This window comes from Thamnophis elegans, chromosome Z (assembly GCF_009769535.1).
Source record: "Thamnophis elegans isolate rThaEle1 chromosome Z, rThaEle1.pri, whole genome shotgun sequence".
Taxonomy (NCBI): domain Eukaryota; kingdom Metazoa; phylum Chordata; class Lepidosauria; order Squamata; family Colubridae; genus Thamnophis; species Thamnophis elegans.
Genome location: NC_045558.1, coordinates 13,265,307 through 13,387,202, shown reverse-complemented (window position 1 = coordinate 13,387,202; position 121,896 = coordinate 13,265,307). Strand labels below are relative to the sequence as shown.

Sequence of the window (121,896 nt, the reverse complement as noted above, 5' to 3'; positions counted from 1 at the left end):
TCCCAAAAGAGGACCGGCGAGGAGAGAGAGAGAGAGAGGTAGAGTCCGGAGCGCACGCAAGACCACGCGGCGGGAGTCCTGCGGAACCAGAGTGGGCGGACGGGTGGGCGAGGCGACGCATCTGTTCGTCCGGCCGCAAGCGCTCCGTGCGGGGGGCGAGTGGGCTTGAGCCCCGTGGTAAAAGCGCGCGGCTGCAGACGGGCAGCGCCGGCTCGACGACCGCATGTCCCTCTGGCTGCGGGAGGCTGCCCGCGCCAAGGAAGGTCGCCGCTAGTGCCGAGAAGCTGGGACGGGATGCAGCTCTCGCTGCTGCTGCTCTTCTCGACCTGCTGGTGGACGTTGGGGCCGGTGAGTAGGGAATCCCTGGCCGGCGAGCCTCGCCTGGTCCTGACTCGGAAGAGTCTGAGCTCCGGAGCATGTGCAGAGAGCTCCTTTCCTGCGGCTTCTGCGAGAAAAGGGCGCGTTGGCTTCTATTCCGCGACCCTTTCAGCAGTGCCTCAGGGATGGAGAGGGTCGCCTCGGATCTTGCCTTCTGCTCTTCTTTCGGAAGGAAACCTATAGGGGCAGAAGGAGGAAAACGCGTTCACTTTGGCTCCTATTTGTCCTCCGGTTATGGGGCTGATTCTGCGGCCTGGGTTGCCTCCCCTTAATGTGGGTATGAATTTATGCCCCCTTCGCATCCACTTAGTATGTGATACATGCACACACACATCGAATATTTCTTGCTATTAATAATTAATGCTAATAGTTCTCCACTTTTTAGAATTGCTGTTTATTCTTATATCCCTTCCATTTTTTTTTTTAAAAAAAGGATGTGCTGGATTACAATTCCCATTATTCCCTTCTATTTCAGGTTGGGGATGATGCCTGACCAGGCCTAACTGCAGAGTCCCTGTTGAGGGTTTGGTTATACTAGTGGGCTACTCTTAAATTTGAGCACAGGATTAAAAGCCAGCTAAGTTTGAATCTCTTATCAGGCTGGTGAATTGGGCTAAAATGAACTTAGTAAAGAATTGCTTTAAGGTACAACTGGGCTCCTGCAGTTCCAGTATCTATTGTAACTCCCTTAAGAAAAGCTGATTCGATTTTAATTGATGCCAGTGAAATTGCTATAAACAACAGGATGCCCCATTTCTTTTTTAAATCCCACACATGCACCAGCTTTCAGGATCGTTTAAAGTCCACGGATTTCTCCACAAATGTTTTGTAGTCAAAAATGTAACTGTGAAAGAAAGGCAAGAGGGTGGAGTTTTTCACAGGCTGTTCTTTGTTTATAGTTGGAGTGGAAATTCTGTACTACTTTTAAGGCAGAAATTCTATCCATTTTAATGGTCAACTTTATTATTATTATTATTTTGTGTATGTGTGTAGCACTGTAAATTTTGGTGCATTTATGGCATGAAGTTTGTGGGGACTAATGAACTTTAAAACAGGGCTGCAGCCATGTGATTTTTGCCAAGCATTTAAAAAACGCAAAATGTCAAGGAAAAGAAGACAAGCTACGGATAAAAAATGTGTGTTTTCTGGATAGATCAATTGGATTTTCTTTTTCCATTGTTTGTTACCTGTTTTAATTAACCAAAGCAGGCTTAAGTAGAGTTTGTACCTGCAGCAGAATGAATGACTAGGATTCATTGACCTAATCTTGTATATGGAATGGATGTTAAAAAATGCAAAGGTCATCCTTGCCATTAACCGGAATGAAGACATTTCCAAATAGTTAATAACTTTTATAATAATTTATTAGAAGGGGGAGGAAGCTTATAAGTTTTTGGGGCTCAGCTTCAGCCGCTCTATCAAGATTTTGAGAATTATGAAGCAGCAATCAAATGTCTTTGGACAGTCCTGTTTTATGTCCTGCCCCCCCCCCCACTTTTTTTTAATCCTCCTTGAAAGCAGAAAAACAAATGTAATGAAAATGTTGTCTTGGTATAGTTCTCTAATTGCAAGGAGATAGTATTTCCTGCCATTTGGTTTTTATCATGATAACTTCATTCTATGATATTAATTGTCCTAAACTCAGAGTCATTATGAGGTGACTTAAGAAAAATTACATTAGATCAATATCGTTAAATTTTATACAAACATGTTGGCTGTTGTGTATTTCCTTATTTGTGTAGTGAATGATAAATACATTCCAGAGCTTTTAGTTTTGCTTACTAACCTCCTATAAAGCTGAAGTCTCTTTTGAGTCAAACTTAATTTGATGACTTTATAGAAAGGTACTTCTAGTTTTATGAATTGCAGTATGCAATGGCTTACTATTGTCTTCTTGAACTTCCAAGATGATTTTTTAAAAAAACTTCCCACTCTAACTCCAGCCTTAACATTATTTGATAGTCTCCCATCCAACCACCAACCTGACCCAACCTGGTTTAACTTTTTGATATAACCAGGCTTGGTTAAATAATCTAATAGGTGTGCACTGTAATGCTATTGCACCTAAAACAAAGAAACAAAAAAAAAGCTCACAGCATTTCTGAAACAGAATTAATTTTAAAAAAAGAGAATGATGCAAATATAGTTCAATTGCTTACTATAATTGCTTCATTAGATTTTGTGGTGAAGCTAATATTTTTAAAAATGTTTTTCAATTATCACATATGGTACTTAGACATGTTTTCATATTCAAGCAAGGAACTACTTGATAGTTATTTTATAAACTGATAACAATTGTTGTTAATCTCGGTAAATTGATAATTTGGTGTTTGAAATAGTATATTGAGATGTGTCTGAGCTCTGTGAACAAGTTGGTGAGATGCTGATTATTTAAAGGAATAGTTGTGTTATGTGGATATGTAAGAGGTATACTTTTTTCATGGTTATGTGTGTGAAGTACAACTTCAAAAAAGTTTAACTGAAGTTTAGAGCTTAGTCATCTTAATAAAACACTAATAAATCCAGAACATCTCTGGATTTTATTCAGTAATAAATATATATATATAGAATCCAAACAAATTGGGCAATACACAGTTGCTTCTCTCTTATTGAAGAAGAGGAAGAAGCAGAAAAAATGTATCCTTGTTGGAAAGCCAACATTGTTCTTAAATGATTTTCTAAGATACCTGAAGTTTCAGCAGAGAAATGAGGAAAAATATTGTTTAAAAACTCAGCAAAGTTTCACTTTTGCAAAAAGAAGCCTCTATATTTTGCAGTTGGTTATGCTATAGTAAATCCAAAACTAAGTTGAATCATTTCTTAAGTGAACCTCAGTGTTTTCATTGCTATAACATTCTTCTGTAGACATCTAATTATTTTTTAAAAGGTTCTGCTATTTTTTAACCTTCGCAATGTTTTTAAAATTCAGCTTTAAAGTTTCTCTGATTGATTGTTGTCATTGCATTTTACAGAATTCCATATTTTAATTTTTCTAAAGAAAAAGGACTCTTCTTTCCTAGTTAGGGTTTTTATGCTGGAAGGACATCTGTGCAGAAATTAACAAGACTTTAGTTTTGTAGGTGCAAAATCCTTAATCAGTCAATTAGATATCCTGAAGAAGTATCATATGCTAAACTTCACTTCTTTGGCATTAATTTTTTGTAGCTTATTGGGTTGTTACAATACTATTTTGTTAGTTTATGACTTGTTGGACTAGCAAACAGAATAATTTGATAATTTAGGTTAAACTATGTATAAGTGAAGTTTTTGAATTTGGAATTATGTGGTTCAAATTTTGAACATAAAGGTTTAAAAAACCAAAGTCTTTGGCAAGGAGCTATAGTTCAGAAGTAATAAAGTTCTTGGATTGGGCCAACAAATTATGGCTGTAAACACAAAAACAATAATGAGTAAAGTCTGGTTCTTTGTTATCATCTGGTGCTCATCTAGGTTTTTACAGTAGCCCTGATTTAGAATAAGATAATTTTTACATTAAAATTTCAAACTTTCTTATCCATTCCTCTCTTTAATGTAGTATTTACAATGTAGTAATACTCCCTATGGTTATACAGATGGACTCCCTATTTATGAGAGAATCAAGCCTTGACTTCCACACAGTTTCTTCTAAAACAAAGAATAGTGTAGAAATTATGAGAGTCTGAGGTATTGAGTTGCAGAAGGTTATGAAGATCAATCTAATTCATAGTCAGTAGATTAGCCAGTCATGCCATGTCTCATTTGAAATACAGCACATATCTAAAGCATTGAAAGGTAAGGCTTCAATGCTAGAATAGGGAAGAACATCAGTGGCATAGGGCGGGGTGGTGGGGGCAGAAAAAAAATTGCAAGAGATTCCCTGTTATGCTTTTTCAGTTATTTTAAGTAGAAGTTAAAGTTGCTTTAGCTGCTTGCTTGCAACTGCTGTAGTCTGCAGTAATAATTGCAAAGCAACATTTAATCCTTTGAAACTTGAGGCAAAGATAGGAAGTGAGAAAATATTTGTGACTCTCAGGCATGATTAGAAACTAAAGTTCTAGATATTTTGTGGTGTACCCACAACATTCTACTACATAGGCTTAAATTGCAGCAGACAAAAAACATTGTCCCGATATCTGGTATAACTCAGCTTTTGTCTCTCTACTGTTTCTTATTTATTGTTTATGCCTTTAAGTCAGGGTTGACTCCTATGTACTGCCTAGACAAGTCCCTGCAGTCTTCTTAGCAATGTTTTTGAAAGTGGCTTGCCATTGCTTTCTTCCCAGAGCTGAGAGAGAATGGCTGGCCCAGGGCCACCCAGATGACTTTGTGCCAGAACTGGAGCTCCCACTTTCTAATTTCTGTCTTGGTGCTTTAACCTGGACACCAGATTGACTTTCACCCAAAGATGTACCTCTGCTTACTGTTTAAAGAAACAGTTCTCAGAAGGAATGCGTTAGGATTTGGCATTCCAGATGAGGTTATAATGGTTATAATATGGGGGTCTGCAGAAAGGGATTTTAAAGAAGTCAGACTGATGGCTGAGCCCACACAACCAGTCCTTTGCCCATTTTTATGTGCCCTAAACACACAACACACACACACACACACACACACACACACAGTGCTTTACATAAAGCTGTGAGACATTTTGGTTGACACTTCTAAACTGTGGGGTCCTGATTGTCACCTGATGTTTTATTTTCCAGTTTAGGAAATTGGCAACAAATCGACATTCCTTAATCCAGTTATGCAAAAATTTAGATGCTGAAATTTGCATTTGGTAAAAGACAGTATGATATTCTTAACAAAACTATTGAATAAATCACAATGCATGGATTTGTACAACCATGCCATTATATGGCTTGTTTAATCTTGGCTATATAATGGTGGTTTAGAATGATAGGCAAAGCCAACCATTTCAGTTAAGAGACTGGCTTTTAACTGAAAATCAGATATAAGTCATGTTTTCTTGGACATTGTTCCCCTGGAGCTTCCTTTTAGAATCAGGTATTGTTTTTATCTCAGAATTAATGAATTCCCAATTGAAATTTAAGAAATCAAATTGATTTTGCTACCGCTATAGATAATCCTCATTTAGTAATTGTCCAAAGTTACAATCTCACTGAGGTAGCGTACGATAAGTCCTCACATTTAGAAGCATGGCAGTATCCCCAGTCACATGATCAGATTTTGGACATTTGACAATCAGCATGTATTATTTACAACAGGGTTATGGCAGCATCCTGGGATGATGGAATCACCATTTGAAACTTTCCCCAGCTTCACATACAAAGTCAATGGGAGAAGCCTGCTTTACTTAATGACTACATGATTCAATTGAGAACTGCAGTGATTCTCTTAACAGCCATGGCAAAAAAAAAGTTCGTATAATCCAGCTTTAACAGCCACCTTCCTTAGCAACTGGAATTGATCCCAATTGTGGCTGCAAGTCAAGAACTATCTGTAATTGGTTTCTCTAGTCCTTTAGTCTTTATTTTGAAGCTATTTCAGTTTGACATATAATGTAAAACTTTTTAATAATAATGGTTAATTGCAAGCTAATGTTCCCAAACTAGCATTTATCAGAGTTGAGTTATACCTGACTAAAGTTTTCCAATATGCAGGGTTTCACAAAGCTTATGCTGGCATAATTTAATTATGACAGGTCTTGAGATAAGCAATTCCAATGGATATTTCATAATTAAATAAGCCACAATTTAGTAGATTTGTAAAACAGACTGTGCCGTAAACAATAGTTTCAAACAACAAAGGCTTGTTTTGTGTAACAAATACTAAGCCAACATAGAATAAGCCATGTTTATAAATCAGTGCCATGGATGAATCACTTTTATGCTCTTTCTAAGCTGCAGAAGAGTTTGGCAGAAAAAAAGTTGGTTAATCAAATTTAACATAACCTGTTAATTTGGGGGTACTGCTTTCTTACATCAGAAAGAAACCAGAGCATAAATGTCTTCAGTTAGTTAGTTCCTTTTTTCTCGTTAAAAGAATTCTATGATCTCAGGTGAACTTAGGTAATCATATTATAGATATCTTACTAATTATGCTCTATTGTAGAAGAATCAGCAGGTGCATTTGTTGCTAAGCCAATCTTGGAACTGAGTGTGAGACAGAGCTAGACACTAAAAAAAAAGTTAGCTAAACCATTAATTTTGATTGTCATGTACAGCTACCATATTTGCTCCAAAGTTCTGAAAAACCACAAGATGATAACAAGGAGATTCAGAATTCAACCAGATTTTTGCAGCCTAGTGTCAATAACCTTAGCGTGAACTCAACCTGTACTGGGGATCTAATAATACAGAACTAACTTTCATAATCTTTATAAGAAGCATAGACATATAACTAGAGCAATAGTAGAACTAGAAAGCATTGCGTAGATATGGGGCAACTAGAATAGCAGAATTGGAAAGGGTCTTGGAGGTCTTCTAGTCCAATCCCTGCTTAGGCAGTAAACCCTTCACCACTTGAGACAAATGGTTATCCAATCTGTTAAAAACTTCCAGTGTTAGAACATTTACAACTTCTGGAAGCAAGTTGTTCCACCGATTAATTGTTCTAATTGAATTGTTCTAACTGACAGTAAACAAAAGCTTCCAATTTTGCCTCTTCTCCCCCCCCCCAGCTGATTCTGCTAGCATTGATATCCTTTCTGCAAAGTCAAATGTTTTTTGTTTTTATTCAACAGGTAAAAAGTATTCACCCAGAATGCAGAATGCAACAGGAACTCTATCAAGAAGAAAAAAAGTGTATGGAACTTTTAAAGAATGCCAATACAGTGAGTTTAACAGGTGAGATCATGGATTATAATGGCATAGCAGTCACTCATTGATAGTCTATTGGTACTTCTATACCTGAGGACATGAGGATATGGCATAAAATGGCACATGGTTCTGAATTATAGTACGATTTGAGTTTTGGTTAGTGTCGTGCAGAACAACCCATGATACAAAAAAAGTAGTTTCCTCTTTTGGAGGTTCTTGGAAACTCTTCCGGTGTTGATTGCTGAAAACTGATAACTTGTTTTTCCTGCTGTTTTGAAATATATGAAATTTGAAAGACCTTAAGTTAGCCTTTACAATTTAAAAAAAAAGTAAAAGAATATCCACAAATTCATTCTACAGTTAAGCGCACCCACATATATAATATGGTTCCATCCACATTATAGATTGCACTCACCAAAAAATAGTCCACCCCTCACCCCTGAATGAGTTAGTTCTATCTCAACTGGAACACTCAGCATGGTGTAGACTCTTCCTTTCTTGTGTACAAACCAACAAATGGGAACCCAAGAGTTTCATAAACTTTCTTTCCTGCCATCTTCTGGTCATTTCAACATTTGCAGCCCTATATCCTGATGCTAAGAAGCATCTCACATCAATGATATAAATAGTCTACCCACTCCTCTTAAAATTCTAGAGTTTTGAGATATAAATCAGACCAAGATAAATCACTTCCGAATTTTTCCACCTTTAATATAATCTGTAAACTGTACAATTTAGTTGAAAAACAAATTGAAATCTTCTGGGGAAAAATAAAACTAAAAAACTTAAAGTAGCATGGTTGCGTAAGCGTGCATAAACCAGGGGTGTCAAACACAAGGCCTTCAGGCCGTATATGGTTGGATCCAGCCTGCGGGGCCGTCCCAGAAAATATAGGGGGGCAGCCTGCGTTGCTTCGGCCTGGGCTACCCAGTGCGAAGAGGAAACATCAGGCCAGCGTGGCTTTGGCCCAGTCTACCCAATGTGAACAGGAAACATGCCAACAGTTTGGGGAGTGGTGTGAGGCTGGCCACGCCCACCCGGGCCCCCAAGATCAACCACAACCATGATGTGGCTCTCAATGAAATTGAGTTTGACACCCCTACCTTAAACTAATACTTATTGAAGCACCATTTGATTTTATGATAGAATTCAGTCTTCTGCAATAGGAGACTATCAGCATAATACGTCTTGCCTGGGGTATCTTTGCCGACTCTTTCTTGCAAAACCATTCCAAATCTGTCAGATTGCAAGGGCATCTCCTATGCATAGTTCTCTTCAAGTCACCCAACAGAAGTTAAATTGATTTCAGGTCTGGAGTATGGCTGGGCCATTCCAAAATTTTGATCTTCTTCTGCTCCATTGTTTTGCTGATTTGGAGTATGCTCTGGGTCATCATCAAGTTGAAGGGTGACAATCTTCTTCATCTTCAACATTTTAGCAGACCCCTTTGTGCCAAAATTGACTAATATTTGGAATTATTCATAATTCTCTCCACCTTGACTAAAGCCCCAGTACCAGTTGAAGAAAAACAGCCCCAAAGCATAATGTTGTCACCACCATGCTTCATTGTGGGTAAGGACTAATTCTTAATTCTAACGTAATTCGTGGTATGTACAATAGGAGACTATGTACAAGTAATGTTGTTTTTGAACCAAACATATTTTTTGGAGTTATGTCCAAAAACTTCAAGCTTGGTCTCATCTAATCATAAGAAATTTTCCCACATGGTTTTGTCAGACTTGATGTAGGTTTTTGTAAATGTAACCAGACTTAAATATATAAACAGTGTGTGTTAGATATTCCCCCCCCCACTGACAGACTGCAAGAGGTTTCCACCAAGGTCCTCTGTTCTGATGGGAACAAAGATTGAATCTCATTGGTCAAGAGCAATAACAATAGCAATAGCAGTTAGACTTATATACCGCTTCATAGGGCTTTCAGCCCTCTCTAAGCGGTTTACAGAGTCAGCATATCACCCCCAACAATCTGGGTCCTCATTTTACCCACCTCGGAAGGATGGACGGCTGAGTCAACCCTGAGCCGGTGAGATTTGAACAGCTGAACTGCAGCTAACAGTCAGTTGAAGTAGCCTGAGTGCTGCACTTTAACCACTGCGTCACCTTGGCTCTTTAAAAGGGGATGCTGCCCGGCCATTCTCCCGTCGGATGTTTACTTGACTTGCAATAAAGAGCTGTTGTTTACTGAAGCCTTTTGTGCCTCCTTTACTCGATCTAACTCTGGCGATGAGGATGGAATTGGGAGGCAACTAGGCAAACAAAGAGAACGAAGCCTTGCAAGTACATCCAGCCTGGAGCATCCCATGAGGCATCGAGCTAGCCATCGCTGAACACCCAGAGAGAACCAGAATGGCCATGCACGCCCCACCAACTCTGTACAAGCTATAGAACACTAAGAATCGTACATGCTATGATTCAAGTGTTTCTTGGAAGTGGACGATCTGACAGACATTCCAGAAGCCCTTGAAAAAGAACTTGTTCCTAGGATACTGCGGTCGGGAAGTATTCGAGATGGCAAAAAACCTCTCAGAACTGACCCCTCTACAAGAAGTATCCTGGTCTGCACTACAACTAGCTCTGAAGACCCAATACGTGCCAAAGCCATCCAGATACGTTCGCCGGTACCAGTTCAACATCCGGAACCAAAAGGAGGGCAAATCGATCAACGAATACGTGGCAGCGCTCTGAAAAGCTGCAGCCCACTGTGAGTTCTGTGAACTGGACAACCTGATTCTAGATCGCATAATTTTGGGGGTGTGAGATCCCAATCTACAGAGAAGACTTCTGGCCAGATCCAACCTCTCTCTGCAGATCGCACTAGATGAAGCTAGAGCATCTGAATCAGTAGCCCAATCAGTGGAGACCATCCAGCGCCACAGCGCACCTCCAGATGCATGGGAAAGTACCCACATCCACCATGAGACCACAGAGCCTGAGACTTCTGAGAGCGAGGTGGAAGACAGCTACTGCATGCGCAGTAGCCGAACAAAACTGGCACGGAAATTCAACTCACAAATTCTGCCCTGCACCAGCTGTGAAGGAGACCCTGTCCGATCATCCTGTCGGTTCCACGAAGCCATTTGCCAGCGACGCAAGCGAAAAGGGCATATTGCCAAGATGTGCTGCAGCGATTATCCTGCAACCACAGGACAACCCAACGGGGCCAAAACGGCAAACAGCGACCCAAATCAGGGGCTTGGCAGAAGTATCCACAGGGTTCAGAGGGAGACGATAGAATCGCCAACCTCACTTCTGCCATATGAAGCTGCCCTGGGCGCACAAAGAAGCTGAATGTCACTGTTCCGGTTAGACATATTCATACCATTTACCCCAAAAAGCTGAAAGTCACTGTCCTCATCTAGGACTCTCCATGCGAAATGGAGATTGACACCGGGTTGTCACTGACCATAATTCCATGGTCAGTCCTGAAGCAAACGATTCCCAAGATACAAAAGAGATACCTCAGAAGCCCCAACGTCTGCCTACGCGACTACCAGGGGAACCAGGTCCCCATCATGGGCCAAGGCACCTTCCAGGTAAGCCACAAGAAATTCTGCAAAAAACTCCCCATGACGGTGGTCAGAGACAACTTTCAGAGCCTGCTGGGGCTTGATTGGTTCCAAGCTCTGGGAATGGAAGTGACCGGAGTCAACTCCGTGGAGGAGGACAATGCTGAAGCCACCTCTGAAGTCACCGCTGAAGCCATTTTTAAGGAATTCAAGGAGGTCTTCGGCATCAGTCTGAGTGAGTACAAAGGAACCCCTGTTTCCTTTAGCTTAGACCCCACAATAGCCCCAATTAGGCTTAAGCCCAGGAGAGTACCTTTCGCTCTCTGGCCCAAAATTGACAAAGAAATCGATAAGCTTGTGAGCCAGGGCATTTTAGAACCAGTCAATCATGCACGCTGGGAGACGCCAATTGCGACACCTGTCAAACCTGACGAATCTGTAGGCATCTGCACAGACTATAAATGCACAATTAATAAAGCGCTACAACAAAGCGCTTACCCTGTACCTGTTGTACAATACCTATTGCATTCCGTCGGCCCGGGAAAAATCTTTGCAAAATTATATATGGCACAGGCATACCAACAATTGCCAGTAGATGGCGCTACCATGGAGGCCCAAACTATTGTGAAGCACAGGTGCATTCAAATGCAACCGCCTGCAATTCGGTGTTAGTATCGCCCCTGGACTGTTCCAAAGTGTAATTCCAGGAGTTGTCCCCTATTTTGATGACATTTTATATCGGCCGCAAATGAAGCGCAACTTTTAAAATGCGTATGAACAGTTTTGGCTAGAATCAGAGACAAGGCCCTCCGACTTAAAAAAGAAAAATGTAAAATAAATGTACCAAAAGTCGAATTCCTAGGGTACATGATCGATGGGTCTGGAATTCACCTGACCTCACAAAAAATTAAAGCCATTAAGGAAGCCCCCACACCTCGCAATCAGACCGAACTACAGGCGTTCCTCGAGCTTCTTTAACTTCTCAAACAGAAAGCGACAGTTGCTGAACCACTACATCACCTCCTAGCCAAGAACATGAAGTGGTCCTGGGGAAAAACTGAGGCCACTGCATTTGCCACCGTAAAAAGACTCTTATGAGCAGAGAACAGAACTACAGCCAACTGGACCGCGAGGCTTTGGCTGCAGTAACCGGAGTAAAAAGATTCCATGAATACCTCTATGGCCGGGATTTCGAACTGATCACAGACCACAAGCCGTTGCTAGGTTTGCTGGCTGGGGACTGCCCCACCCAGGCATCACTATCTCTCCTAATGACCAGATGGACAATATTTCTGGCAGCCTATTCCTACCGCCTCATCCACTGACCGGGCACCATGTTAGGACATGCAGATGCTTTGATCCATTGCCCATTGCCCGAAGTTCTCACTAACTCCACCCCCGAGACATTGGTCCTTCTCATTGACTGCCTGGAAACCGGACCTGTCTCATCCAGTGACGTTGCACGCCACTTGGCGTAGGACCCTATAATAAAACAAATTTTGAACTGGTGTGGAGGGGGTGGCCCAAAGGGCCTGTTGGGACTGAATTCAAAATGTATTTTTCCAAGCGGGATGAATTGTCGGTTATTAATGGTTGTTTGTTGTGTGGGGACAGGGTAGTCATTCCCAAACAATTGCGCATAGCAGTCCTTGAAGCACTGCAAGTAGGGCATCCAGGGATTGCTAAAATGAAGACTCTAGCAAGGAGTTATGTTTGGTGGCCTAACATGGACAGGGACATACAAGAATGGGTAGCTACATGTTTGCCCTGTCAGGAGTCCAGACCGGCTCCCCCGGAAGTGCCTGCCAAAGAATGGGATCGCCCGCAAGCACCATGGTCCAGAATACACATTGACTTCGCTGGACCAGTCCATGGCCAAACCTCCTTCATCGTCGTGGATGCATATTCTAAATGGTTAGAAGTAGTCCTGGTGAATTCCACTACAGCGGAATTGATCATCAAGGTACTACGGAAACTATTTTCCATGCATGGCTTCCCCAATGTATTAGTCTCCGACAACGGGCCCCAATTCATGGCCATGACATTCGAAACATTCTTAGCAGCTCAGGGAATCAGACATGCCTAGTTGCGCCATTCCATCGAGCCTCCAATGACTAGGCAGAACGAATGGTAAGATCCGCAAAGGAAGCCCTCAATAGGATGGGCCCTGGCGATTGGCAGACACGAATTGATCACTACTTACTCATTGCACACATCACACCCAGCACTACTACTGGAATAAGCTGAACTCCTCATGGGCCTCCGCCTTAGGTCTCACCTAGACCGGCTACACCCAAATTATTCCACCTCAACACCCCCTGACTCCACAAACAAAGTCAGGTCTTTCTCCATAGGGGATTCAGTATATGCACACAATTACACTGGGGGAACATTATGGATTCCCGCAACTAGAATTGGAATTACCAGTCCTCAATTATACACAGTAAAACTCGAGGATGGTAGAAATCAGAGAAGGCATATTAGCCGCTTGTCTAACTCAGAGCTTAGACAACCCAACATAACTCCTGCACAAACCGAAAGAAGCTACACACAAAATAGCAGTGCTGAGGAAAGCCCGAGAATATTGGAAGACTTATCTGAATTTGATGCAGGCCCACGGTGAGCTCCGAGCGAATCAATGCTAGAAGCTCCAGCCGCTGCCTGTGAGAAGTTCCAGGTGGTTCTATCCGGCGGGTCTTCAGAATCAACAGGTCCATCCGACTTGGGCGAAGGAAACCCCAAGACTGATTTGCGCAGGTCAGGCAGAGCTACGCAAAAGCCCGCCTACCTGCGTGACTACATCACTAGTTAGATTGTTCCATCTTAGAGGGGAGGGGTGTTAGATATCCTCCCCTGCTGTCAGACTGCAGGAGGTTTCCACCAAGGTCCTCTGTTCCGGCTGGAACAGAGATTGAATCTCATTGGTCAAGAGGTCTGACAGATCCCTTTAAAAGGGGATACTGCCCGACCATTCTCCAGTCAGATGTTTTCTTGACTTGCAATAAAGAGCAGTTGTTCACTGAAGCCTTTTGCGCCTCCATTACTCAATCTAGCAGTCTTTGTTAAACAAAATTTCCATCTTGCCATCCTATCCCGCAGCCCAGAAATGTAAAAAATATGGACGATTGTTGTCACATGCAGTACACAATCAATATTTGCCAAAGTTTTCTGCAGCTTGTTTAATGTTGCTGTAGGTCTCTCGGGAATCTTTTGGACAACTTTCCTATGTTTTTCTTAATTAGTTTTGGAAGGACATCCATTTCTTGGCAATGTCATTGTTGTGCCATATTTTCCCCACTTGTTGATGGCTGTCTTCACTGTGTTCCATGGCATATCTAATGCCAGGACATTTTTTTGTATCTTTCTCCTGACTCACACCTGTAAGCTCTTTAAAGACTATGGTTTTTGCTGTAAAAGACAACTGAGTAAATGTCATAAAAACATCAGTTTGAATGTGATTGGTTATTTCTGAACACAGCCACATCCATACTTATAAGAAGGTGTGCACATTTAAGGAACTATGTCAGTGATGGTTAAGCTTTTTGTCGTTAGGTGTTGTTCGGTGCCAAAAATGCAAAAGTGCACATGCAATAGTGCTGGCACCCATAATGCAAAGTGCGCGCACCCACATACGCACACGTGCACAACCAACCTCCCCCACAACCCCCCCATATACCTCTAAGCTGAGCTTGGTATTTCCTCTGGGGGGCCAGGGGACGTCATTTTAGTCCTCTCCAGGCTCTGGAGGCTTTCCTGAAGCCTGGTGAGGGCGAAAACAGCTCCCCCAGTCTTCCAAAGGCCAGAAAGTGATCATTTCCGAACATCCGGTTGGGCCAGTTTTTTGCCTTCCCTAGGCTCCGGAGTCTTTCCTGAAACCTGGGAAAGGCGAAAACGGCCTATCCCATCCCTCCAGAAGGCAGAAAATCAGCTGGCCGGCACATACATGCACACTGGAGCTGACGGCTCATGTGCTGGCAGATATGGCTCCACATGCTATAGGTTCACCATCACAGAACTATATTATTGTAAGTTTCCTCCCCCCCAAAAAAAATATTTTGGTTGTTTTTCAGTTGAATTGTCCAGTAGATAGATTATATTAAAGGAGGGGGAAAAAATTTAAACTTTGTATTTCCACTGTAGAAGTATATATACCACTGGTGGGATTCAAAAAAATTTACTACTACTTTTGTGGGCGTGGCTTGGTGGGCGTGGCAGGGGAAGGTTACTGCAAAATCTCCTTTTCCTCCCGATCAGCTGGGACTCGGGAGGCAGAGAATAGATGGGGGTGGGGCCAGTCAGAGGGGGTATTTACCGCTTCTCCAAAGTACTCAAAATTTCCGCTACCGGTTCTCCAGAACTGGTCAGAACCTGCTGAATAATACCACCACTGCTGTATACTCAACATCAGCAGAAAGTGTCCTTGGGCAGTTTCTGGGGTTCGAACATTTTGGCAGGCCTCAGGAAAATGGTGATTGCAGTTTGTATGTCAGCTACCATTTTGTTTTTCTCACAATGCCATAAACATTGTAGAAGAAACAAAACCATGGATGCTGGAAAACGGTTCATGTGGATCATCCTTGAAAAAGTAGATGGTGTTGCACAGAAGTAATCTGTGGCACATATTATAATAAGATTAGAAACATGATGTGATGGCCTATAAACCTGGAGTCCCCAATCTGTGGGCCGTGAAGGGATTATAACCTGGCAGTGGAAATGGCTGGTGGATGTGTGCGCACATCCTCAGTTGCGCAAAAAGCAGGTGAGTGTGCATGTGCGTTCTCCATTTGCATGAGTTGCAGATGTGGAGAAGTGTTTCACACATGTGCTTGCCTGCTGCAAAACCATTTCCACTCCTCCCCCCTTGCTGGTCCCCAAACTAGGCTGAAAAACAGCTTCTATCCCAGGGCCGTAACTATTGAATTCTACGGTATAGTGCAATATTAATGCAACACCAGGGGTTTTCAATTCAATTGTATAGAATGTGAATGGTGTGTGTTTTTGCTTTATTTTTTATGTATAATGTACACTGAAGATGGCATTTAATGTAGTTGTACGAGGTGCAATGACAATAAAGTTAACTAACTAACAACTAACTAACGTCAGAAACATTGGGGAACTCTGCTATAAACAATAGTTGATTTTTTTAAAAATGGTAATAAGCAGTTAAGGACAAAAATGTTACTTCTATTATTTTGTGCTCCCCCCTTTAAAAAGCTGTAATATTTTAACAGATCCTGAGTTATAGTTGTGTTCATATGTATACAAAGTTGACAGCATTTCCTAATGACCAATATAGCTTCAGATTGCAACTCTACTTTCTTCATATTCAAACCACCTTTAAAAATGATCCATAGCTACTGTACTTTAGGAGGGGAAACTGTGGTAGAGGGAAGTAGCTGTTCTACTTCGGAAATAAATTTTGTTGCCCCTTTAAGTGCAAATGGGATAGAAGATTATCAAAAAGCAAATACAAGAAGTACGATATTTTCCACAAGTAGGTGCCTTAGCCAAGACCATCTGCTCATAGTGTAAATAAATGATGTTTTTATTCTTCTAGCAGGGAGACAATAAATACACCGGTGAGCTTATAAATGAAAAAGCGTATCTTTGCCAGGAATTCAAGGAAAACATATCAATAGCCTAATGCTACTTTATAGGCAAAGATAACTCTGTTACTGTTATGCAAAGCTAAAATTCAAAGACAGTTGGGTTGAATTTGCCTTTCAGATTGAATTTCCAAATCAAATTAGCTGACTATGTCAGGTTGAATCAGATGACATTCCTGATAAAAAACACAATTTTATCATATTTAATCTTTAAACTGAATTGAGTCACTTTGACAGTTTGAATTGCAATTCCAAGCTCAACAAATAAGTCCAGAGATCTAAATTAAATTTTCTAACCTTGGCTCTTGGTCATGGCTAATCTGCATTCTCCTAATTTCTGCTTCAAAAGGATTACCTAGGATTTTATACTAGGACAGGTGAACTAGTAACCAAATCTGGAAGTTATTTGCAATGACAAAGCTTAAAAACATTTCTGTCGTAAATTCTAAAGGAATGATGGTAAGATTCTCCCTACCTTTTATCTTCAAAGGTATCATTTGCATTAATGAGTAGGCTATTCTGATTGAATATCTTTGACCTTCCCATGTTGAGTAGAATCATCATTGCTGTTCCCAGACTAATTAGCCAGTTACAATTATACATTTCTTTTATTTTTTTCCCAGAGTAAACAATGCTATAAATATCTTGGTAGAGATCTAGCTGGAATGAATTAAAGACACTTTTATTTATATATCAATATCGCATATATTTTAATCATGGCAGCTTTAAAAAAATCTCTAATTGGCTGGGTACATAGATAATGCTAAACCATAAAACATGATTTACTAATTGTATTGGCTGGTTTACCCATGAAGTAAGCCAAAATGTGTTTTCATTGTTTGGAGCTAAGTAAAGATTGTTTTTGATAGGGTGAGTTTTAGGTCTATAAGGCTGATTTCATTACTGTTCTTACAAACCTATTTTGTCTCCAATCTTGGTGACTCCGGGTTCCTACAATTTTCTTAGCAAGGTTTTTCAGTTTCCCATTATCTCTTTCCTAAGGCTAAAATAAAGTTACTGGCCCAAGATCAGCTAGCTGGCTTTGTGCCTAAGGCGGAAGTCGAACTCAGGGTTTCCCACTTTGTAGGCCAGTGATGCTGAACTTGGTGCCGAAAAGGGAACACGCATGCACATTCATCAGGGCCACAAACCCAGAAGAGGCACTTCCCAAGGGGCATGCACATGCTGGAAAATAAACTTCTGGTTTCCTGCGTGCACATGTGTGCCAGCGAGCATGCTCATACCAGAAAACAGAAAGTCAGCTCTTCCAGTTTCTGGCACTGCCACATGCACGAAGGTCAGCTGATCATCACATGTGAATGTGCGCCAGAAACCCGGAAGAGGAATGGGTGATGCCATGCATGCCGGGTGATATGGCTCCATAGCCTCTTCGCGCACATGTGCCATAGGTTCGCCATCATGTTTCTAGGCTAATGCCTTAACCAGTACATGAAACTGGATCTCCTACTGCATCTCCTTTATTATTTTTGCATCTTATGCTTGGGATATTTGCTTCCTAGTCTCCTTTTTTTTAATTACATTACTTTCATTAGGAGTCTAATAATAGGTTTCTTAAACTTTTGTTCTTTCAAGTGATAAGCCTCTGTTGGCCAAAGAAATTACATGAAAATGAAGATACTTAATATGAAGCAAAAAAAAAAAACCCACAAAACCTATGGCCTGTTTATTAAATTGCAATCCAATCTGAACTCAAGGAAATAACAAGAAGAAAGGAAAGTTGCAACTGAAGACCAAATGTGCTTTTAGCTGGCTGAGAAGCTCTTAGGTTTTGTTTTTTTAAAAAATAAAAAAATAAAAACTGCATTGTGAGCTTTCCAGAGAATGATACAAAGGCTAGGAAAACAATATTGTAATCTACTGTACCTCTGTGATCTATATATAGAGCATACAAATATTGCTTTAGTTCACCCATGTATGAATCACATTTCTGTAGGGACCATTGACTTAAATACAGGTGCAAACACATTACTTTTTTTTGAATTGATGATGTTCAGAAAGGAACCAATTAAAAAAGACGCCCTTTATCGATTTGTCTTTCTAAGGTCAGAATCTGATCAACCTATTTGTAGTTAAAACTCCCCCCGCCCGGGACAACGGTTATTTTTGTTTTAGTGGAAATGGCAAGCTGGAATAGTGTACAGTAGTTTCCATCTTTTGGGGAGCAGCTTTTGCCTGCCACTCTAGACTATTTCACAATATGAGAGAATAGAATTGGGATAAAATGATTCAAATATTTATGTACTCGTAATTTAGTTTTCTTTCTTCGGGAATCAGCTACTTAATCTACAGAGCTACTTGGTTAGCTCCTCTTAATTATCTGAACAAGTTTGTATTGCTCCTTTTTGGATTTGTAAGCATTTGGGTGGCTTATTAATAACTCATGGCAGTAAATGTGTCCAACACATCTTGCTTCACCTATTTTCTCCACAAGAAGAACCTTACATGGGGAGTTGGCTGAAAGAGTGTGATTGACTTAAGGTTATTTGGCTGGCTTTCATAGTTAAGGCAGGATGTGAGATGGATCTGCTTCTTTCTGGCCTGGTGCCTTAACTACTGCACCCATATCTATCTATCTATCTATCTATCTATCTATCTATCTATCTATCTCTCTCTCTCTCTCTCTCTCTCTCTCTCTCTCTCTTTCTCTCTCTATCTCTCTCTCTCTCTGTCTCTCTGCCTCTCTTTCTCTCTCTTTACATCTCTCCCTCCCTCCCTCTCTCTCCCTCTCTTTCTCTATCTCCCTCTCCCTCCCTCTCTGTCCCCTTCCCTTCCTCTCCCTTCCTCTTCTCTTAATCCCTCTCTCATCCTCTAGCTCCCTTTCTGTCCCATTCCCTTCCTCTCCCTTCTTCTTCTTTTCATGTTTCCCTCCCTCTCTGTCCCTTTCCCTTCCTCTCCCTTCCTCTTCTCTTCATCCCTCCCTCACCCCCTCCCTCCTTCTTTGTCCCTTTCCCTTCCTCTCCCTTCCTCTTCTCTTCATCTCTCCTTTTCTGTCCCTTTCCCTTCCTCTCCCTTCCTCTTCTCTTCATCCCTCCCTCACCCTCTCCCTCCCTTTCTGTCCCTTCCTCTCCTTTCCTCTCTCTTCATCCCTCCCTCACCCTCTTCCTCCCTTTCTGTCCCTTCCTCTCCTTTCCTCTTCTCTTTATCACTCCCTCATCCTCTCCCTCCCTTTCTGTCCCTTTCCCTTCTTCTCTCCTTTTCTCTCTCTTCCTTTCTCTCTTTCTCTCCCCTTCCCTCCCTCTCGGTAAAATGAAACAACTTTGTAATACAACGCATGACATTTAAGATCAATAAAATCCAAATGGCTCTTAATACTTAAAAGTTAGAGTGTTTTTGCTGCTTTCCTAGGAGAATGGAGGTCAAACACTAGAGCTATGAAGCCCTTTGAATTCTGAGGTTAAAAAGGTTGCTGGAGTACACACTCGTCAACAACTTCTTTAAAGTGTGCCTTTCCCCAGGATTGTGCTACAGTTGTAAAGAGGACCTACAAGGAGTGTCCTTGTACAACCTGAAGGACTTTTATTCCATAAGAACAAATGTCCTGCATAGCTTTCTCCCCAAAGACAGTGTTTTGTACTATGAAATGAGTCTTACAGAAAAGGAAATCCTAGCTCTTATTCCAGATAGCTGAGCTTTGAGTGGAAAAGATACCTTCAAAAGTTGCTGCTGCTGATTTAATAACAAGGCACATTCTTAGCAAGAAAGATGCTTTAAAGGTCAACAGTAGCACTTTAAGTGTTGATAAACAATTAGCAGCCAGTACAGTCCTTTCAGTGCAGACAATTGTATTTAATACCTCGTACCACACTTACGCAATTTGTCTACTGTGTTTTGCATTAGTTGCAATTTCTGGAATGTAAAGCACCTTACAATAGTTGAGATGGGTTATATCCAAGGCATGGGTAATTGTTGCTAGCTCTGACTAATAAAGGAAGGATCACAGGGGGTTTATTATTGTAGGTGTGTAAATGAGCTTCTTTCTACTGTCTCCACCTGTGAATCTAATGGCAACTCTTGGTCACAGAGCATATCTAAACAGCAAAGTTGTTTGGGGAGAACAGTAGGTGAAAAATGCAGAGAACAAAAGACGATGTACGAATTTGGGTAACGGTGTACTGAAAGCAACAATGTGTAACCATAAAAATGGTTGTAAAGTAACTTTAGTTGTATTATTTTTCTTTTTTTATCGTAGTTCATACTTTAAAAAAAACACTCCTGGGTATATATGTATTCTTCAATTCCTCAACTTCCCTGTCTCCCTGGTGTGGTTCCCAACACTAAACTACAATTAATATATCTGCACTTCCAAAGCTATTTGTGATCACCAGGTGGCCTTTTTTTCAGACTGTTCTGTAACTTTGTTGCCATCTAGTGGTCATCCAGTCATTGCAGGCCAGATGTATGAAAACTCCTCCCTTAAATCTCAATTCTTTCCCAAAGTTCATACATAAAGATGAACAGGTTAGGTCCTTCCAAAGGACAACTTTCTTCTGGATTAATTCAAATATCAACCGCCTGTCATTCTATCTGGGACCAAATTCTTTTCATACTTGAGAAAAATTCCCAAAATTTTTATTTATGATGATTGCAGTATCCTGGGGTCACGTGATCCCTTTTGCGACCGTCTGACAAGCAAAGCCAATGGGGAAGTCAGATTCACTTAACAACCCTGTTATCAACTTAACAACTGCAGTGATTCACTTAGCAACTGTGGCAAGAAAGGTTGAAAAATGGGGTAAAATTCACCTCAACAACTGCCTCACTTAGCAACAGAAATGCTAGGCTCAGTTGTATTGATAAGTCAAGAGCTATCTGTACTTAAAATCTTTTCAAGCAGTTTTATCTGTTGGAGAGTGATGGGAGCTCCAACATACCTAAAGATCATCACCATAAATCTGTATATGCTTACTAATAATCCACTTCTCTGGATTTATTAAACAAAGATAAGTGGGCATTAGATTGCTACCTTAGTAGCCTTAAAAGCAATTTGTTGTGACCTGCCAGCAGCCAGCGGAACTGACAGCAGATTCGGACAGTGAGGAGGTTGGGGAGGAACATGGGCCAGTCCTGGAGTCTGGGGAAGGCTCTTATGTGTTGGAGGCAGAGAGGGGGCCAGAGTTGTATGCCAGTTATCAGCTGCCTTCCGAATCAGACATCAATGAGGCAGACGAGCAACTGGAACCTGTTCCCAGTGTGTGCATGCACAGTGTTGCCAGACAGAGGGAACAGCTAATGAACAGGGCTTGACTTGGGAGTAAAGCCACAGGTGGACGATGAATGCCCCCCCCCCGGAAATAAAAGAGGAGCGAAAGGGGAGTGGAGTTTGCAGCAGACAATTAGTTCGCTTATTTGGTTTGTGATTCTCTGAGACTCCTTGCCAAGTTTTGCAGATATTGGCCTGTCAGCTTTCCAAGCCAGATAAGGTCTGTGACTCTAAATCCTCCCTCAAAAGGCTTTGATTGACGTGAATGAGCAGAATTCACAGTAAATTAATAAAAGGGGTTTTTGTCAGTACAAGGAGTTTGCTCATGGGAAGCCTCGGTCAGAACACAATTTGAGGTTTAATGTGAATATTCAAATGCTTGGTAACCAACATATATTTATAATGATTGAAGCATTCTGGGATTGTATAATCCCATTTGGAACCTTCCATCTGGTTTCCAACAAGAAATGTTAATGGGGGAAACCACTTAACAACTGCATGAGTCACTTAATGATGATTTACATAACAACTGGCAAGAAGATGATAAATTGGGGAACAAGTTCACTTAACCGTCTTGCTGAGTGGTGGAAACGTCGGGCTCCATTATGTTGTAAGTCAAGAACTACCTGTATATTAGTGTCTCCCAGGAACAAATTTGTACAATGTTAGTTTCTACAGGAATTCAAGAAATTGTCCATGTGTTTTGCTAGGAGTTCTAGCAGTGCCCAGGTGCCCAGGCAATTGGTTCTTTTAGATCTGGAGACAATCAACATTCCAATAAATAAAGGGTTATTAAACCCTTACCCTAGCTCAAGAAAACATTTAAAAGCATAACATAAAAGGCATATATTCCAAGCAAGATAATACCCAAATTGTCAGGAGCTCCTCCATAATAGCAGCTAGCTACAACAAGAATGGCCAGTTTCTCCACAGTATCCAGAGCTGTGCTCTGTGCAGAAGCTTCTCATTAATAACAACAGCCCCACTGTTTTTATCAAAATCTGACACCAGAACTTCATGGCCTTGCTGTAGTCAGGAGCTTGCACGATCTGACATTGACTGAGTGACACATGACTTTGGGACAGGAATTGAAAGCCTGAGACTTTCAAAGCTTTGAAGTTATAAGCATAATTTTGAATGTTAACAGAGTCATTCCCGACTCTAGGGGGCAGTGCTCATCTCCGTTACAAAGCAGAAGAGCCAGCACTGTCTGAAGATGTCTCCGGGGTCATGTCATGTAAATGCCGAAAGCACACGGAACGCTGTTACCTTCCCACCAAAGTGGTCCCTATTTTTCTACTTCCATTTTTATATGCTTTCGAACTGCTAGGTTGGCAGAAGCTGGGACAAGTAATGGGAACTCACTCCGTTATGTGGCACTAGGGATTTGAACCGCCGAACTGTCAAACTTTCTGATTGACAAGGTCGGGTTCTTAGCCACTGAGCCGCCGCGTCCCTTAACAGAGGGTATTAAGGATAATTTAAGAGGAAGGTGCTTTTCTTAATCAGAAAGGACCATAAGGTTTTTAAAACAGAAGAATACAATGTATATCTTTCTCTTAAATCAGGGAAATTTGGGTAGTATTGTTCTGAAAAAATATTATAAGATATAGATTCCTTAATAACAGAAAGTATCAAGATAAGAGGTGAGGATTATAAAAGATGGCTGTCCATCTTTAAAGATGTCCAAAAAAGACATTTCTAGACTTTGAGATTTCCAACATTTCACTTTACATAACACAAAACATATTTTTTTCTTTGGAAAGAAACATTGAAGAGCAATTTATTACAATCTCTTCCATAACAATAACAACCTTATGGCCAAAAGATTCCTAACTCTTAATTTGAAACATTTAAAAAAATATTTTTACAACCACAGACTTGATTTTAATGGTCTCTGTTATTCTTTTAAAATTTTACAACATGTACCATAGTTAGTAATTTATAGTGCACGCGGAATTCATAAAATTGAAAGTTGATGTTTATTTTAACACTTTTTTGTTAGAAAAAAGAGGAGCTGCTAAAAACCATTGGTTGTAACATGATTATCAATCTTAGATTTCAAATCTTGCTTATATTATACATTAGATCATGTGGCTGGCATGACTAAATGCCAAAGGCGCACGGAACACTGTTATCTTCCCACCAAAGTGGCCCCTATTTTTCTACTTGCATTTTTACATGCTTTCAAACTGCTAGGTTGGCAGAAGCTGGGACAAGTAATGGGAGCTCGTTCCATTACGCGATGCTAGGGATTTGAACTGTCGACCCTTCTGATTGACAAGTTCAGCGCCTTAGCCTTGGAGCTACCGCGTGCCTTCTTGAATGTAGTTTACCTTTCAAGTAAATCACTTTCAGAGAGGGATGTTTAAATATAGAATGCTAGAATATTAGAAATAAAAACATAATTCAAAATATTAGAGGTTCGTAAAAAAAAAAAAGTTGTAATTTCCCTCCATCCAAGTTTATGGTGTCTCAAATCAGGCTAGGGCAGTTAATCTAATGGCAATAGACCAATGTTCCCATGTGTCACTAGAGAGAAAGTGATGAGATTGGGTATCAAGTCCCAACGGGCAACTAATATTACTGTGAGACCAAAATGTTCACCCATTGCTAAGCTTCATATCTGGAAGACAAAGAGTTCAATAAGGATTGGTTTTTAAATGAGCTAAGAATAGGGGCTGATTCTGTCCACTGCAAAACTGAGCAAGTCATTGCTTGCTTTTAATATTATTAGCCTTTCCCCCTAATCTTTGAGATTCTGGTGTACTTGCTGAGAACTCACTTAAAACAAAAGTATTTTAAACTTAGTGAATAATTTGAAGACATCGTTAATTCCAATTTACTCCTGTTTATTACATTTCTGTAAACACCAAATGCTTAATGTGGCCCTTACTTTTAGAAAATCCAGGTTTGAACTTTAATAACATTTCAATAGAGAAAGGCAGTCCGGAGTTTTAAAATGTCATTAAGGTTCAAAATATATATCATTTCGTTTATAGGTTATTTAAATGCTGCTCTGGATTTCATACACATTTATATTTGTGTACAGAAAACATGATTCTGTCATTTTGTTTTAAGGGAAGTTTTTTTTTCTAGTGCTTTTAATATGCTTCCCTCCAGAAATATATAAACAAATGTATTACTGATCATGAAAGAACGAACTGTACTTCATTCTTTACCAAGGTCTTATGTGGTTTTTAGCTAAAGCATGTACTCAAAGAAATTCATGTAGTTCCTCCTTTGGGATATATTTCTCTTGGGGTCTTAAATATACCATATTTATCTTTAAATTATTCTCTAAAGAAAAAAAGTATCTTTCACTATATTGAAACACAAATGTTGTTAAAAGATGACAAGGTTAGTTTAGCTATATTCACATCATCAAATCCATGAAGCATTTTCTGAATTATGGCTTAACTGCTTATTACGTTTATCTGAATTAAGTACATGTAATAGCAAAAGAGCTATTCATTTTGTGTAGCTGAAATAGATTCTCAATCAGTTACCTTTTTATTTTTCTCCCATCCTGATTTATTTCCTCCCTATTGCATGTTTCATGGATCATTATGACCTGATAAATTTAAGATAATTTTCTCTCCCCAAATCAATGGGTCAAATAGTGTAATCAAAGTTTATGTAAGTAAAGATACACGGTTAAATGGGTACATATAATATTTCCTTTTACCACTTCTTTGCCACTTTCTGGGAATCTGCACACAGACCTTACCTTTTGCAATCTTCTTTAACTTTGATCTAACTGATACCTGTATATGTCATTAGATGTTACAGTAAGAAGCATAGGAAGTTTTTTTTTTTTTTAGTTGCATACCACCGTTATCATTTTTACAAACAACTCAAGGCAACCGGATATATCCAACATACTTTCTAACTGATACCTGTATATGTCATTAGATGTTACAGTAAGAAGCATAGGAAGTTTTTTTTTTATTTAGTTGCATACCACCGTTATCATTTTTACAAACAACTCAAGGCAACCGGATATATCCAACATACTTTCCTCCTCCAATTTCCCCCACAATCCTGAGTCGCAGTGGCACAGCGGTTAGAATGCAGTACTGCAGGCTACTTCTGCTGACTGCCGGCTGCCTGCAATTTGGCAGGTCAAATCTTATCAGGCTCAAGGTTGACTCAGCCTTCCATCCTTCCGAGGTGGGTAAAATGAGGATCCAGGTTGTTGGGGGCAAGAGGCTGACCCTGCAAACTGCTTAGAGAAGATTGTAAAAAGCACTGTGAAGCAGTATATAAGTCTTAAGTGCTATTGCTATTGCTGAGGGGTGGGTGGGCTAGGGAAAGAGATGGGGAGGAAGGGATGGTAAGGCAGGATTTGAACGCACAGTCTGGATAATTGGTATAATTTCACTTGCTATGTTATATTTCTTGGAGATGTTACATATTTGATTCCCTTTGATACTTAACATTTTGGATGAAGATATTAGTGTATATTGTGGAGGTGGTGCGTTTTTGTCATGAAATGCAGATACTATGTTAAGATTTAAGGTAAAAACCATGCAAAGGTCCTAATTAGCTACTTAGAAAGTATATTCATGTAAGAGTTTAATATTGGGATGAAAAACAAATTCAGAAGCTAAAGGCTCTGGTGAGCTGTGACTGGATGTAGGACACAATTACATTCAGAGAATCTGGATACATGGCAACCTTGAAGCCCAGAGACACCTCACTCTCACTCCTGCAATATCAAAAGAGACTAATGAAATAAGTTATGTCTGTTAGTTAGCTAGAGTCAGTTTTTGAGTCTTGATTATATTGGGAGTTCAGGAAAACCCAGAAATGGCAGAAGGGGAAGATGCTTTCACAAGTGTGTCAAAAACTCTGACTCCTATCTCAAGTGGTGGTCTCCCCGATCTTAGCCTCCTCCTGAAATCTCCCTTCTGGATCAGCAAAAATTTTACTAATTCTGGCTTGTCACTAGTTGCTCGTGAATAGGAAGGAATCCTCTCTTGTATTGGCAATGCTTTACACACATAATAAGCTTTGGCACCCCTTATGTTTCTAGATCCATATATTCTTGAGAGATTCTTGGTCCTAATTCCTTGTTTCTGAGTTTCTGCTGACTGTTGCCCATTGTCCAGTTCCTGACAATGTAAATGTGAAGAAAACCACTTTTCTCAACAACATCTTTCAGGTATTTTCCCCAAGCAAAGTGGAAATATAAATCGTCACCCTTTGCAAACATAACGACAGAACAATGGAACAAAATACATTATTCATTCTCCTTTTCTTTACTACTTGTATGAGTTACACATCTGTTAGAGCCAATACTTTTTTTAAAAGATCAACATAATTAGACAAAAATCTAGTGTTGTTAGATTTTTACCCAAACACACAAGAACTTGTATGTATATGTACAGTTTCAAAAATAGAATTGTGGCGTCCTTTCTGAGTTTGGTTGTTTGCTTGCAGACATTTCATTACCTGACTAGGTAACATTATCAAGTCAGCCAGGGTTGATGAGGTGTGTTCTTCTCTTTGTTAATTCTTGATTAGGACATTGCTTTCTGCTTGATTGTTTGCCTGGTGTTAACCTCTGCTTATCTGGGTGTAACTACCAAAGTACTAAGAATAGAATTATCATCTCTTTTGGATTTTTGCATGCCTAAAATCAACTGGGACACCACTGTTTGTGGCCTGAATCCTCTCATGGCAGGATAGATAGAGCAAAGTAAGAATACTAACTGGGGGGGGGGGGAAGAGGGGAGACACATCTTGCTGTTGGAATTTGCTGTGTGAGTAAAAAGAAGACTTGGAGATTCATAGCTTAAAGATGAAGTGAGTGAATGGAAGTTTATGAAAATATGGACATTCCTATCCTTTCAAGCTATGTATAGAAAGATAGCTGATTTGAACCATACTAAAACCACAGTATGTGTATAGTACCACAGAGTTTGATTGTTTTCAGAAGAAACTAACCTGCTGCAATAGTACTCTACAATTTGGCTTTTTCCACAGTATCCCGGTGTATTTTAATATCTGGAATGCGGGATTTAAAATAATAATTCCCGTGCCAAATATTACGACAACTCTAATCAGAATCATTATGGTTCTTCAAATAGGAAACTGATCCTGAAGCAGGTGGTCTCATGATTTCTCTAATTTCTCAGGTCTCTGAGACCTGAGCTTCAGTCTTCAAGATCCAAGCTAGAATTCACTGGTTCTTATGTTGTCATTATCAAACACTAAATATTGACAATAATGAAAAGATGCTTGGCTCCTTCTATTATACTCGCAGAGATCATAGAGAGCAGCTGGCAGTGAATGGCAAAAGACTGCCCTGTAATTTCTGTTCCTTTTTTTAAAAGTTCCTCTTTTTTTCTAGATGAAAACAAATTTAATCTGCATAATATAAGGCTGCAGTTTTCTTTCAAGTCAGAATATCTGTAGATTGTAGGAAAGACCAATTTTTCCTTTTTCCATAGACTATACACAGTGCATTACACAATTCCCAGCTATTTCAGCTATGATTATGCCAGACATTTCTGGTACATAAGCATCCACAAGTAGCAGGTTCAAATCATCTTCTCAGCAGGGCAAAGAAAATACTTGTATCTTTATTAAATAAATAATAAGAATCCCAAGGCATGCAGTAACTATTTAAATTTTGTAAATGAAAATCATAGACAGTAACCCTTGTAGAATGAAACAGAAAAATGCATTTATTATTTCTGGTTTTAATTATTAAGAGAAAACAACAAAAACTGAATAATATAAAAAAAATTTAAAAAATAATCATAGAATAAGAAGTAATTTTGTAACTGCTTATATTTGCTGCAAAGGAAACAGGAAGCTTTCTTTTCTTTTTATTCTTTCTTTCTGGATTTCCCTTCCCCATTTCCTTGCTTCTTTTATTCTTCGTTGGTTTGTGTTAGTTTTTATGTTCTTTGTAAAACCTTCAATAAAACCTATATTAAAAATATGATTGCAGACATTTATGACCTCTTCTGAGAATTATGAGAAAGTCACTTATAATGTGTGTAAATATTCTCAGGCAGTCAGCAAATGCAACAAGGCCAATACTGTATGTTTAAATATTCTGAAGATGTTTTCTTATTTATATAGGAGCTTGCTTCATATCAACTGGAGAATTTTATTTCAGAGTAAAAAGACACGAGAGAATAAAGCAGAAAGTAGTTTCCTCTGAAAAGTTAGAATTGGTTAATTTTGTAATTTTGTAACATTTGTATATTTTCAAGATAATTCTTATTTCATCACATTTACACATCAATGGTAAGTTTTGTTTTGTTCTTAACATTCAAAAACCAAAATGCATTTTAATGCTGACATTTTCTTAATGCATACATGTTGGATGCAATTTTATATACTCCGAATTGCATATTCAGTATCTTCAGTATGTCTAGAATGGGGATTAAGATTTTAAATGTTCCCTAAGGCAGGGGTGTCAAACTCAAGGCTCGGGGACCTGATCCGGCCTGCAGGGTGCTTAGATCTGGCCGGAGAGGGGGAGCTGCCCTGGAAACAGGGAAGGACTGGCCTGTGGTACCTCTGTCAATGAAAATGGAGCTTAGGAGAACTGCTTTTGGAGCTCGGAAGCCCGTTTTCATTGGCAGAGCACGTGGGCTGCCAAAAGCACTCCTTGACACGAGTAATGCCGAGCTGGCCATGCCCACCCCAAGCTCAAACACAACCCTGATGCGGCCATCAGTGAAATCGAGATTGACACCCCTGCCCTAAGGCATTGAAAAATTTGTAAACCCCCAAAATAATTGTGTGATGGTTCACACTTTTATTTGGGCAAATGCAAATTGTCAATTTACATTAAAATGTAAAGGAAACAACTTTATACAAGCAACTCCTCCCCCCCCAAAAAAACCCCAAAGGTCATCAATGAATAGCAGAATTTAGAGTCCCTTTTTCCAGTGAGTTTATGGCACACCAGGAAGCTTGCTATTGTATTTCTATCCTGCATTTCCTCTAGAAGCTCAAGTCAAACATTCATGTCCCATTATTTTATTCTTATGAGAACACTGTAACCTAAATTATCATAAGAAATAGAGATAATCCTCAACTCAATTTGTTTAGTTATTGTTTGACTTTACAACAGCAATGAAAAAAGTGACTTATGATTGGTTTTCTCCTTTACGACCATTGCAACAACCTATGGCCAAATGAGTCAAATGAGGGTCCTTGGCAACTGATGTGTATTTATGACAGATGTATTGTCCAAGGGTCATGTGATCCCCGTTTGTAACCTTTCCAGCTAGCTTCCAACAAGCGAAATCAGTGGGAGAAGCCAGATTCACTTAATGACTGCATGAGTCACCTAACAACTGCAGTGATTCACCTAATAACTGTGGCAAAAAGGTTAGAAAGTCAAACTCACTTAACAGTTGCCTTACTTAGCAACAAAAATGTTGGGCTCGATTGTGGTCGTGAATCAAGAGTTTCCTGTAGTAACTGCTCGACATAGAGGCGTTGTTGAATTTGGGAATTTCACAGCTGATGGAAATTTGAAGCTGACTATTTAATTAGAGGTCAACCTACTCAACCATGGACAACATCCAACCTCCAGATGTCCCTGTCTGATCCATGACATTGGCAGGAGGTGGGGCAGCATTCAGGAGAGGTCGGGAGGCTCTTAGAAGGTAATGGGCAGCAATAGGATTATAGTGGGAGCCCTCCACAAAAGTCCCAATTTCTCATGTGGCCCCTTGGAAACGTTAATTGCCTACCCCCGGCTTACTGCCTTCCAGAGAACTGAGAGCAAAACAAGTTTTGATTTCATTTAATTTGTGGTGCAGATGTAAAACCATACTAGTCAAGCTTTCCATGCATATTGCTACAAAGGCTTCTGCTGTACATTTCCTCTATCAAATAAATTAATGATTAGATATTAAGTTAAATAATGGAACACAGACGTTCAAAAAAGTTTTGTGGTTGCTACGAAGGACTTACTTCAGAAACCTGCAAATGTGTCCAATTAGCCATAAGCAAAGCTGCTCTTGTGCTTCTAGAAGAGCTTGATGTACAGACGTATTCCACATGGGAAACAATAATTTGATCATTTTCTAATATCAGCTGTTAAATGCACTTTTAATGACAGGACAAAATTGGGTCTTTTTGCTTGCAAAGCAGTTTAATTGCTCATACTGAATCAGTGTGAAATCCACGGGGTCTCCCTGCACTGTCAATTCCTGTTCAAGGAACAGGTGGTAGCCCTGGCCAGGAGGATTGTTGCACAGCTATGTATTGTGTGCCAGTGGTGTCCTTTCCTAAACCACAACAACCACAATTTATTCATGGTTGCTCCTGCTTTAGTCACCTTCTCAGCGGACTACTACAATACGCGTTACATGGGGTTGCCCTGTAGGATCTAGAAGCTACAAATGTACAGAATATAATACACTTCTTGCTCTCCAGCTGCATTCGTTGCCAGTTTACTTCTGGGTGAGTTAAAAGGGTTCGTTATAAGTTATAAAGACTTTTATGGCATGGGATTGGGGGACTTCCTTTCCCTAATTATGCCCACCCCTATCCCATTAGTTCTGCAGAAGAAAGACAGTCCAGGTCCCACCTGTTAAGGAGTGCCACTGGCCTTTTCTGTCATGGTGCCCATCACTTCAAATATTCTCCCAGAGATTAAATTGGCCCCAATTTTTGTAAGGTTCGGAAGACATGAGGTGTGGGTCAGGAAATGATTTTGAACCCCATAATGTTGATTATGCAGATTTGTTATTCCTAGGGTTATTTCTACTTGACTTTAAGTATTGTCTTTTTATTTTTTATGTTGTCATGCCTTTTTTTCCAATATTGTTAGCAGCTCAGGGTAATGAGTTTGTGATAGTGGAAATCAAATGGATGTATAAATGCTTATTGGTATGTGGTAGGCTAAGAAGCCAAAATTCACCTATTCATATTTTGGAGGGTTTTCTCCAGAAGTTATTGAACATAATGTAGATCTTTAAAAAAAAAAGTCTGACCTTTTAAGATGAGGGCTATTTTGCTTTTCCTATAACTTAGGAGATGTTAAACTATGCTTCCCCAGTATGGCCAATAGTTGTAGTAAATGATTTTCAAAATTATAACTTTTATTCCTTCATATCTCATCTATGACTGAAATGTTGGAAATCAGTAAAGCTACTTAATAAAAGAAAATCCAAATGTATGATTAAGAAAGGTTCTGAGTTCATAGCATAATAGGTTTCCCAGCAGAATCATGGTTCACCATAAAGTGCTTTCCATTAAAAGGAATCAGTTAACGTTTAGACAGCAAACATTATAAATCCATGGAGTTAAGAGATCAAACTAAAACTATACCAGTCAAAGAGAAATGTATTAAAAGAAAGGACTCGTAATCTGTAGATATTGTTGGGGAGATAAACATCTGCTACCAAGCTTCATTTTAGTTGGATTCCTCTTCATTTGCATGGCCAGCCCTTATAAAGATAGGAAGTATTTTGAAAGTAGCTTGACACACAAGATTTACATATGACTGTCATTAAAAGCTGGCTCCCCATTGATATATAAATAACTGGCTTGAAAAATTACTTTTCTCTGACAGGAGAGCAGCTGTATAAATATATTTTAACTAATCATTCATTGATATTAAGTTCAAATCATTCTCATTATTAAGAGTCCACCTCAAAGTATGGTTAACTCGTAACTTTTTTTTAGTAATTTGTAATAAATGATGGTTTCCAGCCCATTATTTATCTTTCATAATAGTTTTCCTTCCTTTGAAATGCAATCCATTTATTTGAAGCAATTCTTTCTGTGCTGGTTTAACAGAGTATTTCTACTTTCTTTAGTAAATAATTCTACTTGTTGGGCTTAAATATAAAAATGGCATCTATTAATGTCACAAGTATCACCATTTCATACAATTAAGTAAACCTTAGAAAGAACATTAGTGTTACTATACAGGTTGGAAAATAATAATAATGCTGACCAACATCTTAGCGTTTCTTACTATGTAATCCTGCATAACATTGCTTTTTGGTGAATGATAAAGTCAATAACTTTCTGTTTTATTCTTTTCTATTGTAATATAAATTATAATAGGTTGCAAATAAAACTTACTTTCTTGTCTTCAGGCATGGTCATTTATCTTTTGCTTGCCAACACTGAATATCTACTTTTATTTCATCTTTTGGTCTAAGTACGTATTTCCCAACCCTGCAGCTTCCAGATGTGAAAACTTCAGCTCCCATAACTTCTCAAGCCATCATGGTGCCAATGTTAATAACTCAGAGGGTTGAAGTCCACATCACTTGGAGTCATCCATGTTGTGAAACATTGCTTTGATCTAGCCCGTGCCTGGCTCTTTTTAATAGCGAAGAAACAGATATATGTTGTCTGATTCAGATTCAGTTTTAGATCTAGACATTTAACCTCTGTGGGATCGCCGTGCTCTCTGAGCTGGGTTGCTTTCTTGCAGACATTTCAGTAATCGACTACATAACATCATCAATGCTAGGATGAGCTGTGGGAAGCATTTGACACCCACATATGATATCAATAAAAGATTATATTGGCGGCTCAATTCGGAAATTTGATCTTTGGTGCTTTCTGAGCTTCGTTGTCTCTTGCACGTATTTCATTTCCCAACTAGGTAAACTTATTGGTTCTATTCAACCTCTGCTCACTGTATCATTCTGTACCATTGACCTGAAGTTAGTGTTTGATGCAATTCTAACAGAAAGATTAGGGAGGCATTTTCCTTTGACTTCCTGCTACTTGGGCAAATCATATTGGTCCAAGAAAATATTTACATGCATCTTAAATACACTACCAGTGGAACCCTTGCTGATCTTATTCCCATCGCACTGAAAGTTTAATAGAGTAGAACTCTTGACCCATTACTCATAAACTTCTATTTTAGTATTATTTATGCTCTATCACATAACACATTTCATGTGTTATTTACGCTCTAACACTAAGTGACACACTGACCCATCCCTACATTATTGTTGATGCCATTCTTTCTGTCTCATGTAGAATTTCAACAAAGCCTCCAAGCCAAGGTGGCCCTTGACTTACAATCAGGGGTTTAATGATCTTCTGAAGTTAGATGGATTTTTTTTAAAAAAACTACTTACAACCTGTTCTCATAAACATACATACACCTTGGCACAATCACGCCATTGCATTTTGGACACTAGGCAGCTGGCGGCACCACTTTTCATATTGGAGATTTGCTGGTATTGTTGTTTCTTCTGGAAACATTAATTTGCTCAGCAAGTTGGATGTTTTATATTTTTCCAGGATGTGTTGGGGTCTGGGATAACATTACCTGCTGGCGTTCTGCAGAAATTGGAGAAACTGTAACAGTCCCCTGTCCGAAAATCTTCAGCAAATTTTTCAACAAACAAGGTATTTGAAATGTCTTTCTATAATTTGGACAGACATGTATTTTTGGTTTCTCTGTGTTTTAAATGTTAGAAAGAATGGTTATTTCATTAGGTGGCATGCAGATTGAAAGGAAAATGTATCTCACACGTGCCTCTTAAGATGTGTGTTAAGACAGTTGCAACCACCATCTCAGCAAGTGCCTGGCACCTCTATTGTTGCAACTTCAGATATTGACTATATTAAGAAAGTAGTCTTGAACAAAGTTAAGCATAATGGAAAGTATTTTATGGCCTTGAAGTTTAATGAAAGAAAATTCTTTTCTCTGATCATTTGTTGGTTTATGATAAGTTTTTTTATTATGAAGATAGGAAGTAGGGGAAGTCTAGCAGAGTATTTGAAAATCAAATTCATTTTTTGCATGTTTCAAAAGAATCACAAAGAGGCCTTCTAACAAGCCCCTTATTTTGGGATCAGATCTGTGCTTCCTTTTTGTCCCTGTATCAGCCACCCCACCATTTCTTTAATGTAGGAATGGATGATATATTTGCCAACATGGCTGGCTAGGGGACTCTGGGAGTTGAAGTCCATATGTTTGGAAGTTGCCAGGGTTAACACTGCCCTAAATGGAAAAGGCAGGCACGATAAACCCCCACTCCCATATGGGGCCAGAAAATAAAGTTTGCCCTCCCTGTCAAGGCATGAAGAGCAAGAGGAAGAGCAGAAGACAGATCAGTATTTGAGGTGGGCATAGATTATCAGTCTAGCTTTGTTGAGGACCATTGCAGAGGTGGGTTGTTCCCGGTTCAGCCTGGATCACGCGAACCGGTAGTGGCGGCAGCAGGAGGCTCCGCCCAGACGCAGAAGTGTCGCGCACGAGCATGAGGGAACCGGTAGCGCCGGGATTTGCAACCCACCTCTGGACCATTGGATTGGAATTTATTAAGTCATCTTCAGGAACACCTCTAATCAATGGAGGAGACAAGTAGATTAGGCTGACACATAGGATTGTCCAAAAGTCTCTTCCTCATCTTTAGTCCTTCTTCCAGGTTTGGATGAGTCTTTTAAAAAATGAATTTTTACCATTCTTGTGTGTTAGACATGCATTCATTTCTGACTAGTAATCTGTCACAGGAACTGAAGCCTTTGATACTCCTGTCACAGGTCATTCAAAATCACTTTAAATAATGGTGTTCAGTAATGAGAGGCTTTTATAGAGACAATTTAATTTAAATTATTTTCCCATCCGGCACATTTATAGCTTCAGATTAGTTGTATCTAAAGCTACATATGTCTGCCAAATGATCTTTAAATGTTAAACAAATTTTTCTGGTCACCGAGTTTCCTTGAACAGTTGTCATATCCTTAATAACAGACACATCCTCAGAAAATGAAGAGGGAATCAAAATCAGTGTGTGCAATAAACCAGACCCTCTCATGACAAGCAAGAAAGAGTTTGCATGGGTGTGATAAATAATGTAATATCAAAGGACACAGAATTGAGGAATGTGAGATTGCAAAGAAAAACCTACTGGATGATCCATTTGGGAATCATTTTTGTTTCCAAATCAACTTACATCAAAACTCGATTATATGCATACAGTTTTTTAGAGTTGGAAGGGACCTTGGGGGTCTTCTAATCCAACCCCCTGCTTAGGCAGGAAACTCTATACCACTTCAGACAAATGGTTATCCAACATCTTCTTAAAAACTTCCAGTGTTGGAACATTCATAACTTCTGGAGGCAAGTTGTTCCACTGATTAATTGTTCTGTCAAGAAATTTGTCCTTAGTTCTAAGTTGCTTCTTTCCATGATTAGTTTCCACCCCTTGCTTCTTGTTCTACCATCAGGGGCTTTGGAGAATAGTTTGACTCCCTCTTCTTTGTGGCAGCCCCTGAGATATCAGAACACTGCTATCAAGTCTCCCCTAGTTCTTCTTTTCATTAAACTAGACATATCCAGTTTCTGCAACCGTTCTTCATATGTTTTAGCCTCCAATCCCCTAATCATTGTTGCTCTTCTCTTCAGTCTTTCTAGAGTCTCCACATCTTTTTTATATTGTGGCGACCAAAACTGAATGCGGTATTCCAAGTATGGCCTTACCAAGGCATTATAAAGCGGTATTAACACTTCACGTGATATTGATTCTATCCCTATGTTTATGCAGCCTAGAACTCTGTTGGCTTTTTTGGCAGCTGCTGCACACTGCTGGCTCATATTTAAAAGGATTTCCACTAGGACTCCAAGATCCCTCTCACAGTTGTTACAATTGAGCAAGGTATCATATATACCGTACCTGTGTATTTTGTTTTTCTTGCCTAAATGTAGAATCTTACTTTTTTCACCATTGAATTTCATTAGATAGCGCCCAATATTCAAGTTTGTCAAGATCCTTCTGTATCTTAAGCCTATCTTCTGGAGTATTGGTTATTCCTGCCAGCTTGGTGTCATCTACAAATTCAATGAGTTCCCCATCTATCCCCTCGTCCAAGTCATTGATGAAGATGTTGAAGAGTACTGGGCCTAAAACAGAGCCTTGAGGTATTCCACTGCATACTTCCCTTTATATAGATGCAGTTACATTGAGGATTACATGTTGAGTGCGGTTGATCAGCCAATTACGAGTCCATCTGGTGGTTGTGCTGTCTAATTCACATTTTTCTATTTTATCTAGTAGTAGGTTATGGTCTACTTTATCAAATGTCTTACTGAAGTCCAAGTAAATTATATCAACAGTATTCCTCTGGTCCACTAATTTTGTCCCTTTGTCAAAGAATGCAATAAGATTAATCTGGTGTGATCTGTTTTTGACAAATCCATGTTGGCTTTTGGTTATTACTTTGCTTCTAGGCTGATTCATTGCCTCATTATCTTTTCCAGAATCTTCCCTGGTATTGAGGTCAGGTTGATAGCTTTATAGTTTCTTGGATCTACTTTTTCCCCTATCTTGAAGAAGGGAACTACATCAGCTCTTTTCCAGTCTTCTGCCAGTTCCCCAGTGCTCCAGGATCTTTGAAAGATAAAATTCAGTGGTTTTGAGATATTGCCTGCCAGTTCCTTCAGAACTTTAGGGTGTAATCCATCTGGTCCTAGTAATTTGAACTCATCTGACAGGTGTTCCCTTCCCATTTTCTTCCCTATTTAAACTTGTATTCCTAATCTGTTTTTTGTGTTGCTGTTTTTGATAGGTTGGACTGTTTTTTTCCCTTTGTGTAAAGACAGATACAAAAAACGAGTTAAGTAGTTCTGCTTTCTCCATATTGCTTTTCACCTTCTTGCCACTTTCTCCCGGCAATTGACCAATTGTTTCCTTGACCTTTTTCTTGTTTTTAACATGTTGGAAGAATTTTTTTGGTAATTTTTTTACTTTTGTTGAAAGCCTTTATCCATTGTGAGCCTTAGTTCTGATGAGTGCAAAGAAACATTTTTATATAAATCTTTCTATTTTCCCCCAAAATGGCTTATTTCTAGTCTCAATATCTTGTTCTCTCCTGTGGCCAGCTGTTTTACATCCAAATCTGACAGTTGGGCAGATTTCGTGGATTCTGACATTGTCTTGTCTGGTGAGTTATGGGTTGAAGCTTTGATTACCTAGCTTGGCTTTTTAGTCTACTATTTTTTTGGTGAATCTTATGACATGTTGATTATATGGGAGAAACTTTAATCCACCCAACTAACTGTTGCTAGACATTTATATATTTACTGCTCTTTATATATTTTTCTGAACAGAGTAACTGTAATTTACTTGGACCAAAGACCAGATTTTAATTGTTTGTAATATTTGCACTCCAAAAAAAAGTAACAGGTGGAATAGAGATTTAATTTTGATTAGATATTTGTTGAATTAAATTATTGTTCATAGCTTCAGATATTTCTTAATTCTGTATCTCAAATTAAAATCACGATTCACTGGGAACCCCTGTAAAGGCTCTAGATGACACGCAAATCTAGCAGAAACCCTATACTCTTTTAGGACAATAAATGAGATATTAAACTTTGTATGATATATTTGAATACAAAGCAGATCAGCTTTCCCAAAGTGTTTTTATTCCAATAGGAAAAACACTAGGAAATATAACACATTATCAATTAGCACAATCAGAGTTGTGCTAATTGTCCATGCTAGTTAGGAGTTCTTTGAGTTGTAGTCTCAATTTATCTGGAATCCCTAAGGTTAGAAAAGAGTATGATGGACCCAGATTGTTGGTGGCAATATGCTGGCTGTGTAAAATGCTTAGAAAAGGCTGTAAAGCACTGTGAAGGGTAGATAAGTCTAAGTGCTATTGCTAAGTGCTATTAAATAATTTAATAAAAGTAGAAGATCTAACAAATAAATTTAAAGTTAGACTTTTTTGGGTGGGGGGAATATCTGATGTTCATAAAATATATTGCAGTTCTCCTCTGTTCATTTTCTTAGGAAATATCAGCAAAAACTGTACAAGTACAGGATGGTCAGAGATATTTCCACATTTTTTCGTTGCTTGTGGATTCGAAGATATTGAAGACAACCCGGTAAGAAAAACTTGTTGAAAAATACTGAAGAAACATCTTCATTTTTGTAAGATCTGGTATTTGTATGACAGAAAACAAATACAAACATTAGCTTCTTTAGTGAGATGTTTTGTCTTGTCTTTGCCTCCCTAGAGAAGTGAAGCTTTGCAGGTTAGGGCACCAGGTTTGGGTTGTAATTCCTTCGCTTCCGAAGTATCTTAGCTTTATGCTAGTTAACATAGGATTGTGGTATTTTTTTTTTATTCTTTAGAAGTGGTGTCTTTTCTCTATCCTTTTGAAACTGCAGGGCAGTGCTTCACAATGTTGACCACTTGAAAATGTGTGGACTTCAACTCCCAGAATTCTCCAGTCTGCCATGCTGACTGGGGAATTCTGGAAATTGAAGTTCAAACAACTTCAAGAGTTGTAAGGCTGAGAAACACAGCTGCAGGAAATCATTTCTCAGTATATTTTTACCACTTCAGCTTGTAATCACATTCTTTGAAATGATGAGGACAGCTTCAAAAAAAAAAGTTTCCACAGCCCATCCAGGAGATGTGGCTTTTGTGAACATTTCAGATTATATGTGGTTTGTACCTGTAACTCTTTTGTTTAATAAATCTTTGAGAAAGTGACATTCTGGCAAAAAAAAAAATATCTGCATGCTTTCTCTTGTGAGTTTTGACAGCTATAATAAGCTTATTTCTGGTTTTTCTCATCAAGATGTGTCAGGGCTGCCCATGTGTGAACGTATGTCGTGTGTGCATGTCTTGTATAAATATGGCGGCTGCCTGCAGACTTGTTCAGAAGGATTTTTTTTTAATTGATTGTTTCATGAACTTTGTAAATTAAGGAATTTTTAGAAGGCTAAACAGTTTTAAGTTCTCATGGAAGTGGAATGAGATCATTCCTCCAGATGGTCTTTGTCATTCCATATGGCTGGAATACCTCCTACTAACACATGTTATGGCCCCAGTCCAAAGCTCAAACAGCAGATCCGACAATTATTAGCCATTGTGAAGCCTTTGAAGTAGTCGAGATAATGAGCACGACAATGAATACCAATCCTATCTTTACTGCAAGGGTACATTAACAGAATCTTGCAATCTCTTCTGCCCTCACTTTTGCTCTTGAAAACTAGGGAGGGCTCCTTCTGAGATGTTTTATTTTGCCATACCGTATGCCTCCAGACTCAAATTTTGTTTATCAGACCAATCTAGCCTATGGCATTTCCTCCTGTCCCCAATATCCTTCCCACATACCATTACAGAATGAACAGAGCAAAAAGAAATTCAAATGTTGAAGGCCTTTTGGGTTAGGCAAATGGTGCAACGGGGAATCTTGACAACATGTCAGAATATTATTACCAAGGAAATGACATTTTTGCTTGTTTACAAAATGGCTGTCTTGGTAGCCAGGGCCAAGAACCAAGATCTGTTTATTAGAAGGAAAGCTGGGGAAGATAATCTCCTCCAATCCCTTAGGATAGTGTCTGTATCTCACCTTGCTTTTGGTCTTTTTCTTGGGAACAAAGAATTTTTATTCTATTAGAATGCCTATGGAATCCGTGTAGAAATATAAGAACCCTCAAGCTGGGTGCTTCTGTTTTTAAACTACTACCATAAACTAATTTTTAGAAATAAACAGGCCACTGTAGGAGTTCTCTTAAGGTAAACAAGGTGAAATACCATATTGGTGCACCATTTTTTCTTGCATAATTCTTCTTTAATCTCTTAAGATTTTAATATATCTTTCTGATAAAGGGGTAAGTTTGTAAAATATCTTTCTGATAAAGGGGTGTTAGAAACTCAAAAGCTTGCAAGCTGTTTTGTTCAGTCTTCTTTCAGATCCTAACTATAATTATTTATATCCCAAAGGGCAACAGAAAATTACTTCCTATATACTGCTTTTAAAGTATCCTCAACGTTAGGTTATGGCTGCCTCATTTAGCTGAAAAGGAAAATATTTAAATGGAAGATATATCAACTATTCTATAATGAAATTTATTAAATTTATTATAAGAGAAAGACTTTTTGGTAATCCAGTAGAATAATTCAGTTATTTTACGTTTCCAGAGTATAACTCAATTAACATTTCTTCTTCATCCAGTAGCTTGCCTAAATAATACAATCTTACATTTATATTATGAGTGGATTAGAGAAACTCTGCTCTATCTCACATGTTTACTCCTGGATGGAGCAAGCAAATCAAAACTGTAGAGGCATTGCTTCTGGACATGTGAATCATTCATTCATTCATTCATTCATTCATTCATTCATTCATTCATTCATTCTTCATCTATTTTGATTTCTAGAGCTGCCCATTACAACCAGTGACTCTGAGGAACATACATCCAGATATCCTCCCTGGTTTATAGAAATGTATCTTGCCAAATACTATTTTTAGTATATAGTTCTTATTTGCTAAAATAAAATATTTGACTTCTTACATTCAAAATTGAAGTGTAGGTAAAGGAAGACACCATTGAAGCATCACATATAGTATATCTTTTCTGAAGTGTTTATCTCTGAATCCATAGAATTGTGAGAGGGAGCTCTTTCAAAATATTACAGCATAGAAAGAGGATGTTTAAAACATAAAATATGTTTTAAAGTGTTTTCTGTTGAAGGATAGGATCCCGTCTGTTTTCCACCACCACCACCATCTTTTTTTTTTTTTAAAGCTGACCTTAGTTTTGAATCCTCAAGTATATAGCATATTAGAACACATTCATGATTTATCAAACATTGCTGTTATTTGGGACTAAAACTCTAAACATTTCTTTTAAAAAAACATTTTTTAATTTTTAAACAAACAAATACAGACAAACATAAAACATAAAAACATCTTCCAATTCCGTACAGTTTGTCGATTGGTTACAAAATGTTTTTGTACATTCTCACCATAATCTTTACTTATACTTTATATAAAATCTCGTATTATTAATCTAATATATATGTATACAATTATTACAATTATTATACATTTATTTGACTATAATTGTAATTACTTCATTTTATGTGAGATATTCTACATTTTAGGTAAATTTATATTATGACATTTCATTATATCATCCTAAATCCACCCAGTAATAATACATCTTTATAAAATTCTTTGTCTAACCATTAATAATATAAGTCCTATGTTTTATAAAAAAAATTATCTTTGGTTACCAAACTTTTATGCATTCTCCCCATAATCTTCACTTACAAATTATATAAAATCTCATATTATCAATATATATGTATACAGTGTTAGATATTCCCCCCCCCAAGGTCTTCTGTTCTGGCGGTAACAGAGATTGAATCCCATTGGTCAAGAGGTCTGACAGATCCCTTTAAAAGGGGATGCTGCCTGATCATTCCTCAGCCGGATGTTTACTTGACTTGCAATAAAGAGCTGTTGTTACTGAAGCCTTTGTGTGCCTCCTTTACCTGATCTAACACTGGCGACGAAGGTGGGATTGGAAGGCAACTAGGCAAACAAAAAGAGCAAACAGAATCTTGCAAGTACTTCTAGCCATCCAGCCAGAGAATCCTGTGAGGCATCGAGCAAACCATCGCTGAAGACGAAATTAAATCAGGATGGCTAGGCATGCCCCAACAACTCCATGTGATCCAGCCACCGAGCACTGGGAATCATACATGTTATGATTTGAATGTTTCCTCGAGGCGAACGATCACATGGGCGTTCCTGAAGCCCGTAAGAAGTACATGTTCCTGGGTTACTGTGGCCAGGAAGTGTTTGAAATGGCGAAACACCTCTCGGAACCAACTCCACTCCAAGCTGTGTCCTAGTCTGCACTGCAACAAACACTGAAGACTCACTACGTGCCCAAGCCGTCTAAATATGTTCGCCGGCACGAATTCAACATCAGGAACCAGAAGGAGGGTGAATCTATCAATGAGTATGTAGCAGCGCTCTGAAAAGCCGCAGCTTACTGTGGGTTCTGAGACCTGGACGAGCTGATTTTGGACTGCATAATTTGCGGCGTGCGAGACATCACTCTGCAGAGGAGGCTACTTGCTAAGTCTAACCTCTCTCTGCAGATCACACTTGATGAGGCTAGGGCATCCGTATCAGCCGCCAAGTTGATGGAAACCCTACAGTGCCAGAGCACACCTCAAGACGTGTGGAAGAGTACCCGCGTACATTGCGAGACCACTGAACCCGAGAGCTCCAAAAGCGTGCGCAGTAGCCGTGCCAAGTCAGTGCAAAAATCAACTTGCAAACTCCGCCCTGCAGCTTGCTTTGATACGTTTCCCACAGACAGTCCAGGACAATCACGTCCTAATCCTATCCGACAACACCACTACCAAGGCCCATATCAACAGACAAGGGGGTCCCCGGTCCTGGCCACTGATGGAGGAAGCCAACCTGTTTTGCAGTTGGGAAGAATCTCATCTACCATCCCTCAGGACAGAGCACATCTTGGGAGCCTCCAACATCCAGGCAGCCTGGCTGAGTCGAGCCAGAATAGACCAGGCAGAGTGGAGCGTTCAACCAGACCTCTTCCATCGACTCATGCTCCAATTTGGCCTGCCAATACTGGGCCTGTTCGCGACGGCAGACAACCACCAAGTCCCCAGGTATTTTTCGAGGTTTGTGGACCCCAATGCAGAAGGGATAGATGCTTTCAGGTGCCAGTGGCCCAGGGGTCTTCTATATGCATTTCTGCCACTTCCACTCATCCAGAGGGTAATACAAAGGATGTTGGAACAGGAGGCAGAACTATTACTCCTAGTGCCTCACTGACCGTGTCGGCTTGGTTTGCCGACCTCGTGACACTGTCAGTCTCCCCTCCATGGCGCATTCCCCAGTTGGTAGCTCTCTTTATCAGGGGTCACTCCTGCATCCCAACCCCCAGTGGCTGCAATTATCCACATGGCGATTGAGCGGTAAGCTTTAACAACGGACAACATCTCCTTCAACGTCATCGCTACCATCCAGGCATCACGTAGGAGTTCTATGAACCGTATTTATGATGCCATGTGGCAAGCATTTGCTCTTTAGTGCTCTAGCCTCTCTATTGATCCTTTGATGGCTTCCATTCCTCATGTGTTATACTTTTTACAGAGAGGGCTGGATCAGGGCCTCACTCCAAACACATTATGTCGGCAGGTGGCCATGTTGTCTTCCATCCTAGACGGCTCATCCACAGAACATCTTTCCACACATCCTTTGGTGCTGAGATTTCTCCGCGGAGCTTCGAATCTTCAACCTCCTGTCATCCATAGATACCCTACTTGGGATTTGCCACAGGTGCTGGAGGCTCTCACTTCTCCTCCATTTGAGCTGTTAAGGTCCACATCATTAAAATTGCTGTCACTTAAGACTCTATTTCTAGTAGCTATAATGTCGGCCAGATGTATTTCAGACCTAGCTGCCCTGTCCGTGAGACACGACCTCTGCATATGACACCCAGACCGTGTTGTTTTGTGACTTGATCCAACCTTCTTGCCAAAAGTCAATAGCCGATTTCACATGGGCCAAGAATTGATCTTCCCTGATTTCTGTCCAGCTCCTCGTAATGAGAGGGAGCGTAGATGGCACACCTTTGATGTACGCCGAGCCCTTAAGATCTATATTGACCGCACGGCCTTGCTCAGCCATTTGGAATCTCTCTTTGTCTCCTTTTGTCAGGCATCCTTGGGGACTAAGGCTTCAGCATCGAGCCTGGGGCGATAGATCAGAGTCTGTATTAAATTGTCTTATGAACTTCAGTTCTTGCAGGTTCCGCAAAACATTACAGCCCACTCTACCCAGAGTGCTGCAACTACAGCAGCATGGTCTACACAGGCTACCTTGGAGGAAGTTTGCCAGGTGGCCACTTGGATATATCCCATGGTTTTCATACGCCACTACAAATTGGACAAGTATGCGTTGGCGGATGCAGATTTTGGCCACAGAGTGCTGCAACAAGTTCATGTGCCTTAGTGTTTCTTTCTCTGTTGTTCCCACCCTGTCAGACAGCCCATCCTTTGGTACGTCCCAGTCTGGCTGCTGTCTCCACGATCATAGGAGAATGGGCGTTGGTCCTTACCTGATACGCTCATTCTCTGTGATGTGGAGACAGCAGCTAGCCCCACCCTAATGTATATTACTTTGAACTACAATTTTTTTTGTGCGGAGGAGAGAACCTGCCTTGTGCAGTTACCTTTTGTTTCACAATTCTCACTTGAGTCTACAGTTTACTTTGTCTAAACTGGGAGGAGTCACCAGGGCTCGATGACATCATAAGTATAGACACAGTCCATTTAGTTACTGGACAGAGCAATCCAGCCTGGCTGCTATCTCCATGTCACAGAGAATGAGCGTATCAGGTAAGGACCAACACCCATTCTAATGCTATTCTTCTTCCAAGCACCCCCAAAAGCCATGTTATCTGTGCCCAGTTTTATCCACACAATCGTACAAGGTAGGTTATCGAGAAAGACACTTGCCCTTTTATTAGGACTTCAAGTAATGCAGACTTTGCACTGCATTTTTGTCATCTGAAATATAGTACTCTTTTAACAGAACCATGCAAACTGGCCATGATGCAAACTGGCCATCATCTTTCAATCTGATACTGGTACAAACTTTATTTTGCAAAAAAAAAAACCTACTAATATAATGAGGATTGCATTAAGAAAGCATGTGTTAATCCTGTTGTTTTTACTCTCCTAATGTGGATTTTTATTTTGTGATGTAAGTTTTTCATTTTGTTGTTTAAAAGAATTTTTCTGTGAAAAAAAAAGTTTTCTAGTTATCTAAGTCAAAAATAATGTCTTTTCTGTGTGGAAATAGCACTAAATGAGAGGTACAGTTAATTATGGCATTGCAAAATGCATATCTTGTGAGCAGTTAGGAATAGTAATGTAGACTAAACATGAATATACTCAAAGTTCTTACTACCATCTCGTTTACTTTAATTCTTAAACAAATGCCAGGAAAGAAGAGACAGACAGAGAACACAATAAACCTTATTTTAAAATTCTTCTGAGTTACATGGAATCTTAATTTTTTTTCTAATAGAAATATAGTATTAGCTGAGAATTGTCCAGTTATTTCAAATTACGATAAAGAGCAGTTTTTCACAGAAATATTCGCCAACTTTTGTACCTCTAATCCATCAGAGTCATTACTATAATGAGTGTTATGATACTGTGTTATTTGCAAGAATGACCAGAATCAACTTATTCCCCCTCTGGATGACTAATGAAGGACTGGAGAAATTGGCCATTCCCTACATATTTTTGCCTAATATATTAGTTCCTGGTAAGGAAAGAAAGATCACCTGGAAAGCTATAGTGGCTGAACAAGGTCATTATAATGTAGTGCAGGGGTGTCAAAGTCCGTGGCACGACAAAACCGCAGTGCACTAAAGCGCGCCCGATTAAAGCGTGTCGCTGACGTCATCAGCAGCGCGACAACAGCGACCACGGAGAAAAAAGGGCGCTTTAAAAAGCGCTTTGAAAGTAAGCCGATTCACGTTAAGGTAAGGGTTAGGTTTAGGGTTAGGGTTAGGTTAAGGGTTAGGGTTAGGTTTAGGATTAGGATTAGGTTAAGCGTTAGGGTTAGGGTTAGGGTTAGGTTAAGGGTTAGCGTTAGGTTTAGCGTTTGGTTAAGGGTTAGGTTTAGGGTTAGGTTAAGGGTTAGGTTTAGGGTTAGGTTTCGGGGAGTTAGGTTTAGGGGTTAATTTTAGCTTTAGCGCTCACAGCGTGCTTTTTTCATCGCGCTGTGATGACGTCAGGTACGCGGTTTCGTCGAGCGCACTTTAGTCGAACGCGGTTTTGTGGTGGAACCGTCAAAGTCAAGGGCCTGGGTCTGGCCCTCGGAGCTACCCTAGAAACAGTGAAGGACCGGCTCATGGTGCCTCTGCCAGCGAAAATGGAGCTCAGGAGGGCCACAAGTGTCTGCCAGCAGAAACAGCTCTGTTTTCCTGCCAGAGGGTTGCAAGAGGCTGCCACAGTCGAAAATAGAGCTTGGGAACCTGTTTTTGCTGGCAGAGCGCTTGGGCCACCACAGGCACCCCAGACTTGAGTAATGTCGAGCTGGCCACACCCACCCCAGTTACACCTACCCTGCCCCCCTGAGGCCAAACATAACGCTGATGTAGCCCTCAATGAAATCGAGTTTGACATCCCTGATATAGTGAATGAAAAGAAATCTCTCCAAGAGTTTCTGATATGAAACAATTAAAGGAAAAGTATACTTGATCTACCAATCAAATATGGGTGCTAATAGGACGTTCAATTATTTTGTGAAAAATTATCTGAGCTGGAGTACCTTTGTTCTGCTTTCATTCTTTCTGTGCATCCATGTGTTGCTGGATGAAGGTTTAAAGTCATTGTTATTTTGTTTTGTTTCCTTTTCCCTTTTTCCGTCTTTCATCCCTGACTAGTTCCTTACCATTCAAGATTTGAATTCTCTCTGAATTGGCCTCATTATTTTGAAAGGATTTAACACATGCACCAGTTTATTCAGTTAGTCTACAGAACTTTACCTGCTACAAGAAATTAAATCCTAGGCAACATTAAGAAGGACCCAGGGGCATTTAAATTTCATTAAATAAGTAGACCAATTCATTACATCTCAGGTTTGCCTCTCTTACACATGCCAATATATAGGAGCAGCAGAGAGCTATGGAGCTGGAGAAGACATTGGCCCTAGTTCAACACAGTAAAAAAAAAACTGCTCGATTGCTATGGAGTTCCTCAACTTGCAAAAAAGTTTTGTTATTAGATATTCTCAGCAGTAGCCAAACTGGAGGAAAAGTGTGCCCTGTCAGCATGGCACAACAAAGTGTGCTGCATTCTTGGAAGAACAGGGTCAAAGTTGAAGAATTCTCGGCTAAGAAATATATTCAATCATCAATTAATTTGTGGGTTTAGCTGCACATTACTTTCCCCCAAACGATCGCCTTCCAGAGATGCTGAAGTTGAATTTCCAAACTGCATGTTGAATAGAATCTATTCCATATGAGGGAGTAACCATTATCAGATAATTTCAGAAGTTGCTCTAGGTAAATGAATGAAACCTATACAGAAGCTTTCAGAAATACTGCAAGAAACACAACCAGAGAAGTGGTGTTGCCTGCAAGCTTTGTTTTTGAACTTTCTAAAAGAGCATTTGATTACCAATTGAGGAGGCAGTAAAAGTGATAAGCACACCAAGGTAGATAAATAAAATTTAACTACTTCTTTTAATAGTTATTTCTTTTAATAATTTGCAAATGTAAGTTTTTCTTACATTTATTTTTCTTAGTCACAAATCTTATGCATAAAACAAGTAGTGCAAGCAAGACAAAAGTTCATCAGTATTCACAAGAATATTTAAAATTTAAATAACTTAAGTATTTAAAACAGTGACTGGATATCACTGAATGAGGAGACGTGAGAATGAAGCTGACTAAATTGGAGCTTAATATAATATCTCTCTGCAGCAGGCATCAAGCACAAGGACTCACTACTAAAGCTGCAATCCTACAACATTTTCCCAGGAGTAAGCCCCATTGAAGACAATGGTACTTACTTCTGAATAGACATGCATAGGATTGCTTTGTAAATATGATCTTGAGTTGAGCTCAAATTGTATTTTGAATTTGTTAGGTACCTTTCTTTTAATATGTATAGTAATTAATATGATCAAAGTATTACAGAAAAAGCTTTCATTAAAATTATTTCATATTTATGCATTTCAGTTTTCTATTTATATGTTTTGAAACTTTATTTGCTGTTTTTTCATATTCCTTCATACTATTATTTTTAAGTTCCTCAGTACTTCTACTGTCTTTTATTTTTCTCTTTCATGGATGCCATATTCTTTGGAACCTTGTTTAAACCAAGTTAATGACCTTTTAAGCTTCCTCCGCATTAGTTCACTTTTTGAATAGTAAGAATTATATGTCACAGGGGGGCATCAGGATTTTAGAGATGCTTAGTTGGGGCATGGCCAAAAAAAGGTTGGGAATCACTGGTATAGGGTCTCCAGCTTGAGCAGGGGTTGGACTAGAAGATCTCCAGGGTCCCTTCCAGCTCTATTCTAATTAAGCACCATGCCAACAATATTAGGAAAAGGACATTCTCCCTTATTAAAGCCTTGCTGTCAGTGTAAGGACCCCTGTGTATCTTTTTTATGAAAATCAAGAGGGTTTTCACCACTTTAGGAACATGAGATAAACCTCTGTCTGTATCTGCCGTAGGATATGCTGCAACGCATCAAGAGATGTACTGCAGTGAAATTCCTAAATTTGCTCCTGGAAGGATCTGTTGGCATAATTCTTTCTTAATCTCTAAGCAGAAAGTGGGATATATGTGGCTCTTTAGCCTAATCCTACAGAACTCTTTTCGTATTTTCAATATGTCCTGCCTGCAATTTAATTTAAGTGGCAATTATGTCAAGAGTGTGAATGAAATCAAAGTGTCAAATGTCATGTAACTTGTTCCAGAAAGAGAAATGATACATTTGGCAATTCTAAGGCTTTGTGAACCTGAAAGCAATAAATTAACACTTTCCCCCCCACGTTAAGCAGAAGTGAGAAGTGTACTTGAAAAGTGGGGAAAAAAATGTCCCGTCAAAATATGAGCAAGTTAATTTCAGCATAGTAAAGCCAATAATCATAATCATCTTTTGTGTTTCTGTATATTTTTAAAGTAAGAAAATGTTCTTGATTTGAAGTAAATGTATCTTGATTTGAAATAATGTACCAATACAATTGAACAATAGCTTTTCAAGCAATAAGCATCAACCATTATATAAGCAGAAAAAGCATTTCCCCAGAATTATTATAGCACCATTCTAGAATATTGGCAAAAAGATTACCTTTTTAAAGGACTTATTTAAACATAACTTCTGAGCCTACTATTTCCAAAGATGATGTAAGTTACTCTTCCAAATGTTGTAAAAAAAAACAGGAGCAAAAATACCCATCAGAGTATCTTGTTTCACACAGCACAACTCCTAAAAGTGGTTTGATTAGTTTTGATTTATAGTATTGCATGAAGCCAGTTATTATGGTTTCTATATCATGATTTAAGGCTTACTTGTGAAAAATTAATCAAGTGCAATTTATATATTAAATCTAACTTAAACAATGATTCCAAGAAATACATAAACAGAGGCTGGCAATGTGGCTAGCGGTGCTGGTATATTTCTCAAATATGGCACCTTTAAGATTTGGAATTCAATTTCCAGAATTCTCCAGCCAGACTTGAATTCCCAGAATTCCTCAGCTGGACTTATTACATATTGCCAGCTGAATTCTGGGAGTTGAAATTTACACTTCTTAAGGTTGCCAAGTTTAAGAAACACTGCGCTAGAATACCACATGTTTGTTTATATGTTCATTGCTGATAGGTAATTTGATTATTACTTTTTCTTTGAAATTGTTTAAGACTTCTTTTTCTCTAATGTGTTTCTTTTCTCACCATGACCATATAGGATAGGGATGGTTTTTCTTGTCACATGCCGAAAGCACGTGTCCGCACCCATAATGCAATGTGCATGCGACACCCCCCCCGCACCCCTGTGCATGCATGCGTGACCACCACCTTCTGCACGTACGTGCAACCCCCGTGCCCTGTTTTGGGGCTAGTAGGACTCCTTGGGAGCAAAATTGGGCCATGGAGAGGGAAGGGCTGTGGGGGAGGGGAGGGCTGCCTCCGCCCCAACACATGAATGTGTAACTCCGCAAATGCATATGCACCTCTCGCATGCTCCCACAGCATGCGCGGCAGAGATCCAAAAATCGTGGCTGGCAGGAAGTGCGCGCACATTCACAATGCAGCTGAGCTGGGGTGACAACTTGCATGCCCACAGAGGGGGTTCTGCGTGCCACTTATGGCATGTGTGCCATAGGTTCGCCATCATGGATATAGGACATTTCTGAAATAGAATAAAAAAATAAGAACCCTGACTTTGATGCTAGGGAATTTTCAAATTTGCATATGTGATGCAGGAGGGGGTGCACAGGTAAACCCACCAGTGACTGGCCAGGTTAGGTGGTCTTAATAGAATGGACCTTATAAATTCATATTAGCTTGGCTTTTCATTCTAGTGCCCTGGAGTTCCAAAGTTGACTTTTAGCTGGAGTGAACTTTCTCTCCAACTTCCTCATAAGTATTAAAAGTAGGGCTGAACAGTGTGGCAAGACCCTGTAAAGGAGGGGCACAGGAAGCCAGGCATGGGTGAGAGATAGAACAGAGGTAAAAACTGCTGACAGCTGAAGACATTATAGGAACTTCTCTTTCTTGTATTTTTCCTATGTACTTCTCTGTAACATTCCAAATGAACTTCTCCTTTTCGAAATGTCATGCTTGTCTCGTGTATGGAAACGCCTTGAGAATGCACAGTGTGGAACACGGCATAAAAGTAGCATCCTGGACAGAGCCCAGGCAGTTCAGATTTTGGTGTGTGAACACGCTGAACTCTATGCATCAAATAAACCTGTTTCTCTCACCTTCGTGGTATCGAGTCCTGGTCTTTCGTAAGTAGATTACAAACCTCAATCTGCTGCAACATATGGAACAACTTAATGTAGTGTGTAGCTCCCTCTGTTTAATGCAATTGTTTCATGCCCTATTATCACCACCTTTTCTTCTTCTGCACTGTTGGAAGCAGAAGATGTGATACATGGTAGGAAAAACTCAAGGGATATTATCACAATAGAGTTTGAGTTATCCATCATATCATATTGTGAGAGATAGTGGGAGGAAAAAGACACAAATCTCCCTTTGATGATAACTCATGTATAATTTTCTCATGTGTTGTGAAAACAAGGGAAAGGATAGCTTACATTTGGTCAGTGATATGTCAGTAGAAAGAAATAGGAGAGTAAATGAGGGCGTTTGTTTGCTTTTACTTTTCACTTTTGCTGATCACTTTCACACCTTGAGCAGAATTCTATGAGGCCAAGAAGAAATTATGATACCTAAGATGCACTAAACTGACTGCAGGTTGGTGCAGTATCTTAAACACATTGCTGTGTAAGTGTTAGCAGCACATTTTCCTCAAGTGTTGGCAGAAATCTTAAACCTACATTTTGTCTATGTTTTTAAGAATCCTATTTTCCTTTAGAATTACAAAAGATAATTAAACAATGTCATATGCCATGCTATTGGAATCAATTCATTATAGAGGTACATGTGTCCATGTGACTCTCTGCAAAGAAGAATCTCAACATGTGATCATAATGGACCATTCCCAGTACAGAAAAATATTGTACTGGTCATAAAATGATCAGTCAATGTGACTGACCTAATTTTACACCTTTTTTTTTTGCAGCAATCATTAAGTGATCCAATGGTTCGCTGCCAGTGTGGCTTTGCTGAAAACTAGACCAATTGTTGGTAAAACCATTATAAAATAGACTCACATGATCACGGAACGCTGCAAACTACTGTATATGCAGCCATGTTGCCCAGCAACTGAAGTTTAGTCATGTGACCACAGATGGAGCCTGACCATTGGAACTTCCAATCTGGGTCCTAAGTCCCTCTTTTTCAGGTAGCTCATAACTTTGCGTGGTTGCTAAGCAACTGGCCATAGGTTCAGGTGTGAAGTGCTCAACATGCGACCGATCTTAGGTCCTTGACTACGACTGACAGCTCGCACCTATTGGTTAAGATGCCCCAGGTCCTGAAAACGGGCTTTTACAGTGTTATTGGCTGCTCTGTTTGACAGCTCCTGCATAAATAGCTGTAAAGCAGAGTAAGATGCTGAAGTTGAAGTTCTTGTTCTGTATACGTGTTCTACAAATAAAAGCTGTTAAAAGTACCTCAGTTGACTCCGACGCCTATGTTCTACCCAGTGGTGGGTTTCAAAACATTTTGGAACCTCTTCTGTAAGTGTGGCCTGCTTTCCGGGTCCACTGGTGGAACCTCTTCTAACCGGTTCGGTAGATTTGACGAACCGGTTCTACTGAATAGGTGCGAACTAGTAGGAACCCACCTCTGTTTCTACCCAGTCTTCAATACTGGTGACGAAGGTGGGATCCTGAGGTACTCACAACGCTAAAGGAAAAGAAAAGAAAACTTTTTTCCCCTCTCACCGCTCTTCTCAACTTCCACCTGCTTTGAGAGATCGCTGCTTTTCCTCAATTCGCTCCTTTCGGGTGTACTGCGGAATCCTGGGATGGTTTCCTCAAGCGCTTTGAGTGCTTCCTCAAAGCGAACAACTTCCACAAGCTACCTGCAGATAGGAAGACCAGAGTTTTCCTTGGCTTCTGCGGTCCAGAAATGTTTGCAACCGCACGAGCCCTGTCAGCACCAGCATCAGACCACTCGCTTGCCTGGGACACTTTATTGACTAAACTAAAGAACTATTATGTATTCCCTCCCTCACGCATTGCTCGCCACTACCCTTTTCGACCATGTGTTCAGACGGAGGGGAATCTGTCAGTCAATTCCTCACCTCACTCCGGGTTGCAGCCATCCAATGTGAATTCCCAGACCTTGACAATTCCCTGGAGCAATTTGTCTGTGGAGTCAGAGACATCCACCTGAAAAGGCACCTGCTGGCGTGCTCAGAGGTGACATTGCAAGCAGCCATGGACGAGACCAGTGCACTGGCAGGCATGGCTGAACAGGGGGCTATCCCAGATTGGGATTTGGAGGAGACAGGACCATCAGGGGTGAGGGACAGCTGTAACGGGCAGCTAAGGAGGCTCCTAAGGCATCCAGAGCCACTAAGGTCACTAAATCTGCCACAAAGGCAGAACAAAGAAGGCAAAAGGCCCTGGAGAAAGAATTTCAATGGGCCCAAAGGCAGACTAGTCAGGAAATCCAGGTTTCTCTCCCTCCTGCTACGGGGGATCAGGCTGCTTCCCCTGACCCCCCCAACGTTACCACCTATGGGGAGGTATCAGCACCTGGATGAATCAGAAGGGGAATTGTCTTCTTCCTCATCATCTTCAATAGAACCAGAAACTGGTGTTCCCCCCACTGGCATACATGCCACTTACCCAGAAGCTGCCTCCATCGAAGATGTCATCAGGGAGTTTGACGACGTCTTTGATGGTTCCTTAGGTAAATACAAGGGCTCTCCCGTCAGTCTTAACCTAGACCCCCAGATAGCCCCCATCAGGCATTAAAGCTAACAGGGTGCCATTTGCCTTGAGCCCCAAAGCTGAGCTGCATAAGCTCCTGGCACAAGAAGTCCTGGAGCCTGTCGACCACTCTAAATGGGAGACCCCAATTGTGATCCCCATTAAGGCAGACGGGTCCATCAGGATTTGTGCCGACTATAAGTCGACCATCACAAGAGTTTCCAGGCAAACCCATATCCAGTTTCGGTTGTGTAGCACTTGCTCCACTCTTTGGGGCATGGCTGCATATTTGTGAAACTGGATATGGCCCCCACCTACCAGCAACTCTTGCTGGATGACGAGGCCGCGGCTGCCCAGACCATTGTCACCCACCGGGGTGCTTTCCACTGCTGCTGTTTACAGTTCGGCATTTCCGTGGCTCCGGGACTTTTTCAAAACCTGATGGAGCGATTGCTCCAAGGCCTTCCCGGAGTCCTTCCTTATTTTGATGATGTTCTGATCGCTGCTGGCAGCCAATCAGAACTCATCAAAATGCTTCGGAACATCCTCTCCTGCTTTAGGCAAACAGGACTAAAATTGAAGCATAGCAAATGCTGCATAGGAATGCCCCAGGTGGAGTTCTTGGGCTTCTTCTTTGATGCCCAAGGCCTTCACCCCACTCCTGCAAAAATCAAGGATGTGCGGAACGCCTCCATCCACACCTGCAAGGCTAAGCTATAGGTGTTCCTTGGCCTTTTAAATTTTTATGTCCATCTACACAAGCATCACTAGCCGAGCTGCTCCATCAATTGCTCAACAGAGCGGCTCCCTGGCACTGGGACAGTCGCAAAGCACATGCACTTGCAGCTGTCACATCCATGCTTATGTCAGCAGCTGTCCTAGTCCAATATAGTGACAGGCTACCCTGACATTAGCATGTGACCCCTCCCCTTATGGATTGGGGGCCGTCTTCAGCCACATCTTCCCCAATGGCTCAGAGGCCCCCATCGCCTTTTACTCCTGGACTCTCTCTGCAATGGAGAGCAACTATAGCCAGATCAACAAGGAGGCTCTGGCTGCAGTTTCCGGGATTAAAAGGTTTCATGAATATCTGTACGCTGCCACTTCACCTTACTCACTGACCATAAGCCTCTCCTTGGGCTTCTGGCCGATGATCGCCCTACCCTTCCTATTTTGTCACCGCACATATCACGGTGGACGGAATTTATGGTTGCCTACCAATACTTATTGCAATACCGGCCTGGGAAACAGCTGGGGCATGCTGATGCCCTCAGCCACTGCCCTCTCCCTTCGGAAAGCCACGACCCTGCCCCTGGCCCTGTGGTCTTGTCCATTGAGGACCTTGACCTTCTGATGTTGGTTTCAGACATTGCCCATCATTCTAGGGTTGACCCTCTCCTCTCCCAAGTCATTAACTGGGTGCACAGGGGGTGGCCCTTAGGCAAGGTACCAGACGAGTTCCGCCCTTACACGGCTCGCCAACTGGAACTCTTGCTCCAGGGTAGATGTCTGCTCTGGGGGATAGGATGGTAGTTCCCTCCACCCTGCTGGCCCAGTTGCTTGATGACCTCCACTTGGGCCACCCAGGCATAGCTCATATGAAGGCCCTGGGCCGCAGCTATGTCTGGTGGCCCAAGATGGATGGGGCCATCACGACTGGGGAGGAGCGCAACGGGGATGACCTACCTCCATGGTTGACGAGCCACAACTGAGGCATTCTGGGCAGATCTGGAGGTGCCCCACCTATTTGGCGGATTTGCGCATGCTTGGGGAGAAGATGTGTGAATTCTTCGACTTGCGATCACTCTTAGGTCCTCAACTTACGACCGGCCTCAAGTTACAACTGACAGCTCGGCAACCAAAGGCTCACGCCTATTGGTTAAGATGTGCTAGACTGAAAGCAGGCTTTTACATTGTAAAAGCCCACTCCTGTATAAATAACTGTCAAGCAGAGCAAGGTGCTGAAGTTGACGTTCTTGTTCTGTATGCATGTTCTACAAATAAAAGCTGTAAAAAGTACCTCAGTTGACTCCGATTGGTTGATTTGGTTTTGATTTTATTGGATTAATATGCCATCCTTCTCCCAAAGGACTCAGGGTGGCATACAACATAAAAACATATATGACAAAAGTTAGAAAAGATTAAATAGGCAATACAATAACCTTCAATTGACAATTTACGTCAAATTTAGGATTAAATTAAAATTGACAATTAAAATTATTTTATTTTATTCTATTCAGGCCAGGCCGGCTTGCTGAAAAAGCCAACTTTTTAGGGCGTGCCGGGAGGACCGGTGGTCGGGGGTTATGCGAAGCTCCATTCCAAAGGGAAGGCACTCCCCTAGAGAAGGCTCTCCCCCTGGGGGTCGCCAGTTGACACTCCCTGGCCGACAGCACCCTGACGAGGCCAACACTGTGGGATCGCACTGGACGGTGGGAGGCTACCGGTGGCAGTAGGGAATCTTGCAAGTACCCTGGGCCTAAGCCATGGAAAACAACCGACAACCAGTGCAAGCCTTCTAAAAGGGATGTAACATGGGAGCACCTAGCCCCATGACAACCTGCGCGGCCGCATTCTGGACTGGCTGGAGCCTCCGGGTGCTCTTCAAGGGCAGCCCCATGTAGAGAGCATTACAGTAGTCCAGGTGAGAAAGGACAAGGGAGTTAATGACTGTGCACAGGGCATCCTGGTAAAAGGCCCCCCTGGTCACCGCCATAAGATGTTCTTCTAAACTAAGCCGCGTATCCAGGAGGACTCCCAGATTGCGGGCCCTCTCTGAGAGGGCTAAAATTTCTCTCCTAGTCATCAAAGATGGTACGTAATGCACAAATCGGGATGACGGGAACCACAGCCATTCAGTCTTGGAGGGATTAAGCTTGAGCCTGTTCGTCCCCACCCAGATCCGCACAGCCTCCAGGCACCAGAACATCATGTCGAGGGCATTGGTGGGGTGGTTTGGGGTAGAGATGAAAAGTTGGGTATCATCAGCGTATTGATGATACTGTACCCTGAAACCAGCGGTTTCATATATATGTTGAACAGGAGGGGTAGGAGAACCGAACCCTGGGGCATCCCACAAGTGAGGCGCCTCAGGGTCGATCTCTGCCTCCAGTCAACACCAACTGTGATCGATCCAAGAGGTAGGAGGAGAACCATCGCAAAACGGTGCCCCCCACTCCCAACCCTCCGAGTCGTCACAATAGGATACTATGGTCGATGGTATTGAAAGCCGCCGAGAGGTTTAATAAGACCAGGACTTCTTGGTTTTGGGATGTATTTAAGAGGGAGAATGGGGAAAGGAGAATTTCCAGAGACAAAATCCAAATAATTTTAGTGGTGAAATTTTGGCAGTATGAACTTGGGATGGTTTCTGCTCTTTGGAACAATTTCCCCTTCTCCCTATATATGACACCCCAACGCTTCTCGCCTTTAAAACATGCTTAACATTTGGCTTTCCCCCCAAGCATTAGGGGTCAAGTTGAGCGGGTGCCTCTCCTGTGAGTGGTTGAATGCTTGGTCACATTTTACATTTTATATTTATATATTCTTGACTTAGTAATTAGGCTTTTTCTTTTTGATTTACTGTGTTTATGTTGAATGGCGTCTTTGCGCTGTCTTATAAATTTATGAATGGATGAATGAATGAATGACAGAGGGCTGCTTGCTGTATGTCACCTGCACAATATAGACCAAGATTCTGGAGAGTATTCTCTGCCTAAATAGTGAGATGTGCAGCATATAAATTTACTAAATAAATAAATAAAAATCTCCATTTGAAAGGTACAAAAGTATTTTGTACAATTTCTATGACCTACTGTATTTAAAAAGCAATTCTCTTGCTGAATCTTTTCCAAATGTCTGCTCATGGTAATTAATTAAAATACATGTTTGTTTTTTAGGTTTTCTATGTTTGGGTGAAAGCAATTTATACCCTCGGACACAGTGTTTCTCTCATTGCTCTGATCACAGGAAGCATCATTCTTTGCGTTTTCAGGTAAGTTTGTTGAAACATGGCAGGGACTAAGTATTTTGGAACAGTGGCAGAATAGGAGAAGGTAATGTTCTCATTCGTCACTTAACAGGTCCGTTATTTTACATTTTAAATAAAGCCTCCTTTGATTTGAAGGACATGACCATGTGGTTATCTTGGCCACCATATGGAAATTGTTTATTGTTGCCTTCTGGGGTATTTTTGGACTCTACATTTCTGGGATCTTCATCCAAAGTCTAAATAGGTTGGATGCTGTCTAGGAAAGCTGATCCAGTTGTTGAGATTTTTCATTTGTTCAGATGGGTTTAATTGCAACCATTTAATTAAAATAATAAATGGAAAGCAGCTGGTTTGGTGCAGACCAAAGTGCCACTCTGTAGTATCACCTATATTTGTAAAAATCCTTTCGGAATCCAGACAAGCCCTCTAGATATATAGATGAATACAATCCTATGCTTTGCTAGCTCTCTGGAGCGTGCAATCAGTCCAGCAAGGAGGCCCAGCTGCTGAGGAAAATAGGTGAGTGGGTGGGGAGATCTAAAGGAGGTGATGTGGGACAACCTTATTGAATTGCCTTCTGACTGGCTGTTTTCGTCAACTCGGCCATTTCCCGAATGAGCAGAGCTTTCCCTTGGCAGCCATTTTTATGTGAGTAGTACCAACATCATTTCAAAATTTCCAATGTATCCAGGGCCTAAAATGGATTTAGATCAGCAGCAACCATAGAAGATTTGTTTCATTAAATAACAGGGCTGATTAGTGAACCTAATTTTAACTGGGCAGTGTTGTACTACAGAAAGCTTGTGAGTTCAGGGGAAAGTTCCAGAGAAGATTGCTAAAGATAATTGTTGGAAGAGCAAGGCTCATACAATGAAAGACAGGTTGCACTGCGGGACCTCCCCCCTCCCGCACCTTGCACAAAACCTCCCCAGGACCAATGAATTCAGAAGATGTTCTACCAGTCAGAGTCATGAAAGAAGGCAGTGCCAGTCATATGAAAAAATGGGCAGTAAATATTTAGTCCTTTCTTTATCATATCTTTAGGATGTAAATAAAGAAAAGAGTAATTAGAAATTGCCATACATACTTATATGATAGAGCAATAATATTAATAATATAATAATAATATAATATAACCAATAATAGGTTGCAAATATACACAGTTAAAAAAAAACCAAGACTATATTTCATAATAGGAAAAAGTTATCTCTGTAAAAAGGCAGTTTAAAAGAAGCGAGTGCTGAAATGCAATTATCTAGTTTCGTGGCACCGGTGGCACGCAGAGCTCTCTCTCTCTCTGCGGGCATGCAAGCCATCGTCCCAGCTCAGCTCCACTGTGCATGCGCGTGCACTTCCCACTGGCCAGCTGACTTTCAGGTCTCTGCCCTGAATGCGCAGGGGAAGGGGTACATGTGGGAGACACACATGCATGCGCAGGGGGCTGGGAGGGTCATGCACGCATGCGCAGGGGGCACCCCCCCATGGCCCGTTTTTGGTCCCATGTGGCTTCAGGGAGGCCTGCTAGGCCCAAAACATGGCATGGGGGGGTGTCACATGCGCAGGGGGGGCTTGGTGTGTTTGTGTGTGTCACACGTGCATTTCATTATGCTTTCGGCATGTGATGACAAAAATCACTGATCTAGTTGTAAAATTAGGTTTTCCCTTTCATGTAAAGGGTGTTCTTCTCCTGTGAAGAACATTCAAGTATTTGCCAAAAATATGTACCCCTCAACAGGGTCCCCCAAGACATGAAGGTAATCTTAGCTGGCTGGCTAAGCCAACATATTGGGCAACAATAATATAAGAAGATGCTAAAGATGGATTATCACTTTAGTAACAATGGCAAAGGCATCATTTCATACTGCATAGAAGAAAACAATATAAACCACTCATGTTTTTTTATCAACTAGACCACGTGGATAAGTAACAATGGGATATTTCTAGGAAAATTGGTACCCCAGAAATCTCACCCTCTTTACAAAGAACAGGAAACTGCAGTCTGGATGGAGCATGTAGAAATAATAGTTTCTTGAACAGTAGACTGTGCTAGGAGATTTAACACATCTATTTTAAGGGAATTTTGTTTTTGTTTACTTGCTAAGCCATGTCCTTCATTTCCTCTTGGAGTTTGCCCATATTCATGTTCATTACATCAATGACACTATCTAACCATCTCATCCACTGCCGTCCTCTTCTTCTTTTGCCTTCCATCTTTCCCAAGATCAGGGTCTTTTCCAATGAGTCCTCTCTTCTCATTAGGTGAGCTATTTCAGCTTTGGGATCTGTCCTTCCAAAGAACAGTCAGGGTTGATTTCCTTTAGAATTGACTGATTTGATCTCCTTGAAGTCCAAGTGACTCTCAACAGTCTTCTCCAACACTGCAATTCAAAAGCACCAATTCTTCAGCGCTTCCTTCTGATCCATCTTTCACATTTGAGGAAATAACCACTCCAAAACCCAGCTCATTCCAAAAAACAAAAAAGAGGCTAAAACTGTTAAACTATATTTCCTCCTTGCAACCCTCCAAGGAGAGAAAGAGAAATGAAAAGCATCCTTGCCTTAAAATAAATCACTTTAGCAATTATTTTAAGTTAAGACACAGCCATCAGTTTTTCTCAGTTTTCAGTGAAATCCCTCAAGATCCCTCATTTGTCACACAAGACCGTGCAAACTAGAGTAACTTTGCATTTTAATAACTATTTAATTTTTATTCTGTTTGGGTGGAGCATGAGAGATTCTGATTCTTTACTGCTAACTCTGGACTATCCCCTAAAAGGAGAGCTTTTGGCATTATTATGTCTCAACAGTAAAGGCGATGCAGCTTGTAGAATAGCAGAGGGCAAAGCAGAATATAGATATGGGGCACTCAAGAGCTACACCCAGAGGTGGTATTCTGCCATTTTGGACCAGTTCGCCCAAACTGGTAGCGGAAATCGCGGGTGGTCCCGCTCAAGTTCTACGGCATCCCATTTCGGCCAGTTCTTCAACAAAAGCGCATGCGCGGAAGGCTGTGCATATGCATGGAAGTGGCACGTGCGAGAAAAGCGACTGAACCTCCACACACGCTCACATTTGTAAACCGGTAGGGAAGATAAGTGAATACCACCCCTGGCTACACCTACATTATATTCTTTTCTTAATTGTTCTTATCAAAAACAGACGGTAAGTAGAAAGATCTTCAGCTATACTTTGAGTTTTTTTTTCTCTTTCCATATGCAGGAAACTTCACTGCACTCGGAACTACATACATTTGAATCTGTTCCTGTCTTTCATTTTAAAGGCAATCGCTGTCTTAGTTAAAGATGGAATCCTCTATTCCGACACTAGCCCAGCTAAGTGTTCAGATCATGCTTCTTGGGTAAGTGGAGAAGTTGTTTTGTTTCTGTCATGTCCATGATCTTTGACATCATTGTAGGTTATCAGCAAGGGTAGTGAGACTTCTGTTCTGGCTTGCTGGAAAAGAATTTGAACATAGGTCTGCAAGGTGGTGGTGGTGGTGATATTATTTGTGCTGATAAATAAATAAAGGGAGACTATTTCAAGCTATTTAGCTCTCATCAGCTAGCCATTATTTTTAATTAAAAAAACACACAAATATAACAAAGGAAACAGTAAAAATATTGGGTTTCTGTCGTGATGGACTCTTGTGACAAGCCGATTGACAGATAATGGAAGCAGTTAGCTTCCTCCCATAATTGGGGCTTACCAGGGGTTGTGACTCTAAATATAAATATAAATATATATGTAGCATTAGATGCAGCTGATATGCTGATTGATTTTATTAAAATCAAGGTTCTCCTTCATCAATCTTAAATCTTGATCAGTGCTATAACAGCATGTAAAGATTCCAGAGAATGTACATGACAGAGCAGTTGGTTGTGTGTGTGTTTTTGTGTGTGTGTGTGTGTGTGTGTGTGTGTGTGTGTGTGTGAGAGAGAGAGAGAGAGAGAGAGAGAGAGAGAGAGAGAGAGATTTGTGTTTTTATGCCTAATGTTGTTTTTCTAAAGAAAAAATGAAAAAGGGGACCATATCAAGGGATGAAATGAATTTACCAAAAGAGATAGAAATAAGAATAAGTTGGAATGCGGTCTGGAAGCCTTTATTTCAGGTTTAATAATTGTAAAATCACTACCGGCTAGCACTATGGGCATCTTCCCATCTGAAACTTTGATCCATCTATCACTGAATTTGCAAGATCATCCTAGCCAAAATGCATTTTAAAATTTCCTAACAATGAGTGGTGCTAGAAACGGAAAGATAATTTGAATATTTTTTTAAAAAAAAATGAATAGTGATATGTGTGAGTGTATGTATGTAGTTTTGCCTGTTGACACCGGACAATATTAATCTATCAAACATCTTAACTTTTGAAATTGAGAAATAAAGGTAGCAGCAGCTCTTAGCATGCTTAGTTTGGCAGGAAGAAACAACTCTAGTGGACATGGAGGGATTTATAGTGAAATTGCATGCCAAGAGTGTTATAGCACATGTAATACATCTCTGGTAAACACAAATCGTTTTACAGTGCTTGTAAGAGTGCCGTAACACATACACGCCCATAGGGAGAACTGTCACAGAGCATTATAGAGTATGATTTTCATAGATTTTATTCCTCAGTATGAAACTCAGTAATAGTATGAGGGACCTGGTGGCTCAGTGTTTAAGATGCTGAGTTTATCAATCAGAAAGGTTAGCAGTTCGAATCCCTAGTGCCGCATAACAGAGTGAGTTCCCATTACTTGTCCCAGCTTCTGCCAACCTAGCAGTTCAAAAGCATATAAAAATGCAAGTAGACAAAATGTATGAAATAATGTAAATGCACAAATATATGTAGTCATAGTTAAAAAAGATTTATTGGTATAGATAAAACAGACACAACAGATAGGTAAAAAAATGTACTGTGTTGCAAAGATGTGAAGTTTGTACAAACAAAATAAAATTTATTTTAAAAAATGCAAGTAGAAAAATAGGAACCACCTTTGATGGGAAGGTAACAGTGTACTGTACACCTTCATTTAATCATGTCGGCCACATAACCACGGAGACATCTTCAGGCAGCGCTGGCTCTTTGGCTTTGAAATGGAGATGAGCACTGCCCCCTAGAGTCAGGAATGACTAGCACATATATGTGAGGGGAACCTTTACCTTTATAAAAGAGAGAAGTCTTGATAGAGAAGACAGTCTGAAGAAATACAGCAATTAAATATTTTTCTCAAATCCAATTATATTACAATTCCCTTCCCTTCCGCTTAATTAATGCGAACCAAGAATCTGATAGCAATTGGAGGAGTTTTAGTCTTCAGCATGAAGCTTCCTCATATGTAATCCCTTTCCTTCCCCTGTTAATTAAATGTGACATGGCTTTTCACAAAGGTATTCTGACAAAAATGCTTTGCATGTTCAGTCTCATACAATTCAGATGGGAGTGACTGCCTTGGCTAATTTGAGAAGGAACATTCTTCTCCTCCCCCTACTTCTGACTATTTCTTCAAAGTCCTAACTTGCTGGCATTGTTGTAATGTGGTCCATGTGATGAAATATCTGCAGCAACGAATCACTTGTGCTGTGCTTTTATTCTGGTTTACTTATACAATAGTCAAGCCATGCTTTTCAGTTTTTCCTCAGGGTTGTGCATTCCATGAGCTATTTTTTGCTTCTGGCACAGCTGCCGTAGAATAAACTAACTTTAAAAAGGGATGGGAACATGTTTCCCAAACCAAATTACTTCTGATTAATGGGTGGTCTTAAATACCTCTGCCATCTCCTGATTCTCAGAGGAGATGACGTTTTTAATTCCTGGGCCTTTTTTTTGCACTGAAATCTGTAAGAAAATCACAGACAAATTTGATTGTAAAAAAGAACACAACATGACGAATATGCCACAAAGTTAGGAGGTGAAAAAAACCAAGTACATCAGTCTCAAACCTGGTTTTGAGAAGCACTTGGCATTTGCTTTCATTCATTGAACTTAGTCCAAAACAGTTGAAAGAGCCTGTTTCAGCCCATCAATAGCTAAATTCATGGAAGGAGAAATCTCTTGTCAAAGCTTGTGTCTATCAAAAGAGCTTTTAAACAAAGGAAACCATTTACTGTGTTACAGCAGATTCTTTGCATAAACATTTCATCCTTGATTTGTAACTTTCAGGTCGGCTGCAAGGCTAGCTTGGTATTTTTCCAGTACTGTGTAATGGCCAACTTTTATTGGCTCTTAGTTGAAGGACTTTATCTCCACATCCTCCTTATGATCATGTTCTCTTCTAACAGACACTTCTCCGCATATCTCCTTACTGGATGGGGTAAGAAGGTCAATATAGTTATCTCTGTTTTTTATTCCTTCCCCCTCAAGATTTGGGATCCTGCTTAGGGCTTCTAGAATTTGAGACTTGGTCAAGCTCCATATTGTTTGTGTTGATAACTGTCCCAACTTTGACCCACTATTGTTTTGAAGGTTCAGCAAGTGCAAAACTAATGGAGATGCACAGAGATGTTGCCACATGGCTGACTGGATTTATGTAGTTTGATGGGTTACAAATATTTTAGTCCCCTGACCTTAGTGTTTAATCCTTGACTTATGACCTCAATTCAGCCCAAACTTTCTGTTGTTAAGCAAGACTTTAAGTGAATCCCCCCACCCCATTTTAGGACCTTTCTTGTCACAATTCTTAAGTGAATCATTACTAGCACAGTTATTAAGTGAATTTGGCTTCCCCATTGACTTTTGGTTGTCGGAAGGTCACAAAAGATTAATCACTTGACCCCGGGACATGGCAGCCATCATAAATATGAGCTAGTTGCCAAGCGTCTGAATTTTCATCACTTGACAATAGGGATGCTGCAGTGGTTTTAAGTGAGAAAAATGGTCATAAGTCCAGTGATATTGTAAGTTTGAACAGTCACTAAATGAACTGTTGTAAGTCGAGGACCACCTGTATTTGGACAGACAACTACAGAATTCCTGAAGAAGCATGGGGGAAATTCTCCAATATTGGTGGAGATAGCAGCCAGGCTGGGTTTACTCTATCCAAGTATCCAATTGGACTGAGTCTACAATCTGTGATGTCATTGTGCACTGGTGGCTCCTCCCAGCTTCAGACTCAGTCTATTCAGGACTGAACGTGATATTTGCTCTCTCCCTGGTAGATCAGAGATAAATTAATTCCAATTGGCTTTTTTCTAAAACATTTTTTTCCAATTTAGGTCTCCCTGCTCCATTTTAAATTAGGATTGAGCAGGAGATGGAAAAATTGGCCAGCAGGGCCTGCGGTCCGGCTGGATCGTTGAGGCCTCAAGGCTGTGAGGGCAGCGACTGCGCCCTCAAATTAGTTCTGGAATGCTGTGTCGCAATCCTTGCCAAAACCAGACCACCAGGCTCACGAGCGCTCACTCAAAGGCTTTCTGGATGAGTGGCCTCAGATCTCCATCAGCTCACGCTTTTTCCTCGGAGCCGGAATATCACCTAACATTGCCAGGGGTGTGGAAGCATGGCGGCCATTTTTTTTATAAAGAATTTTTTTTAATTTTTGAATAAACACAAACAGACAAAGCACAACCCCCCACACACAAAACCATCTTCCATTACAAATTGTAGAAAGTGTGTCGATTGGTTACAAAAACCTCCGTGCTTCCCTTCCACAGTCATCGCCTACAATTCATATCAAATCATATATTTTAAATCAAATATATTTATATATATTACTATCATCATACCTCAACCTTCATTTGACTATAATTATTTTTACATCCTTTTATATAAAATATTCCAAATTTAAAGCAAAACCACATAATGGCAATATCATCCAGTAACATTATATCTTTATAACATGTTCTAAATAAAAATTGGTTATATTTAATAACAGAGTTTCTAAACCTCCGTTCGTAGTCACCATTTGCAATTTATATCAAATTTCCTCTTATCAAACCAATACATTTATATGCATTATTATCATTATCAATCAATTATTTAACTGTATCTATATCACTTCATTTTATACATAATGCTCTAAATTTAACTAAATTTGACTTAATTTTTTATTATACGTTTTCATTACATCAACCTGTGTTTTCCAGTAATAGTCCAGTGTTATGTCTCTTGCCATTTTGTGGCATTAGTATTCTGGTTATTTCCTTAGTAAGTTTTGTATGGACTTCTCTTCGCAACTTATGCTTATTGCATACCTTGTGTAAGCTCGAAACCCTCCATCTGCTTCTTCGACCAGCTTAACTTTGGTTATCACAAGTGCTTCTGACAAAATTTCTCCCCTTAGCTCCACCAATTCTTCTCTCTTTTCTTCTTCTATTCTTTGAAATCTGGGGTAGAGCTCCAGTCCATCTATCTCCCCTTTCCATATTCCACTCTTTCCAGTTCCAACCACGCTCAGTTCACTGTCAGTATCAACAATTTTCTTGTCTCTTTTATTTTTTCCTTCAGTTTTTAGAACTCTGACCTCCACTTTCTTCATTTGATGAACATCCTCAATTTTTCCATCAAATTTTGCTGTTCTACGATCTATGTTCTCCAATTTCTTCTCAATTTTCTGTTACTTCTAATAATTTTTGAATTTCAAACATAATCTTTTGCAATGTTAACGTTTCTTTGTCATGTTGCGCCATTCTTCCAACTTGCAAACACTGCCACTCTGGCATTCAAAACTTTTTAATAAATTTAAAGCAAGTTCATTTACAATCTTTCAAGACAAGGCTTTGTTTTCATTTCACTAGCTGCCAATAAAGCTCCTGAAGAGCACCTGTATAAACAGCCCATGCTCTTCTCACTATCACTCTCTGTAAACAAGCTGAGGAACCTTGAAATGCAAAGTCAAATGATCAAAGAGAAAAAAAGAAAAGACAATATTTCCAAGCCTCCAGCATCCAAGTGGTGGTGATACTTCCTTTCTCTCTGTTATTACAGCCTTTTTTGTATTCCTTTTATATCTTCTTTATATTCCAGGCTTAAAAAAAAACAAAATTCTTAACATCCACTTGTTCGCTGATTCCTCCGTGGCGCCTCTAACCTTCATCAGCCAGTCATCCAGAAGGTACCCAACCTGGGACTTGCCCAAGGTGCTGGAGGTGCTCACTACTCCACTGCTTGAGTCCTTGCTTTCGAGGTCCTTAAGGCACCTCTTGCTCAAGACCGCATTCCTGGTAGCCATAACATCAGCCAGGCATGTCTCTGTCAGTCAGACAGGATCTCTGCATTTCCACCCTGACAAGCTGGTGTTACACCTTGACCCAGCATTCATACCAAAAATCAACTCCAGATTTCACAGGGCCCAGGAACTGGTCTTACTGGATTTTTGTCCATCTCCCCAATGTCAACTCAAGCATAAGTGGCACTCCTTTGACATCCGAAGGGCACTACAAATTTACATCAGTCACCTTCCGACGATCAGAGGCCCTGTTCGTGTCTTTCTGACAGGTGTCTCTGGGGGTCAAAGCCACACCATCAATCCTAGCCTGTTGGATTTGGACATGCATCAAACTGTCCTACAAAGCTTAGGCATTACCACCACCATGCCACATCACAGCCCACTCCACCAGGAGCGCGGCCACCACAGCAGCATGGACTACATAAGTGCTCATCGAAGAAATTTGTCAAGCTGCCACCTGGACATCACCCACTCCTTTCTTCCAGCACTACAAATTGGACAGATATGCGTCGGCTGATATGGCATTTGGCCGGAGAGTGCTGCAACAGGTGCATGTAACATAATGGACACCAGACCGGACATATCCCCACTTTTAAGGACGGCCCTGACTTTGGTATGTCCCAGCCTGGCTGCTATCTCCACCAACATTGGAGAATGGGTGTTGGTTCTTACCTGAGATGTCTGTTCTCTGGGCGGTGGAGACAGCAGCCGGCCCCACCCTGTAATGGTCCGGTCTCAGGTCATGTGGAGGAGAAGGAGAGAGAGCATTCTTTTTATTTTATTTTTCTTACATTTCTCATATCAGTCTACAGTCCAATCTTCGTCAAAGCTGGAAGGAGCCACTAGTGCACAATGACATCACAGATTATAGACTCTGTTGTATATTCATGAGCTATGCATAGCTCATTCAGTTCAGCACTGTTACAAAAGGCCAGCAACAGCCTGCTGTCTCCTGATTGGCCAGGACGCAGCAGGAGCTGTTGCTGGCCGAGAGTTACATTTGATTGGACAGGGGACTTGACAGCGGTTGCTGCCCAGTCCCCGGTCTCCTATTGGCTGTTATATTTCATTCACGTTGTATAAATACCTTGGCGCGCGCAGCGCCTGTTTGAATCGCTGTCATCTTCGTTTTCTCTTGTAAATAAAGAAGTTCTTGTTAGCACACCCTGGCTGTCACATCCCTCCTTTCAATCCTCAATACTGGCGACGAGGATGGGATCAGCGATTCCCGCGAAGCTAGGGTGAACAGGAGAGAGAGAAAAGAATTAGCCAGCTGCCGCCGCGTCAGAGCCAGCAACGAACGCTGCTCAGGAGAAAGATTTTTTTTTCCTTCCTCTATCTCTCTCTCAACCTGAATCGGTGCCAAGATGACTTCAGCGCTCCCTCCGTTCGCCCCCTTTGGATCAGCCGGAGAATCCTGGGAGGGATTTATGGAGAGGTTTGAATGCTATCTTATAGCATCAAAGAACCAGGCACAAACGGAAGAAGAGAAATGTAGCTTCTTCCTCTCCTGCTGCGAACCCGCAATGTTCGCCTCTGCGAGAGCCCTGGCCACCCTGAGGCCAGCATACAAGCTGGGGTGGGACGAGCTGATGTCGAGACTCAAGAACCATTACGCCCCCACCCCGTCAAAGATCGCGCGCCGATTCGCATTTCGCCGCCGGGTCCAAAAGACGAATGAATCCATTAGCCAGTTCCTCGAATCGTTGCGCACGGTGGCCGCTCAATGCGATTTCTCCAATTTGGAAGAAAATCTTGTAGAACAATTTGTTTGCGGGGTCCGCGACGTCAACCTGCGAAGCCGCATGTTCCGCAACCACAATATCACTTTGCTCCAGGCCGTGGAGACTGCCAGAGCAGCCGAGCTCTCTGAGCAGTCCACGGCCGATATAGAGCGCTTACAGCTGGCTTCCCCTAACCAGTCACCAGCGGGGCCGCCTGCTCAAGCAAATATGATTGATGACCAGCCGCCAATGGAAGACCCGGAGGAAGAGTTCGTGGGACAGATGAGGGCACAGCCAAAACGCAAGCCCCAGCCGCAGTCAGCTCCGCAGTCCACTGCTAGCGTGCCCTGCCGTGGTTGTGGCGGCCGTCACGCCCGCACGGCCTGCCCCTTTCGCACCGCTATCTGCCGCAGATGCAAAGGAGAAGGACACATTGCCAAAGTTTGCCGGGCTCTCCTGCCCGCACCTTCGTTCCTACAATCTACTGTCCAGCCCCAAGCGCAGTCGCGCCGCCAGCAGCCGCGGCCCGCTCGGCGGGCTGAAGACTGCTACTCTACCTGTCAGCCAAATGCCTCTGACTGTTTGGTTAGCCAAGCCTCTGCCGGAGCCCGGAAGGTCGCTACCTCCGTCCAGCTGGAAGGTCAGCCTTGCCGGATGGAGGTGGACTCCGGCTCTTCCCGATCTCTGTTGCCCTGGTCCCTTTTCTCCCGCCTCTGTCCCAAAGTCTCCCAGAGCCATCTGCAGCCCTCTGAGATCTCCCTGCGGGACTACCAGGGAAAATTAATTCCCACCTTGGGCTCTTTCCCTATCACAGTACGATACGGCCCATTCCAGGGAAAATTGCCCATCCTGATTGTTAGGGATGACCTGCCGGCCCTCTTAGGCCTTGATTGGTTCCCTGCCCTGGGGTTGTCCATTGGGGGGGTGCACCGGGTAGTTCCCTCTTCCTTGGAAGACGTTTTAAATGACTTTGCTGACGTCTTCGACGGGCAGCTCAGCTGCTATAAGGGCACCCCCATCTCCCTTAGCCTCAATCCCGATTAGGCTAAAAGCCCGCAGGGTGCCTTTTGCCTTGAGGGCCAAGGTTGACGCCGAGCTTGATAAGCTCCTGGCGCAGGGAGTCATCGAGCCCGTGGACCATGCCCGCTGGGAGACCCTCATCATTCTCCCAGTCAAGCCGGACGGGTCGGTGAGGATTTGCGCCGACTACAAGTCGACGATCAACCTGGCCCTTCAGGCAAACCCCTATCCAGTCCCTGTGGTGCAACACCTGCTCCATTCCTTGGGGCAGGGTTGCACGTTCGCCAAACTGGATATGGCGCAGGCCTACCAACAGCTCCCGGTGGATGACGATGCGGCGGCTGCCCAGACCATCGTCACCCATCGTGGGGCTTTTCGTTGTCGCCGCCTTCAATTTGGTGTTTCCGTGGCCCCGGGGATCTTCCAGAGCCTCATGGAGCGGTTGCTCCATGGGCTTCCGGGCGTTGTACCGTATTTCGATGATGTTCTGATCGCTGCTTCCAGCCGCTCAGAGCTCATCGAGATACTCAGGAAGGTCCTCAGTCGTTTCAGGGGCGCGGGCCTAAAACTCAAGCGCAGCAAATGCTCGTTTGCTGTTCCTAAGGTGGAATTCTTGGGCTTCATGATTGACGCCCAAGGCATCCACCCCACGCCTTCCAAGGTTGCAGCCATTAGGAACGCCCCTGCAGCCACCTCCAAGGCGGAGCTGCAGGCGTTCCTGGGGCTTCTTAACTTCTACGCCCCCTTCATTCCTCACAAGGCGTCACTAGCCGAGCCGCTGCATCGGTTGCTCGACCGATCCGCGGCCTGGCGCTGGGGGAGCCGCGAAGCGCATGCGTTCACGGCTGTCAAAGAGACGCTGACGTCATCAGCAGTCCTGATTCAATACAGTGATAAGATGCCTCTGACGCTAGCGTGTGACGCCTCCCCCTACGGTGTCGGGGCGGTCCTGAGCCATGTCCTCCCGAATGGCTCGGAGGCCCCGGTGGCCTTTTATTCCCGGACACTCTCCTCGGCGGAGCGCAATTACAGCCAGATCGACAAGGAGGCTCTGGCTGCAGTGTCCGGGATTAAGAGGTTTCACGATTACTTCTACGGTCGGCCTTTCACTCTTGTCACTGACCGTAAGCTGCTCCTTGGGCTTTTGGCAGGTGACAAGCCGACCCCCCCCATCCTCTCCCCCCGCATGACACATTGGACGGAATTCCTTGCAGCGTACTCTTATACGCTGCAGTACCGTCCCGGCAAGCAGCTAGGGCACGCTGATGCCCTGAGCCGCTGCCCCTTGCCGGAGACTGACACCGCCCCTGTGCCAGGCCTCTCTGTCCTTACAATTGCGTCTTCCGGCCTCCCCATCTCTGCCGCGGATGTCGCGGCCTATACAAAGGCCGATCCAATCCTCTCCCAGGTCTCTTCCTGGGTCTTGAGGGGATGGCCTACAGACAAAGTGGCAGAGGGCTTTCGGCCCTTCAAAACTAGGCAAGCGGAGCTCTCCCTCCATGGGGGGTGTCTCGTTTGGGGGGATTGGGTAGTGATCCCTGCTGCACTTCGGCCACAAGTTCTGCCTCTGCTCCACAAGGATCACCCAGGCATAGCGCGGATGAAGGCTTTGGCCCGTAGCTATGTCTGGTGGCCCTTGTTGGATTCAGAGATAGCGGCCTATGTAGGCCGCTGCACGACATGCCAACAGTCCAGGCCCAACCCCCCCGCCGGGCCTGCTCGCGAGTGGGAGGCTCCGAGAGGCCCGTGGTCACGCCTCCACATTGACTTCGCTGGTCCCTTCCACGGCCAGAACTTCTTGATTGTGGTGGACGCCTACTCCCGGTGGGTGGAGCTGGTCCTGATGGGCTCCACCACGGCCGAGAGTACGGTCCGGGCCTTAAGGAGGTTATTTGCAACCCATGGGTTGCCGGACATAGTTGTTTCAGACAACGGGCCCCAATTTACGTCCACCACCTTTCAAGGGTTTCTGGCTGAGCAAGGGATCCGGCATGCGCCTACAGCACCGTACCACCCGGCCAGCAATGGCCGGGCGGAGCGGGCGGTCCGCTCAGCAAAGGAGGCCCTGGGCCGCATGGACCGGGGCGACTGGCAGGCGAGAGTGGCGGCTTACCTGCTAAGCCAGCATTCCACCCCCTGCCCAACAACCAACAAAAGCCCCGCGGAGCTCTTGATGGGCCGGCGCCTGCGGACTCCCCTGGATAGGCTCCATCCGCTCTATTCAGGGGATCAGCCGAGCAACCTGGGGGTCCTCCCTGCCTGTTCCTTTAAACTAGGGGATCTGGTCTGGGCCCGCTCCTTCTCCGGGGACCCCCAATGGGTTCCTGCCACGGTAACCGCCCTGACCGGCCCCTGTTCTTTTAGGGTCGGACTGGCTGACGGATCCCAATGGAGGCGCCACCTGGATCAACTAAGGAGGCGCCTCCCGCCCCAGGCCGGCAACCCGGACCATTCCCAAGACAACACCGCACACCCGGGGTTGCCGAATGAGACCTTCGCTGAACCAGGCCTCGCCTTTCCATTGCCAGACGGTGAAGGGGCTCAAACCGAGGAAACACGTCATCGGGCCTTCACAACACCAGGCCCGGCCTACCCGAGCGCCCCCTTCCGGGGAGCCCAACAGACTGCTCAAACCGCCGCAGCAGAGGCCCCACCTATCGCTCCTACCCCCTGTGACTCTCCTCCCATTCCATACACTATAGCTAGGGACGCGCCAACACAGCCCGGCCTACCTATGTCGTTGAGCCCGCCTTCTGGGCCTTTCCAAGATGGCGTCCCTTGGAGCTGCACCCCCTTCAGGGAGGAGCTACAACAAGCAGGTCCAACTCCGCCGACGACTCCTGTAGAACTGCGAAGATCTGGGCGGGTCAGGCGCCGCCCCGCCTATTTACAGGACTACGCATGCTCCACCAGGGGAGCATGCGCGGATCTGGGGGGAAGGGGTGTTGTATATTCATGAGCTATGCAAATATAGCTCATTCAGTTCAGCACTGTTACAAAAGGCCAGCAACAGCCTGCTGTCTCCTGATTGGCCAGGACGCAGCAGGAGCTGTTGCCGGCTGAGAGTTACATTTGATTGGACAGGGGACTTGACAGCGGTTGCTGCCCAGTCCCCGGTCTCCTATTGGCTGTTATATTTCGTTCATGTTGTATAAATGTCTTGGCGCGCGCAGCGCCTGTTTGAATCGCTGTCATCTTCGTTTTCTCTTGTAAATAAAGAAGTTCTTGTTAGCACACCCTGGCTGTCGCGTCCCTCCTTTCAATCCTCAATAGACTCAGTCCAATTGGATACTGGATGGAATAAACCCAGCCTGGGTGCTATCTCCACCACCCAGAGAACTGGTGCCAATGCCCATTCTCAAGTGAAACCAGAACCATGCTGGAAAGAAGATTCAAAGTCACTGGGTGGGATAAGGTCTTGGCATAAATGGAGTAAACTTTAAGTTTCCAGAAACAAAAGTCAGGGAGTCATATTGGGGCACATTCAATGAGTATTTCTCTTAGTTGCAAAACACATTGGACAGCTGCTGATAGTTATATAGACTATTCTGGATGTACAGACATTTTAGCTGTTTATTGGATTTGGAGACCACTCCAATTGTAGATGATTAAGAATGGTTTAGACAAAGACCAAATAGTAATAAACGTGTTTCCAGAAGACTAAAAACAAGGCCAATCTATTAGTGCTTTGCCTCAGCTAATTCTCATGCTATGCCATACTTGAATACAAAGTGATTTCTGTTTGCATGATTAGTTTTGCCCAATCAAGTATTGATTATATATTTTCTCTCTCCCCCCACATCTTTGCTTCATCTGCTATTTCTTCCAGGAATCCCTACAATTTTCATCATCATATGGATAATAACTAGAGTTTATCTAGACAACAATGGGTAAGGACCAATTAAATAGCAGCATATGCACTTCCAGGCTTCATTGTAAAATGTACTGGCTCTGGTTGCATGAATTTAATCCTGGATACATAGGTTGCAACAGGTAACACAAGTAGATATGTTAAATATGAACTTGAATTGTGATTGTTAGAGCTAGTTGCCTTTTCTTAGCTGCTTCTGTTTAATGCAGAATGCCTTATGGCAGGAGTGTCAAACTGGATTTCTTCGAAGGCCAGGTCAGCATTGCAGTTCTCCTCCATGGACCGATGGGGGTGGGGACAGGAGAGTGATATTTCCAGGCTGGTCCTGTGGGCCAGATTTAAGCACCTTGTGTGCTGGGTCTGGCCCACCCCTACCTTATGGGAAAGGGGGAGGATGTTTAAAAGGTCAGTGTTGCATCACAGCCTCCTGATCTTCTGAAGCATCATAGGAGATCAGTCGGTTATACCAGCAAAAAGAGCACAGCCGACAAAATTCTGTCATTTTTGGCTTTCTGTCATTTTGATTTTTTAGTGTGAGGATGGAACTTTCAGTTTTGAATCAAAATTGTATCATTCAAATTGAGCCAGTATTGCAATGCTGATACTAGATCATGCAAATGGGGTGTTGGAGAATCCATTTATAGGCACAATCCTGGTATGGAGTAAAGACAGTAAAGAAGTAACAACTTTGCTGAACAAAATAATGGCTATACCTGATATCTTGGAGGAAAAAAAACCACAGATATAATGTAATGAATTTAATGTATGATCTTTATTTAAAATGCAGAGCAAATAACTGAAAAATATGATGTAATTTCTGAACGCTGTGTTCCTTCCTTGTCCCCCACCCCCATCTTACCTGATCATGACCTTAATGCCCATTCTAGACATCATTTTATTTATTTAGCAGATTTGGAAGCCTGGGGTAGCTTACGCTTCAAATGGGAAAACAATAAAAAGAATCTCAAGTGTCCAGACAAATTCTGTCACAGCCTCAACAAACAACCTCCCACAAGGCCTGGGAGGACAGCCAGTCTTTTAAAGAGTTGCAGAACAACATTTTTTTTAAAAAAAAAATGATTGATTATGTCTCATCAAGCTGGTGTTGGTGCTTGGCAGCCAGAAACATAATCAGGATGGATGCTATTTGGATCTCCCTAAAGGGATAACTTTCCAGAGGAGAGGTGCTTCAACAGAGAAGGCCTGGTTTATGGGTCTTGATAGATGGCATTAAAATCATGCAGGAACAGTGTCAGTTACGGAGGAGGACATTTCAAACTACCACCAAAAAAGCAGTGTCTACGCCCCTGATGGCGAGCCTGTGGCACATGTGACTGTGGCACATGCAAGCCATCGCCCCAGCTCAGCTCCACCATGCAAGTGCGTGCACCTCCCACCGGGCAGCTGATTTTCGGGTCTCGGCTGCGCATGCACAGGGGGGGGGCACATGCAGAAGACTTGCGCACATGTGCGGGGTGGGGGTGACATCTGTGGGCAGGATGTGCAGCGTGCCTGTTTTTGGTTCCAGGAGGCTACAAGGAGGTCTACTAAGCCCAAAATGAGGTGCCGAGGGGGGTGTCTCATGTACATGCATGGGGGGAGCGCAGGGGGTTGCACATGCATGTGCATTATGGGTTCAAGCTTTCAGCACGCAACGACAAAAATGTTAGCCATCACTGGTCTACGCCCTTCATAGTATATATTGTTTGTGATATGTAGGTACAACTCTCTTCAATGCAACTTGCGTTAATTATTCTGGGCTTTTGTTTTGAAACTTGCTCGTTCCCCAGCAAGAAATGAAATGCCTCATATGATAAATATGGACTGCCACATGATATGAAGGCTGGCCAGAGAAGTGAATGCCTGGAAAAATGCAAATTTAAGAAGTGTTTTCTTCCTCCATCCAGTATTTCCAACATTTCTCTAATTTTCCCAGGCTTTAAGACCTCTGTGACTGATAACCTAGATTTGGATTTGTTGAAAATTTTAAAGTTGTACCTAGCTGGGCTTTCTTAAAAAGGAAATTAAAAATAGTGAATCTCAAACTATATCAATGAAGAAGAAAACTAGGAGACATTAAAAAGAAGTCAATGTAGTTGAATAGGCAGCTTATGAAGGAGCTGAGCCAACCGAAAAAGATAGGGAATGGAAGGCAAGAGAGGAAGTTGAGCAATGTAGCAAAGAGGTTGGGAAGGCAAAGGTAGAAAATAGCATCAGGCTCACAAGGAAGGTTTCTTCAAGTAAGTCAATAGCAAGAGGAAGATAGAAGAAAGGAGAAATCGCTTTCAGTTCAAGCGGAGAAATCTTGATCTTTTGGATACAGAAGCAAAATCCTGCTATTTTGCTTCTGTATCCAAAGTAAATGGTCATTTGAGTAGCATTGATTTTAGAAGAATATTCATAGAGAGGGTTGAAGTCAGTAAAGATGTGGTAAAAGAGCCACTATGAATGTCTTCCAAGTCTCCAAACCTTGAGAAGTGTATCCTACAACAGTGAAATGGTTTGAAGAAGAGACTCTCTTGAAAGTTTGCATGTCAAAAGATTGGAGGAGAGCAAATTTCTTCTTCTTTCTTCTCCTCCTCTTCCTTATCCTTCAAAAAAAAGTTCCCAGTAAGTATTGACCTGTCAGCCTAATATTAATTAACATTAAAGATGTTACAGTAGAGCAAATAATAAGCATGTCATTTGTAAACTTGTAAATGGTGCTTTTATTGCTAAGTGTCAGCATGGTTTTATGAAAAATAGGTCATATGAGACATGATTGGACAAGATAATTACTTTAATGGAGTATGGGAGTGCTATGTATATAACCTATTAGGAAAAAAAAGTGGAGATGGGTGTGGAATACTTCACAGGAGCGTGTAAATGTACATTAGGGTAACACTCTTGCTCTCTTCCTTGTAGCAGTTGATCTATCAAAAGAGACAATGTCTTCCCAGTGCTAAGCTGTTAAATAAAAGCCCTATAAAATTTAGAAGGAATGGCCTAGTTTCTAAATGTATTATTTATTAATCAAGTGTGTATAGCCCCCAACTCACACGTTTACTTATACATTTTATTTATTTATAAAATTTATTGGCTACATTACCATAGGGTAACTCTGAGTGCCTTAAAAGTATGTCATAAAAGTATGTCTTTACATATACAATTAAAACATAATTAAAATCAAACATTAAACCTAAGGGCACATGGGAAGAGTGGGAGCAAAGTGGGGGGAAGTGGGATCTGTTGTTACTTGATTAGCCATCTCCACCATGCTGTTCCCCAACTGGGCCCCAAGCCAACTGGCAGAGCCATGACCATAGTATCTTACAAAAGGAGGGGTGGGCAAAAATCTCTCATCAGGGGGAAAGATGTTCCAGACCAATGCCATTTCTATCTCATAACTGGGCCTGAATCTTAACTGAAAGGGGTCCAAATAATCCATTTCATCAGGACCCTTTGCAGCTGTGAGTGTCCGTATAGGTGGGATCCAGTGATGATTTTTTAAGGAGGGAGAAAACCAAGACTTCCTTAAAAGCATCCGGAAATGTCCCCTCCTCACTCTGACTGAAAATGGTTAGTCATCATTGTAATAGGGCAAGACGTCAACCAGCCTGATGTCGCCGGGGAGACGATCAGCCAGGCATCCGCCAGTGCCCGGAAGGTCTCCCCAGTTCTCCAGCTGGAAGGTCAGCCCTGCCGCATGGAGGTGGACTCTGGCTCCTCCCGTTCCCTGCTCTCCTGGTCCACATTCTCCCGCCTGTGTCGCCGCGTCACCCACGACCAGCTGCAACCGGTGGACACCTCCCTCAGAGACTACCAGGGGACTCTTATTCCCACCCTGGGTTCCTTCCCCATTTGGGTTGACTATGGGGACTTTCATGGCCATTTGCCTGTCCTGATTGTACAAAAGCCCCTGCCTGCCCTGTTGGGTCTCGATTGGTTCCCTCCCCTGGGGCTGTCCATTGTGGGGATTCATCGGGTGGGTACCTCTTCCCTATCTTTAGAAAGTGTCCTCACGGAATTCCTGGACATTTTCGATGGCCAGCTGGGCTCCTACAAGGGCACCCCCATCTCCCTTAACCGACCCCCAGGTTGCTCCAATTTGGCTGAAGGCTTGCAGGGTGCCTTTTGCCTTGAGAGCCAAGGTTGATGCCTAGCTGGATAAGCTGTTGGCGCCTACTCTTGCTGGGTGGAACTGGTCCTTATGACCTCCACCTCCGCTGAAAGTACAGTCCGGGCCCTACGCCATTTGTTCGCAACCCACGGGTTGCCGGACGTGGTTGTCTCAGACAACGGGCCCCAATTCACTTCCACCACATTCCAGGAATTCCTGGCCTTGCAGGGTATCCGGCACGCGCCCACCGCCCCGTACCATCCGGCCTGCAATGGCCGAGCGGAGCACGTGGTCCGTTCGGCCAAGGAGGCACTTGGCTGGATGGACCGGGGCAATTGGCAGACAAGGGTGGCGGCTTACCTGTTAAGCCAACATTCCACCCCCTGCCCAACAACCAACAAAAGCCCCGCGGAGCTGTTGATGGGTCGGCGCCTGCGGACCCCCTGGATAGGCTTCATCCTCTCTATTCGGGGGAGGGCCCGCTCGTCTGGGCCCGCTCGTTCTCTGGGGAATCTAAATGGGTGGCTGCCTCTATTGTGTCCATAATTGGCCCCTGTTCTTACAGGCTCGGATTGGCCGATGGATCCAAGTGGAGGCGCCACGTGTATCAGCTAAGGAGGCGTCTCCCTGCGGAGACCGGTGTCCCGTCTGATTCAGGGCCCAGCGACGCTGCTCCCTGCCAGCCAGTCCAAATGTTCCAGTTTGAGGCCTTTCCCCAGGCAGGCCTCTCCTTGTCAGCTTTCCTGGCCACCCCCCCCCTCAGCGGTGCCTGCTTGTGAGTGGGAGGCTCTGAGAGGCCCGTGGTCTCACTTACATGTCGACTTTGCCGGCCCCTTCCATGGCCAGGTGTTCCTGATCGTAGTGGACACTGGGTGGAGCTGGCCCTCATGGCCTCCACCACAGCAGAGAGTACCATCAAGGCCCTGCACAGGTTGTTCGTGACTCATGGCTTGCCAGACGTCGTGCTGTCAGACAACGGGCCCCAGTTCGCGTCCACTGCATTCCAGGAATTCCTGGCCTTGCAAGGCGTCCGGCACTTGCCCACCACCCCCTATCATCAGCAATGGCTGGGCGGAGCGCACTGTCTGCTCGGCCAAGGAGGCCCTTGGCCGGATGGAACGGGGTGATTGGCCAGCGAGGATGGCGGCTTACTTGCTAAGCCAACACTCCACCCCCTGCCCAATGACCAACAAAAGCCCCGCGGAGCTGCTGATGGGTCGGCTCCTGCAGACCCCCTGGATAGGCTTCATCCTCTCTATTCGGGGGAGCAGCCGTGCAATCTGGGGGTCTCCCCTCCCTGCACTTTCCTTGTGGGGGATCTGGTCTGGGGCCGCTCGTTCTCTGGGGAATCTAAATGGATGGCTGCCTCTATTGTGTCCATAACTGGTCCCTGTTCTTACAGGGTCGGACTGGCCGATGGATCCGAGTAGAGCTTCCACGTGGATCAGTTAAGGAGGCATCTCCCCTTCGAGACCGGCGCTCCTACTGATCCAGGAGCCCAGGACACCGCTGCCTTCCTGCCAATCAACGAGTTCCAATTTGAGGCCTTCACCCAGGCAGGCCTCTCCTCTCCTGGTGTTGCAGGTGTTCCACCTGCCCTTCCTGTTCCTCAAGCCGAGTTTGCATTCTTGGACTCAGCTGTTCAGGCCTTCCCCCAGTCAGGCCTCACCTACCCGGACGCCACCTGCTGGCTGTCGTCCCCATTGCAACCTCAATCCGTTCCGCTTCCTCCCCCTGGTTTCCAAAGTCTCAGTCCATTGGCCGCCACCTACCGTCACCGTGACTCCACCCCTGAAGTTGCGCCCCCTCGGCCCGGCCTACCTACTGTGTTGCACCCGCTTTCTGGGCCGATCCAAGATGGCATAACTCGGAGCTCCACTCCCTTTGGGGACGAGCTTCCACGAGCATGACCCACCCCTCCGACAACTCCTGAAGGACTGAGGCGTTCTGGGCGGGTCCGGCGCCACCCCGCCTACTTGACTGAATAAGCATGCTCCAACTCTGCTCATACACTCTCGCTGGGGGGGGAAGGGGTGTTGAGGACTCAGAAAGTCCTCGACTTACGACCTAGCGGCTAGCAACTATCCAAGCCACGCCCTGATTGGCTAGGGTGTGGCTTGGCTAAGCGCAGGCCGCTAGGGGCGCGCTTATTGGCTTTCCCTACTTGACAGCTCCATATAAATAGCTGTCAAGCAGGGAAGGTGCTGAATCGCCTGTATATAGTTCCTGACCTGTAATAAACTCTTCTGCGTTCTCGAGTCCTGGCTCTTGCCTCGTCCTTCCGTCGATCCTCTAAACTAACAACCCCTGGGCTCACTGCCCAGAGGTGCCAGGGATCAGCTCATCTTCCTCCTTCGAACTAGTGTCCAGAGAGGAGAGTGGCAACTCCTCTCCCATCTATCTAGTCTCATAACAGTCTAAAAATAATACTTCTTTCTGATTTACAATTATATTGTAGTCCCCTCTGATTTTTCTATTTTCAAATTTTCTCACAATTGTGCTAGAGTTAAGCAATAATTATGGTACAATGAATGACACAGGATTTATTATGTTTATTTATTATGTATCCTTGCTGAAAGAATTAGATTCATTATTTGTTTCCCTTTTTATAAACAGTTGCTGGGATACAAATGATCATAGTGCTCCTTGGTGGATTATACGAGTACCAATCCTAATTTCCATTTTAGTAAGTAAATTCAGCATTGGGAATGAATTATGTCAATGTAATTTTTTCTCACTAGTTTTTTATGCCAGTTGCCAAATGCCCTGATTTTGTTTACATTACCACAGACGGTCATAAGTATGGGGGTAGGTTGTAAGTCACTTTTTCAGTGCCACTATAACTTCAAATGGTTGCTAAACAAATCGTTGTAAGTTGACCTGTGTAGAATTATTTACTTGTTTGTTTCATCCTGCCTTTGTTATTTTTACAAATAATTCAAGTTGCTAAACATATCCAATACACCTTGTGAGCAACCTTGTGAGGTGAGTTGGGCCAAGAGAGGTCATCCAGCTGGCTTTCATGCCTGAGATGGGACTTGAACTGTCAGCCTCTTGTTTTTAGCCTAGTACCTTAGCCACTAAACTGGCTTATGACATGCAATACTAGTGTTAATGACAATAATATGGTGGTAGAAATGATGGAAATAGGACTTTAGTTAAGGACCAAAATAGAATCTTATTATAGCTCCTAATTTAAGGAAATAATATAATTCTGAGACAGATGAATGAATAGGTGTATTTATTCAGAGGTCTGTCTGTCTCTCTTTTATGATTTCATTTCATAAAACCCTATCTAAAGGCCAATTAATCTTTTTAAAAGATTCCAGAGGATAAAGTTATTAAATATCTTTTCCCTCTCTTTAATTATCTTGAAATGTCTTTATATTAAAAACTGAATATTCATGGACAGATCTGTGGTTGCTAGGTGATCAACTCTTAGAATTCAGCCCAATATTGATCCCCGCCCCCAAGATAACATCCCTGAATTCCCTGTGAATTTATTCTAAGTGGATGAACATAAGAATGAATTATATTCTTTCAATTGGATGTATATATTTAACTTCTAATATATAGTGTTAGATACACCAAGTGTAATTCTTTCTATATTTAACTGTGAGTACATCTTAATCTACATATTAAGGCAATATTTTTCATCTTTGCAACTTTAAAATAGATGAATTTCAACTTCAAGAATTTGGGGTGGGAATTCTGGGAGTTAAAATCCATCTATCATAAAGTTGCCAAGTTTGAGAAACAGCAGTAAGTTTTTTCTTCTGAACATCATTACAGGATTTAAGTTATCAGTGAACGGTTGGAAAAACTATGCATTATGATATATTTTTTTAAAAAATGTTTTTATTATACATTTTCCTTTATAATACATTAAATTTCAAGTTTTGCAATGACGGTGTACTGGCTAAATCAAGTCCTTTTTAAATATACATAGTGTTATACATCCTGATTATAACCATTATTTTCATAGTTGTACCATAACGCTCCATATATTTATCACTCTATACTTTTTAATCTATATTCACGTACAGTCCAATAGTAATATTACTTGCAGTATTCTTATATATACATATATAGCTGCATTTACATTATGATACAATTATAAATGCCTCTGTTAATTCTTTCATAGGTAAATTTTGTCATTTTCATTAGCATAATAAGAATTCTGCTGCAGAAGTTAAGATCGCCAGATGTGGGAGGCAATGAGCAATCACAATACAAGTGAGTGAAATTCAACTCCCTGTATGTCTCTTGATAGAGATTCCTATTGGCAAAACACAAATCAAAGGAGCTCTGATGTATCCTAATGGACTTATTTTATGTGTTTATTTTTAAGGAGACTTGCAAAATCAACGTTGCTTCTGATTCCACTCTTTGGTGTTCACTATGTGGTTTTTGCAGTCTTTGGCGTTTCTAAAAAGTACCAGATAGTTTTTGAATTATGTCTGGGTTCATTTCAGGTAGTAGCTGAGCAAGTTTTCTTCTTAAAATAATTCTGATTTAATTTTATTACTGTGTTTTAACTTGTTAATATTTTGCCCTTGCAGGGACTGGTTGTTGCGATCCTGTACTGCTTTCTGAACAGTGAAGTAAGTTTATATCTTCTTGGGATAAGATTGGGGGCAGTAATAATATTTCAGGCAATTATGCTGTTGTTCAGCTGTTGACCGAACCCTTAAGATTCACCTTCCAGTATATGGAGATAGGAGTGAGAAAGGGCCATCTGGGCAGGCGGATCACTTTAAGTGAGAGTAGATGGAACCTTGTTTTAAACACTGAAAAAACTATAGCATGTTTTAAATCGTAGTTTGTTGAAGAGAGAGGGTTGTAAAGTGAGTACTGTGCCACAGATAGGAGTGGAAAATCAAGAATTCCCTTCCTTCTTCCCTGGTTATATTCTTTAAATACGTGTAATTTACTTCCTTGCTATTTTTAAAAATATATTACATCTGGTTCAGCATTTCATTTCTATTTGAAGCGAGCCACCAATTTTCCAGAACGTGGTTGAAAGAGGCTCCAGGAGGCCCTCAAATGAGCCTGAAAGCCACTTCTTGCCTTAAAGTATAGTTTATAAACCACAGTGTCTGGATATAGCTAACATACTGTGGGATTAAAAAAACAATAATCCTAGTATGCAGGGGTGAAATCAACTTACCTTTACTACTGGTTTGCAAATGTGAGCGTGTGCGCTTCGGTCGCATGTGCCACCTTTGTGCTTGCACAGACGTTCCATGCATGCGCAGACCATCAAAAATGGGATGTGTGGGCAAAGCTTGCTACTGAGCACGCCTGCAAAGTAAGTAGAACAGCGAGGGAGGGAATCTGCCATGCCACCCAATTTAGATTAGCTAGAAAGCAGGAAATCCAATGATTCTCGCTAATATAAATCGTGTGTCACAGCTGATCGTCAGAAATACCAGTTTGCCCGAACCGGTAGTAAAAAATGCTATCGGTTCGGGCAAACCGGTAGCATTTCACCCCTACTGGTATGACATGTGAACCCAGCCTTTCAGCTAACTGGAATAGTGGGGGTTTTTCCAGAAAGAGGGAAATGCTAAGCAGGAGAGGCATTATACGCTATGACTCTGGTGGGAAACATTGTATTTTTGCAACCCAACTCAAACACCAACCCAAACTTGAAGCAGCCATTTGTGGACTTCATTCTTTGATGGCTGGTGAAGGGGAAAATTGGGTTCTTTAGTAAATTGGATTGTAAATGTCTAAGGTAAAATAAGGAGAGTGCCAGATGATTTGTTGAGATTTTATAAGCTCATGCTTGTGACATTAGGGAAGCATCTACCCATCCTCCCTTCTACGGGCCTCTTCCTCAGTTATCTTTGATTTTTTTTCAAACATCTGGATCCTTTTTTGCTTTGGTAGGATGTATCCAAAACATTTAAGCTTTAGTTTAAGTGTTATTGCTTCTACTGAACACTAATTGGATTCAGCACCTCCAAAAAGTAAATACAGTGATACCCTGCAAGTTTTTAATCAGTTAACAACTGCCTTTTTCTGCTGGGAGTTACTGAGTGAATAACTTTCTGATATTTTCAGATACCTTTAATCTGCCTTTAAGTTGCTGGGTTTTAATTTGGCACTAACCCAAAATTTGGAACTAAAAGTTCCTGAACTGAGAGATTTAGTTTCAAATAAGCATGCCTAATTTTCAGTATGTAATTAAATTTTTCCTGTTTGCTTTTAGGTTCAAAATCTTTGCTTAGAAGTTAAAAAAGAGATAAAAAGTATCTTGACTTTAGTTTTCATGGCAGCTACAGAAACAAGTCTCTATTGTTGATAGTATTGCTTTTCCCCCCCTTTTCCCCCAGGATGTTTGGGTTTTACTCAGCCTAGTGCCAAATCGATTTGATTGTTTTTTTTCCCCTACCACTTTAACACCTTTAGATTTGAAATGCTTTGAATAAACAAGGTTTCTATTTTTTTTATTTATTCTTTTTTCAGCACTCCAATTATAGCACAGCATATTGTAAACTGTCAAGAAATTTCAATACATACCATAACAAGTTGTATTTTTTTTTAAATAACTATAATGCAGTTTTATTAAATGTGGGACCCTTCGTATAATTCCTTTTTCCTTTTATCTCACCTTCTTATGCATGAGGGGCCCTTGGTGCTCTCTGAGCTTGGTGGTTTTCTTGCAGACATTTCATTACCCAAACATGGTAACAGTGACTGAAACAGTGGTGGGCTGCTATGGGTTCGCCCGGGTTTGGGAGAACCTGTAGCTAACGTCATGGCTGGTTCAGAGAACCTCCAAATCCCACTCGTGGCAGTCTCTGCCCCTTTGCTTCCAGGAGTCTCCATGTGGCCCATTTTGGATCTGAGATAAGTGTAGGGCCCGTGCGGAGGTTCAGGGAGATAAAAAAATGGGCCTCCTGGAAGTTCCAGAATGCTGGACACAGGCCACTTCCAGCCTCTGGAGGACCTCTGTAGCCCAGGGGAGATAGTTTTTGTTAAGTATTTGTAAGTCCTCGATTTATGACCTAGCGGCTAGCAACAGCCAAGCCGCATCCTGATTGTTTAAGACGCGGCTTGGCTAAGTGCAGGTTTCCCTGCTTGACAGCTCAGTATAAATAGCTGTCAAGCAGGGAAGGTGCTGAACTGCTTATGTACATAGTGTTGAGGATTAATAAAATCCTCCAGTTACGACCAGGAGGCCAGCAACAGCCTATGCTGAGCCCTGATTGGCTGAGGCGTAGCATAGACTGTTGCTGGCCAGCCAAACTGTTCTGATTGGCCAGGGTACTGCGTCAGCAGTTGCTGGACGCTACCCGGCCTCCCATTGGTCCCCTGTTAAACAAATGTTGTATAAATACCTTGGCACGGTTTTTAACTCTTTGAATCGCTGTCACTGCTCTGTTCAAATAAACCTTGTTCTTTTGGAAGTCTTGGCTCTCGCATCTTCCCTTTGACCCTCGATCTTCTAAACTGTCGACGAAGGTGGGATACAGCGCTTCCCGAAGCAGAGCCTAGGACAAGAGCGAGAAAGGATTCAGCCAGCCGCTCAAGCCGCGTCAAACTGCCGGTGTGCGAACGCTGAACAATTTTTTTTTTCTCCGCTCCTATCTACTTCCACTTGAACTGTCACAACTTTGGCAAACATGGCATCCGCCTTACCGCCCTTCGCACCTTTCGGATCTGCAGGTGAAACCTGGGAAGGTTTCATGGAGCGGTTCGAATGCTATCTGATAGCATCCAAGAACCACAATCAGCCAGAAGAAGAGAAATGCAGCTTCTTCTTGAGTTGCTGCAGCCCCGCAATGTTCGCGTCAGCCAGGGCTTTAGCCGCCCACGGCCAGTATACCAGCTCAGCTGGGACACGCTGATCACCCGGCTGAAGGGCCACTACGACCCGGCTGAAGGGCCCCTACGCCCCGGCACCTTCCCGCATCGCTCGCCACTTCGCCTTCCACCGGCACGTCCAGAAGCCAACAGAGAGCATCAGCCAATTTCTGGAGTCGCTCCGTGTAACAGCAGCCCAGTGCAACCTCCAGAATTTGGACGAGAACCTGGTCGAAAAATTTGTGTGCGGCGTTAAGGACATAAATTTGCGAAGCCGCCTCTTGCGGCACCACGACATCACGATGCAGCAGGCCATGGAGGCTGCCAGAGCAGCGGAACACTCTGAGCAGTCCACGGCTGACATGCAACGCCTGCAGCTGTCAGTGTCACCTCCTCCTCTGATGCCGGGGTGCCCTCCACCTGCCGCGCAAGCCTGCCTAGTCGATGAACTGTTGCTGCCTGAAGACCCCTACAATGAGGTTGTTGGCCAGCTCAGGGCGCAGCCTAGGTGCCCACCACCCTCCTCCTGCTGCCCCTGCTACAACCTTGTGCACAGTCTGCCGCCATTGCAATAAAAAAGGGTACATTGCCCAGGTTTGCCATGCCTCTCTGCCTGCGCCGTCCTTCCTACAGCAGCCAGCTGCATCCCAAACGCAGCAGGCCCTGAATCCCACTCGCGGCAGGCCCTGCCCCTTCACTCCCAGGAGTCTCCATCTGGCCCATTTTGGATCCGAGGTAAGTGTAGGGCCCATGTGGAGGTTTGGGGAGGAAAAAACAAGCCTCCTGGAAGTTCCGGAAGGCTGGACACAGCCCCACTTCCAGCTTCTGGAGGACCTCTGTAGCCCAGGGGAGGTAGTTTTCACCCTCCCAAGGTTTGGGGAAAGACTCTGGAGCCCGGTGAAGGCAAAAACCTCCCTGTTGTAGTTCAGGAGGCCGACTAGCCCATGCCTGCCATGACCATGACCACCCAGCAACTGGGCAGAGAACCCATTGCTGAAATTTTTGAAGCCTGCCCCTAGCACTGAGACGTCTTCAAGAAAAGCTCAGAGAGCAACAAGGACACCTTATTTCAACTATGAGCTACATATATTCTCTTGTGTTGCTGATTGCATATTTGTAGAATATTGAGAATATTCCTAAAGGGCCAGCAACAGCCTATGCTGCGCCCTGATTGGCTGGGACGCAGCATAGCCTGTTGCTAGCCAGCTAACCCACTCTGATTGGCCGGGGTACTACGTCAGCAGTTGCTGGACAGTACCCGGCCTCCTATTGGTTCCCTGTTATACAAATTGCATATAAATACCTTGGCGCGGATTCTGCATCTTTGAATCGCCGTCATCTGTTCGTTCTTTGCAATAAACCCTTGCTGTTTCAAAGCCCTGGCTCTTGCGTCTTCTGTCCGCCTTCAATCCACAAAACTGGCGACGAGGATGGGATACAGCGATTCCCGCAGAGCCTAGGACAACGAGCGAGAAAGAATTAGCCAGCCGCACAAGCCGCGTCTAACCCGCCGGAGCGCGGACGCTAGGAAAAAATTTTTCTCTCCGCTCCATCTTCTGCCATTGAACTGACTCAATCGGCGACCATGGCATCAGCCTTGCCACCTTTTGCACCGTTCGGATCTGCTGGTGAAACCTGGGAAGGTTTCATGGAGCGATTTGAATGTTACTTGATCGCGTCAAAAAATCATAACCAGCCTGAAGAAGAAAAATGTAGTTTCTTTTTGAGCTGCTGCGGCCCCGCAAAGTTCGCGTCAGCCAGAGCCTTAGCCGCCCCTCGGCCGGCCTACACCCTCGGCTGGGACACTCTGATGGCCAGGCTTAAGGGCCACTACGCCCTGGCACCTTCCCGCATCGCTCGCCGCTTCACTTTTCGCCGCCGCATCCAAAAGCCGACTGAAAGCATCAGCCAATTTCTAGAGTCGCTCCGTGTAACAGCGGCTCAGTGCGACTTCCAGAATTTGGATGAGAATTTAGTTGAACAGTGCGTGTGCGGCGTTAGAGACATAAATTTGAGAAGCCGCATGTTTAGGCACCACGACATCACCCTGCAGCAAGCCGTGGAGGCTGCCAGAGCAGCGGAGCTCTCTGAGCAGTCCATGGCCGACATCGAATGCCTGCAGCTGGCATCGCCTCTCCTTGCCCCGATGCCAGGGTGCCCTCTGCCTGCCTCGCAAGCCTGCATGGTTGACGAACTGTTGCCGCCAGAAGACCCCTCCAATGAGGTTGTTGGCCAGCTTAGGGCGCAGCCTAGGCGCCCACCACTGCCACCACCACCTCCAGCTGCATCTACTGCCTCTGGGTGCGTTGGTTGTGGCGGCCGCCATGCCCGCACGGCCTGCCCATTCAAAAACTACCTGCCGCCGCTGCAACAAAAAGGGGCACATTGCCCAGGTTTGCCGTGCTTCTCTGCCTGCGCCGTCCTTCTTGCAGCAACCTGCCGCATCCCAAGCGCAGCCGCGCCACCAGCCGCCGCAGCCCGCTCAGCAGGCTGAAGATTGCCACACCGTGTACCTGCCAGAGGTCACCGGGAAAACCATGAGCCAGGTGTCCGCCGGAGCCCGGAAGGTTTCAGCCTCGCTCCACCTGGAAGGTCAGCCTTGCCGCATGGAGGTGGACTCCGGCTCCTCCCGCTCTCTGATCTCCTGGGCCGCCTTCTCCCGTCTTTGCCCCCACGTCTCCTGTGCCCAGCTACTACCTGTGGACACATCCCTTAGAGACTACCAGGGGACTCTCATTCCCACCCTGGGGTCTTTTCCCATCCTTGTGGACTATGGGACATTTCATGGGCGTCTGCCCTTCCTAATTGTAAAGAATTCCCTCCCTGCGTTGCTTGGCCTTGACTGGTTTCCTCCCTTGGGTCTCTCTATCGGGGGGGGGTGCATAGGGTGGTTCCCTCCTCCCTAGAGGACGTCCTCTTAGAGTTCTCAGATGTCTTCGATGGCCAGCTGGGCTCCTACAGGGGCACCCCTATCTCCCTCAACCTCGATCCCCAGGTTGCTCCAATTCGGCTTAAGGCCCGCAGGGTGCCTTTTGCCTTAAGGGCTAAGGTTGACGCTGAGCTGGACAAGCTTTTGGCGCAGGGCGTACTCGAACCAGTCGACCATTCGCGCTGGAAGACCCCAATCGTGGTCCCAATCAAACCAGACGGGCCGGTGCGGATCTGCGCCGACTACAAGTCGATGATCAACCTTGCCCTTCAGGCAAACCCCTATCCAGTCCCTGTGGTGCAGCTCCTGCTCCATTCCCTTGGGCAGGGGTGCACATTTGCCAAACTGGATATGGCGCAGGCCTACCAACAGCTCCCAGTGGATGATGATGCGGCGACTGCCCAGACCATCGTCACTCATCGTGGGGCTTTTCATTGCTGCCGCCTACAATTCGGCGTTTCTGTGGCCCCGGGGATCTTCCAGAGCCTCATGGAGCGGCTGCTCCATGGGCTCCCAGGCGTGGTTCCGTATTTCGATGACGTTCTGATCGCTGCTTCCAGCCGCTCAGAACTCATCGAGATGCTCAGGAAGGTCCTCCTGCGTTTTAGGGGCGCTGCCTTAAAATTGAAATGCAGCAAATGCTCATTTGCTGTTCCCAGGGTGGAGTTCTTGGGCTTCTTAATTGATGCCCAAGGAATCCACCCTACGCCTTCTAAGGTGTCTGCAACTAGGAACACCCCTGCCCCCCCTCCAAGGCGGAGCTGCAGGCGTTCCTAGGGCTTTTAAATTTCTACACGCTGTTTGTGCCGCACAAGGTATCACTAGTCGAGCCGCTGCATCGGTTGCTCGACCGATCAGCAGCCTGGCGTTGGGGCAGCCGCAAAGCGCATGCGTTCGCGGCTGTCAAAGCCAAGCTTACGTCATCAGCTGTCTTAGTATAGTATAATGACAAGCTGCCGTTGACGCTAGCGTGTGACTCCTCCCCCTATGGTCTGGGGACGGTTCTGAGCCATGTCCTCCCAAATGGCTCAGAAGCCCCTGTGGCTTTTTACTCCCGGACACTCTCCTCCACGGAGCGCAACTACAGCCAGATAGACAAGGAGGCTCTGGCTGCAGTGTCCGGGGTTAAAAAGTTCCATGACTATCTGTATGGTCGGCACTTTACCCTTGTCACTGACCATAAGCCTCTCCTTGGGCTTTTGGCGGGCGACAAGCCGACCCCCCCATCCTATTTCCCAGGATGATACGCTGGACGGAGTTCCTCGCAGCGTATTCTTATACGCTGCTCTACCGTCCAGGCAAGCAGCTAGGGCACGCTGATGCCCTTAGCCGCTGCCCCCTGCCTGAGACCGACCCCGCCCCCTCCCTATCGGTCCTCTTAATCGCCTCCTCTGGCCTGCCCATTACGGCCGCGGACGTCGCAGCCCACACCAAGGCCGATCCAATCCTCGCCCAGGTCTGCTCTTGGGTGCTGAGAGGATGGCCCATGGACAAAGTGGCCGATTGCTTCGGCCATTCAAGGCCCGGCAAGCAGAGCTTTCCCTCCACAGGGGGTGCCTCATCTGGGGGGATCGGGTCATGATCCCTACCGCGCTCCGTCCCCAAGTCCTGCCTCTGCTCCACAAGGACCACCCTGGAATAGCGCGAATGAAGGCGTTACCTGCAGCTATGTCTGGTGGCCTTTGCTGGACACAGAGATAGTGGCCTATGTAGGCCACTGCACTACCTGCCAGCTCCCCCGGCCCAACCCTCCAGCCGGGCCTGCTCGAGAGTGGGAGGCTCCGAGAGGCCCGTGGTCACGCCTCCACATTGATTATGCCGGCCCCTTTCACGCCCAGAACTTCCTGATCATGGTAGATGCCTACTTTAGGTGGGTGGAACCTGTTATCATGACCTCCACCACAGCCGAGAGTACGGTCAGGGCCCTCCGCCGGTTGTTCGCAACCCATGGGTTGCCGGACGTCCTGGTCTCGGACAACGGGCCGCAATTCACCTCTACCACATTCCAGGAGTTCTTGGCTGAACAAGGGATCAGGCATGTGCCCACAGCCCCGTACCACCCGGCCTGCAATGGCCGGGCGGAGTGGGCGGTCCATTCAGCAAAGGGGGCACTGGGTCGCATGGACCGGGGCGATTGGCAGGCGAGGGTGGCGGCTTACTTACTAAGCCAACACTCCACCCCATGCCCAACAACCAACAAAAGCCCCGCGGAGCTCTTGATGGGCCAGCGCTTGCGGACCCCCTTGGATAGGCTTCACCCGCTCTATTCAGGGGACCAGCTGTGCAACCTGGGGGTCTCCCCTCCCCGTTCCTTCCGCCTGGGGGAGTTGGTGTGGGCCCGATCTTTTGCGGGGGAGCCTAAGTGGGTAGCTGCTGTAATCAATTCCATGACCGGCCCGTGTTCCTACAGGGTCGGACTGGCTGATGGATCCGAGTGGAGGCGCCACTTGAATCAATTAAGGAGGCGCCTCCCTACGGAGACCAGTGGGCCAAAGGATCCAGGGCCCAACAGCACAGCCGCCTTCCAGCCGGTGCCAACATCACAGGCCTTTCCACATCCATGCCTTGCCTACCCCTCGTTGCCAGAATGTAATGCTCAAGCCGACCCAACGCACCATGAATGGGCCTTCCCCAAGTCAGGCCCAGCCTACCCGAGCACCCCCTGTTGGCAAGCGCCCTTGCCGTCTCAAACCGCAACCGGAATCCCGCCAATCTACATCCCTCCGTTTGTTACCCCCCCGGCAACTTGACAATCCTACAAAGGCCGCGGCCCCTCGGCTCGGCCTACCTAGCTCATTGAGCCCACCTTCTGGGCAGTCCAAAGATGGCGACGCTCGGAGCTCCACTCCCTTCGGGGAGGAGCTTCCACGAGCAGGTCCTTCCCCTCCGACGACTGCAGGTGAACTGCGAAGATCGGGGCGGGTCTGGCGCCACCCCGCCTACTTGGAGGACTACGCATGCTCCACCCTGGGGCATGCGCAGAACTGGGGGGAAGGGGTATAGAATATTGAGAATATTCCTAAAGGGCCAGCAACAGCCTATGCTGCGCCCTGATTGGCTGGGACGCAGCATAGCCTGTTGCTAGCCAGCTAACCCACTCTGATTGGCCGGGGTACTACGTCAGCAGTTCCTGGACAGTACCCGGCCTTCTATTGGTTCCCTGTTATACAAATTGCATATAAATACCTTGGCGCGGATTCTGCATCTTTGAATCGCTGTTCATTCTTTGCAATAAACCCTTGCTGTTTCGAAGTCCTGGCTCTTGCGTCTTCTGTCCGCCTTCAATCCACAAAAGCCTGCCCCTATCACTGAGACGTCTGCAAGAAAAGCTCAGAGAGCACCAAGGACACCTTATTTCAACTATGAGCTACATATATTCTCTTGTGTTGCTGATTGCATATTCAAGCAGGCTTTTAATCCCACAGTGAATTAATCCCAGCCCTGATAAATTCCATGTTGGTTTCCTCTTTGATTTTAGGTTCGAGGAGAGCTGAAAAGAAAATGGAAGAGCTGGTATCTGAATGAAAGACTGAGCCGCGATTACAAAGTTCACAGGTCTTCTGTTTTTCCAAATGACTCAGAAGGTGGACCCCAGTTGCATCGCAATTCAGCCACACAGTTTTCTTCTCAAACAGAAACCTCGGTGATATAAGTCATCTAGGTGCCTACAGAAAAACTACGGGGAATGTCCCTGGGTATATAGTTCATTCATTGCGCTATTTTCTAATGTGTCGAGTTTGTATTCCACTTTATTTGTATGTCAAGATAGAGGGATTTCCAGCCTAATGACAGCTATCTTTTGTTTTTAGAATTGCTTTTAGAACTTGGTTATGATGAAACCCTTTTTCATCTATTAATTCCCGCATTCCCAAACTGTGTATGCTGCAAATAGCTGTAATAATTTAATAGTTACCATCCACATTTAGTTTAAACCTCTGGAAAGTCATCAAATCATGCAGCAACTAGTCTCATCTGTTGAAGAAATGTTTCTTTTAACAAAATTGGTTCCAAAGACTATATATTTAGATATTGCTAAAGTTGTTGTCCTTTTGCAGAATCTTGAATCTCATTGGAGTAAATTCTGTGCAGGTAGTCCTTTTTGGCAACCATAATTGGGACCAGCAACTTGGTCATTAAGCGAAATAGTCTCTTAAGTGAAACATGATTTTATGATCTTCAGCTTTCCTTTGCTTCACTGACCTATGAAGCTCTTAAATGGGAGGACTGGTCACAAAGTTTTTCATTACCATTTTAATTGTGAATAGTCACTAAGCAGGACAGTCGCTAAAGGAGGACTACCTGTAGAGAAGCCTGCTGCTTATATTTGCAATATCATTTAATAAAAACCATGAATTTGCTTCGTCTTTAGGACCGAGAAGGGTCATATGTACATAGCATTGGCTTTCCATCACAAACAAGCTATTTATGGAGATGTGATTATGACCATAGTATTGGAGCTTATGGTCACAGCTTGTTTAAGTTGTCATGTAGGTGAACACTTGGAAGGGATTTGAATGCAAAGTAAAAATGGAAAACTAAATGTTAAGTATTTGTGGGTTATCACAGCAGATTGTACTTTCCTGGCATGATGGAATAGATGGGAAAGCATTTGGAGAAGGAAACAAATTCAGTATCAACCTTTTTTTTAACCGTTTCTGTGATCTTCCAAATGCTGTCATTTATCAGTTTTCTCATATGTTGGCTTTAATACTATTTATTGTGTGCCTTTTTTATATCCCCTGAAATGTAATGCATTTTGACTATTCCCAATGCTTTCCTTTTTGTTAGCTTCTGTGGATTTCTGTAAAATAAGACTAAAGCACTTACTGAGCGACGTCCCTGCCACCTCTCCATAATGTTGTCCGATTTTATTAGATTTCTATTTGTTTTTAATGCCTGGCCATGGGATCCCAACAAAAAAATTCCAATCTCTTCTTTATGAAGAGAGGGGCCATCAACACTAAAAGTGTAGCCATAACAAAAGTCTTCTGTTTTGAGATGTGTTGGGTTTACAGCTTCCAACACAACTTATTTCATTAGATTGCACTTTTACAATGCTTGAAAAGAACAATGATCAACCTTTGTGCCTAGGGCCAGGCAGTGGACCCCAAAACAAATAATTTCCCTGATTAGTTTCATTTTTAGATTAATATTTATTATGGTATTTCATCCAGAATAATAGTAACTCAATTATTTTCAGTTTTAGGGTGCCTTCTCCATTATGAGTCTAAAATACTTTGCTTTAGAATATTCAGCATATTTCATTATTTGATGTCAATGACTTTTACAACACAACCATATTAAAATATTCTGATGGTTCTGAATGGAAATAAGGCATAGTGATGAGCTAAGGTAATATTTTTCAAGATGCTGGGCTTTAAATGCATTTGACTATTATTTCCAGACTTCCTGGTCAGCCAATAAGAATTCTGGGAGAATGCATTCATATACAGGTGGTCCTCATTAATATACTGCCTTGTTCACAGTTACAAAATTGTTGAAAAAGTAACTTTGCAGCCAATTCTCACATTTAAAACCTTTGCAAGTCTTTAAAACAAAAGAAAGCTGAAGTAAGATCATAAGCACAGTCACCAGTTTTACTAAACAAGTTCTTTATGTAATAATGGAATTGCTATTCCCAGTTGTGATTGCTAAATGAGAACGATCTGTGTTTGAAATCTTCAAATTCTAGATCAGGAGTGTCAAATTAGTGTCATCATGGAGTCGTCACGTGACATTTCATGATGTCCCCCCCCCCTTGTTAAACCAGGCTTTTCCATGGCCAGCACATGATGCATACGGCCCACATTTGACATCCCTGTTCTAGATAGTTAGTCTAAAACCAGTTAATATCTTTGGAACAGCAATTTGCTTTAAAATCAGAAATCAGGCATATATTCCTGGAAGCAGGTTCCATAAATTCTTCAGAGTGTTGCCTCTCTTTAGCTATTGTGCTAAAGCTGTTCTATATATGCTGAACGTTTTTTTAATTAATTAGTATTTTCTTTCTTTTATTGCCCCCGGAATGAAAAAGCTAGTTTTCTTAAAGAATGCACCCTCTTATAAAAGTCGAAATAAAAAGCATAATTCTGCATACTCATAATGCTTTTTTGATTTGATATAGCCATCTTTCTATATTTCTTTTTTCAATATTTTATTTTTCTAGTGTTCTTTTCCAGTGTTTTTCAAATTGAAAATTGATTGTTTTTCTTGAATTTTTTTTCTTGTTGGATCCATTTCTAAAAAGTTGATTAAGAGCCAAAATGTGGAAAGAATTAAACTGTGATTAAATTTTTAGGTTTTTTTTTTTAAATAACAAGATGAAAAATAAATAACAATTTGGGAATATTAGCAAGTTATCACTCAAGAGCAGCAGCAAAAAAAGTCATGCAACATAATTTTATGTTGCCATTGCTTTTTTTCTAGGATTGTCTTAGTTTTCTAGTCTAGCCTTTAAATTTAGTCTTTCCAAGTATTAGCCTAAATTTAAGTTTAATCATCTTAAACTAACTAAGCACAATGACAATCTTTTTAAAAAAAATAAAAGATAGATTGGAAACCATTTTTATATGATAAAACAGATTCAAAACCTACCACCTCATTATAATTTGTAATCTTATTACAACATATAGGTTCAGATTGTTTATAAGTAAGTTTATATGGAAAAATTCACAACACCTAGGGATGTGGCTGTGCTTGGTGGCCCTTGGACAAAGTCTTAGACAACAATAGGGTCTTAAGATGGTCCAATGGCTTTTCCCCCCCAGTAATACCCCCCCCCCTGTGACTTAAAGGAACTGGTCAGTGCTCCAATCAGGAAGTGGGCCTTCTCCCTAGTTTTTCTGGAAGATAGCTGCAAATTTATTAATCCCAGCCTGATCTTGAGGCTCCGTGAAGGTCAACTGTCCTGCTGATGTAGATAGTCCTCAACTTACAACCATTTGTTTAATAAGCATTTGAACTTACAATGGTACTGAAAAAAGTGCCTTATAACCAGTCCTTACCTACAACTGTCATGCCAGCCCCACGGCCACATGATCAAAATTCAGGCATTTTGCATGTACTTATGATGTTTGCAACATCCCAGGGTCATGTGATTGCCATTTGAGAGCTTCCCAATCAGCTTTCGACAAGCAAACAGTGAGAGAACAGAGACAACTGTAGTGATTTGCTCAACATCCATGCCAAAAAAAAAGGTAAAATTGACCGTGACTCATTCAACAACTGCCTTGCTTAGCAATGAAAGTTCTAGTCCACATTGTGGGTGTTAGTCAAGGGCTATCTGTATAAGACAGGAACAAATCCCAGATAGTGAAATGCTGCAGCTGCCCTATAACCTTTCTTCTCAATTTTACCCCGACCCATCCCCAAATTCAACTATTATTTTGTAACTATCTGGCAATTGCTGAATATATCAAATTATAAATATAGAACTAAGAACTAAGAGGGCTAGATAAGTCATTTGTAATGTGACTTTACATCTCAGTGCTGCTGACTGCCTGTTCAAAGTTAACAAGATTGAGGGAGAAAAAAGGTTTTGACATGATCCCTTTTTTAATAACCATAAAAGGTATAAACCAAAAGAGGACTTTTTGTTTTGTTTTAACCTCCTGTCTTTGTGCAGCCATTGTAAAAGGACACAAAGCTGACAGGTTTTTATAAATAGAAGTGTGGAATATCTGCAGCCCTAAGAGGAAAGGGCATAGCCGCGTTTACGTCTGTTGTCGCCTATGTCTGTGGCTTTCTTAAATAATAAACCAAGTTTATGCTGCTCTTCTTTTCCACAAGAGCTTCTTGTCCCTCAGAATCTGAAGTGGCATTTATTTCTAAGAAATAAACACTCCCCTTGGTTTGCAATACAGCTTGGATAGAGCAATCAACAGCTTTTTCTAATTTTTTAATTTGGGTATATCATCTTCACCCTATTTACGCTTAAGCCCAGCCATTTGTTCCACAGCAGACCAGCAAAAGACATGAGCAAAACCGCATTTCTAGACATGGAACAAAGGTGTTTAAGCATCATAAATGCCACAGATTCTATTCTGCATCTGCTTGGTTGCCATCTTCAAGCCCCTGGGAGATTCCTGCAAAAATGATCAGGAGAGCTGAAGGCTCCTACTAAATTTCTACTGTCTTGTCCAGGAGCATCCTCAGGAGGATGGCATTTTTTTAAAAGGTCATAAAGGAGCATAAAATTGAAGCTCTGCCCCTTTGTGTACAAGTCAGAAACACAATGTATATTAAAAAGAAGCAGGGCTTCAATCACACAACTATCAACAGGAGTTTTGCGACTCCACTCCTCATTTCCTTTAAATACTGATGAGATTAGCTAGTTGGGTAATGAGATGTCTGCAAGAAAATAACCAAGCTTAGAGAGCATCAAGAACTCAATTTGCAGATTCTTGTCCTGCTCTTAAGAGTTACAGAAAGAACGTGTAGATCTTCTAGCCAGTGTGTCCTTCCCCTGCCCTCAAATCAAGCCTTATATTTAGTTAAATACTAGGAGATTCAATTCCCACACCCCCATTCTCCCTTTTTTCTAATAGTGTGTGAAAGAATGCAGGAAAAACGGACAGCGGACTTTGGGCCCTGAGCAAAGTAACACTTTTCCACACGTTATCTCATGAGACCTGAGTGAAGGGTGTTAATCTGTAAAGACTGAGGTGCAAAGTTTCATACCGCTCTTTCCTTCTAGTTGTGATTCTATGCCAACCTAGCCCATTTATTACAATTAAAAAACAATTGTAATTTCGAAATATTTACATTAAAGTTAATGCTGTTTTAGCATGTAAACAGATGGCCAGCTTTATTTTCCAATCGAGGGTTCTTCTCGACCATGAGCAGCATGCTGGAGAACAAGATCTGAATCCAGAATATAAAAATACTTAATTCATTTACTGCCTCCATATTTAATCATTTTTTTCCTGTCACATTGCAAATTGTAAATTGATAGGAATCAAAGTTATTCACTTCTGAAACAGAAGAATCTGGAATTCATAAAACTGAAAAACTAAATACATTCTATTGCATTGTTTAAATTCATATAGAACTGACCACTGTAATATTTCAGATTCAAAAGAAGCCATAGGTGAGAAAGTTCATTTGCTATATATTTGATATATGGTTCATTTGCTATATATTTGATATATAATTTGGAATGCACGGTTGTAAATTCAAGGCTTACATTAGCCTTCACAACCTGGTGCCCTCAAGGTGGATTAGATTTCAGTTTCCTGGTTTCTTAGCCAAAACATTTGGAAGGGATCCCAGAATGAGGAAGCCTGGTTTAGGTTTAAGTTCAGGGGTTTATTTTCCTTTCTGTCATGGGCATCACTGACCAATCAAATAATCAGCCCATTTTGTTCAAATATTCCTATGTATCAAATATATGCATTCTATCTCCCTACCTCTCTGGCATTTAGCACAGACGTCCTGCCAATTATTGTACAATGACAATATAAAGATTTTTATTTGAATTATTATAGTAACTATCTTTTTTAAAAGATAGTGACTACATTATCTTTATGAATGTGTACATGGCATTCTCCAGTGCACTGCTCAGAGAGCCCAAATGCTGGGTTAACACAGCCTATCTGCCCTTGGACTGAGTGATGTTTTTCTTGACCACGCCTCCCTTTGCCTGCACATGCTCAATTCGAAAACTCAGTCCGCCCGAGTTAGGACTGTTTTGGGAGAGCTCCAGTCTAAGAGCGGAAAGGCTGGAAAAAGTTTCCCAATTTGGACCACGTTTAAATTCTCAGATGGAGGAGATCACGCTTCTACATCAGGTCTGTCTGTTTGCCTCCAGTGAGGCTTCCGTCGCTTTAAGAGAAGGGCTGCCGGGTTTCCCTGCTGTTGCTAATTGCAAGCACTGCAGGGGGTTGAAAAGGCTTGCACAGCGGGGGCTGGCTAGCAAGGGAGCAATTAGTGGGATAAACCAAGTTCCCTGTTGGAACAGGGGCGTCCCAGGGGGAGGAAAAGTCCAGCAAAGGCTCTGAGAAGGCTCTAAAGCAGGTGAGCCGGATTGCTAGGATTCCCTCGCCTGCTCCATTTTGCCCGGCAACAGCAGCGACGGCTGGAGCCTTCGCGCGCTTTTCAGGGCTGGAAAGAGCGGGAAGCGGCTGCGTGTGCACCCCCCGCCATTTTGGATCGCTCCGACTCACTGTGCAGAGCGGCAGAGCTCAGAGCGTGCGAGGAACAAGGCAGCAAGAAGAGCCCAGCCAGCCAACGGAGCCTCAGCGAGCCCTCAATGACTGCAGAACACCGCGGGGAGGCTGGGGGCTAGACTGGGAAGCCAGCTAGTCTCTCCCTCCGGAAAATAAGCTAAGTCTCGGGGAACCGAGGGCGGTGGGAGGAAGGAAATCCGACCCCAAGGCGGCCCTTCCCTCCTGGAGATTCTGCCAGCGCTTTTGGACTGCAAAGGCCAGCGCCTGCCCATCCCAACTCCAGCTATCTTCCAGGCCTCGTGGGGACCTGAAATGGCTGAGGAATGCAGGGAGGCCTTAGGGGATCAGGTGGGGCCCTCCAGCAAGCGCTGCAAGCTGGATCCCTCTGTAAATAAAGGCAAGGGGCACAAAGGCTCACTTGAAAGGTCTTCTCCAAGAGCCACAGTGGATCCCAGGGAGGTTTCAAGGCCCCTTCAGCCAGAACCTAGCCCAGACCATCGCAGCAGGGAGTCAGCTTCCCCTGATCGTGAGGCCCAATCCCCCGGGGACAGTGAATTCTTGTCTGGGGATAACTATGCATCCAGGGATCCATCTCCTGAAGCATCTTGGGGGTACCCCGACTCCCCTAGCTCCTCCATCGGAGAGGAACGAGATTCTGTCCAGAATTCCCCCTTTGGGAAGGGTGGATCCAGCTCAGGCAGGCCTAGCCTGCGCAGGCCCAGTAAGCAAAAGAAAAAAAGGGGGAAAAGTCCTGCTCTTTCTGATGAAATGAGGGAGGTAATTTCCTTAGCCATCTCCCAAGGGATAGCTGAAGGCATTAAGCGCAAGGGCTCTCGCAAGGGCAAGGCCCCAAAGGAGAAACGCAAACCTAGGGCCTCCACCTCTAAGGAGCCTGTATCCTCCTCCCCATCTTCAAGCCCCTCTCACTCTGGGCTATCAAGTTCTGAGCAGGAAGAAGGGGAGATTTTCGCCCTTTCCGAAGACGAAAACCCCACCCCTGACAAGCCAAAATTCTCTGGCCTGTTTCAACCATCATTATTCAAGTCTATCTTGCACAAAGCCATGACGGCCACAGAGTTAGGCCCCACTTCCAGACCTGAGGCCTCTCAGGCTTCCACTTCCAAGGATCTTAAGCATGGGTTGTTCAAAGAGACAGTAGAAACTCCCGAGGTTATTCCTGTGCCAGACCTATTTATGGACGCGGTACAGTGCCAGTGGCTACAGCCGGGCACCCTGACCAACCCCAGTGGGGGGGATAGAACTCTATATGCAGTAGAAGATAAAATGGAGGAAATCCTCAAATTCCCAGAAGTAGATGCCCCAGTCGTGTCTCTGACTTCCAATTCCAACCTGCCAGCTGAGCTCCTAGAGGGACTTAAGGCAGAAGATAAGAGGTCAGAAAAGGCATGTCAGAAAACACACATGGCGTCTGCCTGGGCCATCAAGGCATCCACCTCTGCCTCCTTTTTTATTAGGGCCACCCTATTCTGGCTGCGCCAACTCAGGTCCAGACCCCCGCCCAGGAAATCTAGGTGGCGCCATGAGCTAACCAAGATTATTACCGCTGTCGAGTATTCGGCGGATGCCACCTTGACAGCAGCAAAATTCTCTTCCAGAGCTCTAGCTTCCAATATCACCTCCCGCCGCCTCCTATGGCTCAGGCACTGGCAGGCCGAAATGAAGGCTAAATGGAAGCTGGCATCGGCCCCATTTAAAGGGGGCTTTCTGTTTGGAGAGGCCCTGGACAAGTTTGTCACCGAAACCAAGGACAAACGCAAGATCCTTCCGGCAACCTTTAAAAGGGGTGACCGGAAAGGGGCGGGGTCCTTTCGTAAGAGACCCTACAGGAGCCAGGAAACAGGGCAATCTTCTCACCCTTCCTCGTATCAGAGGCCCTTTCAGGCAGGGGGGGATAGGCACCAAGACAGATCCTTCGGGGCTCGTGCCAACCAATCCCAGTCTTCCTTTCGGAGACCATTCCGAGGAGGAGGAAACAACAGTGATGGATCCCGGCCCTTTCGTAAGGGAAAGTGACGGTCACAGGGATCCCCCCATCGGGGGTCGGCTACGGCTGTATGCCGACAGGTGGGAGGAGATAACATCGGACAAGTGGGTCCTCAACACCATTCGCAAGGGCCTTCTCCTGGACTTCCTATCCTTTCCCCAAAGAAAGTTTATCCGCTGTCCTACCCCCAGGAACCCAGAAAAGAGGGAACGCATGAGGGCAGAAATCTGCCATCTCCTAGAGATAGAGGCGATAGAGCCAGTCCCCAGGGATCAGCAGGGGAGGGGCTTCTATTCGATCCTCTTCCTAGTGCCCAAAAGTTCAGGGGGGTGGAGGGCCATCTTGGACCTCAAGAGCCTAAATCAGCATCTGGCTTACAAGAGGTTCAAGATGCAGTCACTCCACTCCATCCTGGGCTGTGTGAGGGAGGGGGACCTATTGACATCAATAGATCTCAAAGAGGCCTACCTGCATGTCCCCATCCCTGTGGCCCACAGGCGGTTCCTGAGGTTCTACGCGGAAGGGAAGCATTCCAGTACAGGGCTCTTCCCTTCGGGCTATCATCTGCGCCCAGAACATTCACCAAAATTCTGGCAGTGCTAGCGGCTCATCTCCGCAACCATCCGGTTCGTCTGGAATGTTATTTAGACGACATAATCATTCACTCTCTCACCACCAAGCAGGCACACCGCGATGTTTCTCTAACTGTGCAGACCCTGCAGTACCATGGCTTCTCTGTCAACATGGAGAAGAGCCAGTTCCGACCATCCACCTGTATACAGCACCTGGGTGCGGTCATCAACTCCACCTCCATTTCTTTCGCCAGACCGGCTGTCGAACCTGAGACGCAGAGTGAAGCACTGCAGCCTTGCCAGGTCGGTACCCATCATTCAGCTGTCCCAGCTCCTAGGGATAATGATCTCGTGCCTGGGGGTGGTTCCCTGGGCTCGCCTTCACGCCAGGGAGCTGCAGTGGTTTCTGCTGCCAGTGCAGAGGGCCAGGAACAGCAACTCACTCAGGCGGGTTCGGCTCCCACGAAAGGTGATCCGGTCTCTGGCATGGTGGAGGTCCAAGGCAGTCAGGAAGGGCTGCCTGTTCAAGGAGCCGGAGAGACTAGTTGTCACCACGGATGCCAGCCTCCTGGGGTGGGGCGCCCACTGTCAGGGCCACCTAGCCCAAGGCCGATGGACTCAGAGGGAGGCCGCCCACAGCATCAATTGGCTGGAACTGAGGGCAGCTCGCCTAGCGCCGAGAAAGTTCGCATCTCTAGTAAGAGGGGCTCATGTACTGTTGATGACAGACAATGTGGCGACAAAAGCGCACATAAACCGGCAAGGGGGCACTCGATCAAAGGCCCTCATGCTCGAGGCAGAAGCGCTGGGCAGGTGGGCGGAACGTCATCTGGCTTCTCTCAGTGCAGATCACATCTCCGGCGTAAGCAACCGGGAAGCAGACTGGCTGAGCCGCCAACGCATCGACCACTCGGAGTGGCGCCTGCACCCGGACCTGTTCCAGCAGATCATGAGGAGGTTCGGCAAGCCACAGGTAGACCTGTTTGCCACACACAACAACACACAGCTCCCACGCTTCTTCAGTCGCTACCACTCGCCCCAGGCAGAGGGAACAAATGCTCTGAGGTCAGCGTGGCCTCAGGGACTTCTGTATGCCTTCCCTCCACTTCCGCTCATCCCTCAAGTGGTGAACAAGCTCCTGACCGAAAAGGCAGACCTCATTCTGGTGGCTCCCTTCTGGCCCAGAAGGCCCTGGTACGCAGACCTGGTCAGCCTCTCAGTTCAAAGACCTTGGAGAATCCCCCGGGACAAGATTGCCCTCAGCCAGGGGGCCATCACCCATCCGGAGCACCAGTGGCTGCAGCTAGCCGTTTGGCACTTGAAGGGGAGCTCCTGAGAAAGCAAAAATTCTCTGACCAGGTCATTCGAACAATCCAAGCGTCCAGGAAGCCCTCTATGACTAGAATCTACGATGCCACCTGGGCCGCCTTCTCACGGTGGTGCAAGACTAGGAACATAGAGGCCTCCTCAGCCTCGATCCCTCAGACCCTAGACTTTTTGCAAGAGGGTCTGGATAAGGGCCTTGCAGTCAGCACCCTCAGACGCCAGGTTGCAGCGTTGTCTACCATCCTGGCAAAGGGCTCCTCTCGCTCACTGAGTCAGCTCCCCCAGATCAAGAGCTTTCTCAAGGGAGCAGCGAACATCAGCCCTCCAACTGTTCACCGGTATCCGTCATGGGATCTTCCATTTGTGCTTAAGGCCCTGACCAAACCCCATTTGAGCCTTTGAAAAAGACCAGTCTGCGCTACCTCACCATCAAAACCGCTTTCCTGGTGACCATTACATCCGCTCGCAGGGTAGCCGAGCTTGCTGCGCTCTCTGTCAGGGAGGATTTGTGCGTAGTTCACCCGGACAGAGTAATATTGAGACTTGATCCGTCATTTGCTCCGAAAATTAACTCTCTGTTTCACAGGACTCAAGAACTTATTTTGCCCAACTTCTGTCCCCAGCCTTCTCACCCTAAGGAGCGTGAGTGGCACAAGCTGGACGTGAGACGGGCCGTGCGCACGTATGTAAAGAGAACAAAGGACTACCGCCGGTCAGAGGCTTTCTTTGTCTCCTTCCTCCCTGCGTCCCTGGGCCGCAAGGTCTCCTCTCACACTGTGGGACGTTGGCTACGTGCTTGCATCAAACTGGCATATGAGCACCAGGGCAAGATGGCTCCGAGACGAATCACCGCTCACTCCACCAGGAGTGCTGCAACGTCTGCAGCCTGGACAACCCAGGCCTCTATCCTAGACATTTGTAGAGCGGCCACCTGGGCTTCCCCCACGGCCTTTATTAGAAACTATAAGATTGACACCTTTGCCTCAGCCGAAGCCTCCTTTGGCAGAAGAGTATTATAAAGAGTGGCTGAAATGCCAGAGGCTTCGGCGCTTCCCCACCCTGGGACTCAATAGCTTGGGCATGTCCCAGCATTTGGGCTCTCTGAGCAGTGCACTGGAGAAAGACCGTTGGCTTACCTGAACGGTCGTTCTCGGGGCACTGCGAAGAGAGCCCAAACCCACCCGGGTGTTAGTATTGAACGATGTGGCTGTATTGACTGTAATTGATTACAGGATGGTTCCTTCGTTTTCAAATTGAGCATGTGCAGGCAAAGGGAGGCGTGGTCAAGAAAAACATCACTCAGTCCAAGGGCAGATAGGCTGTGTTAACCAGCATTTGGGCTCTCTTCGCAGTGCCCCGAGAACGACCGTTCAGGTAAGCCAACGGTCTTTTTATATTAATTTTAGTCATGGTTTATATAAATGGCATGCACATTTATCTTTATGAATGTATATACTACTGATAGATCCAGTTTGGTATTAAACATCATGCTAGAAGCCAGGAAACTATTGAGTTGTTTTGCCATAGGCACAAAGCCAGCCGGATGATCTTCGGCCCCTCATTCTCTCAGCCTTGAAAAAGAACCAGTTTTGAAAAATCTTGCCATGAAATTGCAAGATCTAGGTAGTTCTCCAAAAATTAGGCACAATGGAATAGAAGGAAATAGGATATTTCCAAGATTTTTTTTTTAGCAAACTTAATTTCACATTAAAATTTGATGTAAATGAATATTGTTTTCTTTTTAATAAGATGTACAGATTTATGAAAATATAGATAAACAAATGTACATAGAGCGGCCTTCATAGGTTCATTTGATTATTATGCACTTTAAGCTATAAAGTATTTGACAAAATATATAGCAGTTGTGATTGTGAATTGTTATCTACGATGTTTGAAAGTGCTTTAAACATGTTGCATTGAACATAAACTCTCAAACACACATTCTGGTTCACTTTTTAAAAAATGCATTCAGGCAATTCAGACAGTGAAGACGACATGGTAGTGGAGCTTCCAGAGGTATGGCAAATGCAAAAGCAGATCCCGCAACAGAAACTGTTCAGTAGACTGATTTGAAATCTCTCCAGATAGGGAGAGAGTGGAAGATTACCCACATGTTCTCCAGATAGTTACATCTCACAAGCAGACAACAAGATTGCAGTTTTCTATGGGTTTGAAGTCTTGGAGAGTTGATGAAATCAACCTCACTTTCTAATCACTTGTGGAAATTACTCATTAACTATTTCTAAAAGCTATTGAAAGCCTGTAGATAGACAAGCCTAAAAATGCTGGTTGAGTCTGCCTTAATTCTAAATAAAAGAAAATTTTAACCATAAACTTAAGAAATTAAAGAATCTGAAATGGGCAAAACGCTTATATTGATTCTGTATTATCACAGTGGCTTTGGTTGTTTCATACATGCCCCCCCCCCCAAAAAAAAGTAAGGCAGTGTTATTCTCTTTGTAGCTTGCTTTGGTTGTACTGTAATGGTTGAGTGGCCAGCCACTTTTTGATATAATTGTGTAGTACCCATTTTATTAAAGGATGTTGTATAGACAACCTGCTTCCTTTTTCTGGTGTTCTAGGTTGCTGCAGTGCATTTGTAGTGATCTGAATAATGTTCTTACACAACTTTTGTGGGAAGTTGGATTGTTACCAAAAGCTAGTGTGGTTGTTTTTCAGTAGACTTGCATTTATAATTTGCCAATATTTCCTCTGCTGATGAGGATATTCAGGTAGGGCAGTGGGTTGTTCTTGTGGATTTTATTCCTTTGAAGATGTGGATTGTTTCACGTTTCTTTTTTAGTTGTTCCTTTTTTATTAAAATGAAGGGGTTGTCACATATTGGATCCATATATTGGAGTACTATTGTTTCTAGATGCTGCATTATGGTGAGCTGTGAATCTTGAGAGTTGTGATCTCATGGATGCTCCTCTGATTTATTGCTATATTTGTCTATCAAATAGAAAATAGATAGTGAGGCAGAGGTTGATGAGATTTACTATTCTGGGTATTTCGATCCTAATGTATTTGACTAGTTGAGTATCTTGTAAGTTATTGCTGTTTGTTTTTGCTAGTTCCAGATTTATAGAAGTAAAGAGTACATTGCAATCATTTTCATTTGTTTGCACTTTGATTTTCTGGAAGCACTATAGTTGATAGAATATTAATTCTCCTCTCTGAATTGTCCAAGTTTTTTTGTAAGTTCTTTCGCTCTTTTGTATTTTGGGTAACAATAGTTGGACAAATAATATATTGGGCTTGTGAATTTTGGGGTATCCATAGAAGCATGAGAAGATGATCTTTTCATTCACCTCTGTTCTTTACTGATTTGATTTTTCTTAGTTTGTTGAGCAGGTTGGCTAGTTTTTTGTATTGAGTTAGTGGGATGTTTATCTTCTAATAATTCTTTGGGGTTTTGTTTGTATTATATTCTGTTTATGTTAACCGTTGTTCAGCCTTTGTTGGAAGGATGGTGATAGTTTGATCTTTCTTTAGGTTTTTGAGGGCTGCTGTCCTTTACTTGCATGTGTTTTGGTTCTGTTATGATTGTTTGCCTTCTTGGCAAGTTCTGTGATTTTAAATGCTGCTTCTTAAAGCTGCAAAAATTCTCACTGATTAGTGTCATCTGCAGTGAGGCCTTTTTGGAGCATATTGTGATTTATAGTAGATAGTGAGCTGCTGGACATGTTGACTATCTGTTTGGGTTCATGTTATTTCTTTGCTTCTGGAGTTGACCTTGAGTAGTTTGGTTTGGAATTTTGTTTTTGTTTTTCAGCTTGTCTTAGAAATGTAATCTTGATGGTGGTTGTCAGCATTTTTGTATTTACTGGAGCTATGGTTTGTTCCAGTTGGTCCTTGAGGTTGTTTATGGTGTACCAGATGGCATCCCCAGGACACCCAACAGCAATTAGAAGGCACAATGAAAACGCCTTAATTTCACAATACTTGGACCGACTCAAGTATACAACTGGGAAACTGAGACCATCCTAGTTCAAGCCGGATCCAAATATGCTACGGAATTTCTGGAAGCATTCAGACAAGTCAGCCAACAATGGACACATAGAGATAAGCCCAATTTAAAAGAGAATATAAAAAAGTTAAGGAAACAAAAAGACCAGAACACATTATCTCCAATAGCCTGCACCCAGATAGGCAAGAATTGGCACCAAACAATCATGCAGAAAATAATACCCTAATCAAGGTACTACCAAGGAGAAAACCCCAACACAGGCAGGGTAAATTACTATATATAAGTAGGGAGCAAACTCCTCACATACTGGTACTGGGTAGTGAAAGGTATGCAAGCAAAGAACCAAACTCAGAGAGCACTAAGGACTCCACTGTGCAACCCTAAACTACAGAGATTGTCTTTTATTATCTTTATCATCTTGAAAATACAGAAATTAAGAAATTGTATTTCCTAGTGTTTCCTGTATGCCAAGTGTATTGTGTTCTTTCAGTTTTTTCAATGACTGTAATAATTAAATATTGTTTTAATCTGAATTCTTGGTCTAAAACCAGAGGTGGATACAGTTTTCCCAGGATTGTCTTGGTGTAGAGGTGTCTGTTTCTGCTGCTTCCAGCTCACCAAATAAACTGGAAAGATACCAGCAAGTGTTTTCTGTTGTGATTTTTCTGAACTTCTTGCACTATTTTGGAATGAGTGCTCTCCTAAAGGAATATAATATTAGAGCATGTGCTTTCTAATAAATGAACCAGTGGTGGGTTCCTACCGGTTCAACTGAATCAGTAGTGGTTTGGCGGTCTGGGTCGCTGGAACCAGCAGCAACCCAGGCCTGCCACACCACTGAACCGCTGTTCAGCGCCATCTTGTTTTTTGCTTCTGTGCAGAACAATTTTTATTGCATTGCACATGTGTGCACATCAAGCACACACACACAGTGCGCATACAAGCAAACCAGCAGTAGTGCCTGCCAGAACCCACCCCTACAACGAACCCTTGCCATTAGCTATAGTGATTATCTAGATCAAGGGTGTCAAACTGGCGGCCCGTGGGTTGGATGCATCATGTGCATGCCACGCCCACCCCAGCTCCACAAATGGGGAAACCGTCATGTGACGGCAACGTGACACAGCAAGTTTGACACCTGTGATCTAGATGCAGCTTAGGTTAGTAGGAATGAGAGGGAGAGAAAGGGAGGATGTAGAATACTCTAAATATTCTAAAGGGCCAGCAACAGCCTATGCTGCGCCCTGATTGGCTGGGACGCAGCATAGCCTGTTGCTAGCCAGCTAACACTCCCTGATTGGCCGAGGTACTGGAAAGCAGTTGCTGGAAAGTACTCGGCTCCTGATTGGTTCTAACAGTTACAAATTCCATATAAATACCTTGGCGCGGTTCCTGTGCGTTTGAATCGCTGTCATCTATTCTATGTCTACAATAAACTTCTTGACTGTTTGAATCCTGGCTCCTGCGTCTTCCATCCGCCCTCAATATACAAAACTGGCGACGAGGGTGGGATTCAGTGATTCCCGCAGAGCCTAGGACAACGAGCGAGGGAAGAAAATTAGCCAGCCGCACAAGCCGCGTTCACTTCGCCGGCACGCGAACGCTGGGGAAAATTTTTTTTTCTTTTCTCTCCGCTCCACTGCTGCCTTGCATCTACTCACTCGGCTACCATGGCATCCGCTTTGCCACCATTTGTGCCATTCGGATCAGCTGGTGAAACCTGGGAAGGTTTCATGGAGCGATTCGAATGCTACCTAATCGCATCGAAGAATCACAACCAGCCGGAGGAGGAAAAGTGTAGGTTTTTTTTAAGCTGCTGTGGCCCCGCGATGTTCGCATCGGCCAGAGCCTTGGCCGCACCTCGGCCGGCCTACAAGCTTGGTTGGGACAATCTGATGGCCAGGCTCAAGGGCCACTACGCCCCGGCACCTTTGCTTTCCGCCGCCATGTGCAAAAGCCGACTGAAACCATCAGCCAGTTTCTGGAGTCGCTCCGCGTCACAGCGGCTCAGTGCGACTTCCAGAATCTGGAGGAAAACCTAGTCGAACAATTCGTGTGCGGCGTGAGAGACATTAACCTGCGGAGCCGCATGTTCAGGCACCATGATATTACCTTGCAGCAAGCCGTGGAGACTGCCAGAGCGGCGGAGCTCTCCAAGCAGTCCACGGCTGACATCGAACGCCTGCAGCTGGCTTCACCACTGCCTACCCAGGTGCCAGGGTGCCCGCCTCCAACGTCACAAGCTTGCCTGGTTGACGAGCTGTTGCCACCTGAGGACCCTTCCAACGAGGTCGTGGGCCAGCTTAGAGCACAGCCAAGGCGCCCTCAACCACCACCACCTCCAGCTGCTTCTCCTGCCTCCGGGTGTGTTGGCTGTGACGGCCGCCATGCCCGCACAGCCTGCCCGTTCAGAAATACCACCTGCCACCGCTGCAACAAGAAGGGGCACATTGCCCAGGTGTGCCGGGCCTCCCGGCCTGCACCTTCCTTCTTACAGCAAACCGCAGCTTCCCAAGCGCAGCCGTGCCGCCACAGCCCGCTCGGCGGGCTGAAGACTGCCACACCATGTACCTGCCAGAGGCCACCGGAGACACCGTGATCCAGGCGTCCGCTGGAGCCCGGAAGGTCGCTGCCTTGATTCACCTGGAAGGTCTGGCTCCTCCCGCTCCCTGATTTCCTGGGCTGCCTTCTCCCGTCTCTGCCCCCACGTCTCTTGTGCCCAGCTTCTGCCTGCGGACACGTCCCTCAGGGACTACCAGGGGACTATCATTCCCACCCTGGGATCCTTTCCCATCCTTGTGGACTATGGGACTTTCCATGGGCGGCTGCCCATCCTAATCGTAAAAGATTCCCTCCCTGCGTTGCTTGGCCTTGACTGGTTTTCTGCCTTGGGTCTGTCTATCGGGGGTGGGTGGGTGCATAGGGTGGTTCCCTCCTCCCTTGAAGACGTCCTCTTAGAATTTTCGGACGTCTTCGATGGCCAACTGGGCTCCTATAAGGGCACCCCTATCTCCCTCAACCTCGATCCCCAGGTTGCTCCTATTCAGCTCAAGGCCCGCAGGGTGCCTTTTGCCTTAAGGGCTAAGGTTGACGCCGAGCTTGATAAGCTTCTGGCGCAGGGCGTACTCGAACCCGTCAACCATTCGCGCTGGGAGACCCCAATCGTAGTCCCAGTCAAACCAGATGGGTCAGTGCGGATCTGCGCCGACTACAAGTCGACGATCAACCTTGCCCTTCAGGCAAACCCCTATCCAGTCCCTGTGGTGCAGCACCTGCTCCATTCCCTGGGGCAGGGCTGCACATTTGCCAAACTGGATATGGCGCAGGCCTACCAACAGCTCCCGGTGGATGACAATGTGGCGGCTGCCCAAACCATCATCACCCATTGTGGGGCTTTTCGTTGCCGCCGCCTGCAATTCGGCGTTTCCGTCGCCCCGGGGATCTTCCAGAGCCTCATGGAGCGGCTGCTCCATGGGCTCCCAGGCGTGGTCCCGTATTTCGATGACGTTCTGATCGCTGCTGCAAGCCGCTCAGAACTCATCGAGATGCTCAAGAAGGTCCTCCTACGTTTCAGGGGCGCGGGCTTAAAATTGAAACGCAGCAAATGCTCATTTGCTGTTTCCAAGGTCGAATTCTTGGGCTTCTTAATTGACGCCCAAGGCATCCACCCCACGCCTTCTAAGGTGTCTGCCATTAGGAACGCCCCTGCACCCACCTCCAAGGCGGAGCTGCAAGCGTTTCTAGGCCATTTAAACTTCTACGCGCCATTAGTACCACACAAGGCGTCACTAGTCGAGCCGCTGCATCGGTTGCTCGACCGATCAGCGGCCTGGTGCTGGGACAGCCGCGAAGCGCATGCGCTCGCAGCTGTGAAAGACACGCTTACGTCATCGGCTGTCTTGGTCCAGTATAATGACAGGCTACCGTTGACGTTAGCGTGTGACGCCTCCCCCTATGGTCTGGGGGCTGTCCTGAGCCATGTCCTCCCACATGGCTCGGAAGCCCCTGTGGTTTTTACTCCCAGACACTCTCCCCCACGGAGTGCAACTACAGCCAGATTGACAAGGAGGCTCTGGCTGCAGTGTCCGGGGTTAAAAAGTTTCACGACTATATCTATGGTCGGCACTTTACCCTTGTCACTGACCATAAGCCTCTCCTTGGGCTTTTGGCAGGCGACAAGCCGACCCCCCCCCCATCCTATCTCCCTGGATGACACGCTGGACGGAGTTCCTCGCTGCTCTACCGTCCAGGCAAGCAGCTGGGGCACGCAGATGCCCTTAGCCGCTGCCCCCTGCCGGAGACTGACCCCACCCCCGTGCCATTCATGTCAGTCCTCTCAATTGCGTCTTCCGGCCTGCCCATTTCAGCCGCGGATGTCGCGGCCTACACCAAGGCCAATCCAATTCTTGCCCAGGTCTGCTCATGGGTATTGAGAGGATGGCCCACCGACAAGGTGGCCGATTGCTTCCGGCCCTTTAAGGCCCGGCAAGCTGAACTCTCCCTTCACGGGGGGTGTCTCATTTGGGGGGATCGGATCGTGATCCCTGCCGCACTTCAGCTCCAGGTCCTGCCTCTGCTCCACAAGGACCACCCAGGCATAGCGCGCATGAAGGTATTAGCCCGCAGCTATGTCTGGTGGCCTCTGCTGGACACAGAGATAGCGGCCTATGTAGGCCGCTGCACCACCTGTCAGCTTTCCCGGCCAAACCCCCCAGCCGGGCCTGCTCGAGAGTGGGAGGCTCCGAGAGGCCTGTGGTCGTGCCTCCACGTGGATTTCGCCGGCCCCTTCCACGGCCAAAACTTACTGATCGTGGTGGATGCCTACTCTCGGTGGGTGGAACTGGTTATCATGACCTCCACCACAGCCGAGAGTACAGTCAGGGCCCGCCGCCGGTTGTTCGCAACCCACGGGTTGCCGGACGTCCTGGTCTCAGACAACGGGCCGCAGTTCACATCCACCACATTCCAGGAGTTGTTGGCCGAACAAGGGATCCGGTATGCGCCCATAGCCCCATACCACCCGGCCTGCAATGGCCGGGCGGAGCGGGCGGTCCGCTCAGCAAAGGAGGCGCTGGGTCGCATGGACCGGGGCGATTGGCAATCAAGGATGGTGGCTTACTTGCTAAGCCAACATTCCACCCCCTGCCCAACAACCAACAAAAGCCCCGTGGAGCTCTTGATGGGCCAGCGCCTGCGGACCCCCCTGGATAGGCTTAATCCGCTCTATTCAGGGGACCAGACGTGCAACCTGGGGGTCCTCCCTTCCCGCTCTTTCAACCCGGGGGAGTTAGTCTGGGCCCGATCCTTTGCAGGGGAACCGAAGTGGGTACCAGCTGTGATAAATTCCCTGACCGGCCCATGTTCTTACAGGGTCGGACTGGCCGATGGATCCGAGTGGAGGCACCACTTGGATCAATTAAGGAGGTGCCGCCCTACGGAGACCAGCGGGCCTAGGGAACCAGGACCGGACAACACAGCTGCCTTCCAGCCGGTGCCGACATCACAGGCCTTCCCCAATCCAGGCCTTGCCTACCCCTTGTTACCAGACAGTTACGCTCCAGTTGAGCCTTCTCAAACCGACCAGCACCGACAATGGGCCTTCCCCAAGTCAGGCCCAGCCTACTCGAGTGCCCCCTGTTGGGAAGCACCCCAGCCGTCTCAACCCATCATGGAATTCCCGCCAAGTTACAGTCCTTCCATTGTTTACTCCCCCCAGCTACTTAATTATCCTGAAGCGGCCGCGCCCCCTCGGCCCGGCCTACCCGGTTTGGTGAGCCCGCCTTCTGGGCAGTCCAAAGATGGCGTCGCTTGGAGCTCCACTCCCTTTGGGGAGGAGCTTCAACGAGCAGGTCCTACCCCTCCGACGACTGAAGGCGAACTGAACTTTTTCTTATAGCAAATACCCTGTATATAAGTGATTGTAAAATGGAATGTGAAAATGAATAAAATATATTTAAAAAAAAAAAAAAAAGATGAAGGCGAACTGAGATCTGGGCGGGTCCGGCGCCGCCCCGCCTATTTGGACGACTACGCATGCTCCACCTGGGGGCATGCACAGAACTGGGGGGAAGGGGTGTAGAATACTCTAAATATTCTAAAGGGCCAGCAACAGCCTATGCTGCGCCCTGATTGGCTGGGATGCAGCATAGCCTGTTGCTAGCCAGCTAACACTCCTTGATTGGCCGAGGTACTGCATCAGCAGTTGCTGGACAGTACTCAGCTCCTGATTGGTTCTAACAGTTACAAATTCCATATAAACGCAGTTCCTGTGCGTTTGAATCGCTGTCATCTATTCTATGTCTACAATAAACTTCTTGACTGTTTGAATCCTGGCTCCTGCGTCTTCCATCCGCCCTCAATATACAAAAGAGGACAAAACGAAAGACGGAAGGAAGGGCTAAACAAGAATACTTTATCACAAAATGCTACGTAGACAAAAGGTTAGATAGGTATAAGAGTGGATGTGACATACGTTGTCGTCTATAATAGCCGGGAGCACACAACTCACTAGAAACAAAGAGATGCTGGTCATTCAGAAATTATGCTAATGAGATGTGACTGACTAAATGCAAGAAGATAACCATCAAATATAAATAGTTGTCATTGTTAGTCTATCAAGAAATCTCAAGCCAAATGAGATGTTAACAAAGCTGCCACCAAGTATCTGGCTGGAAGGCTGTGGATTTAGCATTCATTTAAAAATTATATCAGTAGGCAGTAATAAAAATAGTTTTTAGTTGCACATCTGTTTCTATGTTTTATTAAGAAGAAACTGCCCCCCCCAAAGAACATACACAGCTCAATGTAAATTTATCCTATGCAAGTATAATCCAAATGAAATATTATTCTGTAGGAGATTGGGTTATGGATCAGATAATTTATAAATGGCCTTCCAATGAACTCAACTGATATCTTAAATGAGTCATGATCTCTTAGAACATTTATGAAAGATGAAGTTATTTCAGCATGGCTGTGGTAAGGATTTCTGTATAATCTTTTAAGAAACATTGAATACTGTATAATCTTTGGTAGATAATCTGCCATGTGATCAATGTAAAATACGAAGTGCCTGACGCACATCTAACTTGTGCCATCGACATTCCAATTCATGCCTGGGTGAGGGATAAAAATTTGGTAACACTACCTCGTGGGTGCGGTGAAACCAAGAGCCAACTTTTGGCATGAAAAAGGGTCCAGTCTGAGGACCACCCTATCCTCATGGAATTTACAGAGGTTCTCCCACACTGACAAGGCATGCAGTTCAGATATGCGCCTCGCTGACGTCATGGCCACCAGGAATGCTACCTTCCAGGTAATTAACTGTAAGGACACCTCCCGAAGGGGCTCAAATGGTGGATGTATCAGGGTCTCCAGGACCTTTGCCAGGTCGCAGATCTACACACGGTCTTAGATTAACCGCTCCTTTTAAGAACCCTTGTACATTGGGTTGATGTGCCAGTGATTGTCCCCCACCCCAGGTAAGTATGGTGCTTAGGGCAGCCACCTGTCTCCTAAGAGTGTTGGGCAATAAGCCCTTCTCCAGCCCATCCTGAAGAAACTCCAGAACCTGAGGGACAGTATAATTAACCAGAGAAAGGTGCTTGGCCGCACTAACAAGATAAAATCTTCCAGGTGGCATTGTAAATGCGGACCGTAGGCCTTGGCCTTGCACAATAGGGGGGGTAAACAAATTGGATGGAAAAAAGCCTGTAGGTAAGCTTTTCAGGAACAGGTCCCTCCTCTGACAGGCTGGCATTTCTGATCTCCCCTTCCTCTGAGCCTGGGGAGGGGCAGCGGTCAGACTCGGGTGGTGGAAGCTGGGCCGTAGGGACAGGGGTCTCCCCTGTGCGAGGTAGTGCCCGAGGGGCTGCCATCTGTGGGCTTGAGGCCTTCTCCTGCAACCATGCCACGATGCCCTGCTTTATAGCCTCCGCTATAATGTCTTAAAACCCCGATGGCATAGTTGACATAGCAGATGGGGGGCACATGGTCACTAAAGGAGTTACTGTCCCTTCTGGACGTAGGCCAGCCGCAGTAGGGATGAAGGTGGCCTCTGCACCCTTACCTTGCCAACAAATGCCTGAAGTGCCCCAAAGACCTGATGTGTTGATGGGCAACATAGGACTGAATGGGCCCTGGCACATCTCCAACTGAAGGGGTGGAAGCAAGGCTGGTTGGCTAGGACCCCATGCCGCCTTGTCTGAGTGGCGTGTAGGAACCTCTGGGGCCTCCAAATGCTTGGATGAGGCCTTATGGGATTTCTTGGACTTTGATCCCTTGTTGCTGGAGGGGGAGCCCTTGTTGGCGCTGACGTTCCCCTGGGAGGTAGCTGGCCCGGGAGGAGAAAGGGCAGTTTGTGCCACTATAAGGAGGCCCTGGTCAGCCTCCATTGCGTTTCTGCCAGTCTCCGGGCTCTCAAGAGTACCCATGCTGCTGTCAGCCATTTGGTAAAAACAGGGAGGATTGAAACAAAATGGCAGCCATGCTCCGGCTCCGCCCACTTTTCAAAATGGTGTTCATGCCTTTTTTGGGGGTCTCCTGCTGGGCTGTCAGCGCGCCATAGGCCTCGATTTCACTCTTTGGGCCTGCCTGCTGCCCAGGAGCCTCCTCGTGGCTCTGCGGCCTCCTGCCTCAGCTAATGCTTATGTGCTGCCCCCAAGGCCTTCTTGAGTACCTGTAAGTATGGGCGCTTTCTCTCTGTGCTGCAAAAGGGCTTCTTCCCCAACTCCAGAGGCTGCCAAGGCCTAGGAGATCAATCACCTCAGTTTGCGGTGGCAGTTCATTGCCTGTGAGGCGTGTCAGAATGGGGAAGAATCAACTCTCTGTCAGAATGAGGGAGAGTTGTCTTTGAAGGTATCAGCCCTGTTGGCAGTCGGGCTTCAGAGCCCTAGATCTGACAGTACTCACAGTCAATGCAAAAGCAGGAGTTTCTGAAACTCTTCTGAATAATCGTAGTAATATATTTACCAGAGATGGAAAGGATAACAAAACTGTCCCAGAGTGGACTGAGTCAGAAACTGGGTGGTGCTACTCATGGAGGCGGGTTATATAGGGGATTAATTAATTAGTAATCAGACTCAGCCCAATCAGAGTATGGACAGTGTCAACCCATACATGGATGCTATCTCCACCCTTATTGAGAATTTCTCATTAAACGTTGCGGCTACATTCAAGTAAATTCTGTACTGGTGAAGATGCCATTCTCTGGCAACCACCAGAAAAGCGCAAGAAAAAGCATTTGAGTGTATTTGACACAAGACAGTCTTTAACAGAAGGAGTTCAGGCACAGGAGCTGCATTTCCCTAACCCATGAATGTCTACTATGCTTCAGTCTTCAACCAGTCAATGCAATCCAGATTTGGCCATTTACAGTGATGCCATCGTGCAGATGCAGATTACATAATTCACATAATTAGTATAATAACATAATGTGTCATATCCACATATGTGTCAAGGAGGCATCTCCTTTCAGGGAGAATTTAAATGCTGTTTGCAAGAAAAGTAGCAGTGACAGATTTTCAAAAAGTTAAGATACAGTAAGACAAGTCCCAACAACATCTTGAAACATAAAAGTGATATTTGTTCCAATAAATGTGATACCTACAACCTGACTAAATAGCTGGCACAATGGAGATACTTCCAAAGAATCCCTGCATGGACTGCCCCTGTGACTATGTAGTACAGACCAGGAAGAAGCTAACCACCAGATTGCAAGAACATAAGCAAATAGTCAGACTAGATAGCCTCACATTTGCAATGGACAAAGACATATATTCAGTTTTGCTGCTAAGATTGTTGGCCATGCAGGTATAAAGATATCCATGGAAATGATTGAAACCTGAAAAAAACAAACCTTTGTCAGTCAACAGGAGTGCTGATTTACCACCAGTATTGGCCATCAACACACCAATCAACCAATAGGAAGTCACCACATAAATATGACACATAGAATAGCCCAAAGCATGCATTCTGGTAGAGGGAACTTCCCTGAGGATGGGGGCTCCTGCATGAGTCCAAAAGCTCAGAAGACTAAACCTCTGATCCGATGACTGATCTAGATTGGATTCCAGACTTTAGCTATAGCTCCATTATGTTCTTTAATGGACTTGATTAGTGGGGGAACCCCTTGGTGCAGAGGACTTGAACTATTGCACCATGGGAGCTTCGTCCCCCTTGTATGCATGTTAATGATTGGTGTGGGGTGGCACAGCCTCCAGCTCTTCAAGATGGACCAAGAGAGGTTATGGATCGTCCTAAGGGCAATGAAGCAAGACACCATATCAGTATAGTGATGGACATGGGTTGCTAGGGGAACAAGAGGGCAGGCCAATATGGGGGAAGACATGCCCAGTGTTTAGTATCAGTGGCATATTCCAGCTCCTTGAGCTCACTCAGTCCCTGGACAGCATTACATTGGAGGCCTGGAGGTTTGGCTGCTGCTTTTGAATACTAGATTAGTCAATGAAACTCTATTCAAAACCTTACTGATGAAGATCAAGCCAATGTGGCATGTATCATCAAGACCTAGCTGTCATACGATGGTGAGATTTCCCTCTCAGAGATGTCTTGTGCCAGATTTACAGCTTGGCACTAGCCAAGATCCCAAAGTAGGGTAGGTGGAGTGGCAGTAGTCATCAGAGAATCTTCTGCCTTCATGGGCCCTCCACTCCAGATTTCTGCCTGTGAGCCTGTTTCTGAGACTGGGCTTCCGGGATCTGCTTAAATTGTAACTATTGTACCAAGCTCCCTGCTGTGTAGCAACTTCCCTGGCTGAGCTGTTAGAAGCCATTTTAAGATTACCATTCTGGGTGTCCTGTTTCAGGCCAAGCATGCACACCAGAGGTGGGTTTCTGCCGGTTTGCCCCCGATCGGGCGAACCAGTAGTTATGGCAGCTGGAGGCTCCCCCCACCCGCTTCTGTGCATAAGCAGAGGTGTTGCACAAGTAAGCACACGTGCATAAGCGAACCAGTAGTAAAATAAATTGAAACCCACCACTGACGCATGTGTATGAGAAACAGCTAAAAGCCAGAGCTGCCCAAGTGGTATTTTGAAAGACAGACAGGCAGATTCCAGTTTGAAAGTTTATATCTTTGAGGACATAAATTGTAGAATTCACTGGCTTGATAGGTTAAGGGTTTTCTTGCTGGCAGAAGCCAATTTCTAAGGAGGTTGCTGACTACCTAAAAGCATTACCAAGCTTCTTTTGTTCCTTAGCTGTCCAAAAACGCTACCCGAAAAGGCCAATGTGTTCTTGCTAGGCAGCTGTTAAATCTGCCATTGTCTTTCAAAGGTCTAACAAAAAAGTGGGGCTTTGAAATCACCTTTAAAGCGTGTAGTGCCAGGTGTTCTGGAGCAGAACAGGGAAAATTGTGTTCTATGCCCAATTTTGGCACAAAATCTACATGAACTTTGGCCCAGTCTCTCTCCCTCAGCCCCAGCAAAGAGATATCCTGGCAAACCCCTTTCTGAAAAGCTATCAGGAGTCAAAACTGACTCCAAGGCATTCAACAAACAAGATAAGGAATGTATTGTGATGGAAAGGAACCTCTAACTACATAAATCCAGTTTTTTTTTTTGGGGGGGGGGGGGAGATTCAAGAATTCAGAAAGAGAAAACAGGTCAGGAATCAACCACCCATAACCAGCCCAGTCAAAGTACTGAGAGTAGTGAAATGAGATGAATCTCTCCACCTCCAAGATTTCCCCACCCCTTTCTGTGATTGGGTGGCTAAGAGTGGCCTGATTACATGCCTCCCTCTCATTGAGCACTAAGCCTGTCACTCATGGAAGTCCAGACCCTCCCCTTCTCCTCCCACCTCACAGAAACGATCCTAAAAATGTCAAGTCGGTAATTCACTCAAAATTAGCTGCTTTGTAAAATACATTGAGTTGCCGATTTAGCTCTGTCTGATCACTGTATTTAAGTAAAGCTTGTGCAGTCCCTCTTAAGGGAAGGAAGTAAAGCAAATTGAGGGAAGAAGATAATTTGAGATGGTTTTAACTCCCCCTCCCACCCTTTGCTATGATCATTTGCAGAGAAGAGCACTTCTTTATCTGCCTGACACCATTGACTAGCAGAGAGGTGTAAATGTATGGGATAAGATTTATATCCAAATACATTTTATTCTTTATGTTGTTTCAGTCTTCCTTTAAAATATTAACAGAGGCCACAATAGTCTGAGAATCAGTGTGCCCACTAGATAATTGAAAGTCAAGCTGAAATTAAGCTGATCAAATAAAATTAGTAAAATTCCTCAAAACCCCAAATAAATTACACAGGCCTAATCTACATATGAAAGGTCTGCAAACACAAATAGAATTAATTAAATTAGGCCTACCAGAGGAACATGTTCACAAGAATAAACATGCCTCTACACACACACACACACACACACACACACACACACACACACCCCTCTTCAAGTGTCGCCCTATAATCAGCATGTAGATACCTCCATCACCTGAATAAGCTCACGCTATAAAAATCTGCTGCTGTACCCATTTCTCTGCAACCTGTCCCTAAAAGCAAATTGTTTTGCTTTTAGGAATAAATATTTCTTTTTTCCTCATAAGCCATTTGGATTTTATTTTTATTTGTTCTTGTATAGCCCCAGTTCGAATTGGAACCCCAAATAATTCTTCAGACATTTACAACATGCATCAGAATACACCCAGAATCAGTAGTATAAAAGTAATTGAAATTGATAATTTATTACGAATTATCTATTTCTCTATTTATTTATCTATCTATCATCTGTCCGCTTATCTGTCTATCATATCTATCTGTCTATCATCCACCCACCCATCCATCCATCTATCTTGACCGCTCTTCCCATCTGCGATTCTTGCTCTCCCTCTGCTCATCTTTTTAAAATTTCATATTACTGTACTTCCACTGTTTATTTTTATTGGTTCATTCCTTTACTGTTGTTATTTTTACATTTTTTATCATTTCCCCCCCCCCCACCCTGTTTTATTATTGTAAACCACCCAGAGTAGCCCCATGATGAAATGATCAGCAAATAAATTTAACAACTAAAGAAGTAAAAATAAAATATGCAGTTGATGGTCAGTGTGTAGCACGATATCATCAGGAGGGTTTGTCTTCAATAACTGGGATTTTTTAAGTGCTGATTTTGGTGTGGATGATACCAGCTAAACTGTCACTATCTCAGTCACATAGGTTACTCTTAGCAAATAAAATTCCACTTTGTGTGTTTTATGTACTTGCTGTAAGCAATACTCATGTAATAGATTTACATATGTCTATCTCACAAGTGGCTTGCAACAATTAAAAAACATGAATGAAACACAATAAAAATATAAAGGAATGCAGAAAAAATCAACTATATTAAGACCATCATTCAAAAATTAATCAAATACAAAACATAATGACAATCAGCAGTTGAATACAACTAGACATCCCATTCAAATACAACATTGATAGTCCCTAGACTACCAACCAAATGGCTCAGCAAAACAGGGGCTATCTCTGAGTTGTGCCCAGCTTTTCAAGTGACGACATTGCACAAGGTGCTCTGTTGTTGTTCAGGGTACTAAGGATCTTGGTAAAGAAATACCTTTGAAAGGATGACTCAGTGGTTTCCACAGGTTGGCTAGTAGGCATTTACAATTAAGTTTAACAAGAGATACAAGTCCGTCGTTATTGCTCAGAAAGTCTTCTCCTACATCATTTGGTCAGGGGTGGGGTGGGGTGGAGCAGGAAATCTCACTTCTAAATAAAGCATTGGAATGGAATCACTGACCCTGTATTTACTAAGAATTCTCATTTGGTTCATAGAAGCATTCATGGAAATAAAAGTGACAGTGACTACTTTCTAGCTCACCACAATTCCTACATTTTTGCTTTCAGTATTTTTTTTAACACCCAAATTAGAAATGGCAAACACCTTAGTGGATGTCTATAAAACTTTGAATGGGAATTCCTGTCTTATATTCAGATAAATTGTAGGGTGAATGTAGAACACTAAAAAGACCTGTTTTGATAAAGTTAAAAAAAAAAAAAAGAAAACCCTGGGGATAGCAATATTAAGTTTGGTTTTTTTTAAATAAATTCTCTCTTCATAATTGCAAATTTTATTTAAATAGTTGTGATCTCATACAAACTCACAAAGTACAGTACTGCCTAAACCAGGGTTCAGTAACCTTAAACACTGAAAGAGCCACAAAGGTCCTAACCGGAAGCCACATATTCAATTCTGGAGCCAACAGGAAGTCCTGGTCCCCAACTATAGAGTCTCCTCTTAGCACTGTGTCCTTTTTCCTCTACCAGTTCTAACCAAAAGCCCTACAAATTGTGGAGCTGACCGATGACAGGGAGCCACAGTAGAGGGATGAAAGAGCCGGATATGGCTCCAAAGAGGCAAGTTGCTGACCCCTGGCCTAAACTATGGAAAGCAATTGTTTAAGTGAATCTTACAGTTTGGCCTTTGGGAACAAAGTAAGAAGTTTTCCAGATTTCTTCTGGGATTTCTCATCTGAATCTTTTCAAAAAATTTTGTAGCCATGCTTGCACTTCTCTTTGATGCAGTAGACTCTGAGCTGAGTATAAGCGTGAGGGGTGACTGTTACGTCCTCCCGGACACGGCCGGCAGCTGAATCCAGAGCAGGAGGAAGATCTGATTGGCTCTGGCGCGCCTGCTGGCCGGCGGGAATAAAACCATTGCCTGGTTAGTCCCCCGCCTGACAGCTGTCAGTATAAATAGCTGTCAGGCGGCTGTTGGCGTTGGTTCTGTTCTGTATTGGTTCTTGTTAAATCTGCTACTCTAGTAAGTTGGCAATAAACAGTTGTGAAGCAACACACTCTGTCATCCGTCCTTTAATATTTAAAACTGGCGACGAGGACAAGTGAAACGGACCCCGTTCAATTTCCTACCATGGCTGCCGCTTTAGTTTTCGCAGCTTTCTGCCCTGAAGCAGAATCATGGGATGCATTCCTTGAACGCTTCGAGTGTTTCTTACAAGCTCACAACCTGACTGAACTTTCTGTGGAACGGAAGAGAGGGGTTTTTCTGAACTACTGCGGCCCCGAAATGTTCGCCACTGCACGAGCCTTGTCTGCCCCTACTCCAGTGCATATGATGTCTTGGGAGCTCCTCTTGGCTAAACTGAAGATTCACTATGAGCCGACCCCTTCTCGCTTGGCTCGGAGACATTTTTTTCATCGTTGCATACAAGCTGAGGGGCAGTCCATCAGTCATTACGTAGCCACCTTGAGGGCCGCCGCAATCCACTGTGACTTCGTTGATTTGGATAAGGCCCTCCTTGAACAATTTATTTACAGCCTCAGAGACATAAATCTACATCTCCGCATTCTCTTCTGAGCCGAACTAACTTTAAAAATTGCGGTTGACAAGGCGCGTGCCTATGAAATGGCCGATCAATCCATTTGGAGATTTCCTCCATCAGCTATGCCTCACTCCTCTGTTAACTGTCAACTCGGCCCAGAGGACCTACGGTCTGAGGTGAACCTCACCATTGATCGCCTGAAGGGTCTCTCTCTTAGGGATGGCAGAGGCTGGCTCAGCTGCGGAGATCGCCACTTTCGGTCCTCCTGCAGGTTCCGGGCCGCCGTTTGCTGCAAGTGCGGAAAAAAAGGCCACATTGCGTCCATCTACTATTCCAGTCCTGCTGAAGTGAGGGCACCTAGCTTCCCTACTTCTAACCTCCTGGCTGCCTCAAACCCCACCACTACCAGACAAGGGTGTTTTGCCATCGTGGAACCTGAGGGGCCTAACCCTGAATGGATGGTGGACTCTGCCTCTACAGCATTGCGGGATCATGGTAAGATGCACCTCCGTGTCTTCATTGAAGGCCAGCCCTGCACCATGGAGCTGGACACTGGCTCGGCTCCATTATGTCATGGGACACGCTTAAGACTT

General features: G+C 43.9%; 1 protein-coding gene across 1 annotated transcript; it reads left to right on the top strand.

Moving 5' to 3' along the window:
• The first annotated feature begins 294 nt into the window (after positions 1–294).
• Positions 295–94,068, top strand: VIPR2 (vasoactive intestinal peptide receptor 2). The gene is made up of 13 exons (XM_032234977.1): positions 295–348; positions 7,064–7,166; positions 33,754–33,861; positions 38,256–38,350; positions 57,257–57,351; positions 60,568–60,706; positions 63,494–63,644; positions 73,071–73,131; positions 79,828–79,897; positions 81,356–81,447; positions 81,563–81,686; positions 81,774–81,815; positions 91,434–94,068. The coding sequence occupies exons 1-13, from the start codon at positions 295–297 to the stop codon at positions 91,605–91,607; spliced, it is 1,308 nt and encodes a 435-aa protein (XP_032090868.1). The 3' UTR covers positions 91,608–94,068.
• Positions 94,069–121,896: the final 27,828 nt, after the last annotated feature.

Bases quoted from the DNA above. Each gene is read 5' to 3' on its own strand.
- VIPR2 (XM_032234977.1), top strand. From the start codon at position 295: ATGCAGCTCTCGCTGCTGCTGCTCTTCTCGACCTGCTGGTGGACGTTG. The intron at 7,167-33,753 runs GTGAGATCATGG...ATATTTTTCCAG, and splicing joins CAATACAGTGAGTTTAACAG to GATGTGTTGGGGTCTGGGAT. The intron at 57,352-60,567 runs GTAAGTTTGTTG...TTCCATATGCAG, and splicing joins ATCATTCTTTGCGTTTTCAG to GAAACTTCACTGCACTCGGA.